The sequence below is a fragment of the Moschus berezovskii genome, chromosome 11, assembly GCF_049115385.1.
Source record: "Moschus berezovskii isolate FMDL1 chromosome 11, NW_MosBer_1.0, whole genome shotgun sequence".
NCBI lineage: Eukaryota > Metazoa > Chordata > Mammalia > Artiodactyla > Moschidae > Moschus > Moschus berezovskii.
Genome location: NC_142470.1, coordinates 92,324,744 through 92,468,922, shown reverse-complemented (window position 1 = coordinate 92,468,922; position 144,179 = coordinate 92,324,744). Strand labels below are relative to the sequence as shown.

Genomic DNA, 144,179 nt, shown 5'->3' with positions numbered 1-144,179 from the left:
GAAGATGACAGTTACAAGTCTGAGAGATCAAAGTAAAAGTCCTGATAAGACTTGCAGGCGGTAATTTAAAAGATAAAACATGAAAGTTTGCAGCTGCAAGCTCAAGTTCCTCAGTGAAACTTTAAAAAACATTTTATTAGGAATGGTTAGGAAAATTGTTCTATACTTAATATCATACCTACTTCATAGTTTATCTTTCTTAAAATGAATACATGTATAATACAAAAAATCCTAATTAGTTTTTTTCCATCATGCTCCACTTAGAGGTCTCAAATTTCCTTCCTTTTATCCCAGAGTGCCAAATAAGTATCTGTGAAATAGGCTTTTTTGCCATCATGTGAAGAACATTAGGAAGCATGATTTCAGGGTATATTCTTGTGGATGGAAGTGATCATTTTATTTAATGGTCATCCTTCACCCCACCGATTTGCTGTGACAGCTCTGACACAGATCAAGTTCCCACTACGTGTGACTCGATTTCTGACCTCTCCATTCAATTCTATCACTTTCAGTTTATCTCTGTCTGTGCCATAGTGTTTTCATTACTATAGCTTTTTCTTAAAGCCTTCATTTTTGGTAAAGTCAATTCTTCTACCTTTTATTTTTAGGAGTACGTTTGCCTTGGCTTTTTTTTTTTTTTTAATTAATAGACTTTATGAGGAGTTTTATGTTTATTGAAAAATTCGAGAGAAGGACATAGGGTTCTTGTCCAGTCAACTAGTTAAGACCTCCAGTACAATATTGAATTGTAGAATGGTGGGGGCAGGCATCCTGATTTGAAGGAAAATCCGTTTTACTGTCATCCTATTTAATATGATGTGTGCTCAACTGTTTTTATGTATGTCTTTTATCTGGTTAATGTTCCTTCCTATTCCTAATTTGCTAGGGGCTTAATATGAATATACATGTTGAATTTTATTAAATTATTTTGCCACTGAAGAAAATATCCCTCTTGGTTGTGTTACCAACAGAAACCTAATGCAGCTTAGGAATAAACCTCTAAGTCTAAAACATGTCTGAAGTGGCCTCTGGGTGGGTGGAATATTCAGTAGGTCATCCAAGAAACCCAAGTCCCATAGGATTCTAAAAATGTTCATTGATGTTAAGCAGGTAACTAAGTTAGCCAATTACTGGAAATTATAACTTGACTACTCAAACTGTATACAACTCCAAGTATGTACCTTGGTGCAAAATTAAAAACATGATTATATTGTATTTCCAGAGGGGCTTGTCTAGGAAGTCTTCAGTTCAGAGGCATAGAACAGCCAACTGTAGTGTCCTAGCACCTAGGAGGCACAGAGTTACTTTATTTCCTCTGGCAGCATGTATCCTCCCTACAACATCTCCCAATGTACCCGTATTAAAAATGAAAGAGCCAACAATATAGAGAAGAAGGAAGGAAGGGCAGAGTAAAAAACAGAAAGAGAATAGCAGCAACGAGATCTCCTAGGGAAAGAACACAGAGATACTAGCATCAGAGCAAAGTGGATACTGTCCATCTAAGAGCCAGTGGAGGCATTGCTGTAATGTTAGTGCAAGTGTTTGCACTAGAATCCACTAATTCTTCTTCTGTTGTTTATAGCATACAGTCAGCCCTTCATATCCACAGGTCCTGTATCCTAACATTCAAAAGTTTAATCCTCTGGGATATGGGACCCACAGATATGGATGGCCAATGGTCCTGTGTCATTTTATATAAAGCATCTGAGCATCTGCCAGAGTCCTAGAACCAGTCCACTACGGATACAGAGGGACAACTGTACCAATATTCAGTGAAATATTTTCTTTAACTGTATGTATGAGTGTAAAGTGGGCATTCCTTCACATTTATATTCTTGTTTTATGTTTAGCACCAAATTTGTACTGACTCCTTTGGCTACTGTAAAGGAAGTTATTCTCTTTTTTTTTTTTGAAGTTATTCTTAAGTACTCTGTTTTGCTAGTTGATTTGTATTAGTTTGTGTAAAAATTTATTCAAATTTCTTTCATGTTGTTATTAACATTTGGTTTTCAGTATTTGTTGGAAGACTGTATTGATAATCTTTTATACAGTATTCCATTTGGGATATGGGATTTCATTTACCAGTAAATTTGTTGTTTTATAGCCTGCTGCTGCCGCTGCTAAGTCGCTTCAATCGTGTCCGACTCTGTGCGACCCAATAGACAGCAGCCCACCAGGCTTCCCAGTCCCTGGGATTCTCCAGGCAAGAACACTGAAGTGGGTTGCCGTTTCCTTCTCCAGTGCGTGAAGGTGAAAAGTGAAAGTGAAGTCGCTCAGTCGTGTCCGACTCTTAGTGACCCCATGGTCTGCAGCCTTCCAGGCTCCTCTGCCCCATGGGATTTTCCAGGCAAGACTACTGGAGTGGGGTGCCATTACTCAGTACCAAATATCACTGATATATTTCTTTTTAATTGTGTGAATGTATATTTTTTCAGTATTAGTAGAATATTCATGAATAATCAAAATGAGTAATTTTCATCTATTTCTATATATAGAATACTGTGGCTACAGAACCCCTTTAAAAATCTTTTTGAAACAAGTGAGATAAAAACAGTTTCAATTTTTTCTCCCACATTCCCCTCCAACAAATTTTCTTATAAAATTGTCATATGTCATCTGTCAGTAAATACAATGCATACTGACCTTTTATTGTATGCCAACTTCTTGCTCAGTTCTTTACACCATTATGAATTATATAAGTAGAGCTTGCACAGCATTCTCTGGAGGTGGTTTGGGATTTTTTTTTTTGGTCTGTTTGTTTTTTGTTTTTCATGTTTTAATTTTGGTCTGGGCCGGTTCTTGGAAGCCAGCTGCCAAAGCCTGTGGATATAAGCAAAGCCCGCTGTCTCCTCAGCCCTTACCCACTGGCACCTCTACAATGGACTACAAACCTGCAGGAGAAAGGAAACAGTCCTGGGTGGTGCTTGTTTTCAGAGTCAAGGAATGACATCACTGCCAGCGATTATGACTTTGGACAAGCCAGTGTGTGGGCTTGGATTTACAGCACAGAAAGGTCAAACTTTGGTTAACAGGCCACCTCATTAGCACACAGAGAGCACTATATGTAAGGCTTAAAAGTAGAAACATTAACACTTTTATGAGCTTCGTGTAAACTGGATGGTGTTCATCAAGGCCAAAAAGTTTGCTTTATGTAAAACTTACATGATATGTGTAGGCCAATTTTTTTCTTTTATTCTAAATCTTGTGATAGCATTTTTCTTTTTTTTCCCTCCAGTAGGCAAAGGCTCTTGCTGGGTTAAAATCAATGAGTTGGGCTTTGGCCAATTCCCTGTTTTTTCCCATGGGCTCAAAATAGTCAGTCAGGATCTTGCCTGGTGGTCTAGTGGTTAAGAATCTGCCTTGCATGGAGGGGATGTGGGTTTGATCCCTGGTCAGGGAAATAAGATCCCACATGCTGTGGAACAACTAAGCCTGAGCATGCCAACTACGAAGCCTGCATGCCACAGCTAGAGAGCCTGTGCATCACAACAAAAGATCCCACGTGCTGCAACTGAGACTCAACGCAGCCAAATAAGTAAATCTTTTAAAAACTAGTCAGTGTAGCAGGTCACAATTAAAAGAGCACAGATACAAAGATGACTTGGAAATGTCCAGCAGGGACTGAAAAGTGAATCAGTGACGGTCAGTCTCTGTAAAGGTGTGTAAATGGAGTGAGCTAGGGAGAACAGGGCAGCAGATTGGGGTGTTACCGAGGCAAGGTCTCTAACGGGCCAGATTCTCTCCACATTGAGCACACTCTCAGAGTCAACTGGTTGCTATGGAAGCTGATGAATTCTTCAGGACCACAAGAAGACAAACTGAACTTATTACTTTAAAATCAGGAAAACATAATACAAATTTCATGGCAGGTTAGCACTGCAGTTTAGTCACTAAGCTTGAATGAATGGTGGAAAATTGAAGTGGAAAACGGATGAACGATGGGCTTTGAACAACCTTTGTCTGAGCGTATCGCCACTGGATGGCAGATGCCCCGCCCCACCGCCACCCTTTTTCTTTCTTTCCCTTCTACTCATTAGCTGGTCCTTCTTGTCCACTTAAAAATGCCTTGCTTTTAGAGTTAACTTTTACCACAACACCTTAATGTGATATGCTTGTGACTTACTAGGCTAAAGTTCAAAAATTTAAAAATAGGAAAAGGAAAGACAATTATGTGTATTATGATCAAAACAGGATAAAGAAATCTGGATGCCAACAAAAGTCAGGCAATTTCTCCATCATTTAAAGTCAATATCCAGTCTCATTTAAAATATCAAATTATCTCAAAAGTGATGAGATATTGTTTACATGAGGTGTCATAGGGACTTCAAACTTCTAAATGCTATGGAGAAAAACGGCCTCAAAAAAGAGCACAGGAGTTATCTTTTTACTGGTTACCTTCAGAATTGAACGAAAGGTTATACAGTCCCTAGAGCAGACTTTCAAAATCAGACTCATGGGCACTCAAAAGTCTCCATATCCAGAACTGCATTCATTGTCTTAACTTATTGAGCTATCTATTGGCTCATTCATTTACTCAAATATTTGTTGAATACCCACCAACTGGGGCTGAGGGCTGGAAATATAATAGTACCCAAGGGATTCTGAATCTCCTGGAATGGTATTAGGTCTGGTCATTTTACTTTGGTATTTTTAAATTTTGATATAAATTCAAGCTTTCAGAAAAATTGCAAAAAGTCTATAATTAAGCTCCATAGTTTTTACCCAGGTTTTCCAAATATTTCCATTTTGTCCTATTTTCTTCTTTTTCTCTGATCCTCCACCTCTCCATGCACAATTTTTTAAAATCATTTGAGATTAAGTTGTATATATCATATGCCTTTATTCCTGTTTTTGCCAGTGTATTTCCTAAGAACAAAAACATTCTCTTATAGAAACACAATATATTATGATCAAACTCTTGAGAGTCCCTTGGACAGCAAGGAGATCAAACCAGTCAATCCTAAAGGAAATCAACCCTGAATATTCATTGGAAGGAGTGATGCTAAAGCTCTAAAACTTTGGACACCTGATGCGAAGAGCCAACTTAGTGGAAAAGACCCTGATGCTGGGAAAGATTAAGGACAAGAGGAGAAGGGGGTGACAGAGGGTGAGGTGGTTGGATGGCATCACTGACTCAGTGAACATGAATTTGAGCAAACTGTGGGAAATAGTGAAGGACCAGGAAGCCTGGCTTGCTGCAGTCCATGGGGTCGCAAAGAATTGGGCACGATTTAGGTACTGAAGAACAACAATTAAAAAACAATTAAAACAGTTTAAAAAAATCAGGAAATCTAACACTGATACAATCCCATTATCTAATCAAGCGTCCATATTCAAATTCTATGAGCTGTCCCAATGATGTTTTTGTAGTTGGGTGGGTTTCTTAGGAAGCAAACTCTGGGTTGGATATTAGTGTGGAGAAATTTTTATAGGGAGCACTCTCAGGATTGGGCTTCCCTTATGGCTCAGCTGGTAAAGAATCTGCCTGCAACGTGGGAGACCTGGGTTCAATCCCTGAATTGGGAAGATCCCCTGGAGAAAGGAATGGCTACCCACTCCAATAGTCTGACCTGGAGAATTCCATGGACTGTATAGTCAATGGGGTCGCAAAGAGTCACACACGACTGAATGAATTTCACTCTCAGGATCAACATCATGGAAAGGAAGAGAAGGAAACAGAATTGGGGAAGACAGGGGAAGAACTTGCACTGTGATATAATCTCAGCAAAGGCTAGGCCAACCCTTTAGGGACCCTGAAGCTGTGATGCCCTTTAATGTTGTCCTGGGATAAGGTGAGGGATTTGGGTCTTTATATTATACATTGATCAGTTATCAGATTTGAGCTGCCCCAAGGAAAGAAACATGGGAAATTTGTGCAAGGCAGAACTCTGCAGCTTATGATAATTTCTGATGACTGTCAACCAATGGGGCCATCAGTAGCTGGAGGAATGTACTTCAGTCTTCTAGTGGACAGAGTGGCAGATCAGATCTTTCACTGCTGCTGCTGCTGCTGCTGCTAAGTCGCTTCAGTCGTGTCTGACTCTGTGTGACCCCATAGACGGAAGCCCATCAGGCTCCCCCATCCCTGGGATTCTCCAGGCAAGAACACTGGAGTGGGTTGCCATTTCCTTCTCCAATGCATGAAAGTGAAAAGTGAAGTCGCTCAGTCGTGTCCGACCCTTAGCGACCCCACGGACTGCAGCCTACCAGGCTCCTCCATCCATGGGATTTTCCAGGCAAGAGTACTGGAGTGGCTTGCCATTGCCTTCTCCGAGATCTTTCACTATGGCTCACCATTTGCACTACTCAGATCCACTTCATATAAATTCTGAGAAGAGTTCTTCCAAGATTCTGTTGGATCTCTTTTCCTCTGGGAAATAGACAGTTAGGGATAAATTATAGCCCTGGCTATAAGCAGCTAGAGCCCAAGCACTTGGGACCACAACTAATATTCATCATATACTACCCATTCTAGATTGACTCATTCTCAGCCACTGCCTTTGCTGAGTAGATGGTTTCCCTGTTGGCATGACTCAGATCTTCATTTCTGAGGCCTCTATGCTCCTGATCTCCACACCTTTCTGATGCATGACTGCTGTGCTTATCCATTTATCATCAAGATGAGCAAAGGAGTGTCAAGAGGCACCCCTTGTGGATCAACGGTACCATCACCTTCTTCTCTGTCACATTATGTAGAGCAGCCCTCCTCCTTCTGATGATCAGGGTCCTCACTTTGAGATGGCTGGCAACCTCAGAATCCCTCATGGGCATCTATTTTCTTGGACCACCCCTGCCACTACTGCAGGTTAAGTTTCCCAGGAAGCAGACCCATCACACAGGAATTGAACTGGGCAATGTTCTTGGGAAACATGCCTGTAGAAGGGAAGAGAAGGAAGTGTTATCAGGCAGGAGAAGAAAATGGATTTTCAATCTCAATAGACTCTCCATCTCCTTACAATCTTGAAAAGTTCTACTGTTTAAAGGTTTTCAATCAAACTAATCACATCAGTGGCGTCAAGTAGTATCATGGGCACTTCTAGCCTCAATTTCTTCACTACCTTAGCTCCCCAAGGGATGAACACCACAGAGATGAACATCCTTGTCAAGGTTTCCTAAAATCCTTATTTTATTCCTCTGCAGGAATACCTTTCATTCTTCTGAATTCAGTGGCTACACTTCAATTGGTTTCCCATAAAATCTTTTATTTATGAAATCATTTATCACTAGGTTAGTGATTGGATTTTTCAGTACTATATTTTAAGTGCCTCACCAAAAAAAGAAGTTCTTTGGGAATGTAACTATTGAAACAGAATCTAACAAGCACCATAAATGGAGACACGTTACAAACATTTGTACTATCACCCATGCATGGCCAATCTGTTCTAATATTTGTTTCTTCATATGTTCAGCAATGTTTCTATGTGACTTCCCTAAAAATGTGCTGACAAAGAAATGCTTTTGAGTTTGTTGGTCTTTTTGTTTTATAATTATATCAAATATTTTTTACTGTGGCAAGAAGAACTAGAGACCCCGATGGTTCGTGACTTTTGTTTCTTAATTGTAAATTGAAAGACTTCTAAGCAACTATTAGTAAGTTTCATGAGATTTGTCAAGAACTAGGTTTGTTCCATATAATTTTAAGTATCTCTGAAAAACTGCTGAAGTTTGTCTTCCTGTTCTGAATGCTTATCTTTTAAATGTCTGGCTAATCACTGGAATTCATAGTATTACTAGTTAATATCTCAGGACATAATATGCTAACCAAATACCATTAATGGAGGAGTCCATTAATATGCTGCTGCTGCTGCTAAGTCACTTCAGTCGTGTCCGACTCTGTGCGACCCCATAGATGGAAGCCCACCAGGCTCCCCCGTCCCTGGGATTCTCCAGGCAAGAACACTGGAGTGGGCTGCCATTTCCTTCTCCAATGTGTGAAAGTGGAAAGTGAAAAGTGAAAGTGAAGTCGCTCAGTCGTGTCCGACCCTTAGCGACCCCACGGACTGCAGCCATTAATATAAGTAGGTGTAAATCCATAATTCAAATGGTTTTCTTGAAAGCTTTAGATTTGGAGGGATTCCTTCTTACATGTGCTCAGTCACTCAGCCATGTCCAACTCTTTGCTACCCTTTGGACTGTACCCCACCAGGCTCCTCTGTCCGTGGGATTTTTCCAGGCAAGAATACTGGAGTGGGTTGCTATACCCTCCTCAAGGAGAACTTCTGACCCAGGAATTGAACTTGAGTCTCCGGCACTGATTCTTTACCCCTGAGCCATAGGACTGTTCTAATTCCAATGTAACTTTTTTTTTTCTTACCATCATACAGCTGATTTGTATTCAAAGTAGAAAGGTTTGCTCTGCCATTTTCTTTAAGTTCATTTTGCTGTTATCTTTCTATTACCTGTTTCTTTTTTGAAGAAATCTTTTAAAGCCATTTTTCCAATGTGAGTGTTAACTTAGTTAAAAGGAGATATTAGCTGAAACTCCCCTCACTGGGCAGACATTATTGGAATGTCTGGAAACCTGCTGCTGCTGCTGCTGCTAAGTCACTTCAATCGTGTCCGACTCTGTGTGACCCCATAGGCGGAAGCCCACCAGGCTCCCCCGTCCCTGGGATTCTCCAGGCAAGAACATTGGAGTGGGTTGCCATTTCCTTCTCCAATGTGTGAAAGTGAAAGTGAAGTCGCTCAGTCGTGTCTGACCCTTAGTGACCCCACGGACTGCAGCCCACCAGGCTCCTCCATCCATGGGATTTTCTAAGCAAGAGTACTGGAATGGCTTGCCATTGCCTTCTCCGGGAAACCTGCTAGAAGCAATCAATTGACTGAGCCAGGACTATCATCCCTTTGGCACTTTTTCCTCCCTAGGATATCTTAGAACCACTGAGTCCTGGGAATTAAAATTATAGTCATTAGCATACCCTGACTAACATAACATCAACAGCAAGTTTGAAAACTATGGGCTCCTGTTAAGCCATGTCTCCCCATTCTGAACATGTGCAACTGGGTTTTTTAACATCAATGTAGAATTTTACCTTTGTGCCTACTCATTGCACTTTCTGTCATTTGTCCTTTTATTTTAGCCTGTCAAGATCTTTTGAGATTCTGATTCTATCATCCAGTATGGTTGCCATCTCTTGTAAGTTTATATACTTTCTGCATCTTTATTCAAGGTTTTCATATGTGTATTAAGAAGGATATTTCTTTAAGACAAAAATAAAACAATACCAAAAAAAGCAACTTCCTTATGCTCCAGTTGTTCAGCCCCTGGGGCTGACAATGGCAGGATGGTGTAGTCTGTATTCTCTACACAGGGTTTCCTGTCGGGGGACTTCTGCATTTCAAAATCAGGCAACCGGAGTCAAACAACCCTTCGATTTTTGTTCTCAAACTCCTGCAGTTCAGAGCTAGAGTTCTTCAGAATTCTCTCTCCATGTTCCTAATCCCCAGTTCCACCCTCTGTTTGCTCACAATTCCCTTCTAAGAGAGACATTTGAATATTATAAAAGTCTTTCCCAGATTGGCCTTTTATGGATTTTTTTTTCCAATTAGGCAACAAAGCTTCTTTAATTCACTGATATTCCACATAGATTCTCTAAGCAGTTTGAACCCAGTAAGACAGAGGAAAAGGGAAAATTCTAGGATGACACCAGATTTCTGGTTTCAGGGGCTGCTTTGAAGGAAGCTAGTGCTTTTCACCTACTTCCTATGAAAAAAAATGAATGGAAAAGAAATGGAATCCAGTCTTAACATGATGAGTTTTAGATGTCCAGGAATACCCATGTGGAGATGTTGAGACTCCATGAGATGGAACAGTCTGGACCCAAGATAGCCACCAGGATTAGCACTCTGCAATGTGCAGACAGTAATTCCGAAGACACATTGAGTATGTGCTCTTACAGCTTTGGTCTCCAGGCAGTTCTGGTCCTTGCAATTGACATGGTGGGCCAGAAAGAGACACAGGCAAAAACTGCCCTCTTTTTCAGGTGTGTCTGACTCTATGACCACAGACAACATACATCAGGAATCGTTTTGCAAGCTGCCTTTGGAATTCATCAACCCCAAGTGTAGACAAATGGGGATTGCTACCGGAAGAGTTAGTTTCCATACTCAGACTACAGAGCTCCAACAGCTGACTGTGAGCCACAATAGCTGGTTGTGGTCACTGCTCTCTGCTGCCACCTTCTGGTGGGCACATTGTTGTTCAGTCACTAAGTCCTGTCTAACTCTGCGACCCGAGGGATTGCAGCATGCCAGGATTCCCTGTCCTTCACTATCTCCTTGAGTTTGCTCAAATTCATGTCCATTGAGTCAGTGATGCCATCCAACTATCTCATCCTCTGTCACCCTCTTCTCCTCTTTCCCTCAGTCTTTCCCAGCATCAGGGTCTTTTCCAATGAGTCAGCTCTTTGCATCAGGTGGCCAAAGTATTGGAGCTTCAGCATCAATCCTTCCAATGAATATTCAGGTGGGCACTGAGCTGTTCATGTGTTGTGCAAGGGCATGTCATTATGTTCGGGTATTGGTCTGAGCAGCGCACATCTGCTACTGGGAAAATGAGACTGGCCAGCCAACACCCACACGGATCAGAACAATCAGTGCCTCCCTCCAGGTTTAAGCTATAGTAAAATCAGAGACACCTAATAGCATCAAATATTTCATATATGATTTGGGAGTAGCAATTGAGTTGGAAGGGGGAGCTAGGGAGTCTGTCATTTAACTGCTTTTGTATACCAAGAATTCTATTTTTACTTAGATGGTATGCTCATTTGGAATGACTTTGGGTGTGGAGGCTAATGAATGTCCTGGGAGCTTAATGGCCCTCTTAAGACACCCTTTGGTTCCCTGACTTGGACCACCACTCTGCTAGGAAGTCCAGGCCATAGCTTAGGGAGCCCAATAACATTTAGCCAAAGTCACAGAATTCTCAGGCTTCCATATACTTCCCAGACTTTCTTTTTTTCCTTCTCAACCTTAAGATCCTTACCACACCCAATTTTTATCAGGAGGCTTTCATCACTGAAAGGAGAAAAATGCGCCTCTGCACCAGGAGAGCATCTTTATGTTATATGGCATTTGACTCATGCCCTTGCCCAGTAGGAAGTTATAGTTAGAATCTGAGTATAGATAGGGAAATTGATATTTGTTTTAAAGGTCCTCCAGTTGGTAAGCAAAAGTAGAATTTGAGGCCAGGTGTGTCTGGCTTCAAAGTATAGGATCTTTCTGCTTTTTCCATGCTTCCTTTCCCGGAGCAGACCTCAGATGAGCTTCAGAGCAACTCCAGCATATACAGTAGAGGAGGTGTCTAGTCCTCCAGACTGATTAGTTTAATGCCTTGGAGGACACCTGCATATATGATCTTGACTTCCCTCAGGGCATCTCCCAACCCTCTTGGATGCATGCATGCTAAGTCGCTTCAGCCACGTCCAGCTCTTTGTGATCCCATGGACGGTAGCCCACAAGGCTCCTTTATCCATGGAATTTCCCAGGCAAGAATACTGGAGTGGGTTGCTGTTTCCTTCTCGAGGGGATCTTGCCACCTCAGGGATGGAACCAGCATTTCTTATACCTCCTGCATCAGCAGGTGTGTTTTTTACCACTAGCACCACCTGGAAACCTCCACACTGTTGGATAATCATGGTCTGTTCAATCCATTAACCATGGCCCTTTATAACTGCTAATGGTTCTGTATTTAGACTAGTGCCTTTGACATTTAATTCTACTGACACCTGTGCTGAGAAAGCAGAGACCCATGGTGCCCCAAGGCCTGCCTCAACCACTCCAATCCTAGTAAACTATCCCGGTGAGTTTTATCACAGATCTGCTCATCTCTCAAGTCTGCAGCAAATTTTGGAAGTGGCAAATATCCTTTATAATCCCTAGTCTTCCATCCTCTGACCTTCTTCTCAGCTACTTTCGTCATAGCCATTTGTTCACCAAAGATGTAGAAGGATTGATTATCTGGTATCTGCCAGTGACTTCCAGTTCGTATCTGGCTTCAGAGAGCACATGTCTCTAGCACCCAACACCCATAGCCAGAAGGCCAAACTGTATCAACTCAGTTCTGGAAAATGCCTCTGCTTCTTCATCCATCTGTCTTTGCTTTCCTCCTTCCTTTTGCTTTATGATCTCATTTAAAAAATCTCATTCCTGATTTTGGTGTTTGGATTCAACTCTACTTGCTGTCTTTTCCTCAAACCTGACACCGTCATGGGATCGTGTTTTAAAAATGGCAACTTCATTTTAGAAAGTAGCATGGTGGTTGACAGGGCTTGAAGGAAAGCAGAAAGGGGGAGTTGTTGTTTTAAGGGTGTAGGGTTTCAGTTTTACAAGATAAAAGTTTTCTGGAGATCTGTTTCACAACAATGTGAATATATTTAATACTTCTGAGCTTTATACTTAAAAATTGTGAAGTCTGTAAATTTTATATTAGGTGTTTTTTACTGCAATAAAAAATGCAAAAAAAAAAATTTTTTTTAGCACCCAGAAAAAGCAAATGGTCTCTCCATCCTTGCTTTCTCTGAGAAATACAAATTCAGTTTGCTACCAGTAGGCACACATTGGGCTTCCCTGGTGGCTCAGATGGTAAAGAACCTGCCTGCAATGCAGGAGACCAGGGTTCTATCCCTGGATCGGGAAGATCCCCTGGAGGAGGAAATGGCAACCCACTCCAATATGTTGCCTGGAGAATTCAACGTACAGAGGAACCTGGTAGGCTGCAGTCTGTAGGGTGGCAAAGAGTCAGACACAACTGAATGACTAACACTTTCACCTTCAGGCACAAATTAGAACTGGCTTTAAGAGAACTTTATGGTGGCTCAGAGGTTAAAGCGTCTGCCTGCAATGTGGGAGGCCTGGGTTTGATCCCTGGGTCGGGAAGATCTCCTGGAGAAAGAAATGGCAACCCACTCCAGTATTTCTTGCATGGAGAATCCCATGGACGGAAGAGCCTTGTGTGCTACAGTCCACGGGGTCTCAAAGAGTCAGACACGACTGAGCAACTTCACTTTCACTTTATGCTGTAGCATGTATTCCAATATGGAACCTTGATGTTGGTTGCAACTGTAATCAGAATTCACACAGTAATTACATAACCTGACCCTTTGGGTCACTCTCTCATTTTAGTTAAAACCTTGTTTTAGTTTACATTTTGACCCCTGGATCATGGGTTCTGAAACTTACAGACTTATTATATATGTATATTCCATGGCTTAGTCTCAGTTCAGTTCAGTCGCTCAGTCGTGTCCGACTCTTTGCGACCCCATGAATCACAGCACGCCAGTCCTCCCTGTTCATCACCAACTCCCGGAGTTCACTCAAACTCATGTCCATCAAGTTGGTGATGCCATCCAGCCATCTCATTCTTTGTCGTCCCCGTCTCCTCCCACCCCCAATCCCTTCCAGCATCAGAGTCTTTTCCAGTGAGTTAACTCGTCACATGAGGTGGCCAAAGTATTGGAGTTTCAGTTTTAGCATCAGTCCTTCCAATGAACACCCAGGACTGATCTCCTGTAGAATGGACTGGTTGGATCTCCTTGCAGTCCAAGGGACTCTCAAGAGTCTTCTCCAACACCACAGTTCAAAAGCATCAATTCTTCGGCGATCAGCTTTCTTCACAGTCCAACTCTCACATCCATACATGACCACGGGAAAAACCATAGCCTTGACTAGACGGACCTTGGTTGGCAAAGTAATGTCTCTGCTTTTTAATATGCTGTCTATGTTGGTCATAACTTTCCAAGGAGTAAGCATCTTTTAATTTCCTGGTTGCAATCAGCATCTGCAGTGATTTTGGAGCCCAAAAAATAAAGTCTGACACTGCTTCCACTGTTTTTCCATCTATTTCCCATTAAGTGATGGGAACAGATGCCATGATCTTTGTTTTCTGAATGTTGACCTACAGAATTAGAAATCCTCTGAGTCTGAGGCTCAGAAATCTGCATGTTAAATAAACTCTATGTTATGTTGAAATAGGCTGTCACTGTGTCACAGTTTGAGAAATTCTGCTTTAGAAGGTATGCTGCTTTTAAGGCAAAGACCAAATGTTTAATTTTACTTTTTCTTCTGTGGGCTCAAGCTCAGAGCTTTGTATTCAGTAGGGACTTACATGTGGTTGAAAAAATACAGTTTAAAAAAAAAAAAAAGAAGCATTTTGCTGGACTCATCCAAATAAAATACAATCTGGAGCACGTGGATTATTTCAGAATTAATTATGCATTAATATGTATTTGAGCAAGCCATATATAATAATAAGGAGCTATAGTGTGATGCTATCTCCAAAAATGTGGTTTTACTGTTTTGAAATCCAGACTCTCAGAGCCTCTGATCTCATAGAGCTCTAAAAAGTCATTTCCTGTTTTGAACTTTTTATCCCTCGTCAGCCTCTAGATGGAAATGAAGCATTCCTAGTTTCAATCTGACTTACAACTTTCAGTGTGTTCTCAGTGAAGTATTAGAGAACATTTATAATTTTCATTTCATTGTGTAGTCTGTCCACACAAGAATAACTGTGAAGATACTTTTTAATTCCATGTATTTTAGAATTTAATGTTTTGCTGAAGGAAAATTTCATTTCTCTAGTAAGCAAAGCAATTTGGAGTTGCCTCATTCAGATTAAATTCATAATTTTATTTTTAATAGCCATTTACATTTATGATATCACAAGTATGTACAATGGCAGTCTTTTCACTTAGAAATTAATAAGACAATTTCTTCTTCATGTTCTGGAGGATTTTTGCCCATTAGATGGGTGGTTAGATAAACGTCTGTAAAGGATCTCTCTAATCCCTAAAGTCTGTGAATTTATGTTGCCAAAGTAATTTTTTGATACATTCAGTATTACTTGGATGTAATGTGAAATGATGGAGAAGGCAATGGCACCCCACTCCAGTACTCTTGCCTGGAAAATCCCATGGATGGAGAAGCCTGGTAGGCTACAGTCCATGGGGTCGCTAAGAGTTGGACACGACTAAGCAACTTCACTTTCACTTTTCACTTTCATGTATTGGAGAAGGAAATGGCAACCCACCCCAGTATTCTTGCCTGGAGAATCCCAGGGACGGGGGAGCCTGGTGGGCTGCCGTCTATGGGGTCGCACAGAGTCGGACATGACTGATGCGACTTTGCAGCAGCAGCAGCAGCAATGTGAAATGTAGTTTGTTCCCCAGAGAGAACATACTTTTAGCCCCAAATTTGCCTGTACAAAGAGAATTGTCGGTAGTTTTATCTTCACGTGTTTTTAGAATGACATCATGCTTTAGAAATATAAACATCCAAATGGAAAATCAAAATCAGATCAGATAATAACACCCCAATGGATCTATCTTTTAACTTTTCTAATGGACTAATCTATTACGTATGCTCTTTCTCCCCCCTAAGTCAACAGTAGTAACACAATGGTCACAAAACACCTTGTATGGATGCAACCAGGACTTGTGGCATTCCAAAATGTCTTGAGAGGCTTGAAAGGGCAGGTCCAAAGTCACAGAAGCTTAGAACTGAAAGGACCTCAGAGATGGAGCATGGCTTCTGTGCTGGCTCAGATGGTAAAGAATATGCCTGCAATGCAGGAGACCCGGGTTTGATCCCTGGGTTGGGAAGCTCCCCCAGAGAAGGGAATGGCAACCCACTCCAGTATTCTTGCCTTTAGAATTCTGTGGACAGAGGATACAATTCATGGTGTCGCAAAAAGTCAGATACAACTGAGCGACTAACACAGCAAATAGCAGAGATGGAGCAGGAAATTAATTAGGTTACCTAATTGCTGAATAGCGTATAATGGTGGAGAGATAACTTGCTTCTCTCTTGAGGCAATGTATTTCTCACTGCTTTGAATGAGGAAAAATTAAGAAATTGTTTTTTCAGGACTTCCCTGCTGGTCTAGTGGTTAAGAATCTACTTTCCAATGCAGGGGAAGCAGGTTTGATCCCTGGCTGAAGAACTAAGATCCCACGTGTCCTGTGGCAGCCATGCCCATGAACTGCAACTACTGAGCCCACCACTAGGGCAGCCCATGCTCCACAATGAACAGCCTGGGCACTCAATGAAGCCAAAGCAAGAAAAAGAAATTGTTTTGTCCATTCTGCCTGTGAATGATACTGTGCTCAGTATCCTTTGGAAATCCACCTGGTATTATGTCTACTTACTTCTTTCTTGGTTGGGTATCCATTGTGGCAGACAGATTAGGGCAGCCCCATGATCCTCTGCCTCTTGGGATTCACACCCTTTTATCCCCTTCCCCTGAGTAAAGGCAGAACTAATAGAATGCAGCAAAGACGACACGATATACATGGTTATGTGTATGTGAGGACCTCACACATGACCGTAAACCATCTTGATAATAGACCTCCTATAGCTTGCCTGGTCAGATATGGTTTAGCCCAATCCACTGATTCAGAGTCTTACAAGGATCCAATCAAGTTATCAGCGGAAGCTTTGGTCTCATCTGGGGCTTGATTCTGGGGGAAGGAGCTATTTCCAGCTGCTCTGGTTGTTGGCAGCCTCTGGTCCTTTGCATGCTCTTGGACTGAAGGCCTCTGTTTGTAGCTGGTTGCTGGAGGGAGACTACCTTGCCATGTGGTGCTCTCTCGAAGCACTCACAATGTGGCAGCTTGCTTCTTCAAAGCCAGAGAGGGAGAGTCTTTGGGTCATACTGTATACAACCAGAAGACTCAGTTGTTTTAACTTGCTTCATCTAATTGGGGTGAATTTGCACCTGCAATTTATGTTAGGATTCTCAGACTTGTGACTGTGTTTACTTTGACAACATCAATATAAATGCAGTTTTTTCATTAATGCATAATCATACAGTTCAGGGATTATGGACTCTTTTATGAATTCAAACTAATCTATTGTGTAAGCAAGGAACCTGTATAAACTATTAAATCAGCCAGCAACCTACCACTTGACCTTCCTTAGACCAGAGTGTCTGCCAAAGCAATAAATTTTACCTTGGAAGGGTAAATCAATTCCACTGCCATGTTCTATCTCCTACTTCCTTCCCTTCTTCTTTCCAAACGTGGCACAAAAATGTGATATTTGGGCACCAGATCTCTTGGATCCCGTGATAACCTTCTTCTGTCTCCAGCAGTGCGCCGTGCACTGTGCCTACAATGATCCGTATTCTTTTCTGCATAATTCCCTCCGGGTGAATGGTTTTATTCATCCTGATTGCATCAGTGATTAGCTTCACAAACCACCTTATGGTTGAGTCCAAAGGTTTTCCCCCCAAAGAACACACTACTGACAGAAACAATACAATTAAAGTGTCTGTATTTTTAAATTAACAGAAAAAACTTTTACCACAACACCAATGAGAATTTCCTTTAGCTATTATGATATCAGATCTTAGCCTTGACGAAACTGTAAACTCTAGGCATTCATTACTGGAAAGGTTCAAGATCCTTTATTTTAAAATCATCTTTCTGTGGAAACTAGTGTTGTTTCATCTTAGGTGCATGGCGAACTGACAGAAGACCAATCAAGTCAAAAGTCAAATTCAGCAAGGGAAATCTGGTTCAGATTTCCCCAATGAATTTTTAACCAAAGCTGCGCTTCTGCTTGGAAATATTGTGAATGGTTTCATTTGTGCCAGGATTATTGTAATTTTGCAAGGTAAATTTAACATTGTTAGATTAAGTAAAAATAAACAGCTGATGAACACAATTTACAGAGGTTAGTGGAAAAGGTTCACATTTATCCCACTAAATCTTATAATTCCTTCAAAGAGTTGTTAACTTTCATATTTTATTTTCATAATGTGGAACTCTTTCCTGACTTTCCACCATCTTTTCAATGTTCCTGCTAAAATGTATAAACCCATCTTTTACTTATGTTCTTTGGACTAATCATTCCAGGAGCTCTGATGTATTTTTTATTAGTTTAATACAACAACTCAAGTCAGAGGAACACAGTTCCCCACAATTTGATAGCACCTAGAACACTCCAGAATTCTTGCCTGGAGAATCCCAGGGACAGAGGAGCCTGGTGGGCTGCTGTCTATGGGATAGCACAGAGTCGGACACGACTGAAATGACTTAGCAGCAGCAGAACATCTGCACTTTGTGAACAAAGAGAGGATACTTTAAAAAATACCTACAAGGCATCGAGACTCAGATCCATGCAGCTCATTGGGTTGGGTCATTTGAGAAATAATAGGCAGGCTTTTTTCACATCTTCCCTGAGGACTTTTGTTTGGGTTTCCTTTACATGGTATACATTGAAATTCTTTGTAGATGACTGCAATAAAAAAGTGTATTTTCCTCCACTTGCAAAACCAGAAGAAACTGGCACATTACTTTTCCTCACGAGGTCTTTGACTTTCTCCCCTTTTAAGAGAGTCTACTGCTAATTTTAGATTAAGAGTACAGAGCTTTTCTGTTTCCATAAATGTTTTAATGCTTCATTCCCATAGACAGGCTATTTGGGGAGCTCTGTGAAGCTGTTCTTCTTGAGAAGTAAAATATTTCCCCACAAAAAGAGAAGGGAGGTTTCCAGTGAACAATGAAAGCCCGGTGAATGTACTTGGAGCTCCTTAGAAGAGTTCATTCTCACATGGAGAATGGTTTGCTCCCAGAAACTTATTCCCCCCTTGCCAGTCATTTTCCTGCCAATGTCAACAACATGCACCTTTCAGCCACTTCAATACACTGCAGCTGTTATATCCTGACCACCATGGACTTCTCTCTTCCTTTCTGCTGCCTCAACAAGGTCATTCACTCCTTTCTCTCTCTCTGTCTTTTTTTAAAAGAAACCTTTTCTTTGCCATCTGTGCCTGGGATGCAGACACTCTTGCTTCTCCCTCATCAGTTCTGGCTGAGCTCATTGTTCAATCTATTGTTTCTCACGGATAGGGCTCTGCATTAGAAAACCATAATCAAATCACTAAACAAAAACAGGGAGTGGAACATTTTGTTTGCATTTAGAGGTTTTTCATTTACTTTTTTCATATTTTCTTTGTTTTGTTAATATCCATATTTTCAAACATCCATATTAGTAAAGTCTGCTTTGAATTTGTCCATTTTAACTATGGCTACCCACAAAGAGACAGAGATTTTCTCTCCCTTAAATATCATCAGTTTGCTCTTTCAACACTGCTTTTGCCCTGCTTCAAGTAGCTCCTTGAAATTAATTGGGAAATCGATTTGACTTTTTAATCTTTATGTGTAAAAACTCTTGTGGTATTCTTAATCAGAGTCACTAGTATGGTGTTTAAAGTTACCCTTATTTTTCCATAAAACAAAATCATTTGCCTGAAATCTTTGTATTCATGTCTTATTTTAATTGAGATATAATTGATATTTAACATCATATTAGTTTCAGGTATACTACATACTGGTTTGATATTTGTGTATATTGGGAAATAATTGCCACAATCAGTCTAGTTAACAATCTGCCAACATTCATAGTTACAGAAAAATTTCCTTCCTGTGATTTGCTCTCTTAGCAACTTTCAAATATGCAATATGGTATTAACTATGGTTTTCCTTGGTAGCTCAGTTGCTAAAGAATCTGCCTGCAATGCAGGAGACCCCAGTTTGATTCCTGGGATGGGAAGTTCCCCTGGAGAAGGAATAGGCTACCCACTCCAGTATTCTTGGGCTTCCCTGGTGGCTCAGAAGACCTGGATTCTATCCTTGGGGTTAGGAAGATCCCCTGGTGGAGGGCATGGCAACCCACTCCAGTATTCTCGCCTGAGAATCTCCATGAACAGAGGAGCCTGGCAGGCTACAGTCCATGAGGTCACAAGAGTCAGACATGACTGAGGGAATAAGCCCAGCACATTATTAACTCTAGTCACCAAGCTGTAATCTCAAATTCTTTTTAGAGGGTGAGATATTAATAAAATAATTCTGTAGACTGATGCTTCTTATCCTTTAGTGAGCATGAGAATTATCGGGAGTTAAAACACAGATTGCTGGGCACAGCCACGGAGACTTTGATCACAAAGTGCCACTGCTTCTCAAAGTGTTACCAGTGGAAACCAATATAAAAAGAAACTTGTTGAGGTGTTAAGTGTATAATCATTGACAGATGGTAGATAATAGAATCCTACGAATCCTATGTTACTACTTCTATTTAAATAATAGCAGTTCTAAAAACTATCCCTTAATAAGTTTTTAAAGCATGGCATACACAGTATAAACGCTAAAAAAAAAAGCACAAAGTATGTATATCAGAAATTAAACTGTTCCTTCTTTCCAGATCTCCACACCCACTTTGAAGAATCAAGCATGTTTAATATCTTGTTAGAGTATGTGCACTTAACGTTTTGAAAGAAGCTGGGAGCTGCCCTCTATCAAATAGTTTATGCCAGTTTATACTTCCATCTACTATTATATGGATGCTTATTTCTCCATACTTTAATGGTATCGAACAATATCCAAAATTTTGATCTGCCAATCTGACATGTAAAAAAGGACATCTAATCTTTATTTTACTTTGTGTTGCATTAAATTATAGCAGAAGTTAAACAACTTTGAGTTCAAGACTGTGGGCAATCTATTAATTTTGTGCAAAAGCTGACTGGTTTTTAAATTCGACTTCATACTTTCATCCAAGCAAAAGTATCTGCTTTTCTTGTTCACCTTTGGTTGAATCTTGCTTCAAAAAGTGCTGCTTCACCTCCTTTTGAACAAAAAGAAACAACTATGGTAACCCTCCTTGTCTGCCCTTTTCCTCCTTTCCCCCGGGAAATTTGATTTTTTTTTTTCAGACAATCTTTTGAAAAACGAAGGCTTAGATGTAGATTTTTTTAATGGTTTGTATAGAAAATAATACATCTCCAAACTCAAGTTCTGCTTATGGAAAATGACAGCCGACAGCTAAACGGAGGTTATAGGAAATCAAAGAAAACACCAAAGCTGAATTTTCCTTAAATTGTTTATTGGTGCTCACTTGAAAGAAACACACACACACACACACATCCCTAAGACTGCTTTTTGAAATCAAATATATTTGAAATCAAATGTATTTCCTGCCTTCTTTCCTCTGGACTCTTACCACCAGCCTATTTATAGCCCAGGAAAGGAAAAAGCACCGCTGGAGGCAGGAAAACTAAGTTCAGAAAGAATGGGAGGAAGTGTGCCTGCCATTTAGCCAAACAACCTTTAATTCATTGAGCTCAAAGCTTAGCGGCTTCGCTGTTGTCGTGAGGCGTAAACAGCTTGCAAATTAGAATTTTTTTCTCTCCGCACGTTTGAACTGGATTTGGGCAATGGAGATGAAGGCAGCATTTTAGAAGAGAGAACGGGAATTTCTAGGTGTTTAGACACGTGAAAGAGGAGCTGGTAAGGGGTTGGTGAAGCAGAGAGGAGAGGATGCGCTTGAACTGATCCCACGCCTGCCGAATTAAGGTGAGTGCTCTTTTCAAGACAGTCTGCTGTTGCGTCTACATGCATTTCATGTGCTATGAAGATTAGCCCCGGATGGTGTGTATAATTTGAGGGCAGAGTCTCTTGAAGAGCTCATGAGCTTTGCTTTTATCGCTGAAGAAATGGGGAAATTTCTTTCAGCCTTAGTTATGACATCTTCAGTTTTTAGCAATAATATTTTTAAGTAGTTGTTTCTTTAAAATAGTTTTGTCTCCACTAAGTTTTCTTTGGTTTCTTTGTCACCAGAGGATTAAATAGTATAAATAATTTCATTGAAAGTCATTTTTGAAACATCATTTCTTGATATTTGTCTGTTTTTCTATCCTTTTCAAAGTACTGATTAATATTCCACATACCAATTTTTTAATCAATATTGGTTTAGAATACATTGAATAGAGAGGCCCTCAAGCAAAAGTGGTCTATTTTAGAAAAGTTATTTTAACTAAAATTTAAATTTTGTATAACATTCAGGGAAGATTGAATTTTTTAATGCAAAACTTTCCCTAAACATGCATTTTCAGACTAAGGAAAACCCTCTAGAAGCATTAAAAAAAAAAAGAAACCCAGTACTTAACAGCTCCAGTGATAGAAACTTCACAATAATTACTTATATTTAAATTATTATTTCAAAATATTCATTCAGCATATATTTTCTGAGTGACCTGAAAAATTGTTCCTGGGTTTGGAAGTGGAAAGGTCAAAAGGGAATGGATTATATCCAAGAGCAGCTGATGCCGCCCACAAAAACTTGGAAAGCTCCTAGGGACATTCCAATTCTTTTAACATTTTTTTGCCATCATACAAGTACGTTTGTTTAGATGATCCACCGTATTTGCATCCCCCACTGATTATATTCACATTTGTGTCCTGGAAAAACTTTATTAATGTTTCTATGATGTCAAACAAAGGAATAAGGTTCTGGTGGTTTATTGAAAAGGAAAAGCAGAAGGAAATGTGTTGCTGTTATTTTGGTTTATCCTCGTTTGAGATTGGTATGTTTAGAATCTGTCCTAAGAAGATAGCAAAACTGGAAGCCAGAAAAGCTGAGCCAGACAGATTGAGACTAATGCAGGAGGCCAAGGCTGAGTTCTGTCTCGATATGGATTTTATTGCCTGTTCTCCTTCCTGGAAGAATTTAAGGGTTATTTTCTTCTGATTAGAAAATTATAATTCATCCCATGGAAATAGCAAAGTATAATATCCTTGAGTAGAAACAGCAGTATTTCTTAGTTAACGCTAGGTGGTAAAAAATAGAGGGAAATAAAATTAATCTGGATGAATATGATGAGTCTGAAGAAACAGAACAAACTCTTAGCCCTTGTTTCTAGGACACTCTAATTCTGCAAAGTCCTGAATTCAGTGCTGAATCCATTTTATTATTTCCGCAAAATAAAATCTAAGGTAACCTAATTAATTGCCATTCCATGTGGGTCTAGTGATAGAAACAGTGCTTACAGTGATTCTGGTTTCTCCGTGTATGTTGAACTTTCTCCTCTTGCAACTTCAAAACCACATTCTCATTTGACATATTCGTATGTTTACATTATGAGAATACAATTGTTATAAACACTGTTGAAGGCTTAAATAATAAACAAAGCTATGAGCTATGTATTTTATTCTAAGAATATGTATCTTTTCCAATTTTAAAAGTTCTGTTTTGGATGCCCATAGATGCTTATAAATGGATCCATGAAGTGCCAGTTATTTGAAATAGATTTCTTGAGACTTGCTTAATGGTCTCAGTTTTCTTGGTGTATTCTCAGGTTCCTGAGATTACAGTACTTTATTGTTGTTGTTGTTTACTCACTAAGTCATGCCCCACTGCGACCACATGGACTGTAGCCTACAAAACTCTGTTCCTGGGATTTCCCGGACAAGAATACTGCAGTGGGTTGCCATTTCCTTCTTTAGGGGATCTTCCCTACCCAGGGATTGAACTAGCATCTCCTGCATTGCAGGCAAATTATTTACTGTTGAGCCACCAGGGAAGCCCAGAGTATATTACTAGAGTTAGCTAGTTTTGAAAACAAAAAGCCAACTTTTTTAGCTGCTCTATTAATTAAACAGCCATTTATTTCTTGGCTTCCTGCTAACTCCTACAACCACTATGTGTTTACAGGTTACATAGTATAGCCACCACTTGACACTCATTGAAATATAAATGAGATCAGATTGCTGAGGAGATAGACTGGAATTTTAAGAAATGTAGATTTCGCAAAATCTACAATTTGTAATCCACAACTTGTAGGATGTATTGAAGGAGGATGTGGGGGAGAAGCGTCCAGGCAGCCATACCCATGTGGCCTGATGCTGTCGGAGCAGGGGGAGCTGCAAATTGATTTTCATGGGTCTATGAGCACCTTAAATCCAGATTAGTGACCTCTGGAGGTTCTTTATCTCCTATACTCTTAGCCCTTCACATCCTATATTACAGATCAGCAGTAGCACCACCAAAACATATTTATTAAGTTCTTCTACTTATAATCTCTACCTTTGATAAACTCAACGTTAACTTGGAGAATTGGAATTATACAGAACACAAGGCATCCTATATATGGAACCAAATGAATGATGTGGATAATGATTACAGGTAAGGAAGTTCTGATCCTGACAGGCTTCTTGGAGGGAAGAGGTTGAGCTGAGCCTTGAAGGGCAGATCTGATGGGTATGACTAGAGATAAAAGCCTCCAAGATAAGAATGGAACTGTGTGCATGGGAAGACACAGGAAAGTACTTGGATTGCCAAATGAAATATAGGCTTCCCACTGAAATGTGAATTTCAGATAAACAACATATACTTTTCCTAGTAAGAGTATGTGCATGAGGTCTGTTGCATGAGATATACAAAATATATTTGTTGTAGAGCTGGTTCACATTTAATTGGGAGTCCTGTGTTTTTTATTTCCTAAATCTGGTCACCCTACCAGGGAACTCTGTGTCAACCAGCCTGATCGGAGCAGAAGCAGTGCACATATGGAAAAAGTGAAAAGTGTCTGGAGGAGAGTGAGGTCAGACTGTGGTGGGACAATAATGCTAGTCTAAGGAATTCAGAATCTAATTTGAAGACACTGAGGAGACACTGAGGGTTTCGAAATGGGGAAATGACATCAGTAAGATTGGTCATTCAAGGCAGGACCTGCTGGGGCAAAGAGAGCAGCTTACTGAGGTAGGGTGCTGGTAACACAGGAGAGAAAGAAGCCAGTCAGATGAAGACACGCTAGAGAACAAATCCACGTGTCTTGTAAACTAATTGGGTATGGATCTGGGCGGAGAGGAAGTGTTAGAAAGGATATTATGTTTAATTTAGAGTCCATTCAGAGAAATAGTCAGAGATAGCAGCATGTCAGGGAATTGGTGGGGGAGGCAAGGATTTTGGTCTCAGACATATTAAATTTGAGGCAATGATGGGATAATCAGGTAGAAATAGTAAGTGGACACTGGAAATGGGAAATAGCTTAGGAGAAAGGTAAAGGCTTGCAATAATGACAAGGCCAACACTGATGGAGATTTTCTTTATGCCAAGCTTTTTTTTTTTAATATCCATTCTCGGCTCTCTATGAGCAGATCCCACTGCTAGCCACACCGTACAAATGAGAACACTGAGGCTCAGAGAGGCTCAGGGACTTGTCCATGACTGCCTGGTTAGAGACAGAAAATGAAATCCAGGTGTCCATATGCTCAAAGCCATGTTCCCGCTCATTCCCATGGAGAATGTTGAGTATCTTCTGTGGATTCACTTCTTCCATCTACAAAGATCTAAAGGCACAATTTTTCATGCTGTAACCCAAATCTTCTTTTTAAAACATTTATTTATTTTAATTGGAGGACAGTCACTTCACAACACTGTGGTGGCCCCCGCCCACATCAACACAGACCAACTAGAGGCCTGGTCTTTGCATCTCACTGTGGTAGCCCTCAGAATTCTGCACCTTTTGGTTAATCTCTCTGAGGAAAAGGGAAGAGTTTATACACAGAAAATTTCCCATTTATTTGTTTGCATATTTAATACCCAAATTGTTTTTCCCTTCAGTGCCTTGTTTTTAGATTTTTCCTCAATTATTTGGTGAAATAAAAATTACCATGAAGAGAAAACAGGACCAACAAGGGTGTTAAACTCCTCTCCCTGTTTCTGGCTGCCCTCTAGTGGCAGAACCAGGAAACAACGCTTAGCTCAGGTCTGGGAACCTTAGCTCCTTAGGAAACCAAGTCAGAGTCAACAGAAACATTTGTGGGCTCCTAAACAGTTTGGAGGCTAGTTGTACTAAGAGATTCTGGAAATGGACTTCATAGAGTTACTTACACCCTTCCAGCTTGCTGGCTTGAAGGGTATCCCGTTCTGGGGTAATCATTAAAGGTATTCCACTTGTTTATCCTGTTAGGAAGGGAAAAGCTGAAAGTCTCTCAGCCGTGTCTGACTCTTTGAGACCCCATTGACTGTAGCCTGCGAGGCTCCTCTGTCCATGGCATTCTCCAGGCCAGAATACTGGAGTCGGTCTCCATCCCCTTTTCCAGAGGATCTTCCCAACCCAGGGATCCAACCAGGGTCTCCTGCATTGCAGGAAGATTCTTTACCATCTGAGCCACCATCAAGTTTCGTTATGAAAATTTTAGTACACAATTGTGCCTTGATTGTTAAGAAAATTTCCTAGACCTTTTATTCTAAATATTTATTTAAAAATACACCATATATTTTCTATTAAAATATCGTCTATCTTTTAGGAATGTATCCTAAGGAAATAGTCATATATTGAGACAAAAATGTATGTAAAAGAAAGTTTGTCTATTTGAAACAGAAAAGTTTTGGAAAATATACAAAGTTAGGGAATTGACAAATAATAGTTCACAATATGGACTTACAAATAGCTATTAAGTTAGATTAAAATATTTAATGGCAATGGTAACTGTTTGTAGTAAATGTATAAATGAAAAAGAAAAGATAAAAATGTTATATTCGTGGCATGATCCCATTTTCTTACAAATAATAAATGTGTATATGAAAAAGAATTAAGAACTAAAAATTCATATACTAAAATGTTAGCAATAAGAATCTCTGGTCAGTGGGGGTAATGGTGATTTTTATTTTCTGCTTTATCTCTGGGATAAGCATGTACTACTTTTATAATCAGGTATGAAAACCAATATGTTTTGAAATAGTGGAGAACTAAGTCCTGATGCTCTAATTTCTTGCTTTCATGACTGACAATCAGGTTTGTGCTAATTCAGCCCCATTTAGGCTCCTCTGCCCAGTAAGGAGCTGTATCCTGTTTGTGACAGCATAATTCATTGTAATGGAAAAGATTATGATGCACTAGTCTGGTCTATGACTTCACTGTATTCATTGGCAACAGGAAACAAAGACAGACACTTGTTTTTTTTCATAATTGTTTTAGCAATAATTGACAATTGGAGGAAATGAATGGCAGAAAACAATTATGGTCAGACAAGACGGTCAGCAGATCAGACTGGGAAATGCAATGGAGCCGTCTTAGTTCTATTCGTGCAACAATTTCAGAACATTACAAAGATATTATTGCTTTGTTTTCAACCTACTTCTGAAATCACTATTGTTTTTAGTAGCAGTTACACAAGTCTTTGCTGGCAGCAATGACCCCCAATGTGTTTTTAATTCAGTAAACTGGAAATCCCACGTCAGGGATTTGGGACTGAATTTTTTATCTATGTCAATATTCAGAATCAGTGTGAACTTCTCAATGTGCACCATATGTCCAGTTACAGTACTCCTATAATAATAACTAGCCCCCTGTTGCCCATACACAGGCTCTTAAAAGCTTTATTTTCCAGTAAATTTAAAAAAATCAAATTCATGTTTCTATTTTCTGTGAAAAGATCGCTTGTCTTTGTTTTAGCAGCAATGGTGAGGGAAACAACAAAAAGTCAAAACAAGTGAATTCATGATTCACAGTCTTGTTTCCATGCTGTGAAATGAGTACGATTAATAGCAAGTGAGATGAAAATGGTTGTGTTATTAACTGGGAAAGAGCTTAAGTAAGGCAGGTATTACATACACTGCAGTGACATTTATCTCAACCAGTGGCTTGTGTAGCTAGACATGACTTAACTGTCCTGTTGGGTATTATTAAATGTTTGGGTGAAAAAACTAAACATGAAGGAGCTGCCTTAACCTTTACTCCTGGTCATATTCTCCTCCGATTAGTCTGGTCTGGAGTAAAATTCTGCAGCAGCTCTGACTTCCAGTCTGAAAGACCAATTATTGGTCATGTGACTTAATGAGGAAGCCTCTAGACCAAGCACTGTCCACTAGAAATATAAAGTGAGCCACAAGTGTGGGCCACATGTGTCAGTTTATATTTTCTAGTGGCCACATTAAGAATTTAGAGTCAGGTAAAAATTAATTTTAAGAATCTCGTTTGTTGAACCCATTATATCCAAAACATTATCACTTTGACTTGTAATCAATATAAAAGATTAGTAACAAGACATCTTGCCTTCTTTTTGGTACCAAGTCTTTGAAATCCAGGGTGTATTTTATGCTTGCTGTGACTCTCAGTTCAGATGGGCCTTATTCCACGTGCTCAGTGGCTTCAGGTGCCTTTGTGGCTACTGTATGTAGTGGGCAGTGCGGGTCTCGACAGCGGAGCTACCATGACTTCATAAGTGGCATGGGAATTTTGGACTGTGAGATTCCGCTATCTGTTCGGGACTCATGGTCTTCTCCATTCTGGTGCACTCATTAGGCCAATCTTACATGTATCAACTAAAACCGAATAACTAAAAAGCAAGCAAAGGATTGACAGTTTCTGGATTTTGTCCTCGTAGAACAACCCAACTGTTTGTTGCATCAGCTGGAATGCTGCCTAACTATGGATTCCTCAATTGAGAATAAGGGTAAGAGGTTTTAAAAAACTCTCAGACTTTGAAATCTGGATTATGTGATTATAAAAAACTTTATTTTATCATGATGTTTCCAAGTGAATTTAGGCATGTGAACAGATGCCATTACACAGCTTAAAATAAACTTCTAGAAAGTGTTGTAGATATTCTCTTAATAATGTGTACAACAGTACAAAGGAATCTAGCAGTTCTCATAGGCACACATACACAGACTTCTACCATTGTGACCATTTCTGATGTCTTTTCTGCATTCTGCATTGTCTTATTAGAAGGGGAGGAAGTATGCTTAAATAATCTTGTATAGCTACTGTGCCCTGGGGACTCTCATGCCAGTCAGCTGGAGTGATAAAGATAGCTCTGTGTGCTAAGTATGGAGATGCAAAAATAGAACTGATGGAAGTGGATAAAACTAAAAGACACTGTAGTTTCTTAAGGCCCCGCCAACGGCAGAGACCTGGAAACAAGGGCTTCTGAAGTCCTGGCAAGGAGTCACAGTCAACTGAAACAATCATATTCTAGGTTCATTGCTTATTCCATGAAGGTTTGGTTATGGAGCTAGATTTAAAACAATCAGAAAATTCTAAAATCACGATAAAAGTTGAAGACATTTAAAACATCCATTGCATGATATATAAATCAGAAGTGTTTCAAATGTGTGTTTTTTAAGAATGTTCTTGGTTCCCGGAATTGACTTTCCAGTTTTCCCAGAGAAACAAAGTTATAAAGAGTGATTGGTATGTGCACCTAAAATATCATATGCTTACAGTGAAATCATTACAATATATTTAGAATGTACTGCATTAAATTATTGTGCTTAACTATAATTGATTATAAATGTGCATTATTACTCCAATGCATTTACAATGAAATATAATTATTAACATTTTGTTTATACATTAGTACATTATACTATACAGTACTATGTTGATAATTATATTAATACATTAATAATTAACCCAAACAGGGCTTTCCAGGTAGCACTAGTGGTAAAGAACCTGCCTGTCAATGCAGGAGACATAAGAGATGTAGGTTTGATACCTGGGTTGGGAAGACCCCCTGGAGAAGGACATGGCAACCCACTCCAGTGTTGTTGCCTGGAGAATCCCAAGGACACAGGAGCCTGGCGGGCTACAGTCAGTAGGGTTGCAAAGAGTCAGGCATGACTAAAGCAACTTGGCATGCAAACAGAAAAACAGTGTATTGAATCAATTTACAATCTCCATCTACACAAAGCAAAAGCACTGATGGAGAATCTAGGAAGTGCCAGGTGCTCTATCAGGTACCAGGACAAGCATAAAAGATAAGTTATATTTATTTTGTTTGTCATTGTCAGTAGGACAGCAGCTTCACTAAAGAATGAGGAAATAGATGGAATTCTTTCCTACGGAGACAGCCTTGTTATCTGCGTTAGTTCTAGGTGGAGAAGACCTTTTCATTTCTGTGTCTAATTTTAACTTCTTAACTTTGTATTTGCCTTTTTTTTTTTTTCCGTCCTTAGGACCAAGTACCTCTCTTTAGGGTGTAACCACAAGTAGGAGCTTTTTTGGGTCCCATATAGGGCGTGATTTTCCTAAGTCACATTTGGCAGAGCCGTAGAAGAGACGAAGGTGAGAACGGTTGCGGTGAAAACATGGAGCCACAGGAGAAAGCGGGTTGGCCAAACTGGCTTGGTTCTCCTTGCGGGGTGGCGGCTGGGCGAGGCAGGGCACAGGGGAGCCAGGATTTGGATCATTCTGTGAATTTTCCTCCGCAGCTTCCAGAAGGGGAAAAGGAGGGGTGGAGGCCTGTGCAACTGACCTTTTTTTGCTTGTACCTTTTTTTGCATACTTTCCAAGTCAGGGTTTTGTATCTTGGTGAGCGCCATAAACTGTTGGATTCTGTAGCGCTGCCATTGCTTTTGCTCATCACTAGCAAATGAGCTGGAGAAGGAAATGACAACCCACTCCAGTGTTCTTGCCTGGAGAATCCCAGGGGAGGGGGAGCCTGGTGGGCTTCGGTCTATGGGGTCACACAGAGTCGGACACGACTGAAGTGACTTAGCAGCAGCAGCAGCAAATGAGAAGCAGGTGCAAGGTCAGGGATTAACTGGCCTTTAGGTGAAGTCAAGAAGTCTGGGACGAGTGGGGCCACTGATTGAGCTCACCAACCAGCAAGAGAATTCAGGGAAGTACCGGTGAGTTGAGATTACCCCGTTCCTCCCTTCCCGTCACCACTGCTTCTGTGTTTGCTCCTTTCCCCCTTATTCAAGGACTCACTCCTGGGGACTTCCTGGCAGTCCAGCGGTTAAGACTTCGCCTTCCAACCCGGGGTGCGGGTTTGATCCCTGGTCAGGGAGCTAAGACCTCACATGCCTAGGGGCCAAGAAACCGAAACATAAGCAACAGAGCAATATTATAACTAATTCAATAAAGACTTTAAAAATGGTCCACATCAAAAAAAAGTCTTTAAAAAATGGGGTGAGGGGACTCAGTTGAGCTGATTTCCTTTCCTCAGAGTCTCTTATCCACAGGGGATTGGTTGCAAGACCCCTCTGAGGTACCTCAAGTCCTTTATGTAAAATGGCATAGAGTTTGTATTTAACCTAAACATCCTATACTTTAAATCAACACCTCTAGACCTTGTAATTCCTAATACAGTGGAAGCGCTGTGGAAGTAGTTGTTGGTTTGTGGCAAATTCAAGTTTTGCTTTTTGGAACCTTCTGAAAAAGTTTTTTTGAACCCACAGATACAGCGTAACTGACTGACTATAATCTGTCTTGGGGGTTGTTGTGACTTTATTGAATTAACATTTGTTAAGTAGAACGCCAGGAGTAGGATGGTAAGCAAAACACAAGACCATAAGAGAAACTGAAATAGGTTTATCCTGAAGATGCACATGGCAGGCCTGAAGGGAGAGGCCAAGGAAGTGGGCAGGCTCACGACCTGGGGCACAAAGTTTTATTAAGGTGCAGTCCGTGGGTGGAATGCTTTGAGGTTCCTTAGCTAAGCCCAATCTAAACCCCAAAGGTAGGATTTTGGTAAGTTCCACAGGGTTTCTTAACTTAGTGACATGGGGGAAGGCTCTTGGAGGTTGAGGAGACTGTTGATCACAGGGGTTATTGGGGAAGTCATATGGGCTTCCTTGATAGCTCAGTTGGTAAAGAATCTGCCTGCAATACAGGAGACCCTGGTTCGATTCCTGAGTCGGGAAGATCCGCTGGAGAAGGGATAGGCAATCCACTCCAGTATTCTTGGGCTTCCCTTGTGGCTTAGCTGGTAAAGAATCCACCTGCAATGCAGGAGACCTGGGTTTGATCCTTGGGTTGCGAAGATCCCCTGGAGAAGGGAAAGGCTACCCACTCCAGTATTCTTGCCTGGAGAATTCCGTGGACTGTAATAGTCCATGGGGTTGCAGAGTCAGACACGACTGAGCGACTTTCACACTTACTGGGAAGTTACATTTCCCTATGGCTCTTTTGGCTGTTTTCTAGGGCACACCCTTGCGTGGGAGCTAGTGTGAATTTAAGGCACCCTGCAGGACTCTTTAGCCAAACAGAATGGATGTCAAGGCAGCAATACCATGGAATAGCTTAGGTGAACACTTGGAAGAGGACAACACGCTGCCTGGGATCTTAGCCAAGTTACAATGAATAGAATTACATTCAAAATAAGCTATATTTGTTATAAGAAAAAAGTGTACCTCACAGAAGCACAAGAAATGAAGCTGAGGCTGCCGGGGGCCTCCACCCAGAAACCAGCTGACCAGGGGCCTGGAACCCGACAGGAGAGCTTGATGGTCCCGGACCTCCAGTCCTCCGGGGACGTTCTGCTTCTTTCTCCCTCGGTCTCTCTCTCTGACTCCCTCTCTCTGTCTCTTTCCAGCTTTCCCTGTCTCACCATGCACAGGGAGAAAGAGGATGCCCATCTGTGTGAATGCCCTTTGAATGTTCAAGCTCTGGTAGTTCTAAATTCCAGACTCTCTTGTAAAAAAGTCTGATTATCCGACTGGCCTATACTTGCCTCAGGTGTCAATACCTTGTCTAGTCATTTATGGCCTTGGGAGTGGAGGTTACTAGACTAATCCTGCGGATGGGGGCAGTTTTCAGCAAAAAGGGTCTTGAGCTGGGATACCCCAAAGCTGTTACACACCTGGCATTGAGGTATAACAGGGCTCTTGGTTTTTTCTGACCTCTCTCTCTCAGGCCCTAACCGGTGTGTCTGCTAATTTTCCATGAAATTGCCATGTATTTCCCCCCTCTGTAGACTCTCCTGTGCTGACCTGGCCAGTTAGGATTATGCCACCCCTCTCCTTTCTCTCAGTCCAAAGCCTCTGTTTCCAGATGCTGCACTGAATCACTCTCTTTGATAAAACTATCACCAGTCTTCTGTGACCTCGCCCACTTTCAAAATACTGTAACACATGGTCTGTTGTCTAATATATTTAATCACATGATGTTTGGTGGTGTTTCTTTCACTTATTCAGCTATTATTTGACTTTATAGTTAACTTTCCAGGAATTTCTTCTCTCTTCAACCTAATTATGAAATCCTTGAGATATAAGCCATGTTCAAAAACTCCCTCTGGAGTAGGTCAGTGTTCATAGAAGCATTATTCACAATAGCCTAAGAGTGGGAACAACTCAAGAGTCCACCAATAGATGAATGGATAAACATATGATGGTATAAATATTTGATGGAATATTCTTCAGCCATAGAAAGGAATCAAGTTCTGGTATATACTACAACATGGATGTATGTTGAAAAAAAAAATATGCTAAGTGAAATAATCCAGACACAAAAGGAGAAATATCATATAATTTCACTTAGGTTAAATATCTTGAAGGCAGATCATACAGACAGAAAGAGGTTGTTGGAGAATGGGGACAGGAATGAGTGGAGAATTATTCCTTAATGGTTATAGAGCTTCTAATCAGGGTGGTAAAATATTTGTCGAAATAATGGTGGTTGTTGCACAACATTGTGAGTGTGACAAATCCTACTGAACTGTAAACTTAAAAGTGGTTAGGGTCAGAGTAGCAATTTTTTGTTCCATATATCTTACCACTATTTAAAAATAATAACAATGCAATATATTGAAATCAATGAGTTGTATGGTATGTGAATTATATCTCAATAAAGCTATTTTTTAATAATACTCTCTGGGAACCAGATACTATGTATAACAAGTGAGTGTTTAAGTAATACTTGTATCATTTGTTGTGAGTTAACAGAACATTATCATTTGTAATGAGATTCATTAAGACACAAATTTACACGTGATAGAGAGCAGGTGTATTTCCTCAGTTATATATACACCAGATATAACACGATTGCTCTGTACTTGGTGCTAAGGTAGGTGCTGAGACACATGTCAAGTGCTGTCCAGGTATGATTTGAGATCCTAAATTCTGTCAATCATTTTTACCTTTTGTGGAGTATTTGCTATAAGGGATTATACACCAATATATGAATTTTATGTTTGGTGAAAGAAAGAATAAAAATTTTAACAAAGTATATAGTAATAGAATTTCCACTCATACATATATATTTTTCTGCCAATATATATATTTTACTATCTTTAGGGATTCATTCTTTAGGGCTGAGACATTGTTTTCCAAGTATCTGCTTTTAAGACACAATATATTAGAGAAAAAGTTGATTTGTGAACTAGGTTCCTGCTTCTCCATTCTCTGGTCATTTGATAAAACTTGTGTGGTTTCAGTCTCAAAAAGAAAGAAAAGACATATTAGACTATTGTATTATTGATAAGATGGAACATTGTGCAGCTATGGGAAAAATCATGTTTTAGAGGAATATTTGATGACATTAGAATCTTTAAGAATATTGAATGATGTTGGAAATATTTATGATACTTAAAGAGACAGACTAAAGAGCTATTAGTTCAGTTCAATTGCTTAGTTGTGTCTGACTCTTTACAACCCCAGGGACTGCAGCATGCCAGGCTTCCCTGTCCATCACCAACTCCTGGAACTTACTCAAACTCGTGTCCATTGAGTCAGTGATGCCATCCAAACATCTCATCCTCTGTCGTCCCCTTCTCCTCCCACCTTCAATCTTTCCCAGCTTCAGGGTCTTTTCAGATGAGTCAGTTATTTGCATCAGGTGGCCAGAGTATTGGAGTTTCAGCTTCAACATCAGTCCTTCCAATGAATATCCAGGACTGATTTCCTTTCGGATGGACTGGTTGGATCTCCTTGCAGTCCAAGGGACTCTCAAGAGTCTTCTCCAACATCACAGTTCAAGAGCATCAATTCTTCGGCACTCAGCTTTCTTTATGGTCCAACTCTCACACCCATACATGACTACTGGAAAACCATAGCTTTGACTAGATGGACATTTGTTGGCAAATAATGTCTCTGCTTTTTAATATTGCTGTCTATGTTGGTCATAACTTTTCTTCCAAGGAGCAAGCATCTTTTAATTTCATGGCTGCAGTCACCATCTGCAGTGATTTTGAAGCCTGCCAAAATAAAGTCTCACTGTTTCCATTGTTTCCCCATCTATTTCCCATGAAATGATGGGACCTGCTGCCATGATCTTAGTTTTCTGAGTGTTGAGTTTTAAGCCAAATTTTTCACTCTCCTCTTTCACCAAAAGGCACTTTAGTTCTTCTTCACTTTCTGCCATAAGGGTGGTGTCATCTGCATATCTGAGATTATTGATATTTTTCCCGGCAATCTTGATTCCAGTTTGTGCTTCATCCAGTCCAGCATTTCTCATGATGTACTCTGCATATAAGTTAAATAAGCAGGGTGATGATATGCAGCCTTGATGTACTCCTTTCCCAATTTGGAACAAGTCTGTTGTTCCATGTCCAGTTCTAATTGTTGCTTCCTGACCTGCATACAGATTTCTCAGGAGGCAGGTCAGGTGGTCTGATATTCCCAGCTCTTGAAGAACTTTCCACAGTTTGTTGTGATCCACACAGTCAAAGGCTTTGGTATAGTCAATAAAGCAGAAGTAGATATTTTTCTGGAACTCTCTTGCTTTTTCCATGATCCAGCGGATGTTGGCAGTTTGATCTCTGGTTCCTCTATGTTTTCTAAATTCAGCTTGAACATCTGGAAGTTCATGGTTCATGTACTGTTAAAGCTTGGCTTGAAGAATTTTGAGCATTACTTTTCCTGTTATAAATTTTATAGAACACAGGGAAGATATTTATTAGTTGCCTGTCCCTACGTAACAAGTCACTCCCTAACCAAGTGCCTAACGGGTTGGTTGCAATCAGGCGTCAGGTAAGGCTCCAGTCATCCAAAGACTTGATGGGAACTTGAGACCTGCTTTTGAGGCAGATCATGCCCATGGCTGAAAAGTTGGTATTTACTGTTGGCTGGGACCCCCGGGTCCTCTCCTGTGGGATTTCTCTGTGGACTGCTTGTATATCTTCATGACCTGGCATCTGACTTCTGAGTGAGAAATCCTTGACTAAGATGAAAGCTGAGATGCTTTTTATGACCTTGCCTTGGGGATTACACACCAGTCCATTCTAAAGGAGATCAATCCTGGGTGTTCATTGGAAGGACTGATGCTAAAGCTGAAACTCCAATACTTTGGCCACCTCATGCGATGAGTTGACTCACTGGAAAAGAGTTTGATAGTAGGAGAAATTGAGGGTGGGAAGAGATGGGGACGACAGAGAATGAAATGGCTGGATGGCATCACCGACTCGATGGACATGAGTTTGAGTGAACTCCGGGAGTTGGTGATGGACAGGGATGCCTGGTGTGCTGTGATTCATGGGGTCGCAAAGAGTCGGACATGACTGAGTGACTGAACTGAACTGAACTGAACTGATGGCTCTTGTATTCTAGTAGTTATGCAGGGCCAGCCCTGACACAGTGTCAGCAAGGACTACAGAGGGCATGTGAGGTTCACTGGGTCCTTTGCAGTCACCACCATCGGCAGGTGACTGCAAATAAACACTGAAATGGAAGTTTTAAGAATGGTTAGAATTGATCTTATTTTTGGGGGGAGCTTTACTTTAAAAAAAATTTATGGTGAACATACACATCCAAATCAATGCAAGTTATTTTTTCAAAACCATAACTATTCCAGTGAAGACAAGCTCATCCCTGATACCTTAGTATAAAGTTGGCTTATCTATGCCTTTCTTTCTCTAATATAATCCTGTAACTAAGGAAAGGAAAATCTATGTGGAAAGAGGAGTAGTTTTGAAATATGGGGCACACAACTGGGAAGATGTGGCCAAAGTAGAGAGCCTGGGGTAAGCATAGCAGTAAAGGGGCCCCAGAGCCAGAGAGACATCAAAGAGGGTGAAGAATATTATAGAGAGTGACAGGTGCATTGAAAAAACCTTGAGCTTTCAGGTAAAGGTGGGTTTAACATACACTTTTACTTACCTCTGCTTCCTTCTGAGAGCCTATTTGGCAAGATCAAAGGATTAGGGTTCTTAAAGTCACAAATACACTATGACAATATTTTGGAAGCTGGAAAGTAGATGGTGACTAATTCAATAGTGGAAACCAGAAAATCAACCCAATTTGCCCTGGTGATGGTGGTAGTGGTATTAGTTGCTAAGTCATGTCCAACTCTTGCAACCCCGTGGACTGTAACCCGCCAGGCTCCTCTGTCCATGGGATTTCCCAGGCAACAATATTGGAGTGGGTTGCCATTTCCTTCTCCAAGGACTTTGTACTGGAGAACTCTTCAAAGACTTGAGAATTAGTGGCACCAAGTACTGTTAGAACTGTAGGTGAAGGTGAGACTGAAGGGAGGGAGACTGGTTGAAAATCTTCCTAGAAAACAGTTTGATTCCCAGGTCCTCTCCCCTGCTTTACACAGTACCATGATCCTGGAGGTTTGCTCTCTCAAGAGGATAAAACATAGGTGTTTAGATTGCAGGACCCTGGTCTTTGGATGAGGTCCAGCTGCAGGTAGACACATTCTGACTCCCAGAACACAGTAGGCAAAGCAGAAAATATGATTGCTAATAGGTTCTGGGTTTTATATCTTAAGACTTGGCCAAAGAAAAGGAATGTTCTGGCTCCATGTCTGAAAAATATGGGGAAGGGACCCATTAGGTTAGGGAATCATCTGCCTGATGTCATGTAAGGAAAGGACCACAGCTTAAAATTATTAACTAGTGAGAAATGAGTACACTTTACATTTCCACATTTTCAAAGTAATTTTTCTCTAAACTTATTTCCTTTGCTTTCCTATATTTATTTTTTTTTGCTTTCCAGAAAAATCTGCGAGACAAATATTGCTATTCCCATTTTCTTGATAATTAAGGGGGACTCATCATGGTAAATGTGGTGGATTCACTCACTGTACCTTAACTAGATGAAGGCAGAGCTGGTATGAGAAATCCCGTCTTTTGATCCTTAGTCTTGAGCAATTTATTTTTTAGCATCGCAGCGATCAGACCAACATCACAAACTCCTAGATGACTGAACAGGGAAGGGACATTTGGAGATGCTCTGTACAGGCAATAAACTGCAAGACTGTCCGCAGTCTCCTATTGTCTGACCCACAATTCCCCTGCACATCAACCCCAATACATGTAAAATCAACAGAGGCTGGGAGAGTACAGCCAAATGCACACAGCTTGAAGGAGCCACATGGCCTGCTTTTGGAACAAGACTAAAGAGTTAACTTCTGGGGAGAATTTTCCATCTGTTTTCCAGATAAGACTGATTAAAACCCAGTTTCAAAGATTCCATGAAAGGATGCATGAGCTGTCCCTTCTGGCCTGGTTAAGTTTTGTCCACACTCCTCTGCAGAGTTCCAGCTCCTCCACACGAGGAAGGCCACTTCTTTACCTTCAGACCTCCTAAGGAGAAAAGGAGTGGAGGTCCCAGATGTGAGCTCCATCCTGCACTGAGCACCTTGCTTTAAGTAGGAATGGTAGCACTTTTGCTGCAGACCAGCTGGGTAACAACCTCACATGCATTTCATTTACCATTTTGGTGAGGTAAGAGCAGGGAAGTGTATTTCTCTTTGCCAGTTCTTGTCTGCTTTCCACTTCAGTCATGCTTTTTCTTCCTGATCTAGTTTTTTCAGTTCCCTTTGTTATTTTTAGTATAAAGAACTTTCATTCAATGACTTTTAAGGCTTCAGAAAAACAGTTAAAAGAAGTTGAGTTGGGGAGCGTTGTCTGATCCTGTTATCTGTGTGTGTAAACTCAGTCCTGAATATTCATTGGAAGGACTGATGCTGAAGCTGAAACTCTAATACTTTGGCCACCTGATGCGAAGAACTGACTCATTGGAAAAGACCCTGATGCTGGGAAAGACTGAAGGCAGGAGGAGAAGGGAACGACAGAAGATGAGATGGTTGGATCACATCACCGACTCAATGGACATGAGTTTGAGCAAGCTGGTGTTGGTGATGGACAGGGAGGCCTGGAGTGCTGCAGTCCAGGGGGTTGCAAAGAGTTGGACACAAATGACTGAGTGACTGAACTGAAATGAACGGAAACACACACACACACACACTGTTACACACACATATCCGACACCTGGGGAACTGAATGGATTAAAAATGGATCCATCTTTTGTTTGTTATTTAATGATAGTCTTTGCATCTTGATGGTGAATTCAGACAATTAATACTGTGGTTCTTTAGGTATTTTTTATTTTTGATTTACTGTTTTTTTCCTTTCCTGCTTTCTTTTGGATTTTTCAATTTTTCTATGTTCCAGTTTCTCCCCTCTAGTGTTTTGAGTGTTGCGTTGTCTACTTCTTTTCTTTTAGTAATTATACTTAAAATTTTCAGTTCAGTTCAGTTCAGTTGCTCAGTCGTGTCTACTCTTTGTGACCCCATGAATCACAGCATGCCAGGCCTCCCTGTTCATCACCAACTCCCGGAGTTCACTCAAACTCATGTCCTTCGAGTCGGTGATGCCATCCAGCCATCTCATTCTCTGTCATCCCCGTCTCCTCCTGCCCCCAATCCCTCCCAGCATCAGAGTCTTTTCTGGTGAGTCAACTTATCGCATGAGGTGGCCAAAGTATTGGAGTTTCAGCTTCAGCATCAGTCCTTTCAATGAACACCCAGTACTGATCTCCTTTAGAATGGACTGGTTGGATCTCCTTGCAGTACAAGGGACTCTCAAGAGTCTTCTCTAGCACCACAGTTCAAAGGCATCAATTCTTTGGCGCTCAGCTTTCTTCACAGTCCAACTCTCACATCCATACATGACCACTGGAAAAACCACAGCCTTGACTTGACGGAGCTTTGTTGGCAAAGTAATGTCTCTGCTTTTTAATGTGCTATCTAGATTGGTCATAACTTTCATATTTGATTGAGCAAAGCCTAATGTTAATATCTTCATTAACATCATAACATCTTCTAAATAACATAAGGAAATCTTCTGAATATCATAAAAATCTTAGAAGCCTGTAATTATGTTCTCATGCTCCCATCTCTCATGTTATTACAGTTGAAAATTTTAGCCCAACATAAAAAACCAACTTTGTTGAGGTATAATCAATATATAATAAATGGCACATAATAAAAATATACAATTTGATGTCTTGACAGGTATATATCCATGATATATATCACCACAATAAAGACAGTAGTCATCCACTTGAAAATAAAACACTGACCGAGTTCACACACGAACATATCTGGTTGCATGTAAACTTGTTTTACTTAAAGAGTTCTGTCACTTCTGAACAGAAGGAACTAAGATAATCACTATTCATCCAAGCCCACTAGGCATTCTGCTAAATTCTTTACATTAATTATTTCTCAATTTTTTCTTTCTTTTTCATTAAATTTTTTTAAAAATTATGAAATATAGCACATTTACAGAAGACTTGAAATATATGGAACAAAGTTACATATAGTTCCACTATATCATTTCTTTATTGTCATTACTATTTATTATAAAAAAAATACAGGTTTAGTATAAGTGAATGTACTCAGTATCAAATGAATAGTATAAAAGAAGAAAGACTTGGAATCCTTTTTTTTATTCAGACTAGTTACATGTTTATTGTTTGTTGTCACTGCAGATATTTTCTATGCATTTGAAAACATAAATACATTATGGAGATTTTTTGACTTAAAACAATAATCATTTATGCGTGTTGTTTTTATGCAGCTTGCTTTTTGTCATTTATTACATCAAAGCCATCTTCCCATCCATCCTTCTCATGGCTGCATGATTTATTCAGCATTGAATTAATGTATTGTGATTATTTTGATCAATCATCATCGACTTAATGGACATGAGTTTGAGCACGCTCCAGGAGATGGTGAAGGACAGGAAAGTCTGGTGTGCTACTGTCCATGGGGTCACAAAGGGTCAGACACGACTGAGCGACTAAACAGCAACAACCTCTTATTTTTGGTTGTTTCCCTTTTATTGTTGTTATTACAAGTGTTGTATTGAACTTGTCTTATGTCTAGAGACAACAGTTAACTTCCCTGTAGCTCAAATGGTAAAGAATCTGCCTGCGAGGCAAGAGACCAGGGTTCGACCCCTGGGTTGGGAAGTTCCTCTGGAAGAGGGAATGGCAATCCACTCCAGTATTCTTGCCTGGAGAATTCTATGGACAGAGAAGCCTGGCAGGCTATAGTCCATGGGGTTGCAAAGAGTCGGACATGACTGAGTGACTAACCCAGTATGTCTATCCTTGTGCATTTATTGAATATTTTTATAGGATAAAACTCTGACGTGCAGTGCATTATTTCCAACCCACATAGCCACCCTTTGAGTTGGGTATTATCATTTCCCTTTTACAATTGAGGAATCTTACACAGGTCTTCCTCTGCTTACAATGGGGTCATGTCCCAGTTAGCACAATATAAGCTGAGAATATCACAAGTGGAAAATGGATTTAATACACTGCATTTACTGAACATCATAGTTTAGCCAAGCCTAACTTAAATGTGCTGAGACCACTTGCATTAACCTATAGTGAGGCAAAATCATTTAACACGAAGCCTATTTTATACCCAAGTGTTGAGTGTTTCATGTAGTTGATTGAATAGTGTACAGAAAGGGAAAAATGAATGGTTGTAGAAGTTCAGAATGGTGTTAAGTGTATGGGTTGTTTCCTCTTGTGATCTCTCAGCTGACTGGGAGTTGCAGCTTGCCACAGCAGCTCAGCATCACTAGAGAGTTTCAGAGTGCATACTGCTAGCCTGATGTTGTTCAGTCTGTAAGTCGTATCTGACTCTTTGCGACCCCATGAACTGCAGCACACCAGGCTTCCCTGCCCCAGAGTTGGCTCAAACATGTCCATCGAGTCAATGATGCCATCCAACTATCTCATCCTTTGTCACCCCCTTCTCCTGGCTTCAATCTTTCCCAGCATCAGAGTCTTTTCCAAGGAGTCGGCTCTTTGCATCAAGTGGCCAAAGGATTGGAGTTTCAGCTTCAGCATCAGTCCTTCCAATGAATATCACAGGACTGATTTCCTTTAGGATGGACTGGTTGGATCTCCTTGCAGTCCAAGGGACTCTCAAGAGTCTTCTCCAATACCACAGTTCAAAAGCATCAGTTATTCAGCACTCAGCTTTCTTTATGGTCCAACTCTCACATCCATACATGACTACTGGAAAAACCATAACTTTGACTATGTGGACCTTTGTCAGCAAAGTAATGTCTCTGCTTTTTAATATGCTATCTAGGTTGGTCATAGCTTTTCTTCCAAGGAGCAAGCGTCTTTTAATTTCATGGCTGCAGTCACCATCCACAGTAATTTTGGAGCTCAAGAAAATGAAATCTGACACTGTTTCCACTTTTTCCCCATCTACTTGCCAAGAAGTGATGGAACTGGATGCCATGATCTTAGTTTTTTTGATTGTTGAGTTTTAAGCCAGCTTTTTCACTCTCCTTTATCACCTTCATCAAGAGGCTATTTAGTTCCTCTTCACTTTCTGCCATAAGGTCAAAACTCAGAATTCAAAGTATGATTTCTACTGAATGTATATTGCTTTCACAACACCATAAAGTCAAAAATTTGCAAGTCAAGCCATCATAAATCAAGGGGTGCCTGTACTTAAAAAAATAAGTGACTTATTCAGCTAGTAAGTGACTGATTAGGGACTGAGAATCCTGATTTTCCAGTTCTCCAACATGCCAAAATCCTCACTGTACTGCCTCTCCTCCTAGTTTGGAAAATGGCTAAAAAAGAAAAAAAAGTTATTAAAGTTGGAATTGTCAGGAGGAAAACGGGATTTTCAGCTAATAGTAGTCCTGTGGAATTAGATTGCAGGGGACATATTTCAGGCAACTTAGAGTTTCACTTGGCCCCTCTGCTGAGGACACTAATGTCAGAGTTGAGGGGCTATTTTTATCAGGTTACTTTTAAGCACTCCTGGAGGGGTTGTGAAATAACCTGTCTTTCACAGGCAGCTAGGAATTGCTTGCCTACTTTTTTGTTCTGAAGGAAAGGACACAGACCATCTAGGCCAGTAAGTTGGGTCCAGAATTGGACTCGTGTTTATTTTACTTAATAAATGTGTTCTTGAATAATATGAGTTGAATTTTGGTTGGTCAAATGCCATTTTTAATGAACCAGGGCACACATATTTCTTGTAATCCTGCAATGAGTGGCTTTCTAAAACAAAGAATGCTTTGGTAATGTGAACAATTTTCCTTTAATTCATGTTGAATAGAACTTTTTTTTTTCTTTCCTTTGGGCAAGGAACTCTATGCTCAGTTGCTGGTGTCTTAAATTGTGTTGGCTGGTATAGACATATTAGTTAATGGTCATGTGGAATATAAATGCTGTTAAAATACAGACTAACATAGTCCAAACTTTCACTCCAAAATCCCAAACCAAATGACATGGTGAAACTATATAATTTAGAAGAGGTAGTTTGTGATAAACATCTAATGCCAGAAAGGGTGTAGTTGTAGACCTGGGATGCTCCTACTGTTATATTTGGATTGTGGTTCCCATCCCTCCCTCACTGAGATGGCATGTGGAAGAGCTGGTCCTTCAGTTACTAAGGCCACAGTCCAGAAAATAAGATAGAAAAAAGTGAGGGTGCTCCTGACCCTTTTCCACCCAGCACTAATTTCTAGTCCAACATTAACATTTTTGTTCTTCCTAACATATCAGTTCATTTTTGCTCATACATTAAAAAAAAAAAATCAATCAGCAAGAGATTCTGCAACTGGAATGGGCTTTAGAGTTCATGGAATTTTTGGTGTATGCAGATAATAAGGGTTGAAGTGAAAGTCATTCAGTCGTATCTGACTCTGTGACCCCTTGGACTGTAGCCTGCCAGGCTCCTCTGTCTGTGGAATTGTCGAGGCAAGAACACTGGAGTGGGTAGCCGTTCCCTTCTCTAGGGGATCTTCCCAACCCAGGGATTGAACCCAGGTCTCCCACATTGTAGATAGATTCTTTACCAACTGAGCCACCAGGGAAGCCCAAGAATACAGCAATGGGTAACCTTTTCCTTCTCCAAGGGATCCTTCCAACCCAGGGGTCAAACTGAGGTCTTCTGCATTGCACTCCAATACTTTGACCACCTGATGCAAAGAACTGACTCATTGGAAAAGACCCTGTTGCTGGGAAAGATTGAAGGCAGGAGGAGAAGGGGACGATAGAGGATGAGATGGTTGGATGGCATCACTGAATCAATGGACATGAGTTTGAATGAGCTCTGAGAATTGGTGCTGGACAGGGAAGTGTGGTGTGCTGCAGTCCATGGGGTCTCAAAGAGTTGAACAAGACTGAATGACTGAACTGAACTGAACTGCATTGCAGGCGGATTCTTGACCAGCTAAGCTATCCAGGGAAGTGAGAGAAATATATTCTAACTCTTAACTTTGGCCAATTTTAGTGATTTGGCTTAATATGCTTTGGTTTTTTTTAAAAATGTTATTATTCTACATGAAAATCAAGCAAAATATTCAACACAAATGATTTAGTTAATATACCTGACAGGGCAGGATTTTGTAAATGAATAATCTTGATCCTCTAAGTTTACATTTATCAGTCTTTTAAAGGCCTTGACCCTTGCATTGCTTTCAGTTTAATCTTGGGAAAATAAATGAGAGTTCAGAGTAAAATGAATAACTTTGAAATCCCAATAATTCCAGTTTTGGAGATCTATACTTTGGAAATAAAAGCACCAGAAACTAAGACGTATGTGCTAGAATGTTTAGTGCGGCACTGTTTATAGAGACAAAACACTAGCAGCATCTTTAGTGTTCAGCAATAAGGTGAATAAACTATATAACCACAGTATGAAGGGTACAGTATATGTAACCATGATACACTGTGATGGGGGAAAATCAAATTACGGATTATTGTTTAATGGAAAAATAGAGCCCTATGTATGTATGTATGTATGCATGAGATGCATTTCTTATAGCTGTGTGTCATCTCAGTGAGAGAGAGTTCTACAATAACATATTTTATTTATTTTTTGTAGCATTTCCCTTACATATATCTCTGTATTTATCTATGATGAGCATTATTGCTTTTTAAGTTTAAATATTTTGTAAGTTAAAAAATTCACACAGGCATCTGTTTCTCCTACAATGTAAAAGGAAATAAGAGCATTCTTCCAAGTGATAAGGTAGTTTTCCTGACCATTATTATATATATTTTTAAAAAGGGTTTATAAGCATTGAAATACCTATTGAAGCCTCACCACTTAGGTTGCTATTTTCAGCTATTTTAACCTATACTCTCCTGCATTGATTGCTCACCACCATGTGTGTATTTCCACAAGCCAAGACGTTCTGGCTGACTTTCTCACTTCCTATGGTTCTATTAAGGAAACAGTACCCGCCTCTCAGCTCTGACCCTTCCCCTGTACTTGCCTCTCAGTTTGAGGGTTTCAGTTCAGTTCAGTTCAGTCGCTCAGTTGTGTCCGACTCTCTGTGACCCCATGAATCACAGCACGCCAGGCCTCCCTGTCTATCACAAACTCCCGGAGTTCATTCAACTCATGTCCACAGAGTCGGTGATGCCATCCAGCCATCTCATTCTCTGTCGTCCCCTTCTCCTCCCGCCCCCAACCTTTCCCAGCATCAGAGTCTTTTCCAGTGAGTCAACTCGTCGCATGAGGTGGCCAAAGTATTGCAGTTTCAGCTTTAGCATCAGTCCTTCCAATGAACACCCAGGTTTACCACAACATAAATGGATCTGTTGCCTTTCACAAATAAGAATGACAATCATCAAGAAAAGCCCTGAGAACAAACACTCCTTATTTAATTAAAATATGAAGGAAAACTGGAACCGTTCCTACCACTTTTTTATGTGCTTCTAAAAGGGCTTTCTTTCATGGGGTTCTCAAGGCAACAATACTGAAGTGGTTTGCCATTCCCTTCTCCAGTGGACCACATTCGGCTATGGTCCATGTGATCAGATCGACTAGTTTTCTGTGATTATGATTTCAGTGTGTCTGCCCTCTGATGCCCCCTTGCAATACCTACCGTCTTATTTGGGTTTCTCTTACCTTGGTCGTGGGATATCTCTTCACAGCTGCTCCAGCAAAGCGCAGCCGCTGCACCTTACCTTGGAGGAGGGGTATCTCCTCAGGGCCGCCCCTCCCGACCTTGAACGTGGAGTAGCTCCTCTCGGCCCTCCTGCGCCCGCGCAGCCACCGCCTATTGGACGTGGTGTAGCTCCTCTCGGCCGCTGGCCCTGGCTTCTGTGCGTGGTCAGTTGCGCCGGAGCCGGCGTCTCTCACGGCCGGAGCCGGCATCTCTCCTTGGAAGGAAAGTTATGACCAACCTAGATAGTATATTAAAAAGCAGAGACATTACTTTTCCAACCAAGGCCCGTCTAGTCAAGGCTATGGTTTTTCCAGTGGTCATGTATGGATGTGAGAGTTGGACTGTGAAGAAAGCTGATGGCCGAAGAATTGATGCTTTTGAACTGTGGTGCTGGAGAAGACTCTTGAGAGTCCCTTGGACTGCAAGGAGATCCAACCAGTCCATCCTCAAGGAGATCAATCCTGGGTGTTCATTGGAAGGACTGATGCTAAAGCTGAAACTCCAATACTTTGGCCACCTCATGCGACGAGCTGACTCACTGGAAGAGTCTGATGCTGGGAAGGATTGAGGGCAGGAGGAGAAGGGGACGACAGAGAATGAGATGGCTGGATGGCATCACTGACTCGATGGACATGAGTTTGAGTGAACTCTGGGAGTTGGTGATGGACAGGGAGGCCTGGCGTGCTGTGATTCATGGGGTCGCAAAGAGTTGGACACGACTGAGCGACTGAACTGAACTGAACTGAAAAGGGCTTTCTTAGTTGACCCCCTGTGATCTGCAAATAAGAAAATCCTATAGCAAGAATGTTAGATCCTCATTCCTCAGCAGGTTCCCACTCTTGTGGTTGCCTTTTTGTTTTTCCAGGAAGTCATAGAAAGGAATATCTTATCCAAAGACATTCTACACACAAAGGGTATAAATAAGCCTGAGATGGAGTCGAAAGTTTCAGCAAAGAGAGTGCAAGTAAACCATGGCAATATTTAATCAAGTGTATGATAAATGGAAATGAGGTTAGACGCTCAGGCCTCACAGATTTAGAACCTACAGGTGGTGATGGTTGGATTAAAGCTTGATCTAGTAGTTTGGCACTGAAGACTGGAAAACAGGACCTGCAGTCAGCCAGCTGGGTTTGGGTAATATGGTAAAGTAAATAGCAGAAGTGATTTTAAGTAGAACATTGACACTGGTTAGGAATATGCTTATTATGAGCAAATGGATTTGGGATCAAAATAGTATGGCTAATGTATAGTATAACCATGGTGTAAAAATAAATTCATTCATTCATTCAGAAAGTGTCCGCTGACTGTCATTTTCCAGCCCAGGCCAGTGAGCTGTGATGTGAACCCAGGACAGCTTAGCAGACTTACAGGAGTCCAGCAAGAGCAAAACAACAATGAGAGCATAGAGAGAAGTGGGTCCGAGGGTCCTATAGTTTGCGTATAAGAACAAGGATTTGGAGTTTCTAACTATGCTTTTCCTGTGATTCCTAGGAAGATCAAATTGTGCCCCACTTTGTGCTTTTGGCTATCAATGGTAAAGCTGGTAAAGAATCCGCCTACAATGCGGGACCTGGGTTTGATCCCTGGGTTGGGAAGATCCCCTGGAGAAGGGAAAGGCCTCCAGTATTCTGGCCTAGAGAATTCTTTGGACTATATAGTTCATGGGGTCGCAAAGAGTCGGACACAACTGAGCAACTTTCATTTTCATTTTATTTAACAAGAAAAAGAAATTTGAATATTTTCTTTGCCTCATTTACCCCTGAATCAGCTTTGTGTTTTATACTTTGATATAACAATGATGCTGACACAAATAGGAAGGAAACCATAAATCTGAAAGCTGCCCTTCTGTTATTTTCTACACACCAAATGATTCTCAGGGAAAATGCATAGAGACAGTCTTGGGGATTTTGTTTATCTATTTATATTTATTTATTTACTTATTTTTTACTCTAAGCAACTTTTTTCAAGAACTAAAAGAATTCTGGAAACTGCAGTGGCATTTTAGAAGATTTAAAGTTAATTTTATCATTAATCTGTGGTATATAGTGATGATATATACCACAAAGATTGATGAAATTTGCTGTCAAGTCAGGGTTTTGAAAGAAGACTCTTATTGGGGAAGTTATTGTATAAGCAGTTATGCTAAGTAAGGTGTTTTGTGCCGTGAATACTTAATTTTCCTTCCTGTTTGTTTTTTTTTTTTAAAACTGAATATAGCTTTAGCTAGCATTGTCTAAGAAGCTACACTAAGTCTGAGAAGCTTAGATGGAGGGGAAAAAGTTGCCATTAAGATAAATTTAAATGAATTAGATTGAGTAAATGCAACTCTACTAATATGTAATGTGTTTTTAAAAAGTAAATGAAATTTTATAAAAAAGAGGGGAAAAAGAGAAGAGATTGTCAGGAAAAAGATACTGAAAGTGGAAGGCTATTTTTAATCTGGATTGATTTGTACAGAAATTTGAGAGTTCCTCCTGGGATGGTGCCTAAAAGGGGCGCACAGAGGATGGGGTTTGAGGGCACCTTCTGCTGAGGCCTCCTCTGCTAGAGACTGTCCCTATTCAGTCTCCTCTTCATTTTTCTACAGCCTGTCTCCAGTTTATGAATGGCTGGGTTCCAAAGGCTCACTTGTAAATCAGTTACTGGGAACTCAAGATATTTTTAACCCCCAGAAGTATTATGCACAGAAGCAATGGCTTTTTAAAATATTTCTTTTACTTACTTGGCCGTGCCAGGTCTTAGCTGTGGTACTCTGGGTTTTCACTGCAACGTGTGGGATCTAGTTCCCTGACCAGGGGTTGAACCGGGCCCCCTGTGCTGGCAGCATGGAGTCTTAGCCACTGGGAAGTCCTCGAAACAATGTTATAAATGCCACTCGGTCTACCAGACTGCCTCAGGACCACTGAACCGCTATCACTGGCTGAAATAGCACACGTTTGTGATGGACAACAGCAGTAGACTACTGTTGTGATGCCAATGATTAGATCTTAAAGTGCCATGCAGTTTACTTGGCTATTATGCTTGAGGATAAGCAGGGAAAGCTAGAAAAGGACAAGCAAGTCTCTGAAAAGTTCTGACTGCCAAATCATCTTGTGGGGTAAATGTGCAGGGTTTGGAGTCAGACAGCTGCATTCAAAATGTCTCTTTCTTTGCTGCTTCCTAACTGTGGGCAGCCTAGTTAATCTTGTTAAAGGTCCTCTGGGGATAATAGGATCTCCATCGAGCATTGCTGTGAGAATTAAAGGAGCGTTTTAAGCAGATGATAATTTTTATAAACTATTAACAATATATTAATATAGTGCATTATAATGTTAATAGATGCTGATTGTTACGATAAATATTTGTTGTTATTTGTTACATATGGCTTTCTACATGTTCCACTTTTCTCCTGGAGGCGTTATAAACCTTGAAGGTAGAGATTTTTGTCACATACTTTGATGAATCCCTAAATGCAATGTACATTGAACACAAGACATTTTATTTTCTCATTTATTGACAATGGTTTACTTAGTTCAAGGGCTTTGGCGGTTAAAAACTCTACTCTGATTCTTTACAATTTCTTTCTGTAACTGGCATGTAGCTCGCGTGGTTCTTACAACTGATTGTGATTATGTATTTATTTTGGCTCACACATGGTGAAGAAAAGGGGAAAAAAAAGGGAAGAACAAGAAGGTAGGGAAGCTCCCCTATGATTCTAGACAAATGGTGGAAGAAAAAAAAGAGAGAAAGGGCCCCCAAAGTATATGTATCTGAGAAAGCAATGACCAGGTAGAATTTACTGAACTCAAGAAATACAAGAGTAACATTGCATATGAGGTTCCCTGAAAATAAGGTGGGGTGAGGCTGCAGCACAGCGTTGGTCCCTCAAGTTGCCCAGCAGGTGGTGTGTCACCAGCTTGGAGCAGCTTGTATGGAGCCTGGCACCAAGCAGATGGATGGATGGGCAGCTTCGGGAGGGGGCCGCTGGCAGGGCTGACGGGAGTAAGGGGTGGTGGTGGTGGTTCACGCTCTCTGATCATGTGTGCATGGGATGGTTACCATTTGGGAATTTCTGCTTGTGGGAATGCCTCTAATAGGCACAAAGGCCCATCAGGATGTGTCTGAGAAACAGAATCCACGGTACTCAAGCCAGGCCATGTTTCCGTTCTCTTCTTCATCCTTTGAACTTGGTAGTTCCACCACTTCCAGTGACCTGCTGTCAGTTATTGCATCCAGGAGCACCAGTTTAGAGAATCAAGACTTAGTTGGGAGGAAGTGGCTGGCTTTGTTAATGGATGGTGAGGCTTTCCTGCTCTGGGTCCTTTCTTCTTAATCATGTTTCTCATCAAAGGCTTTCTCTTCTTCATGTAGATGATTAAAATACTTCAGTATGTTTATAGGCCTAGTATACTTTTTCTTATATAAAAAAGACCTCATTTGAAAATGAAAAACTGCTGCATATTTATCATGGAAACACCAGAAAAGAGCTGATAAGCATAAAGAAGGGGGGGAAACTGGATGTGACATCAACTCCCAAAGATAACTGCTGTTAAAAATTTGGGGTCAAAAGTTTCAGTTTTCTACACGCTCACATATTTTCTTAGAAAAATGAAATCACACTGAATAAATTGTTTTGTAATTTGTGTTTTTCACTTAATCTATATCAAATAGTTTTCCACGTTAACATATTTCAACATTATTTTATAATGACTCCATCGTGCTACATCTTATGAATGTGTTGTAATTTATTCTACTACTTTTGGCACATAGATTGCTTCAAATTTTTCACTAGTAGAAACAATGTTGTGAAAAACACCCTTATATATGAATATCTATATTTTGGGGCTATATCTCTAAACACAAACTGAAGAATTATAAAATATACATATTTTAAAAAACTTTTGCTACATATCACAAAATTATCTTCGTCAAACGTAGCAATTTATATTCTTGCCAGTAGAGTATGAAGGTGCCATTTTCCAAACCTCCTGCCAACACTGGAAAGTATCAATAATCCATCTTTGTCAAGTTTTTAGAAAATAAATGGTATCCTATTATTGTTTAGCTTATATTCATTTTTAGGAAACAATATTTTTCAGATGTGTATTGGTCATTTATATTTCTTCCCTTGTGTACCATTTATAATATCCTTTGCTTGTTGTTAACTATAAATGCTATTCATATGTTAAGGCTCTTAACTCTTTAACTTACAGGTTTCATTTTTTAATCTCATTTTGTCATTTCTGATTTAATTTTGGTTATGGTGGGGTTATTTCTAGCATTTACAAATTTTACATTTTATTCATTTAAATAGAAAAATTTTTTTCTTTATGATTTCTGCTTTTTGATCATAGAATAATGTTCTTGATAAACGTATTTAACCATGATTTAAATGATTTTTAAGATTATAAAAACAAGCACATCATTTTCTCCAAATGTGTGGTTTTATTCTCATATTTCACTCTTTGGTCCACTAGGCATTTACTTTGTGTATGATGTGAGGTAATAATTACATCTTTATTTTTCCTAATAATTAACTATTCAAACAGTTAATTCAACCAGAATAATTTTTCCCCATTGGGTTTAAATACCATATTTAACAAATAAACATTTTATTATAGTACTTGTATTTATAGTTCTGGGCTTTCTGTTTTGTTCCATTGCTCTGCCTCCTTTGGCATCAGTATCAAACTGTTAAATTCTTGATTTTTTCTTTTTAGCCTATTTAATATCTAGGACACACCCCTTTGTTGTTTTCTAAAAATTTCTTTACCATTATGTATTTCATTCTTTCAAATAAACTTCAGGAGTTCTTTTTTAAGCTGTTTGAAAAATCTCTTTGAGATTTTAACCAAAAATTAATTATATTTATAAATTAAATAGGGACAATTTGACATCTTGACAATGCTGAATCTTCGGTTCCAAGAAAATCATATAACTTTATTTATTGAAATGTTTTCTCAATATAGTTTTATAAATTTTTAAATATAAGTTATTCACCATTTTGGTCATTTCTAGAAATTTTGTTTGTTACTATTAAATTTTTTTTCTCCATTATGTTTCCCAACAGTTTTTGGCTTTTATATGGAAAATTCTTTTATTTTGTGAATTTGTTTTTTAACTGTTCACCTCACTGACATTTCCAATTATTTAAACACTTTTTAAAAAACTGATTCTTTTGAGTAAATGATTATAACATGTACAGGTTAGATAATTTTGTCTCCTGCTCTTTCATAATTCTTTTTTTAGTTTCTTTTTCTTATCTGGTCCAGAATAGTATGCTAAAATAAATGATGGTAGTGATAATGAGCAGTCTTTTCTTGTTTGTTCCTGGTTTTAATGTTTATACTTCTAGTATTACACCTTGAGGTATGATGCCTATGTTTGGTTTCGGATACACAATCTTAATTGTGCTAAGAAAAATTATCCTATTCTATTAATTTAAAAAAATTGATATTTAGTTTTATCAAAAGACTTGTTAAGATTATCTATTGTGGTAAATCAAAAGTTTTTTTCTGTTGACTTATTTATGTTACTATGCTAATGAATTCCTTAATTTTGAGATTTTTTTTTTCATCTCAAGGGTTAACTATATTTATACAGGAATTTAGTCTGTGGTTTCCTTTATTATGTTCTATCAGTTTGTTTGTTTGTTTTTTAATCAAGGGTATTATGTTAGCTTTCTGTTATTTTTGTCCACTTGAACATTTTGTAAAGCCTGGGGATTATCTATGGCTTCAAGCCACAAGAGAACTTGATTGTATGAGTAATTTGGACCAAAAAGTTTTCTTGAACAATTTCTTAATACCTTTTTCATTTTCCCATGATTATTGATCTATTGTTTTTTAACTTCTTCTTAAGTCAATTTGTCTCTGATTAACCCTTTTGCTTTGTGCATACTGTTTGATATGTGGTGCTCTCATTACTGAAATTTCTAAGCATCCTATAATTGTTTTTTTCCTCTTTTCCAATCAATGATTTTTTTTTAAAGCAAATTATAAATCTTTCCAAGAGCTTGGCTGTTTTTTGGCTTTTGTAATTGTTTTATAGTTTTACTACAGTGTTGTCAAAGAATGTGGAGAAAATAATTTCTTTTGGGAGGGAATTGCTTAGGATGGTTTGATGAACCAATATAAAATCCATTTTTGAAAACTTGAAAAATTATCTTTTCTTAAAGGAATAGGCAGATGACCCTTCTCTTCAATCATTCATTTATTTATTCAGCATGGTTAGAGCCACATATCTCCTATGTATCAGACATTATACTAGGCATTGCAGGATATAAAATGAGTGAGTTATATGCTTTCTCTAAGGTAGTTGAAGTTTGGATGCAACATAGACACATGCAGACCTAGCTATAACAGAGTAAGAAATGAAACAGCAGAGGAAAATGCAGGAGAAAAATTCAAGCCCAGTCACAGGTTCTGGTAATAAAAAGGTACCAAAGCCACCGCCATGGCCCCTGAGAAGCTTTTAGTGTAAAAAAAAATAAATAGATTGAAGGCAGAGACGGGCTTTTGAAGGCACTGCAACTAATTAGGAAACCGGTAATCAGTGAAGACACATGCAAGATGTAAGAAAACAGGAAGAAAAGAGGGGATTTTCACATTTAAAGGGCAAGTAGAAGAAAAGTCCACACAGGAGACTGAAGGAGGTAGGAGTAAAATTTTATAGACGTCACAGGAGAAAATTTTAAGGAGCGTTTGGTGAGTTGGGTCAAGTACAGCTGAGAAGTTGAGTAAAATACAAGTGAAGCTAATAACTTTGGTCTTCTGGTGACTTGGGGGAAGATTTTATGAGTTATGCATGTTTTTACTAAAAGTGAAACATACACTATTTTAATGTTGGAGAAAGATAGCTGACACATGTACTTAACTATTTGTTGTTGTTACATTAAAACTGTAGATTTGTATATTTATGTAGTTTCTCTATCGACATTCCTGTTTATAGCTTTTTTCTCCTTGAGCTATATAACTTTTCTGTGCTTTGAACTGTCCTGATTTGGTCAGAATTTTGATACATATTAGTCACTTTTAACAATTAATTTTATTTGATTTATAAGTTTTTATAGTTTTTTAATAAATCTAGCCTGCTTTCCCTAAAAAAAAAAAAAACATTTCAGTGAAATTGATGGAAGAAGCCAGACTGTAAGCAGGTTGAGACTTAAAATGGGATGCAAGACCATACAAGTATTTCTCCAGAAGTTTAGTCATGAAGGGGATGAATGGGTTAGGGCAGGAGTTAAAGAAGCAAAGGATCAAAAAGGATTGTTTTTAGGACACAGAAAACCATGAGCATATTTAGATAATGAGGAGGGTGAGAAGGTAAAGTTGTTGGTGAAAGCATCCTAAACAGGTGGGAGTTGCCCAGTGAGACACAAATCCAGTAGGTAGATGGCCTCTGATAGGAGGAGGGCACCTCTCTTTGAGTTGAAGGAAATGATTGGTACCTGTAGACAGTATGGGCATGGAGGTGGGATCTCCCCATTTCTTTGTGAGGCTGAAAGGTGTCATTGTGGAACCTTCCATCACACTCCTGGACCCTACTGGGAAGGCGCATTCCGGATCGTGGTCTGCATCGACAGTTTGCTTCAAGGCTGTGGTTCAGGGTCCATCCCTTTTGTTCCTCTCTGCCAACAGAAGGAGAAAAGTATTTCCTTCTTTTATTTTTCTGGAGTATAGCTGCTTTACAATGTTGTTTGTGTTTACCTTTCCTGAGGCTGTTTTTTCTATTAGTTATTGAAGGGTTTCTTTCTTTCTTTGACCATGTGATATGCAATAGATCACCAGAACAATTAACAAGTCAGTTACAAGTAAAGTGACTGATGGATGCCATCAGGTCACAAAAGTTTCTATAATTGTAAAGTAAAAAATAAGTCAAAGTAATATTTCACATCTTCAATAGGCTTCCTTTTCTGTTTCTGGTTAATGATGGTCATATGAACACTTGAGGAAAAACTGCTTATGAAGCTAACATGTATTTCAGCACATTGTATTCTCATGTCTTATTTCTGTTACTAACTTTGAACCCTTAAAAAAAGATACATTTTGAAGCTTTAAAAAAATTTCATTTGTACTTTGGGCTCTCACATGTTGCTAACAAATGAATCCTCTGAAAGAATGGCAAGACTGATGGGTTTTTTTCATCCTTTTCTGATTTTCTGGAAAAACATTTTATCTTCTGTACAGAGGGAAATTTCTGGTTTGATTAACATTGTAAATAATTATGAGACAAAATCCAGATTTGAAAAATGGCCCACACAGGCTCTTCTGTTGAGTAAGATCTTATTTATTAAAAATCAAGTTTGATAGTTTAACAGTTTCATTATGGTTCAGAAATCCCCTGGGCATTTTAACCTTTTAAAAATCTTTTTTGAATGTTCAGTTTGGCAAAAGGGCTGAATCTCAGTCATATCTCCCCTCTACCCTGCTCGGGCACAGATTTGGGTAAGTGTCACTCTTACCACAGCTTGGGTCAGATGCCCAAGGTCAGATTCTGTCCAAAGTCAGATAGGTTAAAGGCTTTCTTTGCAGAGAGGGGCAAAGAAGAAGGAGGGGGGGTGTGGTGGTGGGAAAATCAGCCCAGGTGAGAAATATGAATTCAACAAAGCACTCAGGATGGTTTGCCACTTTTGTGAGCAACACAGGAAACAGCAGGCTGGTCCCATTTCCTGGCATACCAGAGGGGGCAGTGGCACATCTGCAAAGTGCTTTGTGAATTTCTGTGATTATTTCTGTTTCCACTCTCATTCCCTCGCTGATAATCTCAACAGTGCCACCAAATGTTGATGCAATCCAATAGATAACTATGCGGAAGTTTGGTCTCAAGTGCCTGAAATCATTTCCATTCACTCTTTAGATAAAGCTGCATTTGCTGTTCCTCATTAAGCCTTCACATATCTGCCCCTCAGCATCACGGGGCATAGCAGCCCTGTCCTTTGAAATTAAGCCTGAGCTTTCTTAGACTGCTAGTCTGCCCTCCTCAGAAGAGTCCACTCAGTTCATGGCTCTTCCAACAAACTGGAGCCTGGGATGCTGAGAAAATAAAACCAAGAGGGAGCAGCAGATGGATACAGACTAGGGACACCTGGAAAGAAGAGCAGCGGCCACCAGCTATACTGCTGGGGTCCCTTCCTCTTATGCTCAAGTGTCCCATTGAAAACCTGAGGAGAGGTAAGAGAGCAGACGGACTGTCAGCCTACCCCCCCGCCACCTCCTTCCCAACACAAACACATCAACTTCCCACTTGCAGTGACCTGCTCTCCAGGGTGAGTTATCAGCTGTTCGTGTTTTGTCACAAAAGAAAACAAATGATGGAATGTACTGCTCTACATGCTAATGCACTGGTTGAGCCAGTGCACGGGTTTTGAGACGGTCTGCGAATTAGGAGAATAATGATCTTCAGTTTCTGACCTCCTGGCACGTACCGGTATTTATCAGGAGGTGCATGTGACTGGTTAAGACACAGCCGCAGCTTGAAGGAAACAGCTGCTCGCCGAGTGCTCTGGCACTTGGCAGCTGAGCAGGCAGGGCTCTGATGTGAAGAATACGCGACCAACCATCCTAGTAAGTGACTGGAGAACTTTCTTCTGTGTGTGTGTGTGTCTGTGCGCACGCGTGCACACATGTGCTCATGTGTGTGTGCAGGTGCAAACATGTTTTACAAGCCACTGATAATTTTTAATTTTGGTTTCCCTCTCGCACTAAAGGAGATATTTTATTTCTACCTGTTGCTAATAGCCATTTGTGTTTTTACTAGTATTTTTTTTTTAAAGAAACTATTCTTTTCAGCAGCATTGTTTTCTAACTTTAAGGATTAGTGAGGCATATGGCTTGATTCCTATCTAGGAAATAGTGAGTTTATTTCCTGGTATTTGGAATTTTAATGGTACATGACGTTTAGTTTCAAAGCCAAGCTTCAGTTTCTGAAGTAGAGACTATTGAAGTGAGTTGATGACTAGATTTGATTTTCATCAGTTTTTACCACTGATGCTTGAGTCTTACCATTGAAAATATTGTTTGAAAAATAGTTTGTGAATCAATTGTGTGTGCTACTCGACTGTTCTTAGTCAATTTTGAAGACTGTCTCATGTAACTGTGTATAAAAATCTGCAATACAGAAAGCTAACAAGACTTAGATTAGAAATTATATTTAGATTTCAGACATGCTTTCTAGTTCATGGAAAGATAAATTTTATAATTCCTTTCATCTTCATTACTTTACAGCTTTTCTACCTCACTTCTATCACTTTACAGCTAAAATTTTTGTCGTCCCTGGTCTTCCTTATTTTAGATAAGGAAAAATTCCTGGTTTTTTGATGTAAACAGCTGTTCTTCCTTGTTTACAACCCAGATGATAAAAGTGTTTTCTGAAGCTAATTATCAACTCTAGGGGGCCTGGCATCCAACACTGAGAGAACTTGTTCTTTCTTTGGTTCATTTGGCAGTAATGGAGCTTGGTTTCGGGAGGGCAGCAAAGCAGGCACAGTCCTGAAACAAAGCTTCCATTTCGGGGACTTGTCCTTGCATTGTTGTCCCCAGACAGAATGTTTAAGAAAGGGAAAGGAGAAAGGGAGAAGGCAAAACCTCTGGAAGTGACCGGTCTCTGAATCAGACCCATGGGGGCAGGTAACCAAACAAGTTCCTTTTTCTGGATTGCCTGGACATTAAGGGGGTGGGGGTGGGGCTGCACAGAGTGGTGTTTTGATTTGAATTCTGACCAAATAGTCAGTTTTGCTTGTGAGAAACCCAGGGCACCCTGAAGTGTGCTTCTTTCCCTAAATGACTGGCAGATTGTCATAGAGGCTCAAGTTCTACCTCAACTACCCCCACCCTCCTCATACATGGAGAATGGATTGAAAATGACACACTGATTCTGCCCAACTTGCCCTCAGTGCGTTTGGCCTTGAGTTGCCACATCAGCCAAAGACCTGGGGTGGAGGCAGATTCAGATGCCTGGCTAGTCTGGCATTGGGAGACTTCCCCTTTTATTTCTTTCAAAATGTAGAAAGATTCACAAAACCTAGAGTGTCCAGTAAGGAAACAATGTTTCCAACTCCTTTGTTCCTCTATATGCCTGTTGGGTGAGGTCCTTGTGTCGGCAGGGGGCCACACGGCCTGGCGAGTTCTGTCTGACTGTGGGGCACTGGCTGTCCAAGGAGCCATTCTTTAGGGAGTTTGTTTCTGGTGTAGTTCCCTTTTTCCGAAGACTGACAGGGGAAAACAACACTCAGGTGAAGTCTGAGTTATAGAGCCACCCACCTTAAAAGTGGGGGGTGTCTAAATGGCAGTCTGATTATTCTCTGAATTGTGAGTGCTGAATTTTTGAAAACCTGCAGATTATTTTATAAACCAATGATATCTTGACTTTCAAAATAGTAATATCAGAATAATATAAGTAATTATTTTGCATGAAGACAGTATGTCCATAGAACCAAAGTTTTGTGTGTCTCTCTGTGTATTTATTTAGTTAGTTTTTAATCAGAGCATAATTCCTTTACAATGTTGTGATGGTTTCTGCTACAACAATGTGAATCAGTTATATGTATATATATTTCCCTTCCCACTTCCTCATCACACCTCTCTAGGTCATCACAGAGCACCAAGCTGAATTCTTTATACTAGACAGCAGCTTCCCACTAGCTAGCTATTCTATACATGGTAGTGAATATATGTCAATACTGCTCTCTCAGAACTAAAGTTTTTAATTCTAGGATAGGAATGATAGAATGTGCAATTTAATGCCTTCATTTCAAAGATGAGGAAATTGTAGCTCATTTATCTAGGTTCCAGAACTAGTCAGGGGCAGAGCTTGAAAAGATCTCAAGGCTTCTGCTATCACTACCATCCTAATATTAGCACTAATAATTATAGGGCTTCTCTGGTGGTACTAGTGGTAAAGGTCCCGCCTACCAATGGAGGAGATGTAAGAGATGTGGGTAGATTCCTAGGTTGGGAAGATCTCCTGGAGGAGGGCATGGCAACCCACTCCAGTATTCTTGCCTGGAGAATCCCATGCACAGAGGAGCCTGGTGGGCTACGGTACATGGGGTCACAAAGAGTCAAACCCAACTGAGCCACTGAGCACGCACAGCACAAAAATTATAACATAAATTTATTGTGCACTTGTTGTGCCAAATATTGTGGTGAGCAACTGTGTTTATGTTCATAGAATCCTCACAGGAAGTCTATGTGCTTTATATAATTATTCCAGCTTTATAGATAGAGAAACTGAAGTTCAGAGACTGTGGTCACTTGGAGATACATGACACAGGCAGAAGTGATACCAAGATCTAACTCCAGAACCTGCATATGTTAAACAAAAAAAAAAAGGGCAGCTCTTCTGCTAATTTCACACACTGAAGCTTAAAAGCTCATGAAATGCAAATAAGACTATTTCAGCACAACACGATTAGATACACAATGTGCGTTATGGCCTTTTCGAACTCTCCATGGCAGGAAGGGTGAGGCTTCCCTTTGTGACAATCCAAGCGCAGGCAGTGTAGCAGCACTGCCTTTCTCCATGAGAGTGGTTCGCTGATGGCCCTCGCGTTGGTCAGAACAGCCATCGAGAGCTTTATTATTACCCAGGAATGCACTGTTCCCGCTGCCCTTGCTGGCCTTTCCCTCAGTGTTTCCTGTCACTCCTCTCCTTTGGAGGACAGCCACTCCACCCATGCCCCACCGCAAACAGCCAGCTTAGTGGTGATAACACTAGTGTCAGTCCTGTTCATTGTGCAGCTCAACCTGGAAGGCCGGTTGTTCAGAGAGTTCAGGACTAGAAGGCTGTTCAGGACTAGAAGCAATGCAGTTCTTCCCTCTCTTTGCTCCATTTGGAGAGTGGGAGAGAGGAGAGAGGGGCTTGTCTCTGCTGATTGGAATGCTGCCTGGCACCACCATTTGCCTGAGTGCACACTCCTCCCCTCACCTGCCCCATTTCTAAAGACTGACCTTCTCACTTGTGGCCCATGAACCTGTGGCTTTCCTGGGTCATCAACCAGAGACAGAGCCCTGAGAAAAACCTACTTCTCAAACGCTTCTGAAAATTTAACTCTCCATATCCTTCCATGTGGTTCAGTGTCAAAATGAGGGCTGGTGATGAGAAAGAGCACTGAGTGTGGAGCAGAAGGGTCTTTTGGTTAAGCAGGAGGAGAGTGAAGTAAGCAGACCACTCAGGCGTGTCTTTGTGAAAGTCCTCAATGTTTTTTCAAGGTGGCTATAACAAGATTATATCTTTTGAAGACCAAGCTATTTGTAACAAGAAGAGGGAATTTTTCACCTACTTCTCACCTGCCTGATCCTTCTAAACCTAAGGCCAATTCAAGAGCAGTCAGCAATACAATCTGCTAACCCAGAGCCACTGGAAATCACCTCCAGTTCTTAGTAATCGGTGTGGTCTGGTGGCTGCCACGTGGGGACTCCTGAGATGAACTTAGAGGTGCAGCAGAATTTGCAAGTCACACTCCAGAGACCTGCTTTGAAGAAAAATAAAGTGATTATTTTCCTGGGATCTTTTATAATGAAACCAATTTGGTGATGCAGTGCTTGTTTCATTTCTTTCTCTTTCTGTCTCTCTTTTTTCTGCCAGCTTGTGTTCCAAAGAAACTCTTCCCAAAGAGTTAACTCCCTTGGGTGCCATTTCTGTTTGTATTGGTTGCTCATTTGCCCTCCCTGGAGTCGCTTAGCTGTTTGTGTGTCACATTCACATTGTTTTTATGGATTTGAAAGTCTGGGATTTTTGCTCCTTTAAACACAGTAGTGTATGTACCTCTGGAGTCTGGTGTTATGTGGATTCCCTGTATCTTCTTTGAGTGGCTCTGCTGTATTGAAAGGAAAACTCCTGCATTTTTATGGAAATCTTCCAGAATTAGACACTTTTCTTGCACTTTGCCACAATCCTATGAAGGGGGGATGGGGGGCAGGCTGATTACAGTGAGGAAGCCGAGAATGAGAGAAAGTGAGTGACTTGTCCTTGGTCACAGTGCCGGTAAGTGACCAAGCTCAACTAAGTCCCCAGTCCTCTGACTCTGGATAATATCCATTGTTCTAGGAATATAGTTTGTGTTGTATTCTCACGGGTGGAAGGTAAATGGATGACTGATTCACGATGTGCTATTTAACACATGTCAATGATGACGTTTCCAAAGCCTTTGGCTATTTGGCTTCGGCAACAGGGTCAGCTTAGTTCCAGACACAATAGTGTTTGTTTTGGTCGTATTTTTCAAAGGAACTTGGTGGTCATTTTCCTACACTGCAGACCCAACGTGGTTAAGGTAGAGTCGTGTCAACTATGGCATGATGTAATATTCAGCTTTTAGGAGGGCTCTTGTTTTTTGAGATTAAAAAGCATAGTCTGATGTCCGCTAGGCACTCCCGTTACCCAACAGAACATCAGCTTTCTTGGAAGTTCTACCTGATTATATAGTACCTTTATTCTCATGAGAAAAAGATGTACTCTGACCACCAGACACAATGTCCCTGTGATCATTTCCTTCTGCCCACAGCTGAGAGAGTCTTAGCTTGTTAGACTCATTGAGAATCCTCACTACTAGTTAATTTTCTGTGATAGCAATCCAGTTCATTGTATAATCAGTATGTTCTCAAGGTCCTAAAAATTACTGTGTATGGTGTGTGGTGACTTTACAGCACAGCTCTGCATTTTGATGACATGAGCTTAGAGGCAGAGAATGGGGAAAGCAAGTGAACAGCTTTTTGACAATAACAGCTATTATGTCATTTCTTTCCATAGCAGCTTTTAAAAATTATGGGTGTGAAAAATAGCCTTCCTCAAATTAAAACATCTTGAAAAACATTTAATTCATAAACTTATTCAAGGATATTTTTCCTTGGTAACTATGGTGTAGTACTCAGAATTTTCTGAACCTTTCAAAAGGAGAAAAGGGGAAATTTTGTTTTCAAGAAAAGAAAAAGATGAAAAAGTTGATTTAAAGGCTTACATTCTTGGGTTACAGTCTATGGAATCTGAAGTAATATATTGATATTAATAAACCTTATATATATTAATAAACCTTAATGCTCCTCTTGTAAGTGGTGAACTTAAAATATTCAACTCAATATATAAATGACGTATGTAGCTGCAGTTATTCCCAGCATATTTTATGTTTCTACGTGATCACATTGGTCATTTTATTTTCTGAAGACTTCTCTATGTGCCAACTGCTGCCCTGTCTGTGCTGCACTTAGAGTTGGTTTGGGTGAACCTGTCCCCACCTCACAAAATGTTCCAAGACCCTTGCGTTGATCATTAGCCCATTGGTTTTCTTTAGTACCGTAAGTATACTCAGAGTTACATCTTTGAATGTATTCCAGGTATAATCTTTATTTTTTTTTTAGTTGAAGGATAATTGCTTTACAGAATTTTGTATAATTTTGCAGATACAATCTTTGACCGAGAACTAGTAAGGGAAAAAATTAAGTTCACAGTTAGTTACAGAATTTCATTTTAATCACCACTTTACTGATGCTTAATTGCTGCCAAAGTCACAGACAAATAACTGCATTTGAATGTGTCTAAGTGATTTTAATTGGTTCTTTTTTACCCCTCTTGAGGTATTTGTGGTAGAGACTTTAGCGGTTGATGAGCAGGCTAAAGGGAAGGAGAAGAACTCAGGCAAAGGGTCCCTCAATCAGCCATGGGATCAGACTCCATATGTTTTTAAATAAAAAAGAAAAAGGGACTGTTTAGTTATACCTCCGATTTGTTTTGAGAAAGTAATATTTTTACTTTCATCCAGCAATTCAAAATGGGCTGAACCAAGTTTCTGTGGAGTCTCACTTAACTTCACTTTTGGAAGATTCCACTTAAAGGATTCCTTTTTAGGAACTGATGAACTGTAAAACTGTCCTGGTTTTTTAGAACTCTTTAGACCTAGGATCAAGGAGCTAGGAAAAATGAATGTTATTTTCCATTTACACTCTAAGAACTTGCCTGTGACTTGGAAGAATGAATGAATGTTCTCAAATCTCCAGTTAGTGTAGATTTCTGAAGCTCACAGACTACACAGCAGTTTAAAGCAGCTTTAAAACAGAAGAACTGAGTATAATTTCCTTATTTGGGTCTGGAAAACCCATACCATGAGTTCAATTTGACTAAACTTTGGATTCTGCTCCACTTACAGTTCTGCTTTTTAGAAGTAGAAAGAATTTCATTTATGCATGGAACCACTGCCATTCAAAATCCTGTGAGCTGACAAAATATTTTAGAGATCATTATTTTCTTATGGCAAGGATAGAGCTCACTCTGAATGGTGCTGCTCAAGATTTCTCTGTAGTCTCTTTCCAATCACGTTCACTCTGATTCTAAGATGAATCTGTCTCTTCCTATTTTCCTCTGTAGTAGGCATTTAAACTGAATCTGCTACTGCCGGAAGAAAGAACCTGGTGTTTATTTTCACAACACCCAGAGGTAGATAGAACTGCTTGACACTTACAGAAGAGAAAACTAAATTTCGGGGAGGCGGAGGACCTTGTGCAAGGTCACAAGGCGGTGAGTAGTAAAGCTGGAGGTCCCAGTCCTCCTAGTAGCGAAGTGCATGCCTTTTTCTAATCTATCATACTGTCCATATCACTGCTGCTGCTAAGTCACTTCAGTCGTGTCCGACTCTGTGTGACCCCATAGATGGAAGCCCACCAGGCTCCCCCGTCCCTGGGATTCTCCAGGCAAGAACACTGGAATGGGTTGTCATTTCCTTCTCCAATGTGTGAAAGTGAAAAGTGAAAGTGAAGTCGCTCAGTCGGGTCCAACCCTTAGCGACCCCATGGACTGCAGCCTACCAGGCTGCTCCATCCATGGGATTTTCTAGGCAAGAGTACTGGAGTGGCTTGCCATTGCCTTCTCCGATTATATGTTTATGTTAAAAACTGATGCTCACTATGGAAAAGGCATCCATTCTGGAGGGTCCAGATTCTGCAGTTTTGGTCGTGCCCAATGCATAACTATTTCCATGAGAAGCGTGCTGCAGGACAGAGAAACATCCTAGTAATCTGGATTCAAGCTTGCGTTCTGCAGGCTCAGCCTGTTTCAGTTGTTGAGATGTTCCCGCAGCTGCGGTGCTCTGTACCTTGGGCAGGGTGCCCCTGCAGAGCTAAGCCTCTGGTAACACTCAAAAGTCATTGTATAATCTCAGATGATGACAGGTATAACATAGATCCTGACCACAGGACCTAGCTAATTAACCAGCAGTGACAGTCTGCTTTACATGGTATTTGGTTTTTATAAGAAATGACATAATATTGGCACCAAGAGGGACATTCATATTCACTCTATAAATTGTTTCTTGGGGCCGTGATTACAAATAGAGAGAAGGGCCAAGCAGAACTTGAAGCAGGACCTGTGGAGCACATAATAACTCTATTGTAATTCTCTAAGCTTTAGAAGAAATACTACCTTCAAATTCTCTCTGGAGGCTGAAAGAACTTTGATGGACGTAAGCAACTGATGGAGTTATTGTGTAAGAATTGAGACATTATCTTTTTAGCAAGAAATGTATCATGCATAAAATCCTGCAACTATTTGGAATATTCTTGCACATCAAGCTTGTGGAAGAGAGGCTAAGACATTTGAAAGATTGTGTAGAGTTGTAGTCCTCACATTTGGAAATTTCACTCAACTAGAATTTATCAAAACATGACTAAGTACATTCTAGTTTATGGGAAAATCTTATGTGAAAGTCAGAATCCACATTTGGATAACAAAAGTAAAAGAAAAATCAAAGTATGTTTTCCTATGATTCATTTGGCAAGTATTTTTACACATATGCTTTGCACTGCATATTGCACAAACATAAATAATGGCATAGACTTTATCCTACAGGATATTACCACCTAGTAAAGCAGGCTGATATTTTTTTAAAAATTATTACACCAAACATCTTACAACACACAAATATTTGTTCTAGAAAAGAGGTTTTCACAGAGTTCAACAGAAATCTGGGAGAAGGAGATGACTATATCAGATTAAGTCAGGCAAGGTTCCTTTGGGTTTGTGACTTTTGAAGAGGATGTAAAAGGATAAGTAGTCATTGTTCAAAAAGGAAAAATAAAACCTATATTTTGAAAGACTCCTTTCAGGAGTTATATTTCCAATTTTTCAGTTATATTTCCAATTTCCAGTTATATTTCCAATATTTCCAGGAATAACATATAACTTGGTAGAGCTGAATCATAGGGTATATGTTGGAGGGGGTACTGGATTCAAGGCTCAGAGATAAGGTAGTTCCAGATGGTCAAGTGTATTGTTTGCCCTTCTGAAGCATTCAGATAGTTTTGAGGAGAATTTAAAAAGTATTTTTATTATAGAAAATTTCCAACATACACAAAATTAGGCAAAATTATATAGTGAACCTCCCTGTGTTCATTATTTGACTTTAACAATTTTCAATGGCCAATCTTGTTTTGATATATATCCCTACTTATGTTCACTCCTTCTTAGTTTTGAAGCAAATACCAGACATCTCATCATTCTACCTGTAAATATTTTAGTTTATATTTATAATAGATAAGTTCTCTTTTGAAATATCCACAGTATCATCAATACATCTAAACTAATTGACAAAATTGAAGCTTGTCAATAAAGGAGTAATACGAATATATTTTTATTTTAGAAAGAAAATTGGAGAGGCAATGAGGAAGACAGGTTAAAGAGAAAAAAAATGCCAAAGACCAATAAAAGGCTCCAGAGATAAGTGTGAATTAAACTAATGGTGAGGATGGAAGAATTTTCGGAATGTTTAAAAAGTAAAGTTGATAGTTCCTGAGAGCAATTGGATATGGGGGTAAAGGAGGCATGGGAATTAAGAAAAAAATTTTTTTTGGTCACATGGCATATGAGGTATTAGTTCCTAGACTAGGAGTCATATCTTAACCACCTGACTACCAGGAAAATCCCTGAGAAAATTTAAACTTGTGTTAAACTTGTGTGAACCTGGAGATTTTAAACTTAGTGCAGGAGACAGCGGAGACAATGGATTGATCCCTAGGTCAGGAAGATCCCCTGGAGGAGGATATGGCAATCCACTCCAGTACTCTTGCTGAGTAAAATCCCATGGCAGGCTACAGTCCATGGGGTTGCAAAGAGTTAGACCTGACTGAGCACACGCATACACGCAGTCGGCATATGAGAGATGTGAGAGTTGGTCCATAGAAAAGGCTGAGTGCCAAAGAACTGATAACTTCAAATTGTAGTGCTGGATATATTTCCTAAAGGAAATCAACCCTGAATATTCATTGGAAGGACTGTTGCTGAAGCTCCAATACTTTAGCCACCTGATGCAAAGAGCCAACTCATTGGAAAAGCCCCTGATGCTGGGATAGATTGAAAGCAAAAGGAGGGGGTGGCAGAGGCTGAGGAGGTTTGATTGCATCACCAACTCAATGGACGTGAGTCTGAGTAAACTCCAGGAGATAGTGGAGGACAGAGAAACCTGGCATGCTACAGTTCATGGGGTCACAAAATGTAGGACATGACTTACTGACTAAATAACAATGATCAGCATATGAATATGCCAATAACTGTTACAGTTTAGGCATTCCATGAAAAGCAGTTTAGACTGATTCTTCATTCACTGAAGACTATTGGAAACAAATACAAAAATGTTTTCCTATTACTCTAAAACAAAGCTTTGAGACTTGAAATGTTTTGAGTAATTTTGATTGCTTCACCTTAAGAGAGTCATTAACAAAAATTAGAAAACAAGAGAATAGCATCTAAAATGCTCCAGGGGAGAAAGGAGTCACTTAGACAGACTGATAACTGACACCTCTTCGGTTTATCTATGATTAATAGTTATCATAAAGGCTAATGTATGGGACTTATTCACCAAATCCCCAAACACTGAGTTTGAAAGATGTCAATTTAAAATAATGGAAGTACCCAAAAAACAAAAGTTTAGGACCAGACAACTTCACAGGTGAATTCTACCAAACATTCAGAGAGGAGTTAACATCTATCCCTCTCAAACCATTCCAAACAATTGCTGAGGAAAGGATACTTTCATACTCATTCTATGAGGCCAGCATCACTGTGATACAAAAACCAGACAAAGCTATCACAAAAAGAAAAAATTAGAGGCCAATGTAACTGATGATCACAGGTGCAAAAAATCCTTAACAAAAGATTCAACAAACAAGTGGGATTATCACAGGGATGCAAAGGTTTTTTAACATCTGCCAATCAATATGATATACCACGTTAACAAACTGAAGAATGAAAAGTGTATGATCATCTCAATAGATGCAGAAAATGCTTTTGGCAAAAGTCAACATTCATTTGTGATAGAAACTCTCTGGAAAGTGGGCATAGAAGAAACGCCCCTCAAGGAAGGCCATCTAAACAAACATATGTAACGCACCCACAGCTAACATCATACTCAACTTTGAAAAGCTAAAAGCATTTCCTCTAAGATCAGGAACAAGACAAGGAGGTCCACTCTAGTCAATTTTATTCAACATAGTGTTGGAAATCTTAGACATACATAGCATTCAGACAAAGAAAAAGAAATAAAAGGAATCCAAATTGGAAAGGAAGAAGTAAAACTGTCACTGTTTGTAGATGACATGATATCATATATAGAAAATTTAAAGATGGCACCAGAAAGCTACTAGAGCTCATCAATGAATTTGGTAAAGTTGCAGAATACAAAATTAATATACCAAAATCTGTTGCATTTCTATACAATAAGCACAAGCTATCAGAAAGTGAAATTAAAGAAACAATTGCATTTACCATCACATCAAAAAAATAAAATACCTAGGAATAAACCTACCTAAGTATGCAGATGACACCACCCTTATGGCAGAAAGTGAAGAGGAACTAAAAAGCCTCTTGATGAAAGTGAAAGAGGAGAGTGAAAAGTTTGGCTTGAAGCTCAACATTCAGAAAACGAAGATCATGGCATGATCTGGCATGAAGTGGTTCCATCACTTCATGGGAAATAGATGGGGAAACAGTGTCAGACTTTATTTTTTTGGGTTCCAAAATCATTGCAGATGCTGATTGCAGCCAGGAAATTAAAAGACGCTAACTCCTTGGAAGGAAAGTTATGACCAACCTAGATAGCATATTAAAAAGCAGAGACATTACTTTGCCAACCAAGGTCCATCTAGTCAAGGCTATGGTTTTTCCCATGGTCATGTATGGATGTGAAAGTTGGACAGTGAAGAAAGCTGATCGCCGAAGAATTGATGCTTTTGAACTGTGGTGCTGGAGAAGACTCTTGAGAGTCCCTTGGACTGCAAGGAGATCCAACCAGTCCATTCTAAAGGAGATCAATCCTGGGTGTTCATTGGAAGGACTGATGCTAAAGCTGAAACTCCAATACTTTGGCCACCTTATGCGACGAGTTGACTCACTGGAAAAGAGTCTGATGCTGGGAGGGATTGGGGGTGGGAGGAGATGGGGACGACAGAGAATGAGATGGCTGGATGGCATCACCGACTCTATGGACATGAGTTTGAGTGAACTCCGGGAGTTGGTGATGGACAGGGAGGCCTGGCGTGCTGTGATTCATGGGGTCGCAAAGAGTCGGACACCACTGAGCGACTGAACTGAACTGAACTGAAGGAGGTAAAAGCCCTGTGTTTGGAAAACTCTAAGACACTGATGAAGGAAATTGAAGATGACACAAACAGATGGAAAAATATACAGTGTTCCTGGATTAGAATCATTATTATTGTTAAAATGACCTTATTACCCATGGAATATATGGATTCAGTTCAACCCCTATCAAAATACCAATGGCATTTGTTACAGAACTAGAACAAATAGCATAAAAATTTGTATGGAAACACAAAAGACTATTAGTGGAAATGTAAATTGGTACAGCCACTGTGTAAAGCAGTATGGAAGTTTCTTAACAAATTAAAGATAGAACTACCATAGGATCCAGTATTTCTACTCCTGAGTATATATCCAAAGAAAAGCAAAAACACTAAATCAAAAAGATAAATGCATCTTAATGTTCATAGCAGCATTATATACAATCGCCAAGAAGATTTGGAAGCAACCTAAGTGTCCATCAACAGATGAAGGATAGAGAATATGTGGTATATGTGTGTGTGTGTGTGTGTGTGTGTGCGTGTACATATCTATACATACATGTATATGAATGGAATATTACTCAGCCTTAAGGAGGAAAAAATTTTGCAGCAACACAGATGGACTTGGAGGGCTTTATGCTAAGTGAAATAAGTCAGACAGATAAAGACAAATACTGCACGATATCACTTATATGTGGAATCTAAAAAATACAACAAACTAGTGAATATTAAAAAAAGGAGCAGACTCAGATATAGAAAACAAATTAGTCGTTACCAATGGGGAGAGGGGAGGGGGAGGGACAATACAGGGATACAGGATTAAGAGGTACAATCATATATAAAATAAGCTATAGGGATATATTGTACAACATGGGGAATATAGCCAATATTTTTAATAACTATCAATGAAGTATAACCTTTAAAACTATGAATTACTACACTGTACACTTATAACATATATATCAATATAATATTATCCCTTTTTTACTTCAATTAAAAAATTAGTTGACTGTAAAAAACACAAAATAAAGTGTAAAATAATGGAGAGAATTTTTCACATTTTATGATGACAATGTTCAAACAAAAAAAGTTGAAAGAATGGTATAGTGAAAATCTGTGTGAGTGTGTTAGTTGCTTAGTTGTGTCCGACTCTTTGCAACTCCATGAACTATAGTCTGCCAGGCTCCTATGTCCGTGGAATTCTCGAGGCAAGAATACTTGAGTGGGTTGCCATTCCCTTCTCCAGGGGATCTTCCCCTGCCAATTCAGTTTTACCATTAATAATTTCCTAAGTTTGCTTTTTCACACATCTACCCAATTATTCATTGCTCTATTCATCCATTGGTCCATCTTTCCTTTTCAGTATACTTGTAGACAGCAGTTCACTCCACTCCTCAACACTTTATGATACATATCACTAACTGGAGTTCAGTGTTTGTTTATGCAGAATTGTATTTTACACAAGAGATATCAAACTTATACACTTGTTTTGCCAGAAGGGAAGGCTGTGATTCCAGAAGCATTAACAAAATTCATGGCTGATTGTTCTTGGGTTATTTATAAAAATGAAAACTCTTTGAGAACCTGTTGATCCTCAAAAGTTGTTGCCATATGGAGCAGACACACCCTCCCACAAAACAGCCTTTGAGACACTGTCAAGTATTGACTTGGCAAGAACACCTGCCTCTTAGTAAATGTTAATTGGATTTGGATGAAAAAAAAAAAATGACCCCCAGAAGCATAAGCTATTTTCCAGTAAATGACAGAGCTGGTAGGAGAAAAAAAAAATCACTTCTAATAGCTTCACATTGAGCGTCACTCTCTGCCTGAAACAACTCTGCAGAGTAACAAGGCAACAGAGCAGATTATTTATAAGTAAAAACTGTAATACAAGCAATGCATTCTATGTAGAGTCATTCTGAGATTATTCAAGGGGAATCAGTATTGGGACGATGGGAAAGGAAGAAAACTGTTCTCATAAAATAGAATTCTTTATTCACGTATTGAAAAAAATGCCTTTGTTCATAAATGTTTATCCTCTGATATCCTCCAAAAAGAATTAAAACAGCTTATGATAAGCAGCAAAAATAAAATGAAATGGAAAACTATTAACATAGAAATAAAACAAAGGCCAAAATAATGCCAGTCTCCATCCTAAAGGAGATCAATCCTGGGTGTTCATTGGAAGGAATGATGCTAAAGCTGAAACTGCAGTACTTTGGCTACCTCATGCGACAAGTTGACTCACTGGAAAAGACTCTGATGCTGGGAAAGGTTGGGGCGGGAGGAGAAGGGGACGACAGAGAATGAGATGGCTGGATGGCATCACTGACTCTGTAGACATGAGTTTGAGTGAACTCCGGAAGTTGGTGATGGACAGGGAGGCCTGGCGTGCTATGATTCATGGGGTCGCAGAGAGTCGGACACGACTGAGCGACTGAACTGAACTGAACTGAATCCCTTAATGAAATACCACTGTATCAACACCAGGGCAAAAATGAGATACAAAATGACTAGCCCTTCAGAATAAGGTTCAGGAAAAGCCAAGCTGAGTGGTTCACAACACAAGCTGACAATTAGTGATGTATCAACTTGTCTACTTGTATGTTGTTGGTTTCTCTCCCTAAACAGTACACTCCACTGGTCAAAGATCTGGTCCATTTCATTCACCACTGGATACCCAGGCCCTGGCATAATGTCTGGAAGGTAGAGGTGTGTACTCAGTTGATATTTGTTGAGGCAATAAAGAACTCCGAATTTGGATATTGAACCTAAACAAACATTCTTTTTTTCCCAACAAGACAAGAATCAGGTCCTTTTGCAGTTAGAACTATACTTTTAATTAGATTAAAAGACATTTAAACATCAGTGGAGGGAGGAGGGGAGAAAAAAAACTGAAGATATTTAATAAATGTGTGTTGATTAATGGATAGATTAACATTTACTTAATTTATTTGTATTCTGATTTATTTAGTTATACTAGACTCTGATGCTGGGAGGGATTGGGGGCAGGAGGAGAAGGGGACGACAGAGAATGAGATGGCTGGATGGCATCACCGACTCGGTGGACATGAGTTTGGGTGAACTCCAGGAGTTGGTGATGGACAGGGAGGCCTGGCATGCTGTGATTCATGGGGTCTCAAAGAGTCGGACACGACTGAGCGACTGAACTGAACTGAATACAGAAATAGCACTACTAACCCTATTTTTGCAGAATTATTTTATAAGGCAAGGTTAGATTATTGCCCTTTAATCTCCTTTGAAGAAGAACATTAAACATGTACAAAGCCCCATTTAAGATGGTGCAGAGGTTACATGTACTATCAACTTCTTTAGCCTGAGAACTGCACTCCACTAATGTCTGAACTCTTGTGGTTTGTGAGCCAACAAAATGTCATCGATCTAAATTGTTATACGCCCCATTTGAAAGGACACCATTTGACAGTGTTTTTGTAAAGTGGCTAGAATTATATCACAGTGTATGCAAACTTAGAGTCCTCTTCTCTGCTGCCCTGCCCTGTGGGGAGTGTCCTATGAAGCAGGTGGACCCCCAGGACAGAGCCCACCCCCACTTCCCTGGCTGATGGTGTCTGACCAAGATACTGAAGGGTAACAGAAGTGAATGAAGTGGTGAAGGAAGCAACTTCACAGAGAGGAGTAGAGGTAGTATTTCTAAACCTTGATGGGGCATAGACGCCTCTGCAAAAAGGAAACCGTATGTTTTTAAATTGGATTCTAAGCCTAAGGTTGCTTGTGGACTCTTAGGAGAATGTGAAAATTTCTACTAATGTACCTCAAAGTTTTGTGACTCTAAAAAGCTAGTGGTGAGAAGCAGGGAATGATTTTGTGTTTTCTCTCCTTTTGCATTGGACAACTTAATTTGTTTTAAGATATAAAAAATGGCATCAGATGGTGGATCCTCAGGGAATATTGATTTTCCTGTGTCTTCTGAAATCCTCTGGGCAATCAGTCTCTGTGTGTTTCAGCAGTGGTTCTTAAATTTTTATTTATCAAAAGCCCCTTTAAAAGCTCATGGACACAAACACGAAATTCTACATATGATACCAGAAGTTTTTAATAGATCTGTGATTCTTGGTTAAGAACCAAGAATGGACCGAATGTGTGTTCACCCCAAATTCATATGTTAAAGCTCTAACTCTCATTGTAAGTATCTTTGGTGATAGAACCTAGAATAAGGTGATTAAGGTTGAATGAGGTAATACGTATGGGGGCCTAATCCAATAGGGCTCTGCCCTTATAAGAAAAAGGTCCCCTGTCAACCATGTGAGGACACAGCAAAAGGTTGCAAGTCAGGAAGGGAGTCTCACCAGGAATTGGACTGGCAGCATCTTGATCTTGGATTTCCTAGCTTCTAGAACCATGAGAAATTTCCTTTTTTTTTTTCTTTTTTTCCTTTGGTCATACCACACAGCTTGTAGGATCTTATTTCCCCAGTCAGAGATTGAACCGGTGCCCCTGGCAGTAGAAGCATGGAGTCTTAACCGTTGAACTACCAGGGAATTCCTAGAACTATGAGACCTTTCTGTTTAAGCCACCTAGTCTGTGATATCTGTTGTAGCAGTACAAGCAAACTAAGAGAAGTCTCTATGGTAGAAACTGGTTTTCCCCTCAAAATGTCTATAGTCACTAGTCCATGACGGAGTGGGCTGGGGGAGGGGGGCTCCCTAGTGAACTCACTTTCTGTGTGTGGAAGAACCTCCCTTTGGGGTGTGTGGAAGAAGCCTGGATGTACAGGGACAAGATCAGCTGGCAGCACTGTGCCTGGCTCTCTTTCTGCCCTGGGCTTCATGAGTCCACACTGTAGAACAAAGTCCGAAGGCCATGCAGAAGAATGACAAGCTCGTGCTGGGCGTGGGCCATTTCTGTAGGTTCTCCTTCATTTCACTGGGCATGTTGTCCATCTTAGCCCAGTGGCCTCCTTGAATTTCTTTCAGACATTTCATGAGGCAGGTATCCTCCTGGATACAACAATCCCATTTTGTAAAGTAGAGGAATCTTTTTCCCCAGAGTTAAGTTTGGGATCTCCTGAGCCAGGAACAAACTGATGGGATTGTGGGAAGCATTTGCTTCTTATAATTCCACTTGCCTTGTCATCGTACCTCTTGGAAAAAAATCTGCTGCTGTCTGCTGTGAGTGGAATTTGAGGACGAGGACAATGAGAGTGGCAACTTGTAGACTATTTGGTCCCAAACGTGGGAGAGCAGAGGCAGAGTCTCAAAGCCTGTAGTGGTGTTGAAGGAGCGAGTTTAGACTGGAGGAGTAGAGCATGTAGAGCCCTTTTCTGGAAGAACTTGAAAAGCCAGGGACTTCCGTGGTAGTCCCGTGGTTCAAAATCCACCTGCTAATGCAGGGGACATGGGTTCAACTACCTGGTCTGGGAAGATCCCACATGCTGCCGAGCAACTAAGCCTGTGTGCCACAACTGCTGAGCCTACGCTCTAGAGTTACTCGCTGCTACTACTGAAGCCAGTGAAATGAGAAGCCCCCGCATGGCAGTGAAGAATAATCCCCACTCTCTGCAACTAGAGAAAGCCTGCATACAGCAACGAAGACCCAGCACAGCTAAAATAAATAACGATTAAAAAGAAAAGCCAAAGTTTGAGTGACCAAAGGTAACCAAGAAAATACATGGGGTTCCATAAAACACCAATACAATATACTAACGCATATATATGGAATTTAGAAAGATGCAAATGATAACCCTGTATACGAGACAACAAAAGAGACACAGATGTATAGAACAGTCTTTGGGACTCTGTGGGAGAGGGTGAGGGTGGGATGGTTTGGGAGAATGGCATTGAAACATGTATATTATCATATGTGAAACGAATCGCCAGTTCAGGGTCGATGCATGTTACAGGATGCTCGGGGCTGGTATGTGGGGATGACCCAGAGGGAGGATAAGGAGAGGAGGGAGGTGGGAGAGGGGTTCGGGAGGGGGAACTCATGTACACCCGGGGCGGATTCATGTCAATGTACGGCAAAACTAACCAATATAATATTGTAAAATAATTTAGTTCAGTTCAGTTCAGTCGCTCAGTCGTGTCCAACTCTTTGCGACCCCATGAATCACAACATGCCAGGCCTCCCTATCCATCACCAACTCCCGGAGTTCACTCAAACTCATGTCCATAGAGTCGGTGATGCCATCCAGCCATCTCATTCTCTGTCGTCCCCGTCTCCTCCCGCCCCCAATCCCTCCCAGCATCAGAGTCTTTTCCAGTGAGTCAACTCGTCGCATGAGGTGTCCAAAGTATTGGAGTTTCGGCGTTAGCATCAGTCCTTCCAATGAACACCCAGGATTGATCTCCTTTAGAATGGACTGGTTGGATCTCCTTGCAGTCCAAGGGATTCTCAAGAGTCTTCTCCAACACCACAGTTCAAAAGCATCAATTCTTTGGCGATCAGCTTTCTTCACAGTCCAACTCTCACATCCATACATGACCACAGGAAAAACCATAGCCTTGACTAGACGGACCTTGGTTGGCAAAGTAATGTCTCTGCTTTTTAATATGCTGTCTAGGTTGGTCATAACTTTTCTTCCAAGGAGTAAGCGTCTTTTAATTTCATGCCTGCAATCAGCATCTGCAGTGATTTTGTAAAATAATTAGCCTCCAGTAAAAAAAAAAAAGAGTAAATGACTGGACCGTGTTCAGGATCAAGGCATTAGAGCCAGAGAGCCAGCTGTTTGTACCAAGATGAAGTTTGAGTTCCAAGACTCCACCTTCTCAATTTCACTTTCACTACACAGCTTTACACCTGATCTCAAAGGTACCCAGAACTGCTTCTGATGTCCAGTAGCCACCAACTGGGGATTTTAGCTTCCTACCAAAACCCCCACATCATTTTAAACCCCTGAATACAAAAACTATTTTCACAAAGGGAGATGATTACGTTGGAATAGTTTTTTGCAAAGTTCGAGTGTCAAATTACCGTGAAATCAGAATGGTGAGCAGAAATTCCACAACTACAGCAACATCCATGCTGATTCATTTCTTCATATCGACATGGCAAAGAGATGCTTCTGATCAGAAAACTCACACTTTCTTAAGCAGATGCATTAGTTTAAAACAGCCTCTGACACATGCACTTTTTATGTCCCAGAGAACCCGACTCACTCTGAGTCTGGATTCTATGGAAGTTCTACTATGATGGTGTATTTTCCTTTCTCTCATTATCTCACTGTTTAAACTTGGGCGAATTATGCTATCTTTTTGACCCTGGGCTTCTCCTTTATAAAATGAGGTTGTTAACCTGGTAAATAAGAGGTTCCCTTGAAAAGTGGAAAAAGATGCCTCTGTCTTTCCTGCACCACAGTCTATTTCTCTATTAGAACTAGAGAGTTTCTCTGAATAGACGAAAAAAAAAAAAACTCTCTCAGAAGACTTGAATGAGCAAGATGAGGAAATCAGGTGTTTAGAGGTCAATCCTTGCAGCTGCACTGACTAGCAAATAACCCTTGCCTGGTTGCTGGTTTCTCTGTTTAGAATCATAAACAACAACAAAGGAAGAATACCAGCTCAGTTTGTATCTTCACTAGTTATCCAAGTGATTCATTATCTAAGGACTGGAAGTGATCTTGGAAATTATCCACAGGAAATTATCTGAAAAGTCTACAGTGACCTGTCAGTTACTCAGATCTGACAGGGAGGAATAAGCTGTTACTGGTTGTAGTCAACAAATCCAAAGCAATGAAGAGAGGAAGTGGGAGTGAGTGAAACTAGAAACTTGCTATAGTGTATGGAATCTGAAAATGCATTTGCCTCTAAGCATGAGTAGATACAGAATTTTTGTCTAGATAGCCATGTATACATTCTATTTTCCTGTAATCGTTCCAGAATCTACAAAGTAAAGTGTTGAGAGGCATTGGCACCAAGTTCCCATGCTCTTTGGGAATCAATAGTGTACATCTATTTTGTTGATTATGAGAACTTTTTGGTAAAGGAAAAGCACAGAAGTCTGACAGGACTTCCCTGGCATTCCAGTGGTTAAGACCCTGTGTTTCCAATGCAGGGGTCAGAGAGCAAAGGTCCTGCATGCCTCATGGCATGGACAAAAATGAAAGAAATAAAAAACACAGAAATCTGAGGAAATTGAAAAAGTTGGAGGTAATCTAGATATTTTAAGCACATTGTAAGTGAAAATAAAGAAGATTTTATTAGCTTGACCAGCCTTGTTTGGGCAAGGATTGTCTTGCAATCTGAACTTACTTTTTGAATGGAAATAGGCCAGAAGGCATAGGAGCTGTCTTGTGATTCTTCCTTGTCCAGTCCACGAATAGGAACATTCTAAAGAGTCCTTCTTAGCATCTGTGATGTCAGCAAGCAGCCTGGTGAGGCTGAGATGGGGACTTGCAAAGGCAAATGTGCGCAGGGCCAAGAAGGGACCAGAATGAGTGAAGTGGATGAGGGATAAAAAGAGAATTATCTGTCTGGGACAAGTGGTATTTCACTTTTCTCTTAAATGTCTTAGTACAGTGGGGTGATAAATGGCCGTGACACTTGGCCTCAGTTTGGGGAGATGGTAGAGGGTAGTAGGAACTTTAGGGAACTTAGAGTTGATTACTCCCCAGCTCCAGCTACATGTTGCCTGGTGGGAATGCAGCCCTAAAACCAGCAGATCTGATTTTTCCATAAGAATTGAGAAAACTGGATTTTTTAAAGTGAAAGTCTGGACTTGTACATTTGTGCAACTAATTAAAAATATTTGCAACTTTGTGAGAGCCAGTCCTGTGTGAGGAAGCCTAACAAAACTGCCTCTCCCAGTTAGATCTCTGCAGGAGGTCACTGTCTTACAACCTGCTGATGCCGAGTGAGTCAGAACTTGTTAACACACACCATCCTCACTTTGGAGGAAAAAAGCCTAACACCGTGGTTTATTATTTACATGTCCTTAAGTAGGTTTTTTACAGATAATGAGAAAAATGCAAAAGAGAAGGGCATTTGAGGGACTTCTCTTCTGGTCCAGTGGCTAAGACTCTGCTCTCCCATTGCAGGGGGCCTGGGTTCGAGCCCTGGTCAGGGAATTAGATCCTACAGGCCACAATGAAGATGGAAGATCCCATGTGCTGAACTAAGATCTGGTGCAGCCAAATAAGTAAATGTGAAAAAAATGGGGGGCATTTGAGAACAATATTTGTAATGTGTATATGCCACTATACTTTCATATTTAATTGTCGTGGCATCAGAACCAGAGTTATTACAGAAAGGATGATTTTCTGTTAGGACCTGCAGGCACATCTGTATGAGATATTGCTGATGTCACACATGGCACTTGTTTAGTCCCTTTGATGCTAGTATGATTCTCAGTTAAAAAAAAAAAAAGCAACTAAACTTATTAGAAAGACTCAGGTTCTTTCACAAAATATGGAGATTTAGATACATCTAGATGACAAAAGGAATAATTTAGTCTTTATAAATCAGATATTTGGCACTCTGTAGACAAAACATTATTGAATTAAAAAATTCTTGTTCTTATCCAAAATCAAAATTAGGTATTTGGAAAGAAACTATAATACCTAAAAACAAAGACACTTTTTATAAAATCTGGGCTTCCTCCATGTTGTTTTAGATGCATGAAAGTAATACATTTGGGTCTTGAGCATTCTTTGAGTTTTCAGTGAGATACTGCTTCAGACATTCCAGTATTGTCCCCCAGTCAATGAAGGGTTTTTGCCTTCATTTCCCAAACCAAGTGTTACTGCATTATTACGAAGTGGTAAGTTAATGAGAGATTTAACCATTTTCTTCCGTATTTTTCTGTTTTAAAAATTCCATAAATAATTTATGTTGCATTTAGTAGGGAGAAAGTATCTTTTTGCCTAAGTTCTTGGTGAATATCTTCAGGTTTTATGTGATTAATAGTTAAAGAGTGTCTAAGATAAATAAATAAATACATGTCCAGTTTCCTGGACTAGTAATAAGAAGCAAGTGTTGAAAAAGTATGAGATATTGTGGTGAGATAAAGATTAATAAGTGCATAAAACTATGTGAACACGCGGACTTGTGAAATCCCCACAAATTACCACAGAAGCCAATGAGGTTCTCATTCTAATTTTAGCACCCCGCTTGGTTTCACTTACTGTTTCAGCTCTTCAACACCCTTCTTGTGACAAGTAGATCCATCAGCAAAACTTTTGGTGGAAATGTTTTTGTGTAATAGCCACTCTCAAGAATTGTTTTTGAGGACATTAGTAATCTAACATTTATTTCCATTCTGCAGAAGAATGAATGCAATGTGAAGACCTGGGTCCCATTCATGACTCTTTGGTACACACAAGATGTTGCTGGCATTTCTATGTGTGTCTACTAAACTCTTCTGGACTCTTTGGGGGCATGTATATGTCTTAGTAGGGATTCCCAGGTGGTGATAGTGGTGAAAAACCCACCAACCAATTCAGGAGATGTAGGAGTCATGGGTTTGATCCCTGGGTTGGGAAGATCCCCTGGAGGAGGGTATAGCAATCCACTCCAATATTTTTGTCTGGAGAATCCCCTTGGACAGAGGAGCCTGGCGGGCTACAGTCCATGATGTCACAAAGAGTCAGACATGACTGAGCACGCATGGATGGACATGAATCCTACACAGACATACATTAGATTATTTCACAGGGACCATCACAGAGGCTTTTAGTTCTGATCCTGAGAACATGGTATTCTCTCTCCCTCTCTCCATGTTTGTTGAATGAGTAAATAAATGCATAGGGACTTTAACTCCAGTTTTAAGACCTCACCAATCTGTTGGCATTCCTGCTCTTTCCACGCCTATCTGCTTTTTTCAGTGTCCTTTTCTCTGCAAACAGTGTTCTTTTCTCTGATCACTGAAACTTCACTTATGCTTTAAGGCACAGTTTAATTCTGTGAGTCAGAAGTTGTTTTTACTTCTCTCATGACTCTTTCACAATGCCCTGTATCATAATTTCTGTTCATGTGTATCCCCTCTTTAGATCCTATGGTCTCTGTACCTGATATATACTTGTACCTCTGCCATGGTATTAATCACACTGCCTGGCACAGAAGTAAGTATTTATGAAGTAGATGAGAAAGTGACTGGAAGAAGTATTTGGTGTATTTTTATTCTCTCTAACATAAATCTGTACTACTACAAATCTGGAAGCATGTCTTGAAATTTCATTATGAGCATGCTAATATAAAAGAAGTAAATTCATTCAATAGCCCAAAGAAAAAGCTTGAGACAAAAGTTTAGATTAGAGAAGAAAACTGGAGAAGAAACAAATTTGAAGTTTAGAGACCATGTTGGAAGACTATGATAGCAGAGAAAGATAAACATATATGTTATCAGACATACTTCTGTGTTGGGGGCTAGAAAGACAAGACAGGGCCTACTTCTTTAGAAATTACCGGGAAGACAGAACTACTGAGTAACATAATTCATACAAAGCCTAAAGGAAGTCAGTATGTTGGGTGCCTGGAAGAGTTGGGAGGGAGGAGGAGAATTCAAATAGGCATTTGAAAAGTGAGTTTGCGATTGCCGTGCAGACATACTTGGAGGAGGAGAGCCATTCTAAGAAAAAACAGTATGTGCAAAGCATGATGTTTTAGTTCAAGCTGCTGTTAAGCCATATCATAGACTGAGAGGCTTAAATAACAAACCACACTCATGAGTTAATTACCTCCCAACAACCACATCTCCAAATACCATCCATTGAGGATTAGGGTTGCAATATATGAATTTGCTGGGGGATTCAAACATTCAGTCCCTATCACATGGGCATTAGGAAGAAGTTCATTTTACGACAAAAGGTGAAGTGGAGGTGAGGAAGGAAGAGTGAGGAGTAGGTGGACAGAGTGAGGGCCACTCCTGAAGGGCTTTGTATGCCAGGCAAAGACTTTTTATTGAGCAAATAGGGAATGGTGGGAGAATTTTGAATAGGGGAGTTATGTCATCAATCTGATAACTCGGAAAGATTGATTTGGCACCAGTAGAAAGAAGAGAGAAGCAGGAGATAAGAGTTGATCTAGAAGCCTGATGAGTAAGCATTCCGTGGACCAAGGGAAAGGTAATGACAGCTGAACCCAGGAGTGGCAGTGGAGAGGAAAACAAGTGGAGGTATATGAGAAAGTGTCTGGAGGTACATGATCAGACTTGGATATGGAGGGGTGATGAAGAAGGCTCTAGGCAATCTAAGGTGAATCCCAAGTTTCCAGCATGGAATACTGGAAGAAATGTTGGGCTATAAATCAAGGAAGGAAATACAGGAAATATAGCAGTTTAGGAAAGTGACGAGGACATATTTTTAAGTGATTAAAAATTGATTGGTATAATTCACATACCATTAGAATCTACCTTTTTATGTTTTTATTGAAATGTAATTGTTTTATAATGTGTTAGTTTCTGGTGTATAAGGAAGTAAATCATCTATGTGTGTACATATACCCCCTCCCTCTTGAGACTCCCTCCTAGCCCCCCACCCTACCTCTCTAGGTCATCACAGAGCACTGAGCTGAGCTACCTGTGCTAGATAGCAGCTTCCTACTAGCTGAATCTATTTTCTAGAATCTGCCTTTTTAAAGTGCATTTTTAGTGTATTCACAAGGAATTTAGTATATTCCAGAACATTTTCATCATCCCCAAAATGAAACCCTGAAGTCTTCTCAGTCACTCCCTCCTCCTCCTTTCCCTCAGCCCCTGGCAACTGCTATTAATAGTTTACATTCTGTCTCTACCTGTATATTTGCCTATTCTGGATATTTCATACAAGTGGAATTTACAATATGTGGCCTTTAGTGTCTGGCTTCTTTTAGTTAGCATTTGATTTAGAAGGTTTATCCTTATAACATGTATCAGTACTTCATTTCTTGCTATGGCTTAATATTGTTCCATTGTATAGATACACCTCATTTTGTTTTTCTGTTCATCAGTTCATGGACATTTGGGTTGTTTTTACTTTGGGGCTATTGTGAATATTATTTCTATGAATATTTGTGTACAATTCTTTGTAGACATATGTTTTCAATTCTCTTGGGTATATACCTAAGAGTGAATTTTCTCGACCATATGGTAACTCTATGTTTAAGTTTTTGTGGAACTGCGAAACTGTTTTCCAAAGTGGCTGCTTCATTTTACATTTCCACTAGCAATGTATGATGGTAAGAAATGCAGACCCTGAAGTTAAGTAGAACTCTCCCAGAGTCACTCATTAATAAGGAGCAGAGCCTAGATGTTATCTCAAGTGTGCCTCTCTCCAGAGTCCACTCTGTCCTCTATAGCAGGAGTCCCCAACCTCTGGGATCTAATACCTGATGGCCCGAGGTGGAGTTAATGTAATAATAATAGAAATAAAGTGCACGATAAATGTAATGTGCTTGAATAATCCCCAGACCACCCCTCCCACCACCACATCTGTGGAAAAATTGTCTTCAATGAAACTGCTCCCTAGTGCGAAAAAGGTTGGGGACTGCGGCTATACAGTACACCACAGCCGGAGTCACTGACGCAGAGGTGGTGGTTGAATCTTGTGACTGTGGATGAGTTTACATGGAGAGTTTGAGGCAAAATGGAAAGTCATGGAGACTGCCAGCCCCCAGCAGTAGAAGATCCTGCACATCAGACTGGGAAGGTGTGACCAGAGGCATAGGAGGCAAATCAGGGAAGAGAAGATGGCAGGAAAATCATCCAAGGGGAGAATTTCAGGGTGAGTGTGGTCAAGAGGTAACACACGGTAGCTGAGCCTTGATGTCACTTGTGACAGAACACACTGACTTCTCTACCAGAGTGTTTTTGGAGAGGTGTGGGGTGGGGAGTAGAGGAGAATTGATTTTGACTGGCTGAAGAGGGGATGAAATCAAGCCAGAAAATTCTACTTGGCCGTGGAGGATGGGGAAAGAGGAGAGATGGCCAATGGAAAGCTTGTGTTCTTTGTTTGAGGCTGGGAAAGACATTTCATGTTTACTTAAACTGCTAATGATTTGGTTCCCATTCATCAGTTCCTCCCTTGTTTTATAACTGTGCCAACAAAATCCTTACTCCCATTTCTTTGCCTCTTCTAACTCTTTAACAGTGACTTTGTAAAGAGCTATCTTCCTCTCCCTCTCTTTCTTTCCCCTCTTTTGTCTAACTAAATATATCTGTCATTTTCTTGTTTCCAGAAGTTACACAATTTCTGAAGGTTGATGTGGCGTATGGAGCTTCCCTTGTAGCTCAGTTGGTAAAGAATCTGCCTGCAATGCAAAAGACCCAGGTTCGATTCCAATAGGGAACCAGTGCTGTCGACCTCTAAACTTCTTGAGAACTCCAAAAGTTCTTTATAGTATTTGTGACAAATCCCCACCAATCTCCTTGTCCTCCATGTGTAAATCGACTAGTAATCAATTTATAGTATTGTTCTAATGTGGAAATATATTCTAAATTCTGAATAACAACTTTTCAAATATAGCTTAGAACATTTCATAATTTTAGGACTTCCTTTTTTTCCTATTGTGTTTAATGCCCTTAAAATCTTTTCAAATGAAGGTAATTTTTGGTCTGATGGGGAAGGCAGAGTAATGTTATTTCTCTCGTGTTAGGGATGATGAAAGTGAACCTTAGAGAAATTAAGTGGGACCGAAGATAGGACTGAAATTTACTGTTCACTTGTGTTTTCTCTCTTGTTGGTATGTACTGCAATATCTTTTCAGGAGTAGGTGAAATTAGTTAATGTCTCAGATGGGAGGAAGAGATATCACCACCTCTTGAGATTTGTTTTTCTTTGACAGAAAGAAAGAAACATTTGCTGTCGGAGAAAAATCTGAAATAGAATCATTAAGTGGTGCCTTCTAATTATGGGCTTCAAGCTGTGTATATTTGATTGAGAATACAGAAATAACTTTTAAAAAAGCACTTTGGGGAGGTTACAATAGTTTACTTTTAATTGGTTCCAATAAAAAGTGTACCTCCAAATCCTTGATTCAGGAATAATTTCAAACTGAGACTTGGAGAGAGTGGGACAAATTAAGAGACGATCATAGAAACATATACATTCAGTTCAGTTCAGTCGCTCAGTCGTGTCTGACTACATAAAATAGATAGCAAGTGAGAATTCACTGTGTAAAACAAGGAGCTCAACCCAGTGACAACCTCGAGGGATGGGAGGGAGATGGGAGTGGGGTTCAGGAAGGAGGGGATATATGTATACCTGGGGCTGATTCATATTGATGTGTGGCAGAGGCCAACATGAAAGCAATTGTCCTCTAATAATTGTATTTTGTTCTATACTGCTTAATATTGTACAATTATAATCTTTGATAATTAAAAAAATAAAAACTAGAAGTAAAGTTTTCATAACACTAAAAAAAAGATGGAGAAAGCAATGGCAACCCATGGAGAAGGCAATGGCAACCCACTCCAGTACTCTTGCCTGGAAAATCCCATGGGTGGAGGAGCCTGGTAGGCTGACGTCTATGGGGTTGCACAGAGTTGGACACGACTGAAGCGACTTAGCAGCAGCAGCAGCCCTCCAAATATTTGAGAGAGAAGTCAAATAAGATAGGAGAATATCTTTTCCTGAAGTAGAATATTTCCTTTAAAAGTGACAATCGAGAAATAGTTATTTCTATACTTACTTGCCAAAGTTTAAAGAAAATTTTTATGTTTCTTATCTTAAACCCACTGCTTCCCCACCAAGGATTCAGAAAGGGCTCAGTATCGATCCAGGGTTCTAGTGCCCAGGTCATTTCATTTTTTGTCATTTCTAGGTTGCTGTGCTTGTCCATGGTAAGGGCATCGATGGCACTTGTGTCCTAGGATGTGGTGTGTGTTTGGTAAAGGGTGGTGCCATGTCCAGATTTCTGGTCACCTTTATTCTATGAGATTTATAAGCACCATCTGTAAGCTGAAATCCAGATTAAACCTATTCAGTATGAAATAGTGTTTTTAATAAAAAACTTCCTATAGTTGTTATTTCAATTCCCCATGTGTCTCAAATGTTGGGGAAAATGCTTTCTTGATTGTCACTTTGGGGGATTTCAGTAGGTATTAATTTAGTAGATTACTAAATCATTAATCTATTGTCTGTTCAAAAGATACCAGCAAAGGGTATACTTTGCTAGCAGAACTGATAAATTATTCTACACCAGGACTAACAAATTCTTTGGTAACATCAGGAATATCTTTTTTTCCCCCTTCTCATTTACTAGTAACTTTTCAAGTTGCATTCTGTTGTTGCAAGTTTCTGTAGTTTTCTTCTGTGACATCTTTCTATTGTCTGACTTTAAATAAAAATATTTCTAATAAAAAAATAATAAAAAAGGAATGCTATAAGCATATGAGTTTCTGAGAAGTGCAAAATGTTTTCACTTATATACGTACAGCTGATTCACTTTGCTGTACAGTAGAAACACAACATTGTAAAGCAACCATACTCCAATAAAAATTAATTAAAAAATAAATATAAACTAAATGGCAACCCACTCCAGTATTCTTGCCTGTAGAATGCCATGGACAGAGGAGCCTGGCAGGCTACAGTCCATGGGGTCCAAGAGTTGGACGCGACTTAGCAACTAAACCACCACCACCAAAGTTTTAGAAAAATATTTCACTTGTATGAGAACATTGTACAGTTCACTTGAAAAGGAGAAATTAATACTACATCTTCAAGTAGGTCTGTATCTCTGTAAACAAAATTAGCATCAAAATGGTGTAAGAAATCTAGTTTTTAAAGCTTATCAGAGTAAGTAATAAAATTAAATAATAATAATGATAATGATCAAGCGTTGTACAATCCCTATCTTTTTGTGGTACATTCATTACTTATATGTTTTTTAAATCTTCAAAATTCAACTCATACCTGCCCAGCCCCAATCATTTTAATCTTACCAGCTCTTATTCCAAATACTGTCTTCTGTGTGTTCTTATTCTTTTTTCACATGATGCTAAGTTTTGATATCAGATTGGTAATATCCATCTCCTGCCCAATTCTAAAATCATGCTCATAATTCTAGCCACTTTCCTATCTGACACCAGTGAATTTTGCTGGTATTTTCTGTTTTTGTCTTGTGACCCATAAACTCGGTATTCTCAGGTGTCTCCTCTTTGAGGAAGCCTTCCTAAATCTCTCTGGTTAAATTTGGTCCAATTCCTAGGGTCCTATAATGTCTTGGGCATATGTCTCTAATACTGGACTTAACACTGTTTTATAATAACCAGTTTATGATGAGTCTCCCTTACAGGGATGTGGGTCTTTATGAATAGCTCTTTATACCTTCAGCCCATAGCACAGTGCTGAACATTTAATAGGTAAGTAGTAATCACTGGCCTTTTTGCTCAATCAAATGCCTTTCTCTGAAAGCATGGCGACAATTTGAAGGCAGTATTTCATTGTGTTATCTTCTTGCTGCATTCCTTTGTAACAGCTTAGAACTCAGGTTTTGAAATCCTCTCCCACTCCCTTCAGAGACAGGCAGCGTCCACTCCCAGCTCCAAGTGATGATAGGTAAGAGAGAGACTGTCCTCCAGGCTGTGTCTTCTGTTCACATTCTCTTGCTTCTCAGTGGTGGTCTGTGTAATGTCTTCATTCCTTTGGAGCCTCTTTCATATAGATTCTGTTCCCTGAGATTGTCAGTTGAGTCCCAGTGGGAGGATGCCTGAGTTTTACTTAACGCATGCCAGTTACTAAGAATGTCCTCCTGCTCACGGTGGCTTCACAGGTATGAGGATGTTAGTGCTGGCGCCAAGTATTAAATGGAAGTTAATAACTAGCTCAGAGCTCACCCCGCAAGGCCTCCTTGCATTTTCTTTTGGTAACAAATAACAAAGTTTTGTTGTTGTTGTTGCTCAGCCGCTAAGTCATGTCCGCTCTTTCCCACCCCATGGGCTGCAGCATGCCATGCTCTTCTGTCCTCCACTGTCTCCTGGAATTTGCTCAAGTTCATGGCCACCGAGTCAGTGATGCCATCTAACCATCTCATCCTCTGTCACCCCTTTCTCCTTTTGCCTTCAATCTTTCCCAGCATCAGGGTGTTTTCCCAGAGTCAACTTTTTTTTTTTAAGCTGCATTTTATTTGTTGCTGGATTTCTGTGGTGGGGCCTGGCCTTCCAGAATTCACTGGGTAAAGTGCTCAGCACAGTGACTAGATTGTAGTACTCAAAAAGATGACTTCTTCTTCCTCCTTCTCCTCCATCATCATCATCATCCACTCACTGTAAGCTAAATAAACAATCAAAGGGTAAGGGAATATGACTTTATTTCAAGGTATTTGAAACCAGGTCTTTCCACAGACAGGATTGGTATGAGTATATTATTGGCATCTTCAGGAGAAGAAGGTGTTAATGTTTAAAGGAAAAACCCTATTTCCCAACATTTAAAGTGTTAAACATTGAGCTAAGCATCTCCTGTTTCTGGATCTTATTTGGGGGATATTTACAATTTGAATACTAGAGTTGCCATAACCCTTCTGTGTGGGTGAACATGTCCATCTAGAAACTATCTGACTGCAAATGCCTAATATGTGTATATGTTAATACTCTTCCATGTTCATCTGCAGCCAGATGCAAGGAAAATACCCTCTTGGTTTGGACTTCAGAGTTCACTGCATTTTTACAATTTTTATTTTTTTATTGAAGGATTATTGCTTCACAATATTGTGCTGACTTCTGACAGACATCAACATGAATTAGCCATAGGTAATGAGAAACCTGTATGCAGGTCAGGAAAAACAGTTAGAACTGGACATGGAACAACAGACTGGTTCCAAATAGGAAAAGGAGTACATCAAGGTTGTATATTGTCACCCTACTTATTTAACTTATATGCAGAGTATATCATGAGGAACGCTGGGCTGGGAGAAGCACAAGCTGGAATCAAGATTGCCGGGAGAAATATCAATAATCTCAGATATGAAGATGACACCACCCTTATGGCAGAAAGTGAAGAGGAACTAAAAAGCCTCTTGATGAAAGTGAAAGAGGAGAGTGAAAAGGTTGGCTTGAAGCTCAACATTCAGAAAACAAAGATCATGGCATCTGGTCCTATCACTTCATGGGAAATAGATGGGAAAACAGTGGGAACAGTGTCAGACTTTATTTTTTTGGGCTCCAAAATCACTGCAGATGCTGATTGCAGCCATGAAATTAAAAGACGCTTACTCCTTGGAAGGAAAGTTATGACCAACCTAGATAGCATATTAAAAAGCAGAGACATTACTTTGCCAACCAAGGTCCGTCTAGTCAAGGCTATGGTTTTTCCCGTAGTCATGTATGGATGTGAGAGTTGGACTGTGAAGAAAGCTGATCGCTGAAGAATTGATGCTTTTGAACTGTGGTGCTGGAGAAGACTCTTGAGAGTCCCTTGGACTGCAAGGAGATCCAACCAGTCCATTCTAAAGGAGATCAATCCTGGGTGTTCATTGGAAGGACTGATGCTGAAGCTGAAACTCCAATACTTTGGCCACCTCATGCGACGAGTTGACTCACTGGAAAAGAGTCTGATGCTAGGAGGGATTGGGGGCAGGAGGAGAAGGGGATGACAGAGAATGAGATGGCTGGATGGCATCACCGACTCTGTGGACATGAGTTTGAGTGAACTCTGGGAGTTGGTGATGGACAGGGAGGCCTGGCGTGCTGTGATTCATGGGATCGCAAAGAGTCAGACACGACTGAGCTACTGAACTGAACTGAACTGAACTGATACATATATCCCCTCCCTCATGAGCCTCCCTCCCTAGGTTGGAGGCTAGGCTGTCACAGAGCCCTGGTTTGAGTTCTCTCCCACTGCATTTATTGCTAGAACTTCTTCAAGACTTTAATTTCTCATTCACCTCATGTTAGGTGGCTGCAAATACGTTAGTTTGGTTGTCAGTATTAAATACTGTTAACCAAGAAAAATAAATAAAATACAGTTTAACCCTTTTACCAATACTTAATTGTTACCAAAAAAATGCTATGAGGTCTTGTGAGATGAGCTCTGAGATGGTTACTGACTTCTGTTCAGTGTTTGGTACCAGTGAGCCCCTAAATTGTCAAACTTGCTGTAATAATGACTGTTAGTCATTTTCAGACAATAGTGCCAGTGATAGAATGCTTAGAAGCTAAGCAAAGGGAACAGTAAACATTTGTTCTAGATAATGCCTAAAAATTGATCTAATAGGCAAGCATTAGCGACAGCTAACATTTGTCTGGATAGTGAAAAGAATATAAATTTTTGTAGTCAGATGGACTTAGCTCTGCAACTTAACTAATAATATGATATGGACAAATAATTTCACTTCTCTAGGCCTCAATTTCCTCCTCTATGAAATGGTTATAGTAATACCTAGCTTTCAGGGTGTTATAAGATTTAAACTTAATATAGGTAATTTCCCCAACATTATGTCTATCACATTATATGCTCCAACAAGTAGTATTTGCATAAGTTATTATTATTTTGCTTTCTAAAATCCAGGACAACATTGATTATTAATGCTCCATTAATTTAGTAAAAGCTCTTTGTAGGAAAAACATAAACAAGCAAAACAAATAAAAATTTAAAACCCAGGAAAATCTCATTGTGACATTAAATAAACCTATCTAAGTCAAAAATGAAAAAGATCGCTTTTACATCTGAGAGATTCAGTATTATCCATGACTATTGCTTCTGGTCAGTCTTACATAGAATTTGGGAATTTTGATCCACTATCTGTAAATGTGGGATACTTTCTTCTATGGGTCATCATTATGGCCCATTTGAAATGCTTTAACTTGGCTATTATTAGCACTAGGCTCATTTTCTTAGTTCATGCTATCATACTTTCTAGTTGCTTTGTGATAGAATCAACCCTGACAGTGCTGGCAATGAGACTTTAACAGAGCACTCAAGGAAAAGTAACTGATAGGAGGAAATAAAATAGAAAGATAAGTTCCAAGAACTCAGAGTTGACGTTGAAAGAAATGAAAAAGAAAATTAAAACAAGACCATAATCCAAGGTAAATATCCAAAGTATATAAGTTCTTTTACTCCTGCCCCTTAAATTTCTCTTTCCACTGATGCTTAGCACTTAAACATGTAACAGATATCCAGAAGCTAACTCAACATTCCCCTTAAGATGTCTCAGACATCTCTAACTCAACACATTCCAAGTGCATTCATTGTTTGCTGTCCTCTCCATGAACTTCCTACTCCTTCCCCCATTCCTTAGTTTCTCAGTCTCAGGGAAATGGCCCGTAACCCAACCAAATGTCTAGCTGGAAATCTGGAAATTATCCCTGATTCCTCCTTTCTACTCATTCTCCAGAGCCAACAGATCAGCACATCTTGTTGGATCTATCTTCAAGATATGCTCAGTGACCAATCACGTCTCTCCATTTTCACTGCCACACGTTGGTTTAGATAACCTCTATCTCTTGCATGGATAGTTATAACTGACTATGAACTGGTCATTAGTGTAGGTCTTTAGTAATTTCTCCTATTGCAGCTGGAAGAATCTTTTAAAAAATCCAAATTTGATCATACCATTCTCCTACTCACTTTTAAAACAATGGATTCTCATTGCCTTTCAGATAAAGCCCAAACTCCTTAATATAGCTAACAATACTGTTCATGAGTTATTCCTACTGACTCTTTTAGGCTCATCTCTTGCCCCATTCAATAAATCAGTCATTCTAAATATCTTTTAACTTTTCTTAATTGCTGTCATCCTACCCACACTTGGCCTGGCTAAAACTCCTCTGACTCCTAGACTGTCTTAATGCTCCAGCCCTTCACAGGATACTTTAATTTCTTATTTAATTCTTTGCTGGAGTGTAAGAGCAAGAATTTGAAAAGACCCTGATGCTGGGAAAGATTGAGGGCAGGAGGAGAAGTGGACAACAGAGGATGAGATGGTTGGATGGCATCACCGACTCAATGGACATGGGTTTGGGTGAACTCTGGGAGTTGGTGATGGACAGGGAGGCCTGGCGTGCTGTGGTTCATGTGGTCACAAAGAGTCAGACATGACTGAGCGACTGAACTGAAGAGCAAAAATTATGTTTGCCTTGTTCATAAATTTATCCTTCTCTTTGCTTGTCTCCAGCTTTTTCTACCAGCCACTCAAGTGTACCTTGCTTGGTATCTGGTGTCTGCTGCTACTGCTACTGCTGCTAAGTCGCTTCAGTCATGTCCGACTCCGTGCGACCCCATAGACGGCAGCCCACCAGGCTCCCCCGTCCCTGGGATTCTCCAGGCAAGAGTACTGGAGTGGCTATCTGGTGTCTAGTAGATACTAAATAAGTTTAGGGTTAGCCACAAAATTCTTTTGGGTTTTTCTATATGATCTTACAGAAAAACCTAAATGAACTTTTGAGCCAACCCAATATTTGTCATTATTTCCCTGGTGGCTCAGATGGTAAAGAATCTGCCTGCAATGCAAGAGCCCCAGGTTCAATTCCTGGGTCAGGAAGATCCCCTGGAGAATCCCCTATCCACTCCAGTATTCTTGCCTGGAGAATTCCATGGACAGAGAAACCTGGTGGGCTTACAGTCCATGGGGTCACAAAGAGTTGGACACAACTCAGCAACTAACACTTTTACACTTAACACTTACTTACAATATTTGTCAAATAAATTAACTACCTTTCAAAGTTTTGTCATTTCTCTTACTGAACTCAATAATCTTGATTCTACTGTGGAGTCTCAGTGAATATAATCCCAGTACTTTTAAAATTTCATGTTTCTGTACAGAAAGGAAGATTAAGCTTGAGTGTTGCCAGAATTACAAACGCTGTGACACCTTAGTTGTTAAAACTTAAAGTGTAAAAGTTTGTAATAACTACCGCTCATTTTAACAAAGGATTTAGGCTTTTGGAGCAATCCCCTTGTCTCCATATGAGTGTGGGAACATACTTATGGTTACTTATATATTAAGACAATATGTGCCATCAGGAGGGAAGAATCTTCAAGAGATTTCATTTGTCTTTTCTTGCAAAAGAGATAGTGCTATAGACAAGACTGTCTTTGGAAGTTCTAATATGGCCAATATAATTTCAACACCATTTCTTGAATACTTACTAGATGTAATATTTCACCTTATAAATTCTGCAATCCTAGAGCTACAGGCAACCAACCTTTGCTGTTATTCTGGCATGTTTCCTAGACACTGTCTGGGAGTTTAGTCTACAACGTCTATGACAGTCATTACTTTACTTTGGCTTCAGCACTTTCAGGAATGGGATTCCGTTGCTGATGAGGCCACCTGCCCCACTACTGGATGCCCTAGGGTCACAGTATTTTTTTCTCCTATTTCCTTCTCCTTTCTCTAAATTAACATCTCTCTTCCTATACTTCTAAACATTGATCTTCTATAATACTTCACCTTAAGTCCTCAACTTAAATGCTTTTAAATATGGGAAGGGAAGAGGAACTGTGTACAAAGGGAGACACCTTCCTGAGCACCCAGTTTTTTGCAAGATTGGCGGTGCATGTTACCTTTTATGTTACCTTCTAACTCAAATAGTCTAGTAATTGGTGTCAATGGCATTTCACTCAGAATGGTAATGATATTTTACTCAAAGTAGTAAAACTCTCCCCATTTGTCTATCTGATATTGAAATACAATTTTGGAAACCTAAATGTTCTGAGCCAAGAGTCTGGGATTCTTAAGATCTGTCCATGTATAGTTGCATGGAGTTTGTTCCTTTGCACAAGCTCTAACATTGATAGCATCATTCTTATTGTCCTAAGCCACCTCACAAGGATTTTTTGGGTCTTCACAAGTCACATTAATGAAAGTCTTTTGCTGTGTGAAGACATCACGGCCTTTGGAAATCACACCCAACAGAAGTCTATTGTTCTTTTGAAGTGAGACTTTCTCTCTTAGAAAGAATTCAAGCTCTGGGGAAATTTTGACTTATTGTGTCCTTTTCAAACTTGTGAAAAATGTTTATGCTGGGGAGCAATGATTTTCACTGAAGCCAAAGAGTACCTATCAACACGAAAGCAAGTCCAAAGCCATCAGAAGACTAAACAACATGGAATAAAATAACATTGACATTTTCACTGAGACTGTCAGGAGTGATTTAGAATCAGTTTCTTGATCACCAAAACAAATTGTTTTAGAGATTTACTAACATCCAGTGGTCATGTATGGATGTGAGAGTTGGACTGTGAAGAAAGCTGATGGCCGAAGAATTGATGCTTTTGAACTGTAGTGTTGGAGAAGATTCTTGAGAGTCCCTTGGACTGCAAGGAGATCCAACCAGTCCATCCTAAAGGAGATTAAACCTGGGTGTTCATTGGTAGGACTGATGCTGAAGTTGAAACTCCAATACTTTGGCCACCTCATGTGAAGAGTTGACTCATTGGAAAAGACCCTGATGCTGGGAGGGTTTGGGGACAGGAGGAGATGGGGACGACAGAGAATGAGATGGCTGGATGGCATCACCGACTCGATGGACATGAGTTTGAGTAAACTCCGGGAGTTGGTGATGGACAGGGAGGCCTGGCGTGCTGCGATTCATGGGGTCGCAAAGAGTCGGACATGACTGAACGACTGAACTGAACTGAACATTCAAAAGTCAGTGTTTGGAAATTCTTAATGAGTAATCTACCCATAGATGTATATTTGGACTAAAATAATATTTTATGTTGTGTACAAATTTTGGTTTTGTTACACTTGTAGGTTTTTTGGGCTGCATAGGGAGAAGGAAATGGCAACCCACTCCAGTGTTCTTGCCTGGAGAATCCCAGGGATGGGGGAGCCTGGTTGGCTGCCGTCTATGGGGTCGCACAGAGTCGGACATGACTGAAGCAACTTAGCAGCAGCAGCAGCAGCAGCAGCAGGGTCTTAGTTGCAGCACGCTGGATCTTCATTGCTGTGAGGGCTTCTTTCCAGTTCCCTCAGGGGCTTAGTTGCCTCATAGCATGAGGAATCTTAGTTCCTTGACCAGAGGTTGAACCCACGTCCCCTGCTTGGAAGGTGGATTCTTAACCATTGGACCACCAGGGAAGTCCTCCATACTTGTAGCTTTTAATTAGCTGTAATTTATTTTATTTTATTTTGAAAAAACAATTTCATCTTAAAAAAACATGGCACCAAATAACTGCTTCAAATGTATTGTCTTTTTAATTAATTTTGTGGGTGATGTTTAGACAAAAATCTCAAAACCACTTATAACTGAAGGGTTTTGGAAATGCTTTAACGCAATGGATTATTTGGGGATTTATTTCTGCTCTTTTATCAGGTTCTCCAAAGTACTTATTACTCGTGTTGGATAAACCAATTCAGCAGACTGTGTCCTCAGTGCATTTGCCAGTGATGAAAACTGCCCTTAATATTCTTTCAGGTCTGGATATCTATCTGTGTAAGACCAATAGGTAAGTATTTCTTTAAACTCTTGTAGATTATATAAGAAACTTGCCAATAATTGAGAGGAAAAACTAAAAGAAACATGCCATGGTATTAACAAGAGTTCTTTGGATGATGAAATTGTGGATAATGATTTTTCTTTCCTTTTTCATTACTGTCCTATTTTAAATGATGAATGTATATTGCCTTTGCAATAAAGAAACTTTACTTTTGAAAAAAAGTTGTAGACACAATAATATCCACACAAATGAAATGAGATCTCAGGTACATATGCAGGTGATAGAATTCTAAACAGGGATACAGATACATCTACTGATTGCAGAAACAGATTGTAGCTGGAGAGCCTCTTCCATCTGGCTCTCATGTACTGATTCTTTGCAGATCACAAATATAACTCCAAATATGGTGACAGGTCTTTGGTGCCAGATTACTTCTAACCCTCTGGGGAAAGTCAATACCTTCCCCAGACAGATTAGCTGAATAATTTTGGTTTTGTCTCAGAATTAGTTTAATTAATCTAGGTTGTTTGGTTCTAAGTAATACATTTACTCTTCATTAGCAAGCATTAACAAGATAAAAAAAAAAAAAAAGCCTGTTTATTGGCAGGAGGATAATGGGACGACAGAGGATGAGATGGTTGGATGGCATCACCGACTTAATGGACATGGATCTGTGTAGACTCCGGCAGTTGGTGATGGACAGGGATGCCTGGTGTGCTGCAGTTCATGGGGTCGCAGAAAGTCGGACACGACTGAGCGACTGAACTGAACTGATACAGGAAGGTTATCAAACTTGTCAGTTGTCCAGTGTTGACTTTTTGTGGGGTTGACAGAATTTGCATTAAGAAAATCGGAAAAATTCTTCCCCAAAATGTCCTGGAAGAGGTACCAAGTTCTTATTATCAATGGAGTATAGGCAGATACTATCATATCTAGAAAACTGCAGAAAATCTAGAAAACTTCTGTTCCAGTAATATTTACTAAAAGCTGCTTCTAAACTACTTACAGTTTAGTAGCTTTTAGTACTAAAACAAACTAAAAAACAACCTCTTAAAATTTTATGTTATCTACTCTTCCAAATATATACATATTAAAAGACCAGCTTTTTAGCATTTTTATTTTACTCTTTCTTTATCTATCCATTCACTCATTCATTAATTCAGCAAATTCTTTTTTTGAGAGACAAAATCTTAGGAATTGGAGAAAACACCGAAGAACTAACACAAAAATTCCTGTACTTATGCAGCTTGTGTATGTAGTGCTAGAAAGATTTAAATGCAGATGAACAAGTAAAATGTATAGCATCTCAAATGGGGATACATGTTATGAGGAAAAATAAATCCAGGAAGAGAGATAGGGCATGCCAATTGGGAGGCAGGCATGGAGGGAGAGTGGTGTGTTAAATTATGGTGTTCGGGAAGGGTCTTACTGATAAGGTTACTTTGTTAAGAGATGTAAGAGTTGGTTCTGCACTACTTTAAAAATTCCATTTCACAAACTCTTTGAGTATTAAAGTGGCTCAGCATTGATCCAGTGTTTCTGTTATTTTTGACACATGAAATAATTCTTCTTTTGATGCTGTAAGAGTGGTATCTTTAGCACAAGATTGTGTTTCCACTGGATTTATTTAGCTGGTGAATAGACTCATTCGGATGTCAATCTTCAGTGGCATTGTTGAACTAATGCAGCTGCACATGTGGACCCTAGGCTTTTTTTCCTTTTCTTTTCATTCATGCATTTGCCTTCTGAAGTTGACTATGGGCCCACTGAAGGCAGGGATGAGGTGATGATGTGTTCATCTTGGCAGCTTCAATGCCTTGCCTCAGTTCAGTTCAGTTCAGTTGCTCAGTCGTGTCCGACTCTTTGCGACCCCATGAATTACAGCACGCCAGGCCTCCCTGTCCATCACCAACTCCTGGAGTTCACTCAAACTCATGTCCATCGAGTCGGTGATGCCATCCAGCCATCTCATTCTCTGTCGTCCCCTTCTCCTCCTGCCCCCAATCCTTCCCAGCATCAGAGTCTTTTCCAGTGTCAACTCGTCGCATGAGGTGGCCAAAGTATTGGAGTTTCAGCTTTAGCATCAGTCCTTCCAATGAACATCCAGGATTGATCTCCTTCAGAATTGCCTAGTGCCTAGCAATTGTCAGGTGCTCCATGACTACCAAGGAATAAATAAACTTTGAGAGTAAAATAGACATTGACTTGAACAGTTTAAGAGGTGAAGTCCAAATGGCCACATTTACCTGCTAAATGGTTCAAAGTGGGTAACTGTCTTACATCATGATGAGTCTCCATTTCTCTAAGCCTTGTATGGAGCTGGCATCAAGGACTTACTCTGTAAAATAAAATGATGGTGTGTTTCCTACAGGGACACTTTTGGTACAAACATCTCTGAGAGGTTGTTTCTAATCCCACTTTCCCCATGCCATTGCTATAAAATGGACAGATCTTAGGCCCACGTTTTCCTTCTACCTCTGTGACAAATAACCTGGTTTATAGCGTCTTTTTGAGATGGTGTGGAGTGTTATTTTTCACACTAGATTAGGGGGCAAAATTATGACAGCTTATGATGTCCACACTTGGGAGAGCAATAAAAGGGAAAAAGGGAAACCAAAAACTATTTTATAGTCCAGTTCTGATTCAAGCCTTTAATAATCGTATGGTTTTAGATTAACTGCCAAATATCTGTGAACCCCATTACCTTGTGTCTATATTGGAAATTGTAATTACTAACCTTACAGTATTGCTGTGAAGGTCAAGTTGGATAATATATGCAAAACATCTGATATAGTACCTGGTGCATAATGTGGATGTTCACTAGATTATTGTTAATATTTTTAATGCTATTAATAATACTATTAGAAAAGTTATGCAAATAATATTTTTTTACCAGTTGTTCAACATTTACATGATCACTGAGGATCAGTTCAGTTCAGTTCAGTTCAGTCGCTCAGTCGTGTCTGACTCTTTGCGACCCCATGAATCACAGCACGCCAGGCCTCCCTGTCCATCACCAACTCCCGGAGTTCACTCAAACTCATGTCCATCGAGTCGGTGATGCCGTCCAGCCATCTCATTCTCTGTCATGCCCTTCTCCTCCATTTTGCACTTTAAAGTTTATCTCTCTATATATAATTGTAGGGGCTTCCTTTATAGTTCAGTTGGTAAAGAATCCACCTGCAATGCAGGAGACCCCAGTTTGATTTCTGGTTGGGAAGATCCCCTGGAGAAGGGATAGGCTACCCACTCCAATATTCTTGGGCTTCCCTTGTGGCTCAGCTGGTAAAGAATCCACCTGCAATGCGGAGACCTGGGTTTGATCCCTGGGTTGGAAAGATTTCCTGGAGAAGGGAAAGACTACCCACTCCAGTATTCTGGCCTAAAAAATTCCATGGACTTTATAGTGGGATGGGATCAATGCAAAGAGTCAGACACAACTGAGCCACTTTCATTTTCATATACTTGTAATAAAATTAATCCAAATAATCAGCAATATGTGAACCGTGAACTTCCAGATATTCAAGCTTTTAGAGAAGGCAGAGGAACCAAAGATCAAATTGCCAACATCCGCTGGATCATCGAAAAAGCAAGAGAGTTCCAGAAAAATGTCTATTTCTGCTTTATTGATTATGCCAAAGCCTTTGACTGTGTGGGTCACAATAAACTGTGGAAAATTCTGAAAGAGATGGGAATACCAGACCACCTGACCTGCCTCTTGAGAAACCTGTATGCAGGTCAGGAAGCAACAGTTAGAACTGGACATGGAACAACAGACTGGTTTCAAATAGGGAAAGGAGTATGTCAAGGCTGTATATTGTCACCCTGTTTATTTAACTTGTATGCAGAGTACATCATGAGAAACCCTGGGCTGGAGGAAGGACAAGCTGGAATCAAGGTTGCTGGGAGAAATATCAATAACCTCAGATATGCAGACGACACCACCCTTATGGCAGAAAGTGAAAAAGAACTAAAGAGCCTCTTGATGAAAGAGGAGAGTGAAAAAGTTGGTTTAAAGTTCAACATTCAGAAAACTAAGATCATGGCATCCAGTCCCATCACTTCATGGCAAATAGATGGGGAAACAGTGGCTGACTTTATTTTTTTGTGCTCCATGAAATTAAAAGATGCTTACACCTTAGAAGGAAAGTTATTACCAACCTAGACAGCATATTAAAAAGCAGAGACATTATTTTGCCAACAAAGGTACATCTTGTCAAGGCTATGGTTTTTCCAGTGTTCATGTATGGATGTGAGAGTTGTACTATAAGGAAAGCTGAGCACCGAAGAATTAATGCTTTTGAACTGTGGTGTTGGAGATGACTCTTGAGAGTCCCTTGGACTGCAAGGAGATCCAACGAGACTATCCTAAAGAAGATCAGTCCTGAATGTTCACTGGAAGGACTGATGTTGAAGCTGAAACTCCAATACTTTGGCCACCTGATGGGAAGAGCTGATTCATTTGAAAATACCCTAATGCTGGGAGGGATTGGGAGTGGGAGGAGAAGGGGACGACAGAGGATGAGATGGTTGGATGGCATCACCTACTCAATGGACATGGGTTTGGGTAGACTCTGGCAGTTGGTGATGGACAGGGAGGTCTGGCGTGCTGTGGTTCATGGGGTCGCAAAGAGTCAGACACGACTGAGCGACTGAACTGAACTGAATGTTTATGATAATATGCTCCTGAATGTCTTTATCACTTAAGAATATAAAGAAATTGTAAAATACTGTAAATTCTTTTCAACTAAAAAACAAGATGTTATTTGATAGGGAACATTCCCATGGTCTGGAGAAGGAAATGGCAACCCACTCCAGTAGTCTTGCCGGGAGAATTTCATGGCCAAGGGAGCCTGGCGGGCTATACAGTCCATGGGGTCAGACATGACTGAGTGACTAACACACACACACATTCCCATGGTCTCAGAGCATCATACATGCTAAGGAATAGTTTAGCAGGCATTTTGCCATCATGGTGATTCAGACAATCTCTTATCACTTTGATAATTTCTTGCAGAAATACAGAGTAAATGGAAGTCATTATCTTTTCAGGTAGGAAAGCCATGCTTTAACTCTAGTTAAAGATATTTTAACTAGTCTGGCAGAACTCTAGTCTGATATTTTTTCTTCTTGTTTTTTAGAGCCCTGAGACTTTAGGACAGAGAACACCACTAAGCACAAACATCACCCGCTTGCATAACTATGGAGATGATCTGCATGATGTTGAAAATGCCCCTAGTTTTTTGACGGCGGCGCATAACCATGGGGTCAAGTGGACTTGGAAAAGCAGCAACATTAGATGAGCTGCTGAGCACTTGCATTGAGATGTTTGGTACGAGCCTTTCTCCCTTTTGTACATCTTGCTACTCTTACCTCCCCCAGTTCAGTTGCAAGTGTTGCTATGGAACAGAATTCAATCTCCATACATTGGTATTTGGGACTTCTCCGTTCCGTTCCGTTCAGTCGCTCAGTCGTGTCCGACTCTTTGCGACCCTGTGGACTGTAGCCTACCAGGCTTCTCCATCCATGGGATTCTCCAGGCAAGAATACTGGAGTGGGTTACCATTTCCTTCTCCAGGGGATCTTCCCGACCCAGGGATCGAACCCAGGTCTCCCGCATTGGAGGCAGACGCTTTAACCTCTGAGCCACCAGGGACTTCTCAGGTGGCGCTAATTGTAAAGAACCCGCCTGCCAGTGCAGAGACATAAGAGTCACAGGTTCAGTCCCTGGGTTGGGAAGATCCCCTGGAGGAGGGCATGGCAACCCACTCCAATATTCTTGCCTGGAGAATCCCATGGATAGAGGAGCCTGGTGGGCTACAGTCCATGGGGTCACACAGAGTTGGACACGACAGAAGCGACTTAGCACATACTCATATACCTTGTTATTTAAGGCCTTTTTATTAACCCCAGTCTGTCTCCCCAGTATCACTGCCCCATTCATTTCCTTCCTTTTACTGTCCACAGCTAATACCCAGACGTGCTGTTCACTTAATGTTTCTGGAACATTCCCTGCATCTTTCTGCCTTTATGCCTTTATCATACTCCTTCATTGAAATTCTGCTTCAGGCCTCATTTAAGGTGTCATCTCAAATCTTCATAGTATCATTCCTATACTCCTCTGTCAGGAAAGCTGACCGCTTCCTCCACTCACCCATAGCCCTTTGTGATTTTTTCATGAACATGGTATGTGCTGCTGTGATCCTTTCTTGGTCCTTTGGCTTAGACACATGTGAACAGCACAGTCTCCTACATTCTATGTTTGTCTTTAAGACATATCTCCTCCAAGTTGTAGACTTTACAGCTATATGCTTTTCATGTTGTCTAACTACCTTAGCGTTTTGAATTATTCCTTGTACAAATAGGACCACAAAGAAGTTGTTTGTTGAATTGATTGTTTTAGGAAGAGTTAAACCAGACAGAGTAGGGTTGCCAGATATAATACAGGATGATCAGTTAAATCTGAATTGCAGATGAGACACATTTTTAGTATAAGTATGTCCTAAATAGGATATGGGACATACTTATACTAAAAAATCCTTTGTGGTTTGCCTTAATTCAAATTTAACTAAATGTCCTATATTTTTATATGTGAAACTTGGCCACCGTACACCAGAGAAAGGATGAGACCTACCCACTTAATTTGCAAGGAAATACCAGAAGTAGAAGGAAAATGATAATTGGGTCTACAAGAACTTTTTGACACTAATGTTTCTCTACTGATATTAGAAAAAGAGAAAATACGTGCTGTTGTCTCCTCACCTCTTAATCTTCTCTTATTTTTTAACAGATGACAATGGAGAGCTGAATAATAGTTATTTGCCAAGAATAGTTCTACTCATGCACCGATGGTATTTGTCTTCCACTGAATTGGCAGAAAAACTTCTCTGCATATATCTTTTTAACTACTGTGTAATTTTTACAATCATAAATCAAGTTCTGTACTTAGATGAAGTGTCTAACCAAAGCCAGTAAATTAAGATGAATAAACAGTCTTCAGTCAGTTATCCAGCTGTTTTGTGAGTATATATAGATGTCTAGACAAAACATTTGGATGATTGACCAAATAGTTGATTATCCATCTGAATGTTTTGGCTCTATTTGAAAATAACCACTTGATATGAAATAAAACAGGAGCTGTAGCCTGAATGTTTCTAACTTGTCTTAAACATTTCTGCTGTTAGTATAATTAAAGAATATTTAACACTGATTTAAGAGTTACTTTATTCCTTTTAGGAAGGCAGAATGGTAGACCTAGAGGATACAGTTTAGACATACAGAAATGCCAGCCAGAATAATATGATCTGGCTCAGGTATAAACACCACCTAAATTTTCACATCATCCCTTGCTGGTGAGACACAAGGAACATTCTAGCAGGTTTATTATAATCTGTTGATTGACATTAATTTTAGATTTTCTTCTGATATAAAGGCAAAGGAAAAAACCATAGTTAGAAACCCCATTCTATAATAAGGACTTTTAGCAATCCACCACTTTTGTGCATGGCACAATCCTAAAAGGTAGTTAAAAGCCAAATGACTGGAAAATGGCTACAAAATAGTCACACACTTATAAGGAGGTTCTAGTCCCTGAGATCAAACATTTACTATATAATTGCTAACATAGCTTCCTATAGTCTCTGCCTGCTGCAAGCCCAGGGGTCCTGCAGATGAGTGAGAAGTCTTGCAGGCAGGGAGAGCCTGAGAGGGAGTGGGGCCATTGAGTGTTATTAGGGCTAGCAGGGCTTCCGTCTGCTTCCTTCAAGTTTCCTCCACTTTCTACTTCTTCACTCCATCATCAGTCGTGCCCCCAACCTCAGGCGGGGAATGGATGTTAGAGACGAGAAGGGAACATTCACCCTGAACAGAGGTCTCTGGAAATGAGCAATATCTTAGTACCTTGTGGTCCAAGGGTTCCAAGGGTCCTGCTCTTTCTTGAAAGGTGGTATGTAGAGAAGGATGGAGGGAACTATTTCAGTCTGGCCCCATTCCCTCCTCCAAACACTGTCCCCAAAATGTGCCCACAGTATTCTCATCATTAGTATGTCCACTGCTACATGAAACACGAATAGAAAGGGGTATTTAGACACTGCTAAGCTTAATATCTGAAAGTACAGATTGTATGAAAGGTGAAACCACCTGTGAATTCACATTTCTCTAGATTTTCCTCCCTTTGGATTCCCTGCTCACTGCATATCCATGGTACCTGGCATATAGCATGAACTCAATAAATATTAGCTAAAAGGTATGAATAAATAGACTTGAGACTAAATAGCTGCAAGATGTGTATATTAATATACTCCAAAATGACATTTTCAAATACTAAAGAAATTAGAGTACTTACATATGCCATTAATCCTACATGTAAAATCTTTTTGGCTAAAATGGTGTTTCTGTGTACTATTCATTTTAAATTATCTATAGTTAGTAGTATATTTGTCATTACAGTTGACAGTTATCATTTGGTAAGTGCTCAGGAAGGTAAAATTCATTTTATAAGTGGCTTCTCTTCCAGACCGAAAAGATACATCTCAGAGCAATAATCCATGGTGCTAGTTATCTAGCACTGATGTCATCAGAACCCACTTTTCTCCCGACTCGAGCATCCACGTCACCCTAATAGTGTAGTCCTCTTCTTAGGAATTCATCTAAATTGATTAAACAGCCACAGATCTGTGCAAAGGAAACAATGTGCAAGGATTTTTTTCCTTAACTAGTGTACCTATCGAAATGCCAGTGGAGAAAGCTGTGATGAATTTCGATTAAAGATCTGCTACTTCATGAGGTACTTACAAATTTAATTGTCTTGTTTCTGGTTCTGGAATTATTGACAGTTTTCTTTTTCCCAAACTACAGACCTAAGTTGACAATAAAATGGACTCAAGTCCCCCTTTTATTGATTTTTATTAAAATTGGCTCTCCTCTGTTACTGGGGGCATAGAATTTATCATTCTTTTGGACTATAAAACAGTGGTCAATGTGATTAGGGGATGAAAGCAGCTCTGAGAAAGAGTGCATTCATTTTTTTCTACTTCCTCACTGTATACATTCCCACCTACTTGCCATGAGCTGGGAGAAGGGTTTCTTCTCAGCTGTGGTTCTAGAGAGAAAGAGACTCCTAAAGTAGGAGTGGTGGACTTGGGTCGTTGATTGAAGCAGGGAAGAGCAAGACTCAATGCGGTGGATGGGGGATAAGAGATTGCTAGTTTGAGGTATGGTCTTGAAGCTTTGTTAAATGTAATCTATAAAATGACACCATAGTTTCCATAGAGATCTAGCTTGAAATTTTCTGGTTGTCAAAAATACTTGATGTCTTTCAGGTACTGGATTGTGAAATTTCCTGCAGAGTTTAATTTGGACCTCGGTTTGATCCGTATGACTGAGGAATTCCGGGAAGTAGCTAGTCAACTGGGATATGAGAAACACACCAGCCTCATTGACATATCCAGCATGTAAGAATGGTGCAAGCTTCTTTCAAATATGATGAGTCTGCTTTTTGGGGGAGGGAGTAGTGATGATCCCACTTGACCTCCATCCATACCTGTTCAGAATCAAGCTTTCTTTGAGGAAAGCTTTGCTGCAAAGGGCACAGTCCCATTGGACGTAGTTTATCTCTTCAAGCTTCAATTTCTGTTTGTGAAGTAGAAATTGTACCTTTCTCATGGGGTTATAATGAGCATCCAAGAAGTACATGAGATAATATGTGAAAGTATTTGACACCTAATAGATGCTCAGTACTTAGTTACTGAATCTAGTCTCCTATGCCCTTGCCACTGTGTTCTGTGGATCAGCAGCTCTGGCATTACCTGGGGGTGGGGGCTCAATAGAAACATAGAATCTCATGCCCCACCCTAAAGCTGCAGAATTGGAAACTGCGTTTTAATAAGATTCCCAAGTGATTCATATGCTCATTCAAATTCGAGATGTTCTGTACCATGGGGCTTCTCATGTCAGCCTGAGGCTGTGCAAATGTGGACCATAGCTGTGCCGTGGACTGATTAGCTCGGTAATTAGGAACTTGGTGCTAATTAGGCTAGAATTTTATATTACTAGCTAACTTTACAGATAAAGCTATTTTAGGGTTGTAAGTATTATTATCCATATTGAAAATAGATATACTTTTGTGTCCTAGACATTCATACTCTGGTCTCCTTTCCTAAAATGCTTCTTCAAGAGTGATCCATGGTGAATGGTCCTGGAATTATTAGGGGTGTTGCTAAAAATATAGATTATTCAGCCCAACTCCTCTACTTACTAGCTATGTGAGCTTGGATAAATTTTAAACTTCTTTGTGCCTATATTTTCTCATCTATAAAATGTAAGTAATAATAGTATTACCTGATAGAGTTGTGAAGATTTAATGAGTTAATACCTGTGATTATAGTGGTGCCTGGGACATCAAGCGTTTGATAAACGTTGATATTAAAAAATAGGTTATTCAGATTATTCATTCCTAGTAAATCAGAATGTCTGGTAGTCCGGTCCAGGCCTCTGTTTTTATAACAAGCTTTTCAAATAATCCATATGTTGCTGACCATATGGATTTTGGTGGTTTCCATCCCAACTATATATTGACAAAATCCCTCATGATTCAGACCGTACCGCTCACAAGAAAGAGCAAGTAAAAGATTCTGGATGAATCCATGCAAACCAACTCTGTCTGGAGAAACAACTCGAAGTTTATGTTCTATTGGCAATGGGTCAGTGGGTTTCTCTTCAAAGACAAAGGACAGGGCATGTATTTTGCACAAGCCCTTGGAAGCAGGCCAAGAGTTAGAGAGTCAGTAGGTTAATAGCTTCCATTGAGTGAAATGGGCTTTCAGCACACTGACCAGACTTGCTCTTCTTTCCTAGTCCTTCCTATGACTGGATGAGAAGAGTCACACAGAGAAAAAAAGTATCCAAGAAGGGAAAAGCCTGTCTGCTGTTCGACCATCTGGAGCCCATTGAATTGGCCGAGCACCTCACTTTTCTGGAGCATAAATCTTTTAGAAGGATCTCAGTAAGAAACTGGACATTTATTCTTCCAAGGATAACAACCTCCATGCCAACTTTCCCAAGAGCTGCATTTTCATACTCTGAAGTGTTGGCAGCCTCTGTCACTGTGCTCCTCTGGAAAAGTGCCCTTAATTCACAGGAACAATCCCTTTTAACCGAAGATAAATATTATCCTGTCTTTCTTTTATGGCTCAGGAGCTATATTTCTGTTGCTATTTTCAATGTCTCCTTTCATAGGAGTAAAGCATGATTTTCTAAAAACTCGGTGGAGATTTAACCATTCAAGGTTTATTTAGCTCCACTGATGTCTCCCAAGTGAACGCATTTGGCTGGGCCCTTCATTTGGGGGGAAGAAATATTTATTTAGGTTGGGATTTGTATAAATGCCTAATTATGGGTATAGGTTGAAATTAGGAACTGTAAGCTTTCTGAAGAATCTTAACATTAGGCCGTTTCTTTCTTGGGGATGGAGATCCTGGATTAAATTTTTCTTTCTTACTTTGTCTTGAGAGAGTTCCTTCTCTACGACCCCTTTCTTCCTTTCGACTGTGGTCTCTTCCTAGCCACCTACTCACTGACTCACTTTCCATTTGTTATACCATTTCCACAATTGTTCACAAGTAGCCTTTGTCTTTGTCTCACCAAGCTTTGGGCATGTCACTCCTTTTCCAAGATGCCAAAGAATGAATTACATTATTGCTTGCAAAGAAGAACATGAGGTCAGAAGTATGGATTTCTGAAAGACTGATTCTTTTCACTAAGTAATCCTGCTGGGAGAGGACCTTTTGAGTCCCCACAGGCAGGCCATGAGAGGAAACTTCGTGCTCTGTTTATATGATAGGAGGCTCTTGTGTATAATATCTGATGACTCCCATGCTGTCTTCAAGAATATGTATCTGTTTTACAAAAGAGTGGCTTACTTCAATTACTATTTTTTTCTCTTCTTGAGAACAATTTTGCAAGCTTACTCTGACTTGAAATTATGATTGTTATGTTCATTTCCTCTTCTTTAATGCATGACATTGTATCTTGAACTTGCCCAACCATTGGAATCACCAGTAGTGATGAAAAATGGAGATTCATAGATTGTTCCTCTGGAACAGTGATCCTTTAGGTCTAACAAGTTTCCTGAAACCAGTGTTTTAGCAGATGCCCTATGTGGATCTTGCTGCTGCTGCTGCTTTAAGATCCAGCAAATTTTGGACTCACTGGAATGTGACTTTGAGTCTTGTCCCTTGCTCTCCCCACCAACACTATGGTGTGTAATAATTGTGTGTCTGTGTATGGGAGAGTGAAATGCAGTGAAATAGCATGTTAAAGGTACAGATATAGTCATTATTCATAGTATATTCATATGTGTAAGATGCCATTGTAAGTGTGAAATGAAAGAAATAGTGATGTTGTCGTGAAACGTTGTCTCACCTCTTCCATGCAACATTCTAATTTATGATTTTTCAAAGACTCCATTATAACTCAGAGTCTCTGAATCTTCCTTTACTAGTTCACTGATTACCAAAGCTATGTCATCCATGGCTGCCTGGAGAATAACCCAACCTTGGAGAGATCTATTGCTTTATTTAATGGAATCTCTAAGTGGGTCCAGTTGATGGTTCTTAGCAAACCAACTCCTCAGCAAAGAGCAGAAGTCATCACAAAGTTTATCAATGTTGCCAAGGTATGTATGTCTGTTAATTAGACTGGGATTCTTAAAGCATTCTAGATATTCATTCACTGGGTTGAGAAAAGTCATTGAAGATATTTGGAATTGAAAATGTGGAAGGCAATTAAACTACCCATAAATGTCTAATGAACAAATATACTTCTCTCATGCAAGAAGATTGCTTTTAATTGGCAACACTTAGAAATATATAATGTAGCTATTTTTTATGAGAGGATTGGTATATTTTTCAAGTGAGTTTCATTTGTATTTCATTTTGAATTGATATTTGTTTTTCCTACATCCTTGTTATTAAAATTGTATATGACTTTATCTGTACTGCCAAAAGGTGAGAATAATTCAAAAATTGTTGCAAAGTATTGAAGTTAACATTTTTTTTATTGCAGAAGCTTCTTCAGCTCAAAAATTTTAACACCCTGATGGCAGTGGTAGGAGGCCTTAGTCATAGTTCCATTTCCCGGCTCAAGGAGACCCATTCTCATCTTTCTTCAGAAGTTACAAAGGTACAGTGAACCAGATCATAATCCCAAGTAAAAAATTTGCTTGAAGATTGTTTAGAGGTAAGATGATCCTAACAAATGTCACTCAGAAGGGGAAAGTTTTCTTCTTAGACAATAGGAAGTCATGGCCATACCTCTTGGAAAAACAGAATAGAAGTGGCAAGTGTTCGATACAAATGCTTTTAACCCCCATTAGCATATTGTAGTTGTAAACATTCAGAAAATATGTATTTGGTGCTTACTATGTGATCAGTATTGTGAAATACATGAAGGTTACGAGGCAAATAAGACAGAAATCATTCCTGTTATCTGCTCCTCGGATGAAGTCATTGAACACTTGCTCTCTTCATACACTGGATTCAGCATGGTGGAAGCTACAAAAGAAGAGGGAAGGGACAGAAAGAAATCTTTTGTATAGAAATTCTTCAGATTTATAGCTGAGTTTCCAGGAACAAAAATAATTTAAAGCAATGATTGTTTCCCAAACTGAACTTTTTCCAGACCACAATTAAAATTTTTTACTTATTGAGCAAAAAAGAATATTTCATCCTTATGAAAAGATTTATCTGATAAAGTGTACTTTGCTCTATCAGTAAGGACACTTTCAGCTATAAGTTAAAAAAAAAATCTTGGATTGCCTAAATAATAAGGAAATGGATTGTGTCACATACCTGGAAAGTCCAGAGGCAAGGCCAAGTCCATGCATGGGCTGATCAGGACTCTGGCTCAATTGCTCTGAATTCCTCTGAGTATGAGGTTTTTGTTTTTGTTTTTCATCGGACTGATTTCCCTCCTGACTGGGTTGTCTGCAACAATGGAAACATTTTGCTCTTTTGTTTATGAAAGTTGGAGGTAGGGAAAAACCCTCTTTAGCCTTGCCCCCATGGAATGAAGACCTTCTTCTTTAGGCAGATTAGTTCAGTTCAGTTCAGTTGCTCAGTCGTGTCTGACTCTTTGTGACCCCATGAATCACAGCACGGCAGGCCTCCCTGTCCATCACCAACTCCCGGAGTTCACTCAAACTCATGTCCATCGAGTCGGTGATGCCATCCAGCCATCTCATTCTCTGTCGTCCCCGTCTCCTCCCGCCCCCAATCCCTCCTAGCATCAGACTCTTTTCCAGTGAGTCAACTCGTCGCATGAGGTGGCCAAACCATCTCAAATCACATGCCCACCCCTGGGCCAATAACAGTATCCAGAGGAATGCAACATGTTGATTGGCTTAACTCTTGCTGCTAAGTCGCTTCAGTCGTGTCCGACTCTGCGACTCCATAGAGGGCAGCCCACCAGGCTCCCCCATCCCTGGGATTCTCCAGGCAAGAACACTGGAGTGGGTTGCCATTTCCTTCTCCAATGCGTGCAAGTGAAAAGTGAAAGTAAGGTCACTCAGTTGTGTCCGACTGAGTGACCCAATGGACTGCAGCCTACCAGGCTCCTCCATCCATGGGATTTTCTAAGCAAGAGTACTGGAGTGGCTTGCCATTGCCTTCTCCGTGGCTCAGATCTTAAGTGTGCCATATCGGTTTTGTAAAACGCATATATTTACATTATGTGCAAATTATCACAAACTTACTGACTTTAAACAACATCCATTTATTACTTCACAGTTTCTGTAGGTCAGAAGTCCAGTATAGCATGACTGCGTTTCTAAACGAAGGGTATCAAAAGGCTGAAATCAAGGTGTCAGCTGTGTCAAATTCTCAGCTCAAGGTTCTGAGGGAAAGCATGCTTCCAAACTTATTCATACTGTTGGTTGAATTCAATTTGTTGGTGTTGAGGGGTTGAAACCCACTCTTATTCCTTAACTTAACTCTTATTCCTGAACCAATCATAAACCAGAGGGATGAAATTATGATGATGGTAGATCAGAACCTGTGCTTGGACTTGGGCATGGAAACAGTTTCATCTGAGACACATGGGAAAGAGTATACTAGTCAAAGTTAGGGTCTATTAGGAAGGTCTGGTTGCTGTTAGACAACCAACAATAACTTGTTCATATGAACAGGAGAATTTAAGCCACAGAAGCACTGCTGACTGACCTCAAACACTGTACTCATTTCAAGTATAATGGGGCTCATTATGTGTTTTATTTTCCTTTAGATTAGTACTGAATTTCCAGTAGAGAGCAAAACATATTTTAAATGTGAAGAATAAGAGCTCAATGGAAAAAAATTGAAAAAAAAGAGAATTCAATGGAGGCTCATAGAGGCTTGGAACCACCAGTGTATATTGAAAAATTATTTATTCAAACTCCTCTTTCTTACAGAAAAAGAAAGCTAATGTCCCTAAAAGTGAAGTGACTTGCTTAAGGTCACCTTCTTACTTAGTGGCAGAGTCCAAAACCACAGCTATATCACACATCAATATGACTGTTCCTGCCCCCGTCCTGTCCCCTTCAAGTTATATCTCGAATGCAACTTTCTTGGAACCAGGAAATTTTAATATACTGCATATCTTAATATAATATATTCTTATTTTTTGGATTGTAATATTTCCATGAATTATTAAATACTTATATAATGATGCCATTTAACATTTCAACATCCCTAATAGGTAGGCAGAGGTGTGGGCTATTGGGCAGAATGGAACAGGCTGTCCAATTCATAGTGAGGTTTTCTAACTTTCTTTTTCCTGGTTAATATCTCCCTGCATCAATGTTGGTGCAATCAATACTTCTCTTGGTAGCAGAGGAATTTCCTAGCCACACACTGTTGGGCCTAGGGGTGGGCAGAAGGGAAGGCTGTTTGAAAATCTACTTTTCCATCTGTTCCCAGAACTGGAATGAAATGACGGAGCTGGTCTCCTCCAACGGCAATTACTGTAATTACCGCAAGGCTTTTGCCGACTGTGACGGCTTCAAAATCCCAATCCTTGGCGTCCACTTGAAAGACTTGATAGCAGTCCATGTCATTTTCCCAGACTGGACAGAGGAGAACAAAGTGAACATTGTGAAAATGCACCAGCTCTCCGTTACCCTGAGTGAACTGGTCTCCCTGCAGAATGCCTCTCACCACTTGGAACCCAACCTGGATTTGATCAACTTGCTCACGGTGAGTTCAATGGGCTGGAGCTTGTGCTCCAATAGACGGGAGCTTAAACCTCACCTCCCAGGAGATGCAGGAAGACCCCTGACAGCAGTTCACAGTGAGGACAGGGGAGGGGCTGGATGCGGGGTCAGTGGTTGGGAAGAAATCTCAAAGGAGGAAGGGTGGGGAAGCCACACCTGTAACCTGCGTAAATTCAGACTGTTAAATATGATCTCCAAGCAAAGAAAATTCCGTTTGCTTTGAGGGTCCCAGTCTCTGCCCCACAGCTCTGGTTTCTGGCATTCTTAGAGAGGCCCTCCAGCACTGTCCTCAGTGCCTCACAATCCTGCGCAACGCTCTTCTAATTCATCAGCCCCTTCCCTGTGCCCTCAGCTCACTGGCCTCTCCAGATCCTCAGCGCATTGCTGTAGCTGAAGCCTGGAGTAAAGCAGGACCCTCCTCCGAGATGTCCCTGCCCCCACTCCCACCAGCCTCCCCACACCACCAGAGGCACTTCCCAGTCTGGCCCTAGAGGCCCTTCAGGACTTGTTTTCTGACTCTTAGTCTCTCCTCGTTTCTGATCACCCGATCTCACATCACACCTGCCTTTGAGGAGTATGGGACTTACACTTTCCACCATTAATTGCTGCCTTCTACTTTCTGGCCATTGCATTTTCTTGGAAAATCCTTTCCTTACGCCTCCATCACATCCCCCCTCCACCCCATGACTAGCTTAAATTTAAATGCCTCTCTCTTTATTTAAATGCTCTCAGGGAGCATTCTGTTTCCCTCCAAAGCAGTAATGCCTCTGTCACCTGGGTTGCCCTTGCACTTTGTACTTTCTTATCTATAGGAGGTACCACTTGACATTAGATTTTTTTTTTCTGTCTACTTGTCTTATGCATCACATGTCCCCAGCACCTTTCTTAGTACCTGGCATATGTAGGGGCTCAACAGATGAACTGAATGCTATGTTTAGGAATGATGTGGGTTGGAAGAAATTAACCCATTTCTCATCATTTTGGGCATTAGTGGCACACACAGTTAGCTGGTCTCTAGGTCCTAGCACTTTTAGATACACAGGTGTGTAGAGGAGAATATTTCCCATTGGCTGCTTCTTTGTCAGGGGGAAAAGAGGCATAAGCAAATTCTCTCAGGCCAGCTGAAACAAGTGGAGGAGTAACTTCCTTGTTTGGGTTTATGACACTGTAGCATTTGAAACTTGGCTGCAATACTGAATTAACTACTTCCTTCCAATGGCCATAGGAAATGAAAACAACAATCCCTCTGAAGCTCTGAGGGGCTAAATCCTCTAGGGCTGCTGCATTGGAATAACAGGGTCGTTCTTAGACCTTCTCACCCACTGTTCCTAGAACACATAATTGTCTACTGAAGAGTTGAATCCTAGGTGTAAGCAATAATGGCAGCTGCCTTCTTCGTATAAAGCAGAAGTGGCCAACACACAGAAACACAAATCTCTTGGGGTTCAGATTGTGTGACAAATAATAAACACACAGACATTCTCACTGGGTGTGGGGGGAACCTCACAATCATCCAGGCACCTGCATTTATTAATCATTTGCCATGTAAATCTGTTTCTATGAATAAGTGACCAGAGTTGCAGCCCCAATCAGACTGTGTAAACCCACACACACAGGTGATGTCTGCAGACCAGTCTCAGGGTGTAGCCGAGGTTAGAGGTGTCTGTATTCAGACTGTCTCCCTGAGGTGGAGGATAGCTTCACATAGCAGGTGCCTACAGCTGGGCAGTTTCTCATCTGGAAAAAAGATAATGGTAGAGTAGGGAAAATAATTTTTAATTGTAAATGCAGCAGGCAACATCATGACAGAAATCTTAAAGGATTTTGAATGAAATTTTGGGATGCTGAGGAAAAATCTGAATTCCAGATGTAAAAGCTAAGAAATAATTGGGTTTGCTGAGAAGGAAAGAAAAAAAAAAGCTCGATCTCTAGCTATCTCTCTCTCTCAGAAACTGAAGGAAAATTTAGAAGCCACCAGGCATCATATTTGGAGTAGGAAATGGCAACCCACTCCAGTATTCTTGCCTGGAGAATCCCAGGGATGGCGGAGCCTGGTGGGCTGCCGTCTATGGGGTCACACAGAGTCAGACACGACTAAAGTGACTTAGCAGCAGGCATCATATTTAGTCAGAACAGTGATAGTAGAGTGTAGTATCCTGGCCAGAATCCCTGATGGGAGATATAGCTGTTAGCCTTGCCTCTGCAGTTTTTTAGCTTTGTCTCCGTGCTAACTGACTTTGGATTTTTTTCCTAAAGAGTTTTATGCTCATTTGTGAGGTCTCACCCAGTTCTAAATTTCTGTGGTTCTAGATGTAAGGAATGGTGGAGCCTTGGGAACTAAGGAACCAAGTGTCAGCCCGATCCCGTGGTTCCAGCCCAGCACACATCAGGATAGCAGATTTCCAGAGATGAGCACAATCATCAAGTCAGTTCCTACTTAAATCCAAGAGCCTTACTCTCTCCCCACAACCAAGGAGAAAGTTCAGTGCATTCATTCCTCCTGGCCATAGGCAGATTAATCTCCTCAGATTCAGGGTGGAGGAAGCTCCCAGGAGGTGTTCTCTGGAGCCCAGTCAACATTTCATGAACCACATACATGTTGGGATGAGAACCATATGATTGACGGCAGCTGCCCAAATGCATGTGAGGTCACATGCACAGCATTGAAGGGGTGATTCTTTCTCCTCCAAGACCCTAGGTCAAGTTTCTGCCTGAAGTGACTGCTTTTAAATATGGCCCCTGGTGAGGAAACTGATAGCAATTGAGAGCTCCAAAAAAAGGAAAATAAGAACTTTTAAGTCCATCAACAATTACTGTGTATTTGCCCGCTCTATGTATAGCAATGCTTGAACTTTCGGTAGTAATCAATTCCAGTTTTCACAGCACTTTTCACATGCATTGCCTCAGTAGATTCTCACACACACCCTGTGATGTAGCCTGGGCAGGTCAGAGGGCATAACATCACCCCTGCTCCTTCCTGTTTTAGAAATGAAGAAGCTGAGAGTCCTAAAGGACAAAAAAGCTTGCAAATAACCAACTTATGAATCCCCAGTTTGGATGTTTCTCTGTCTCACACTCTGATGAACATTTACTCAGTAATGTGGGAATATTGCTGATATTTGTTTTATTTTGCATCTTTGAAAATTAAATAATCTCTCTTTTCATGGGTGTCAGTCAACTCTTTGTGACCCCATGGACTATACAGTCCATGGAATTCTCCAGGCCAGAATACTATAGTGGATAGCCTTTCCCTTCTCCAAGGGGTCTTCCCAACCCAGGGATCAAACCCAGGTCTCCCACATTGCAGACAGATTCTTTATCAGCTGAGCCACAACAGAAGCCCAAGAATACTGGAGTGTGTAGCCTATCCCTTCTCCAGGGGATCTTCATGACCCAGGAATCGAACCGGGGTCTTCTGCATTGCAGGTGGATTCTTTACCAACCGAGCATGGGGGAAGAGTGTAAAGAACAAGTTAATTACAAAACAAAATCTATGTGAGCAGGGACTCTGTTTGCCATTTTTTTTTATCATAACCTTAGCCTCCCAAACAGCACTGGGCACATGAAGGAAAGGCGACTATACCACCAAACTGCTGTGATTTGGGTTACTCCCTATTTGAGGGAAGATCTGCAGAAGACCCTTTCCATTGTGATCCTAATTCATGTAACCAGAAGCTTTCAGACTGAGGCGTCTTGTTTCACGGTACATGAAATAGTCTGATTTTTTTTCATAGTATTTTTAGATCTATCGGTTACGTTTACCATTCTGAGTATATGCAAATAACTGGAAAGCCCCTGTATTTTTACAATCGAAGAAGAAGAGGAGGAGAAGAGGAGGAGGAGGAGGAGGGAGAAGAAGAGGCAGAATTGTAAAAATTGTGAATGGAGATAATTTGATGATCAAGTGTGTGTTGTTTTACAATTCTCCAGTCAAGGCAATGTCAGTCCTAAGATACAGACTAAATCCACAGCCATCTCTGCTGATAGGCTTGGATGTAAAAGCAACAACCTGAAACAGTGACTCAAAACATTTTTCAGAAACAACCAAACTTAAAATGTTAGACACAAATAAAGACTTTTGAAATCCCATTGACAAGCTGCCTCCATTATTAAAAAGGTGTGTAGGAAGTAGAACAGGGCCATAACATCCAGAGGAGATCCAAGATAGCAAGAAAGATTGTGACTGGGAAAGCAGAGAGATGGCAGGACTGACCCAGATGGCAGCTCTGTATTCATGGTTGAACACTGTGGCATTTGGCTGCTGTATTGATTGGAAGCCAAACCCTGCAGTTCCTTTCTGTGTGACCCTCTAAAACAAACCACAGTGGACACACACTAGCTCTTTTAATCTTCCCAACAATCGTGGGAGGGAACTATTATTGATTCCCATTTTACAGATTGAGACAGACTCTAAAGGCTAAAACTAACCCAACATTTAAATCAACTATACTCCAGTAAAAAAAAAAAAAAAATTTTTTTTAAAAAGAAGGTTAATGATTCGCTTAGGTTCATACTGCCACTAATAAATGGAAAGCAAACCTTGGAAGAAGACCAAAACATTTCCATCATGGAGTCAGGTATCTGTTCATTTGACACAAGAAAATCCCCAAGGATGTTCTGTATCTTTTGAGAGAGCATCTCCCCTAGTTGGTGTGTGGCATACTTAGGTTTTTGGTTGGATGTTCTTGCACTGCCATCTTCCCTTCTCCAGCAGATGCCAGTGCCATCATTAGAGGAGGAGTCAGAAGGACAGGAACATGCTCAATAAAGCCTGGGTTAACTCCTGATATCGAGTAATTCAGAAGGAAGAAGTCACTCGGTTTTCTAGGTAGCATTCACGATGCAAGGTAGCAAACTAGGACAGGGATTATGGGGGTAGAAAAGACAGGTGTGTTCTTTGCTTTCATGAGGCTTGGAGATCAGCAGAGTCTTCTGTTGTGGAATTTACAAAATGGTCAGTGACTTTTCAGATGTGCTTTATTTTACCCACAAGGAATCATAATTTTTTTTTTTTATTATTAGATGCCAGTGCTTAAAATGGGAGTATTTCATATAACAGTTCAGATTTGTGACTTCTTTTGATAAATTGGGAGATGTGGCAGTCGTTGTCAGACTGATGACAATTTGCGTTAGCTGAGTAGTGGCTGTCTCCCATTCATCAGAGTTCACACCCACCCCCTTGCTTCCCTAACCCAGAGATCCGGTGTCAAATTCCACTTATCAGCACAAATTTTTCTTATCATTAGGCTAAGAGGAAAGATCCCCAAGTTAATCACATTGCAAAACTCTTTTGTCAAATACTCCGTTGTACCAATGTCTCTTATAACAATCTCCGTTTCACGAATCTTCTTTCACTCTGCTATATAGTAGGCTGGCTCCTAAAAGCATTTGTTGATGACATGGGGCTAGTTCCTCTCCAGCAAAAAGTCAGGGCCCCTGGAGGTAGAAGTGACCACTCTTCAGGGGAAGGTGAATACAGTGTGCATTCTTTGTGAGCAGGATTTTCCTGATCTGAAATGATACTAGGGTAATTTTGTAGTAAAGTCAATGGTCAATTTTATTATGCTTGGAAAAAACCCTTTAGATGACAAAGTCTAAGTAAAGCAATACATGATCTGATGTGTGAAATTCTTAACTTAAATGTTGTGTTTAGTAGGTAGAATAGTGACTAGAATGGTCCTCACCATATATTAGGTGGCTATAAATATTTGTTCAATGAACGATGCAAGAATGCTGTTTTATAATGCCAGCTTCTTCTTTTTTAAAAATGAGATAAAACAGAAAGATAAATTCTTCAAAGATGTCCTTTGCCTCGAGTTTTCTCTTGCTTCCTTCTTTCTCTTCCCTCTCATTCCATACCCGTACACATTAAGCCTTTATCTAATTTATCTAAGCCTTTTTTTAATTGAGTTTTTAAAGTTTGGATTTTTTTCCTAAGTAGAAAACTCTTTAACTTTTTTGGCTGCGTCGGGTCTTAGCTGTGGCTCTTGCAGGATCTTTCTTGTGGTGTGCGTCTTCCCAGCCCAGGTGGACTCTTTAGGCGTGGGCTTAGTTCCCCAACCAAAGATCGAACCTGCGTCCCCAACATTGGAATGTGGATTCTTAACCACTGGACTACCAGGGAAGTCCCTAAGCTTTTATTTTTAGATGAAATATATTAAAGGAAAATTTTCATGCTTAAATGGTCAGAGAAAGGATAGGGCACATGGTTCTCTTCCCTGATGATGCCATGGTATGATTCTTTTTTCTCTCTGTATTTTTCTAAGTCTTCCCAGGAACGTCCCCGTTTACAAGTTCCTCTGTGAATCCATTCTGATCTTTTCAGTCTTCAGTGGTCCCTCCACACAGTAATAAGAGTAGTTTTAGTAGCTGTAACAATAACAATGACAGCAACAACATCAGATTACATTTCCTGAGATTTCACTGTGTACCAAGCCCTGTGTGAAGTCCTTTACATGCAGTATTTCATTTGATCCTGATAAAAATCCAATTAGATAAGGGATTTTTGTGATCGTTCCCATTTTACAGAAGTAGAAACTGAATGTCAGAGAGAAACTAACTGGCTCAAGGTCACAGAGACAGGCTTAGAATTTGAGCTCAGGTCTCCAAAACCTCTCTGCCATGCTTATACACGATGCTCCAAGAAAAGTTCCTGCAGCACTTGGTGTGGGACAGCTTCCTCGCATTTAGCTTGTGTTGCCTTTTGTTGATATGAATATATCTTTTTGTGTACAGGTCCTGTTTATTCAAATAAAGTGTCAGGCCCTTGAGGGCAGAAATGACTTTATACCATTTTGTATCACCAGAACCTAGCACAATGCTCGGAAATAATAGAAACCTTTTAGTTGCTACTTTATTTCTACAGTTCTCTAATCAAACCTCTAAGACAGCACTGATTCCATTTCCAAGTCTTATTTTATGCACTTGTCCTATTCTATAATATCAAGGATTCCTGATCTCTGGCTCTTAGAAGCTTGGTTCTTCGGAGCTGCTCAACAATTATTGAGAAATTTGAGTCAGTGGTTCTTATATGCTGATGACCACACTAGGTTTAACTCTTTTCTTTTTCAAATTTCATTTTCCACCTCTGCAATGCTATCTTTTTAATGTTCTATATTCAGCTCACTACATTGACCCCAAGCATTTGGTTTGGAGAAATTTCAGCAATGTAAATAAGTAAATAAATAATTCAGCATTCTGATTTATCCCTTCTAATTTGTTGTAGCTTTCTCTGGACCTCTATCACACAGAAGATGATATTTACAAACTATCACTGGTTCTGGAGCCGAGAAATTCTAAATCGGTAGGTATTGCTTTCTCTCTGAGGATTAGTGACAAACACCATTATTTTTCATTTACAATAATTGCCCATTGCAATAGTGCTATGTGGTCTAAAGATGGAGGGATTAAAAAAGTCTGTATTCTCATTTTGCCAGTGGAACAGCTTAGCCCTGACAGATAATTATCTCTTCACTTGACAGGCTAACGAAAAGAACATCATTTCCAATTACTCTGTTTTATTCTTGATCTTCCATGTTCCCTCTGAGAACTATACAGATAGGGCTAAAAAAAAAGAAGTGGTAACAATAACTCGTCTTAAAGATCATTCTGACCCTTCCAGGCTTTTTTTTAAGTCTATTCAATGTAAAATTAGATTTAATGAATTTTAAATACCCTAATCATAGTTCACAAATTTCTCTACTAATGATTGACCCAACTCAGAATTTCAGTATCTTATTTGGATAGTGCCTCACTTAATTGGTAGTTGACTCTTAGTAAAGAAACATTATACAATTAGTTGAAGAAATTGCATTACTGAGTGTACACTGCTCATTACTTTTAGCAAGTAGACTATAGCTCAGATATGTTTTACACTAGGAAGAAAAATATCAGGATGAATATGAAATTTATAATAAGGATGAGGTTTGCATGATGAGGAAAAAATTTCTGCTTCTTATATGTATATCCTGAGATCAGTTTTCTTACAAATGTCTCATTCATTACCTCCATTCCAGTTGAGTTCTGTGGTGTGTTGCCAGCAACTCTAGGCTCTAAGTCTGCCCATCTATTAATACCCACTACAATTCTGAACCATTGAACTGAAAGAGGCAAAATGACTGTGAATGCTGTTCACAGCGAAGGCCAGGTGGGAGAGCATAAACTTGAGTCTGAGTCAGTTGACCTAGTAGCATTTGTTCTTAAAATAATGAGTGGTGTTTCCATCACTGTGTTCCCCTCCCTGCCAGTCCCAAGAGGCTCATCTTCTGGGGACGCTGAAGAACTCAGCCTTATGGGAACACACAGCAGAGACAAAGCGAGGGGTTAGGGCCAGACTCTTCAAAATTAGCATGATAAAGAGAGCTCAAAAGAAAGGTGGCCTTCCTAGGTGGTGCAGTGGTAAAGAATCTGCCTGCCAATGCAGAAGACGAAGGTTTGATCCCTAGGCGGGGAAGATCCCCTGGAATAAGAAATGACAACCCACTCCAGTGTTCTTGCCTGAGAAATCCCATGGACAGAGGAGACTGGCGGGCTACAGTCCATGGGGTCACAAAGAGTCAGACACAACTGAGCACAAATACAAGCAAGAAAGAAGAGTAATGTTACTGAAAAAAGGGAATTCATAAGCTTCTCTTTCATTCCATAGCTCTGGTGTGATGAAGCTGTCCTGTACATGCTCACACAGCATTGCTGCCTCCTGACACCTTCCTTTAGCTGTAACCAGGCATCTTAATTGCTGCCTGTTGGTTGTTGAATGCCTGGCAGGTCATAATATGTATGTTATCTCATTGACTCTGTTAAGCAAACAGAGTCTAGTGAGCATAGGAATCTTTGACAGACCACGCAGCCAGTAAGCGGGAGAATTTGGATTCCTCTCGGGACTGTCTGGCTTCATTACCTGTGCTTTTTCCTATGATGCTTCCCATCATTTCCCCATCTCTTGTTCAGAAACAGGGTAGGAATGACCATGTTGGCATACATGCCTGATTTGTGCCCTTTAGATTTACTTTATTTTCAGTATCAAGTTTTGCCAATTTTAGGAGATATTTCCATATAATATATATAAAAAAACAACTTTAAAAAGTATTTATTTATTTAATTGCACCAGGTCCTAGCTGCAGCAGATGGAATCTTTAGTTGCAGCACCTGTGATATAGTTCCCTGACCAGGAATCAAACCTGGGCCCCCACATTGAAAGCGTGGAGTCTTAGCCACGGGACCACCAGGGAAGTCCCAAAAAAGTGTTTTTATCTCTTATCAAAGCAGAAGTTTTTGAAAACCTTTCCAAGTGCTAAAATCCTGTTGTTTAGTCGCTCAGTTGTGTACAACTCTTTTGTGACCCCATGGGCTGTAGCCTGCCAGGCTCTTGTGTCCTTAGGATTCTCCAGGCAAGTATACTGGAGCGGGTTGCCATTTCCTTCTCCAGGGGAATCTTTCTGACCCAGGGATCAGATCCTGTCTCCTGCATTGGCAAGCGTATTCTTTACTACTGAGCCACCAGGGAAGCCCACTAAAGTGAAAACTCTATGAAAACACATTTCCCAATCCCTTTCTGTCTCTTCTCTAAGTGGAGGGCTTCCCTGGTGGCTCAGAGGTTAAAGCGTCTGCCTCCAATGCGGGAGACCCGGGTTCGATCCCTGGGTCAGGAAGATCCCCTGGAGAAGGAAATGCTAACCCACTCCAGTATTCTTGCCTGGAGAATCCCATGGACGGAGAAGCCTGGTAGGCTACAGTCCACGGGGTCGCAAAGAGTCAGACACGACTGAGCGACGGAACGGAACGGAACTCTGAGTGGAATGTCATCCTATTTGTATTTAGTGTTTGACACCTGTTGGGAACTAGAGAACAATTTCCAGTCAGGATTATTACTGAGAGCCTGTGGCTTTAGCGTGCTTACAGCTAGAGCTGGCCGACCTCACCTACTTAGTCTCAGAGCTTCTCGACCTTTTTCTGTTCCCAGTGGCATCCTTTGTGCCTCCCTATTTTTTGTGTTTTACTTCATGTCTCAGTTTTTTCACGCTACCTCTAGGTCAAAAGAAATACCTAACATTTCTACTTATAAAATAGTTAGGTCCAAGCAACTAAATATGTATAAATATTTATATTCTAATGACTTAGTACCCACTTGAAAAATACACACTGAAAAAGATATTATTTTTATTTCATTTTTAAATAGCCACAAATACTAATGTGTGTCAGGCATTGTGCAATTTCTTAAATCTTGGAATCATATTGATAGTGTCACCCTTATTGCTTGTTCCAGAATGATTTTTTTTGCTTCACAAAGATATGATATCATTGGTAGAAACATAGAATGATTTAATGGGCGAACTTTGTAGTTTGCGTGGAGTCTGACAAATATTGAGTATAGCTATATTTCCCTTGGAAGTTTGAAATATCTTCTGGTATCCCTCTGAGTTTATGATAGTGCTTTGAGGAGACGGGAGTTCTTTACCAAGTACCAAGGGAACCAAAGGTTTAGTCCTTTGTCTTATCAACAAGATGAAAGACTTGACCGAAGGAGCCAAGATGGGAGAGTGTGTGTGTGTGTGTGTGTGTGTGTGTGTGTGTGTGTGTGTGTCAGAGAGAGAGAGAAAGAGACTGTGTGAAAGGGTGACCATGTTCAGAGGGCAGATATGTTTTATTTGTAGCCCACGGGATATCGGAAACACCCACTTCACACCATCAGTAGCGGCGTAAATCCGTATAGTTACACTCAGCTCCCCTTGCAAAAATGTTTGTCCCAAACTCAGTATCCGATTAAAAAAAAAAAATCTGCTAATACATGTTTGTATGTAGGCACCAGAAAAAATATTTCATTGTGTGAGAGTCCAAGGGAGAGGACACAGTGTGCACAGCACTCTTGGCTGGTCTCCTGATAGGGCTGCGTTCTGTGCTATGTCATATAAATGTGTTATGCATTATCGCCACCAGCTTCTCACATTCTTAAATGAAAATATCTTGCAAGAAGGTAGTAACACCTGTGGAGAAAACAAGTTGCACTGAAGAGGGCTCAAGGGAGCTAGTGATTATTCAAACCATCGAGAAGTGATTAAGCATATTGAGAGAGATGCTGGCAAGATGACATAAACTTGGCTGTGCGCTGCTGCCTGCTTGCTGCACACACCTAATTTATCACTAGCACTGACTATTAAAGAATTAGATAACTGGTATTTCATAGGCTTTCTATTATTAAAAAAAAACTGTGGAGTGTTATAGAGATGTTTACCAGTGTTTTAGTATTATTTAGGGAACTTGGATAGGATTTTTGGATGAGCTGGATGAGCAATGTTTTTTCCCACCTATAATAATGCAATCTAGGCTCCTGCTAAACAAAATGCACTATCCAAATATGTATTTGGTTACAGATTAGATTCTACCAACAAAATATTCCATTAACAACATTTTCATTGATGTTTGTTTTAAAAACATTTAAAGTGCTACACGAATATAATTTTCTACTGATGTGAACATGTAGAACTTACATGTCTTTCTCAGTGTCCCTGGCCTAGATTGCTCAAAGTCCCAGAGAAAGTTGAAAGCTGTGTGTGTTTTCCATGTGTAAAATAGCTAGCTAGTGGGAAGCTGCTGTCTAGCACAGGAAATTTAGCTTGATCCTCTGTGATGGCCTAGAGGGGTGGGCTGAAGGTGAAAAGTGGGAGAGAGCCACAAGAAGGAGAGGCTATATGTACCCACAGAGCTGATTCACGTGGTTGTACAGCAGAAACTAACACAACACTGTAAAGCAATCAAACTCCAATTCAAAAAATAAATCAAAAGAATTTTTTAAATGTGTGTATGTTCTGAAGCAGCCTACCTCCCCTACGACACCCACCAAGCCTGTGGTGCCCCTGGAGTGGGCCTCAGGAGTGATGCCGAAGCCAGATCCTACAGTCATCAACAAGCACATAAGGAAATTAGTTGAGGTAAGTGAGCACTAAGAGGCCCCTTTCTCTTTCCAGAATGTTCTCTGGTACCAGCCTAGGTATCAGCTGGAGTCCATTAAGACAGCCCTCTGGCAGGTAGGAGAAAGCTCTGCCTGGCCATGGCTTCTGGGGAAAGAATCTCCCAGGAAGGCCCCCATTCTCCTTTCTTTCTGTGGGTTCTCACTTGTCCAAATACTCACAGCTACTTAGAACCCCTGTCTTCCCCAGGCTTTTGACACATTTGTCATTGCCCCTGCAACACAAAGGACTGTTTGAAGGTTAGAATCTACTCATTAAAAATCCACATGGGGGGACTTTCCTAGTGGTCCAGCAGTTAAGAATCTGCCTTCCAATGCAGGGGATGCGGGTTCGATCCCTGGTTGGGGCACTAATATCCCACAGGCCACAGGGCAGTTAAGCTCATGAGCTGCAACTTCTAAGCCCGTGTGCCACAACTTCTAAGCCTGTGTGCCACAATGAAGACCCAATGCAGTCAAAAAACAAACAAGAAACAACCCACATGGATCATAATAAAATGCTTGATAAATTGGTTACCTGAGGCTAGGAGGAAAATCCTGCAAGTTAAATAGTCTCTTCAGCTTTGTATGTTTAGAGGTCTGTGACACAGCAGCACAATACCGTTTAGGTCAGAAACATCACTTAATGAAGGGCAAATTGATGTCAGAGTTTTCCGTGTAAAAAAAGAGTAGATACACCAATGTGGGAAAGATGAAATATCTCAGGCGCTAGAAACTGTGATTATTGATTACACACCTACCTTCGAGGATCAGTATATCTTCAGGTGCAATAGAAACAAGTCTTTGGTATATAATGTACTCTTTGCTGGGAAATAATGTTTACAGAAAAAGAATGTTCTGCATCTTGGATCATCCACAAAACCATGAGGTGCTGATAGAAAAGTTTCATGGAGCATGTGTGGCAGAAAGGGAGGAAATGGTGAGGGAAGATGATGAGAAAGCCATAAGGTCAGTGGGGACCATATGATGATGTGGTAGTGACAGACCCCAGTGGAGCCAGGGAAAGTGGGCAGAGGATCCAGGGACATGGAACTGTGGCTCAGGAAAGTCTAGAATCAGGAAATAAAAAAGGTATTCTCTCTCCTACTCTTATGTCTGCTTTTCTCTGAATGTTCACTCCATTCTCTGCAGACAGGCCTTCTTTGCTCCACATGCGGAGTCTATTTTGCCCCTCAGTACTTTATCTCTTTTCTCTAATTCCAATTTCATGGGGGAAGGTTGACCCAGTTTTGATAGGTTGAGTACCACTAATTTAATCAAATAAATGACTGGGTTTTACTTGAATTTCCATAATGAGTTTTATTCCGCAAAAAATCTTATACTCTCAGTATAAATATGGGTATTAGATGATAAATTGTAAGCACTCCATAATAGTTAAATTTTAAGCAGTTTTGATTTGGATAAGTATTAAAAGTGAAACTTACAAAAAAGTTCAGTTATCTATGGATAAACTTATGATGAGTGCCAAGCAGTCATATTTTAATGAAGTAATTTGTTCATTTATTCATTGCCTACTTCCCAAAATACTCCTGAAGCAGCCTGCAACCCAAGGCAATACACATAAAATATAATAGAAATCAGAAGGGAAAGAGAGAGAGGTTCATTACAGCTAGACTCTGAGTCAAGTATTTGCATACATGTGTTTGCAGGGAGAACTCAATTTTTTTTAAATCCTAAAAGGGCAATAGAAAATTCTTTTTTATTTTTCTCTGATTATAAGGAAAGCCAGGGGAATTCCACTGGAAGTCCAGTGGTTAGGACTCAGCTCTCTCACTGGCCCCAGGTTCAGTGCCTGGTTGGGGAATTAAGATCTCACAAGCCATGAGGTGAGGCCAAAAAAAAAAAAAAGCCAGAAAACTTGTGAATATAAATGCATTACATAAAACATAGAAAGTAGAAAGTTTTACTTTCAGTCTTCTGCCTAGGGATAATCACTGATAACTTGTAGATGATCTTGTATGACTTTATTTTACTCCCTCCATACATATACACACATGCACGCATATATACATGTATATCTTTCAGCAAACTTAAGAATTCTGAATTCTTACATATATATATGTAGATCTGCTTTTTATTTATTTATTTGCTTAAACAACAGATATTTATTTCTCAGAATTCTGGAGGCTAGAAGTCCAGGATCAAAGTGTTGCCAGGTTTGGTTTCTCCTGAGAGCTCTCTCTTCGGTTTGCACATGGCCATCTTCTTGTTGAATCCTCACATGGCCTTTATATTATGCACACACACCCCTCGTGTCTCTTCCTTATCTTGTAAGGATACTATCATATTAGATTAAGGCTCCACTCTATTAGCCTTTCCCAGGTGGAAGAGTGGTAAAAAATTGCCTGCCAATGCAGGAGATGCAGGAGACCGGGGTTCCATTCCTGGGTTGAGAAGATCCCCTGGAGTAGGAAATGGCAACCCACTCCAATATTATTCTTGCTTGGAAAATTCCATGAACAGAGGGGCCTGGTGGGCCACAGTCCATGGAGTTGCAAAGAGCAGGACAATCACCTCTTTGAAGACCTTATTTCTAAATACAGTCACATGGATTAGGGCCACCTATAAGACCTCATTTAACATTAATTACTTCCTTAAAGATCCTATTTCCAAATACAGTTACATTCTGAGGTGCTGGAGGTTGAGACTTCAACAAATAAATTTAGGAAGGCGCTATCATCACATAATAGATGCCAACATTAAGATGTCAGAAATTTTACAGTTAATGACTAAAAATGCAGACATCAAAAAAAGCTTCAGTAAGCAGTTGAAACACACTTGAAACAAATGAAAAATGAAGCCTCAACAAAGAAATAAAAGTCTCAACAATGCAAGAGAAGTTGTAAAGAAGAACCAAGTGGAAACTTCGTAAGCAAAAAATATAATAAAAATATAATATTTATATAAAATAAATAAAAAACTCAGTGCATGGATTCAACAGAAAATGGAAGAGTCAGAGAAAAGAATCAATGAACTGGAAGAAAGAACAGTAAAAATCTCCCAATATGAGCAACAGAGAGAAAATAGAGTGGGAAAAAGCTCTAATTCTCAGGGACCTATGGGGCTACAACAAAAGATTTAACATTTGTTATTTTGGAGGTCTGGGAGAAGAGGAGAGAAAGAGTGAGACTGAAAAAGTACTCAAATAATAGTTGAAAAGCCCCCAGATTTGGCAAAAAGCCATAAATCTATAGATTTCAGAAGCTGAGTAAATTCCAAAAAGGGTAAGCACAAAGACATTTATACAAAAACATACCACATTTAGATTTCTGACTGCTAACTACAAACTAGTAAATGACTTACTGTGCTTTTCTGCACATTTTGTTTATAGGAGGTTGGCAGTGCAGTGATTGAAAAATGTATAAACTAAGATCAGGGGACCTGGTTTTGAACTTCAGATATTCTATACCAACAGGCTCATCCTGGAGCAAATTACTGCATCTCTTTGTATTAGATTTCTTATCTGAAAAATGGAGTAATAATATGCCCCCCCCGCCCCACTCCCATAGAAGTGTTGTCAGAATTAAATGAGAAAATTTATGTAAAATAATTGTCATACAGCAGGCACTCAATAAGTGTCCACATGTACACTAGATCTGCTTTTTAGACTGTACTGTCTCTACTAAGTTATAATACCATGTTGTTTTGGCTAATGTAGCTTTGATTACTGATAATGTACACTGTCTCTCATTACTCCTCATTTTTTAATTTGAAGTATAATTGACCTTCTAGGTGTTCTAGGTATTTGACATTTCTACACATTATAAAATGATCACCATAAGAGGTCTGGTTACCAACTGTCACAATACAATGATATTAAAATATTATTGACTGTATTCCCCAAGCTGTGCTTTCCATCCCATGTCATTAGTAACTGGAGTTACATTTGTAACTGTAAATTAAGAGTTTTCACCTCTTAATTTCTCTTGCCTATTCTTTCATCCTCCCACTCCCCTCACCTCTGGCAACCACCTGTTTGTCCTCTGTATCTATGAGTCTGTTTCTGTTTTATTTTGTTTGTTCATTTGTTTTTTGAATCCTACATATAAGTGAAATCATATGAACTCCCAGAGTTCACTCAAACTCAACGTCCATTGAGTTGGTGATGCCATCCAGCCATCTCATTCTCTGTCGTCCTCTTCGCCTCCTGCCCCCAATCCTTCCCAGCATCAGAGTCTTTTCCAGTGAGTCATCTTTTCAAAAACAAATATTTTTGTTTTCTTTAGAAAAAATACACAAAAAGGAATTGATGGATTGTATGATAGTTCTATTTTTAATTTTTTGAGGAACCTCCTTACTGTTTTCATAGTGGCTGCACAATTTTATAATCCCACCAAAAACAGTACATGAGGGTTCCCTTTTCTCCACATCCTCAACAACAGTTGTTGTTTGTTGTCTTTTTGATAATAGCCATTCTGACAGGTGTGGGGTGGTATCTCATTGTGGTTTTGATTTGCATTTCCCTGAGATGAGCGATGAGTGATATTGAGCATTTTTTCATATGTCTGTTGACCATCTGTAAATCTTCTTTAGAAAAATGTCTGTTCAGGTCCTCTGCCTTTAAAAAAGTTTTTTTTTTTTTTTTTGGTCAGTTCTTTGTATGTTTTGAATATTATCCCCTTTTAAGATGTATCATTTGCAAATACCTTCTCCTATTCAGTAGGTGGCCTTTTCCTTTTGTTGATAGTTTCCTTCCCTGTGCAAAAGCATTTTAGTTTGATATAGTCCCAGTTGTTTGTTTTTGCTTTTGGTTCCCTTGCCTGAGGTCATTACTCCTCATCTTTAACAATTTTAGGCTATTTTCAACATGTTACTTCTATCGGAACTTTAGAATTAATTTGTTCATTTAAAACAAATTCCCACTGGGATTTTTGTTGGAATTGCATTACATGTATACTTTGATTTTTGAGATAATTTAACATTTAAAGTTTCACTTTCTATTGTCACGGTGTTGGCATTTGTAAATTCACCAGCCTCACTCCTACTCAACCCAGAGGTCTCAGTTTAGACCTTGCTTTCTTCAGGAAATATTTTAAAATTTCCCTCCCCACCTCCCCTCATAGCATTCTGCCTTTATCTTTAGCATCACACTTATCTCATCATAAAGGCTTCTCAATTTTGTTATCTCCCACTAGATTTCAAGCTCATTGATAGAAGAAGTAATATGCTGATTATGCTTTCCCAACAACAAGTTCAGAGGCTGCCTCTTAAATATTCAATAAACATTCGTCTTTGCTTTGCAGTCTGTGTTCAGGAACTATGACCACGACCGTGATGGGTATATCTCCCAAGAAGACTTTGAAAGTATAGCTGCCAGTTTTCCCTTCTTGGATTCCTTTTGTGTGCTGGACAAAGATCAGTAAGTTTCATTTTGTTATATTATAATGCAGCTGTCCTGAGGCAGAAAGTTACTATCAAAGGAGAGCAGAGAAGTCTATCCCTAATTTACATCCTGAAAGCATCGATGCTAGTGATTTGATGAGATGTGTCTAACCTTTTGCTGATGTTTTCTTCGTGTCCATGGACATGACTGGTTGGATGGGATCACAAGGCAGATCACATCATTAGTGTTAAGTAGGAGCTCACTTGCAAATTAGCCCAGCTCTCCATTTCACACATTACTGCTACTACTTAGCAGATGAACTATCATCAACCCCCAAACCTCCATCAAAAAAAGAATAGAAGCTAATTATAGTTAGGTCTAGTATAGTAAAGTCTTCATCATTACTGGACCAGGGAGTAATCTTAGAAATCATCAAGTAAGATTTTTTTTTTAGATTACTTATGATGTTCAGCTGCAGGTGACAGGTACAGATAGCCAGAAAGTGTCCGTGCTTTGTTTTTTCCTTTGCTAGTTCAAATGCTGTCTTGAGAAACAAAGGAAAAATATGTTTCTCTTTAGCTTCAAATGATTTGTGAGAGATTAAGTAACTTTAGAGGCTAAAACCTGTATCATTAATTTTTTTAAAAAAATTGGCAAGAAACTCTGACATATTTTATCACTTCATTTTTAATTATGTGAGATTAGTTCCTAGTTTAAAAATCATCTGCAATGAAATACTGGATTTTATATTGGTTAAATATCCAAATTATATCATATTAAAATCCTCTAATATTTGTGTTGGTGTGAGAAATTTTTTTAAAGTTAAACCTGTAAATAATTCAGCACAAGGAAAGCCTTGGTAATTTATCATAAACATCTTAAAACCTTAATCTATCTTCTACTGTATAACTAGATCAGAGAAATACTTTAAAAATACTAATATGCTTTTAAAATAAATTATTAGAAACATAAGCTTCTCTTATTAAATCAAATTTAAATTATCTGCTCTGTTTCTGTCAGTAACATGTATGTAGAATATGAACTTAAAATCACTTTCCAGTCTTCATTTTCTTGCTCTGCCATTCTTTAGATGGAACTGAGTCTGTCCCAGAAAATACATATAGTTTTTCCTAAAAATACAATAATCTTCCGTAAAAATGAAGGTTTAAAGTATCCCTACATGAGTTCTTGTCAGACATGCTTAGATATGTTGATTTTGAGAGGAAAGTGGACCATCCAGGAGAAGATTCTGGCAGATTGCTGAAGACATGGCACCAAGATTCAAGAGAACAGTCAGGGCAGGAGACATAGATTGTCAGGTCTTCAGTACAGTGGTGTGAGCTGGAGTCCTAGGAGTGTGAGCACATTCTGATGGGAAAGTTTATTATTTTAATTCCAACAAATTCTTATCTTTTGGCCCCACAGCATATGGGATCTAGTTCTCAGACCAGGGATCAAATCCACACCCCCTGCAGAGGCAGCACAGAGTTTTAACCACTGGGCCATCAGGGAAATCCTTCTGATAGGAAAATTTAGAGAAACATGAGCATGGGGCCTGGGAACATGGCTTCAGGGACTCCTCTCCCCACATGCAGAAGCTGAAAGACATGGATCCTTCAGAAGAGCTAGAGAAGGAGGAGCAGAAGAGGCAGAAGGGAGCCATGGCTACATGGAATCACCAGGGAGCATGGAGAAGGGATGTCAAAAAGGGGGAATCCTATCCCCATGTCATGCGCTGCCAGGAGGTCAGCAAGTGCAAGGAATGAGAAAAGGCCACTGAGGATGTTACTGTGACAGCTTCAGTAGAATGGTGAATTAGAAACCTGATTATTTGGAGGAAGAGTAATTGAAGGAAATGGAAAAAATGTCTACTGAATACTCCTCCGAAAACTTCAGGAGTAAGAGGACAACTTCAGGAGTAAGAGAGAAAAGACAAGTGTTGGAATGGAGGCAGGAGTAAGGAAAGACCTTTTTAAGGAGGAGACGTCCTGAGTGTATTTATAAACAGAAGAATGAGAGGCTGACAAGATGGAGCAGAACTTAGAAGGAGTAGTGTCCTGGAGAGTGGGGCGGGGGGATGGAGGTGGGAGAATGACCCCAAGAAGAACAGATGAGAGGTAAAGGAATTCTGAATCAGCACAGAAGGGTGTGATCTTCAACACATGCTGATGTAGCGAGAAGGCAACATGAAGTTCACCTATGTCAATGAATTTGATGGGGTCTTTTGCTAAACAAGGAGTCAGGGTGTGCAGTGGTAGGTGGAACCAGAGATTCTATGTGAAGAAGATCTGGCAGAATCACTCTAGTGAATGGTCTGTGTGCCAGTAAGACATGAATGAAAAGGTTACCAATGGTAGTGATCTGGATGACATCAGGTGGAAAAATTTGAGAATGGTGGGTCCAGTTATCATGGTTTTCTGCCTTTCTTAGGCAACCTGATTCTTGCAAACCCTATTATGAGGCAAAGGCTAGAAAGGAGATGTACTTCTGGAAGCTACTATTTGTAACGAAGAAGACTTTCTGTGCTACAGTGTGCAAGTCACCACCCCCCCCCCACACACACACACGCTCTGTGCTTTGGCACTGAAAGCTGTCCTTTGAGGTCCTCTCCTTTCGGATGTGAACGTGTGAACAGGATAGCGAACATTCCCACCTGCTTTGGTCACAAAGGTTTGGAAGGCGAGTGATTTAAGTGTGGCAACTACTGAGCGGCATGCATTTAAAGAGCCCTCTGTTCTTGGTTCTCTTCACAGGGATGGCCTAATCAGTAAGGATGAAATGATGGCTTACTTCCTGAGAGCTAAGTCCCAACTACACTGTAAAATGGGACCAGGATTTGTCCATAATTTTCAGGAGATGACCTATCTCAAGCCAACCTTCTGTGAACACTGTGCAGGATTTGTAAGTCTGTTTTTCAGTGTTTTCACTTGTATGTAGTGATTTGTGCAGTTCTCTGAGAATGTGGGAAAATGGTCCACTAACAGAGTCTATGGTCTGTCTTAGATCATGTAAACTATGATGGCTCCCTGAAATGAAACATTCGATTAAAAGCAAGATCTGCAGGTTTAGCTACACTCTTTCTAGGAATGCAGGTCTGACAAAGACAGGGAAGGCTGGGGAGGCCTATTAACTCAAGAGAGCAGTTTGACTGTTTCTACCTGCCAGGGAAAGGTTCTGCCCAGTGAGCCCTGGCACTCATCACTAGGTGGGTACAACTAAGTGGGGGTATTTCTCATAGCCAGCTCCTCCCAGTTCTTGTTTTATATGGTGTCAATCACTGGAAATCTATCATGACGTGGCTCAATAATTCATAGCTCAGAAAGGAAAAAAATCTTCTCAAAGATAAGGTGGTTATAATAATAAATAACATTTACTTGGCATTTGACAGGAATGAACTATTTAGAGACATTAGAGTGATTGATCCTCATAAGTAGCCCAGGAGGTGGGCGTTTTACTCTCCCCATTTGTGTATGAAGGGAGGGAGGTCCAGGGTGGATAACCCAATTCTCCCCAGGTTTCACAGCCAATAATGACTAGATCTGGGACTCAAATGCAGGTATTCTGGTTGTACCTACACCACTGCAACAAAGGAAGGTTGTACACATCGTTTCCCACATTTGACGATTCTTTGGCAATTAAGATCAGGTTTGGCCTTGGTGTTAAACAAAGACCCTTGAGCTCTGAACATCTTCTAGTTGATATCCTAGTAATAAAAGATGGAAAATGTGGTACCTACACGAGGGTAGCCCAGCAGCCAGGTGAGTGGCATTTGTTCAGGTGCCAACTCAGTTTTGTCAGCTTCATTCAGCAGTCATGTCCCGCTGTGGACCCATACGAAATTCACAGTTGATATCATATAAGCTCCCACTAAATTATATTTTTCTCTTTCATTCTTTTAAAAAAAGTTTAATATTTATTTATTTTTTGTCTGTGTCATATCTTAGTTGAAGCAGGCAAGTACTTCATGCCGCATGTGGATTTCTCTCTAATTGTACTGCATGGGCTCAGTAGTTGCAGTGAGCAGGCTTAGTTGCCCTGAGACATGTGGGAGCTTAGTTCCTTGATCAGGGATTGAAACCTCATCCCCTGCATTGCAAGGCAGAGTCTTTACTACTGGACCACCAGGGGAGTCCCTCCCGTTCATTCTTGAATAACTGGCTTTGAGGAACCGAAGGGCAGGAGTTTCTATTCAAGCATCCCTCTGAGAATGGATAAATTAGAGGCAGTGGTTACATCAAAGATGGCCCCAAGTGATCATAGCAGCTGCTGTGGTCAAGGGGCAAGGCCAGCTCTCTCCACCCACCCCAGGGAAAGAGAGGTTCTCCTACCAGCTACGCCACTGGGATTGTGTCACCTGACCACTTGATCATCAAACAAATACGTCTCCTTTTTCATGTTTCTCTCTTCTGAGGGGGACTTTTGCCTGTGTCTAGACCTGAAAAATGCTCGAGAGGGAGGGGGCCATGTACAACTCTCTACTGCAGAGGGACGCCCAGGAAATTTCTTTGGCCAGGGCCTGGCTCAACCAAAAGTCAAGTTGAGGCTTCTGACCCTGGCATGGTGTGAGAGTTGGTTGGTCCTTATCAAATCTCAAGGTCTTATCTCCATTCCCCAGTGCTTCTGGAAGTCTCTCCCTCCCATGGAGGCACAGGTTCTGTAGAAGCAACAAGGTAGGATTCTTGGAGCTTCCACACTCCCCTCCTCAACTCATCACAGTACATTTCCTGCACTAGGTTTTAGATGCAGCTGTGATCAGGTAGAACGCTCTGGACTTGGAGTCCAGAACTCTGTATCTCAATTCTGCCCTTAACTCTATATCCTTGACCAAGTTATTGACCATTTCTGAGTCTCTATTTTCCTATTTGTAAGGGAGGGTTAAAACTTACCTGTCATGTCGTTTTGATGATTAAATGATATCAGACGTTGCATGCCACAGAGCTCAAAGTAAATCCTTCTCTCTTTGTTTTTCAGTGTGCCTTGATACTTTTTGAGTTTAATTGAGATGAACTCATTTATAGTTTTAAAAGCCCTTTTTACTTTCCAAAATATACTTAATTTCATTGCTACAATTTGAGTTGATCTTTACACAGGCATATTAAAAAAAAAAAAAATCTCATTGGTTTTCAAAGGGATTTATAAAATATCATGTTCTAGATGGGCACTGAAGGGAATTATGGGGGAGTAGAAAGGACTATTTTTTAGTGCCTGTACCACATACTTTTGAAATAAATTCCATTTTGAGGGTAAGGAAGGCAAACAGACACTGCTTGAAATACATTGATTTTAGAATTAGAATTCCAAAGCTGAAAGAGTTTTGCTAATTCCCTTACTTTGAACTCCAGAGAAGTTAAGTGACTTTCCTAAGGTCACATTGGATCATGAACAGCAGAATCATGACTCATATTCAGGTCTCCTGATGCTCAGTCCAGTGTTCCTTCCACCACAAACAATCACTCCTACACAAGCTTGAGATCTCACAGTCAAAGGGCTATGGGAAGTATCCTCTCCTATCCTGGGCTTGTATGCTGACCCAGAGCCTCTTTCTGCCTCGTGTTGTCTCCTGGTTCTTAAGTAAGCATTAGCAAGCAATGCTCTGACTTACCCTCCTCATGGGTCTCATGCTTGACTTTATCTTTTTCAGCAGTTTAGCAGGTTCTGCAGCTGTGCTAATAACATGCTATAGCCAGATAATCAGATGCTTCTTAAACCTTATCCTCTCTTGTCCTAGATCAGTGGCTTTTGCTCTGATCTCATGCAAAACACCCAGGATCCATGGCTTCCTGTTCCTCAAGCGACACATTCTTCACCTTCTTCTTTCCCTGCTGACTGGCTATGAGATCTTGTCACATGACTTCCCCTCTCTGTAGCTCAGTCTCCTCACCTATAAAAATAAGAAAGTTATCATTACCTATCTCATAAGGATCTGGAGGAGGGCACGGCAACCCACTCCAGTGTTCTTGCCTGGAGAATCCCCATGGACAGAGGAGCCTGGCAGGCTACAGTCCATGGGGTCGCAGAGTCAGACACGACGAGTGGCTAAGCACAGGGATACTGTGAGCATTAAATGAATTGCTACACATAGCTTACTCATTACTCACTTTCTTTGTGAAACTGCCTTTCACATAGCAAGAGTTCATTCAGTGCTATCACTGTTATTTTTATTGTTACAAAGACCAAGGGCTCTGTGAGGAAACATTTTCTCATACCCACAAAGTTTCCCAGATGTGGGACCTTGCAAATTATTTGAATTCCTGCATCAAGACTCTAGCCTTTTATAAAAGGGAAGAAAACTTACCATAAAGGTCCTTACAGCTCTGACAGACGTGATTGGCCTACCTACCTACTTCCTTTTCTGCAGTGACACCTCCCCATCCCTCTTCCAGTCATCCGAGACATCTGAGGCCTTGCTTCCAGTTAGTTGTCTTAATAATCCTTCCTGTCTCCAAGGCAAAATGTTACCTTGTCCCAAGAGACGTTTGTAATGTCTTCTGAAGGAACAAATTACTTTTAAGGCTCAAAGAAATCACTCTCCACTGGTGGGATTTCCTTGTGAGAAAGACAGTAAGGAGCAACCTTCCTACCACCTTGAAACAGCAGCTACTTGCTCTTCTCCTAGGGCCATGATGCCCACACTCAGGGCATTGTTCTCCTATAACATTGCGCACGACATCCCTGTCAGTGTCAATAGCCCCTACCAGCCCTGTTTCTATCAAAATGATTTTATTAGGTAGATATCAGTCACTCAGCCTAACCACGAAGAGGTTAGGAATGGAGCTTCTCCAACTTTAGGGCTAAGCCCATTTAATTCATTCATGCTCCCTCCTCCTGATGTCTCTGGTTCCCATATGCAAGTGCTGCAGGAGGCCTGAGAAAGAACATGGGAAGTGCCCTTCTTCACGGAGGTTACAGCATGGCAGAGGCTTGTGAGGACACTGTCACCACCGTGATAATCCTCAACTGCCTGGGCAGACACTCCCTTGTCACTTCCTGCATCCTACTTCTACCTGGGTTGGCACAGCCCTGGCACAGACCAAACACCGGGTACATAGAATAACGACATTTTGGACGTTTTGTGTTCCATCAAGGCAGAAATGCTTCTCAGAAAATAACCAAGCAAAATTCAAATGCTCTAGTAGGATGGTTTGCTTGGGTTGCTTAATTTCCTGTGCTGTGTGCTTTGCTGTGCCTAGTGTTTAGTCGTGTCCCACTCTTTGTAACCCCCTGGACTGTAGCCCACCAGGCTCCTCTGTCTATGGGGATTCTCCAGGCAACAATACTAGAGTAGGTTGTCATGCTCTCCCCTGGGGGATCTTCCCATCCCAAGGATCGAACCCAGGCCTCCCCATTGCAGGTGGATTCTTTACCATCTGAGCCACCAGGGAATCCCAAGAATACTGAAGTGGGTAGCCTATCCCTTTGACGGGGGAGCTTCCCCACCCAGGAAATGAACCGGGGTCTCCCAAATTACAGGTGGATTTTTTACCAGCTGAGTTACCTGGGAAGCCCTTAGGGGCGCCAAAGCTGTGTGAATTGGAAGGTTGGGAATAGTTGTGTGTGCACCGCCACGTGTAACACATATAGCTAGTGGGAACCTACTGTACAGCGCAGGGACCTCAGTTTGGTGCTTTGTGGTGACCTAGTTGGATGGCATGAGGAGTGGGGATAGGAGGAAGGCTCAAGAGGGAGGGGATGTATGTATATATATAGCTGATTCACTTTGCTGTACAGCAGAAACAAGCATAACTATAGTTGTAAAGTAACTATACCCTAATTTAAAAAAAAAGAAAAGGAAAGGAAAGCAGAGGGATCTAGGGCTTCCAAAGGCAGAGGGACAAAAATCTTTCTGTGAATTTTGCTGAGAGCGCATTACAACAGAGTCCAATAAATTCACCAGTATCAGCTTCCCATCCCAGCTCCCGTTTGGCTCCCAGTAAGAAAACGGAAGCCAAACTCCTGTTATTGCTCCAGCTGGAGTGGGCTGGGAGAGGGTCCTTCTATCTGACAGGAAGGGTGTCAGGAGCAGCTACATCCTGTTTGTGCTCCACCAGTCATCACGTTTCCCAGGACTTCCTTCTCTGTGGCCTTGTTTTCTTTCCAGATTTCTCTTCGGATTCCCTGACATTCCTTTGTCTTTTTGTTACAGCTCTGGGGCATAATCAAACAAGGATACAAATGCAAAGGTATGTAATCGTTATTTTGTTAAAATTTTTAAATGTGACATTTGGGGCAGAAGACATAATCGTCTGATGGAAACTTTAAAGCTTTCGGCATCTTGGGGAACCAGGGGCTTTGGGGCTACTGGCAACTGAAGAGTTAATGTGTCCAGGAAAGGACTCCCTGACGTTTCATTTCGGAGAGCCCAGGCTGGAATTTTATTCCAAGCAAACTACACTTATCATCCCACACACATCTAATCCCTGTCCCTAAAATGTCCTGCTCATCATTAGCACATTCAAGGTGGGAATTCTGAGGAGAGCAAGCCCAATGGAAATAAGAACTTTATTTATAAGTATATAAGAACTTTGTCCTTCAAGGGAAAAAAAAAGAACCCATGCTCATTTCTGTAATACTTATGCATCTCTTTCGGCTCTCACATAGCTAGTCCTGTCTCTACTAAATCATAGATGATGATGAGAGAAGAGGAGACACTTTTGCCCTTTTCAATGAATTTGCTCATATACTCCCCCCATTTAATTGAAATTTATAGCAATTGAATAAATATATATTTAATAAATGAAAATTGTAGATACTTTTGTTGCTACTTGTAGATAAAAGATTATTACATATTATTATGTAATATGTATTATGCAGACTGTTCATACTGGTTCTTTTAAGAATCTGATAATGCTCTTAAAAAATATAACAAAACCACAAAAGGAAATATTGTAATCACAGAATGCCTTCAGATTAATAATGTTCCCTGCGATGCCTTTTTTCTCTAGCTATCTTTCAGTATTTGGCTCTCATTTTACAAAGAGTAGGGAGCTTTCTTAAACCTCTGTGGGAGTCACCCTTTAGTGCTCAGGGAACGAAAAAATCCCTTTAGTTTTCTGAATCAGTTGTCTTAGTCTAACTTGAATTGTTCCTTTCAAGCAGCAAAGATACTGGTTTCTCCCCCTTATGCACTAGACAGACAGGCATATACACACACAATTTTATGAAGATGAAAACCAATTAAACCCTAAGATCTCTGTTCATATGGTATTTTCTCTTAAAGATACATAGAGTGAAAAGTCTAATTAAAGCAGACCAATCATTACAATTTGATCTTTCCATGATGTCATTACAAAACCATTTGAAACTAGACCACTTAGGACTGGAGTCCCCAGTCTCCAGGCTGCAGACCAGTACCTGCTGTCAGATCAGTGGCAGCATTAGATTAGAAATAAAGTGCATGATAAATGTAATGTGCTTGCATCATCCCCAAACCATCTTTCCTACCCCTGGTCTGTGGAAACATTGTCTTCCATGAAGAAATTGGTCCCTGGTGCCGATAAATTTGGGGACCACTGATTTAGAGGGAAACAGTTTTGAAAATAATGAGAAAGCTCCTTTTTGATGGTGAGAGAGAAATATACCTTTTAAAATGTCCGTATCTGTCCAGTGATTCTAAGAGGAATGTAGAACTCTCATCGCAGGAAATAATTGTGCTGTTATTTTCCAAAGTGGCCAAAATTTTCTACCCCAAGTAGCAATTAATATCTACTTTCTTAACTAAAGCATCTCATGGGACGATCACAGGGTCTGCTGCATGCCATTTCCAAGCCACAGTCAATGAAACATGTTTATTGAGCATAAGCTCACCTTGTCTTCTGCTTCTGTGCCGAGAAAGGAAGTGAAAGATGAAATCACTTGCTCTGAAAAAGGTTTGGGGACATGAAGAAGAATAGAAAATGCAGACAAATCCTGAGTGGAGGGATGCCTTGCTATTAATAATGAGAGGCAGCAGTAGGTCCTGGGAGAGAGTAGACGCTGAGGCTTCTCACCTTCCTTCTGGCTCAGGGAGTGCATTTATGGGGAACGGATCTTGGTCTGGAGAAAAACCCCAGTCCCATGTAATTTACAACTAGTTTGGGGACAAAGGCAACTCCTCCCCTCAGGCTGCCCCTGCTTGTTGCTCCCAGCACTTTAATGAACTATGTAGAAGAAGCAACAGAATAAAAGAGAGAACTTTAGGAACCCCACGAAGGGAAGAGAGTCCTGTTGGCCCCGTCACTGCCCCTAGACACACCGGTGGATCTGAGATTCAACACAGAGACAAGGGTGGGGAGGGGAGTCCGGACAGCCCAAAGACCACCCTGGAAACCTGGTCAGCACCCAACACACGAGGCTCATGCTAATCCCCTGTGATGCTTTGGGTTGTTTCAGATTGTGGAGCCAACTGTCATAAACAGTGCAAAGACCTCCTGGTTCTGGCCTGCAGGAGGTTTGCCCGGGCACCCTCCTTGGGCAGCAGTCATGGGTCACTGCCTGGAAGTCCCTCGTTGCCCCCAGGTAATGTCCTCTACTTTCTTTCCCACTGTGATTTCTCTCTGCTCACCTTCCAATCCTGCACCTTGGTTGGGTTTTGGATCTAAAACTGGTCAGAGTCATTATTATAAACACAAAGGTCTTCTTCAGAGTGAGCAGCAGTGGCTAAAAACGCTTGAACCCTGCAGGCTGTCTCTGCTTTCCGGTCTCAATGACCTGAGGCCAGTTTCACTCCACCTCTGATCTACTCCTTTAGGACCTTGCCCTTCAGACTCCTGTTGTCTGCAACCACTTTGACCATTTGCTATGAAGCAGTCGGATGTCAAATAATCACAATAATCACAGTAAGCTTTCCCCTTCCAGTGCAGGATGAGGTGTTTGAGTTCCCTGGTGTCACTGCTGGACACCGAGACCTGGACAGCAGAGCCATCACACTGGTCACAGGCTCCTCTGGCAAGATCTCCGTGCGGCTGCAGCGGGCCACCACCAGCCAGGCCACCCAGACCGAGCCTGTGTGGTCAGAGGCTGGCTGGGGGGACTCAGGGTCCCACACCTTCCCCAAAATGAAGTCCAAGTTCCACAACAAAGCAGCAAAGGACAAAGGGTTTGCCAAGTGGGAAAATGAGAAGCCCAGGGTGCAGGCTGGTGTGGATGTTGTTGACCGAGGCACCACGTTCGAACCTGACCAGGATGAAGCAGACATGGATGGGACCAAACAGGATGGTGAGGTCAGTGCTGGTCAAACTACGGATAAAATCAGAAGAGGGGAGCAGGAAGGGACCGAGATGAGTGTCACAGCAAATCCACAAGGCACCCTGGTAGTTTTGAAAGCAGAGTGGTTGGAAAACAAGATATATCACTTTTGTTTTTTTAAAGACATATCACTTTTAGTCTTGCTGTTGGCTAATTATGTGACTCTGGGCAAATGGTCTCTTCTCCTTGGACCTCAGTTTCATCATGTATAAAACTGAACCAAGGGACTTCCTGGTGGTCCATTGGTTAGGATTTCACCTTCCAATGCAGGGAATGTGGGTTTGATCCCTGGTCGGGGAGGTAAGACCCCACATGCCTCTTGGCCAAAAAACCAAACATAAAATGGAAACAATATTGTAACAAATTCAACATAGGCTTTGAAAATGGTCTGCATCAAAAAAAAAAAAAAATCTTAAAAAAAAACCAACCACCTGAACTGAATGGGTTCTAAAACTCAGTGAAGATTTTCCTGTCTGTGGACTGATATCATGTCTAGGGACCCTTGTGTGTATCTAATATATCAGTACACTATAACCATGAGCTTAGTTTTCTAACTAGAATCAGGGCGCAAACTCAGAGAAGGCAGTGGAAGCAAAAAGTTTGCAGACGGAGGAGAGTTGGAAACTCTTTCCCCTACTTAAAAAAAAAAAAAAAGGCTTTTGACAGCATCATGGAGGAGAAGGTGGTGAATATCAGAGGTGTGGGGGCTTCAGGATTCTATAAGAGTCTTTGCCTCCACACAAAAATGATGCTCAAATCATCCAAAGCAAATTGGGAAGCATATGGAATGTGTTACAACAAGCTGAAAATATAAATTGATTCAAGATGGACTTAGATAAATTTATTAGTCAACAGTCTATAGTGTATTAAGAAAAGGATTTGAGTAAATTGGTGTCATATTCCTAACCTTTAAAGCAATGTCATGGAAGGCAGCCATTGCCTCCCTACTGAATCATAAAGACTATTAGGTTAGGCAGAGATCCTACTAGATCAAGCCGATGTTCTTTATTCTTATGATTGGACCTCCACATTCCACTTGTCATCAGATCTCAGCACAGTCTCCATAGTTATCTATGATGAGAAAAATGTCAATGACCTTTAACCAAAATTCCTTCCTCATTGAAGACAGTAAGGATGCCGCACATGATCGTCAGTCATATGAAGTTTATTGTAAGTTCCTGCTGAGCCATTGTTTCCCTCTTATAACAATAACTTTTAAAACAGCTTTATTGAGATATAATTTGTGTACTGTAACATTTCCCCATCTAAAGTATATAATTCAGTGGGTTTTTGTATATTCACAGAGTTTCACAACCATCACTACAATCTAATTTAAGAACATTTACACCATGTGCTGGGTGGACTACATGATCTTTTAATTCTCTCTAAATCTTGAGAGCACAAAATACTGGTCATTTGTGATGTTCCCTCAAAATTATCTGATAAATTGCTTTCTGGGGATAGTTTTATTTTACCAAGAGAGATCCCGTGGTACAACAGGTTCTGATTCATATTGCAGGATGGCTGACTTCAGCTGAGGACACTGAAGGCAGCTGTGTTGGCATTTGGAAGGAGCAAGATAAGAAACTCTGAAGAACACTCCAGCGCTCAGGAAGTTATCTGAAAAGATATCTGGACATTTACTGGCTTGTGACACTGTGGGATCTATGACTGAACTGTGGGCCAGAGGATTTACCCTATGAACTATTTATTTCCTCCTCCCCTGCTCCTAGTGAGGTGCCACAGAGAGATGTGTTATGTAGTTGGTGATTTCCTCTCCTTTCTCTAGAGCCATTTATATACGGGTGAAATGGAAGCTTTTGGGCATGTACTTGATATTCATTCTCTAAACTCAGACTTTACTTTTCTGTGAGAATGTTACTTCAGTGTTTTGATAAACTTCTGAGGGGGGTGTTTAATGAGGAGTCGATTTAATGGTCTTTTTGTGTGCTTTGTGGACGGGACCAGGACTTAACATTTTCTTGAGAGGCAAGGAAGCTCTTCCAGGCTTGGAATGCAGTGGTTCTTCTAATAACGATCTGTTGCAAGGAGAAGCTGTTTACATTGTTCTTACCATACAATGTGCAACAAGCCACACTTTTATAATCATATGTCTTACCAAATCTGCATCACTAGGTAGCCATGATACATCCATGAAACATCTCCTAATATTTGTAATTGCCATGGGGAAAAATTCACTAAATACTTGTCCCATCTGACTAGGTTTAGCCATCTTTCCTAAGGCTGCTATTAATAAGTGTCAGTAGCAATTAAAAAAATCAATTCAAGTTTTCGGGGATAAAATTAAGGAGAAAACAAACCATCCCTCCAACCACATACTGAAATATTTTTAAAACTCAACCAGCAATTTTTAAAACCTCAAAACAGTTTTAACAATTTTTTTTTGTTAAAAAAGAAAAAAAAATTGGTTGTGAAAGAGAGCTGGCATGCTCTTCCTAAGAAATTGCCATCCATGGTTAAAAAAAAGAGAGACATAGAAAGCAAATCACCACAAACTGCCTCTGATTAACATTTCATTTAAACTTTTAAAGTATCAGTATTTTGAATATCTTCCTTTGACTCAGCATCACTAGACACGGGTCTGTTTCTTACATGATGAATTAGAAGAAAGCACTTGGTTCAAGATATTGAAAAATAGAGATGGGTTTGAGCGTAGGGGTGAGGAGAATGACCTGCTACCAAGTGACCAGTCAGAAACTGGATCCACAGAGGCACACTGGTCTTCATCTGGGAGCAATCCATGTTAAGACTCAGTTTCTTTGGGGGCAGTTGCTTTAATAAAGAAATGCCTTTCTTCTCACTTTCCATTAGGTAAATGAAGACAGTTCTGTTCAGCAAACACTTGTTGAATACGTGCTCTGGGCAGGTTCTGTGTTAGATGCACAAAGAGGAGCAACCCTTCATCTCTCTCCTTGGAGATGAGAGTCTGTTCGTGTTAAGGCAAGTTGACTCTCTAAAATACTGTTTCAAATTCGCTAGAACTGACTCAATCAGGCCAAACAGATCCAGAGATCAATTTGCAAAGGTAATGCAAATTAAATAAAGTTATTAGGTGAGGGGCTGTGATTAAGCTAGAAAATACAAGAACTCACCATTTGCAAGCACCTCAGAAAGCAAACAGCCATTCTTAGCATTGTTTCTATGTATATATACTCTCTATTCCTATTCATAAATGCAATGAAATACATGTTATCAAAATAATAACAGAAAATAGCAATTTAAGTACAAGAAAACTTTCTTGTGTGTATGTCTTGTGTTGTTGTTAAGGAATGTTAAGACTTATTTTTCATCTCAAAGCAGTTATTTCACTTGCCATTTAGTTTGGGTTATTTTTGAGATTTCAAATATACAGAAAGTTTTATATGATCAGCCTTCCTGTGACAAAGATACTAAATGAAACTGGAGTGAAAACAAAAAATAATAAAACAAGCATATTTGTGTGTATATATGTATATAAATTATTTTATATATGTGTGTTTATATATATACATGGCTCAGTTCAGTTCAGTTCAGTTCAGTCGCTCAGTTGTGTCCAACTCTCCGCGACTCCATGAATCACAGCACACCAGGCCTCCCTGTCCATCACCAACTCCCAGAGTTCACTCAAACTCATGTCCACAGAGTCGGTGATGCCATCCAGCCATCTCATTCTCGGTCGTCCCCTTCTCCTCCTGCCCCCAACCTTTCCTAGCATCAGAGTCTTTTCCAGTGAGTCAACTCGTCGCATGAGGTGGCCAAAGTATTGCAGTTTCAGCTGTAGCATCAGTCCTTCCAATGAACACCCAGGATTGATCTCCTTTAGAATGGACTGGTTGGATCTCCTTGCAGTCCAAGGGACTCTCAAGAGTCTTCTCCAGCACCACAGTTCAAAAGCATCAATTCTTTGGCGATCAGCTTTCTTCACAGTCCAACTCTGACATCCATACATGACCACGGGGAAAACCATAGCCTTGACTAGATGGACCTTTGTTGGCAAAGTAATGTCTCTGCTTTTCAATATACTATCAAGGTTGGTCATAACTTTCCTTCCAAGGAGCAAGCGTCTTTTAATTTCATGGCTGCAATCAGCATCTGCAGTGATTTTGGAGCCCCAAAAAATAAAGTCTGACACTGTTTCCACTGTTTTTTCATCTATTTCCCATGAAGTGATGGGACCAGATGCCATGATCTTTGTTTTCTGAATGTTGAGCTTCAAGCCAACCTTTTCACTCTCCTCTTTCACTTTCATCAAGAGGCTTTTGAGTTCCTCTTCACTTTCTGCCATAAGGGTGGTGTCATCTGCATATCTGAGGTTATTGATATTTCTCCCGGCAATCTTGATTCCAGCTTGTGCTTCTTCCAGCCCAGCGTTCCTCATGATGTACTATACATGGCTAGTGGTTAGGATTCAGCGCTATCACTGCTTCCATGGCCCAGGTTCAATCCCTGGTTGGGAACTGAGACCACTCAAGCCATGTGGCAAAAGCAAAAACAAAACCAGTGAGTATTATTAGATACCAATGGGCTTCCTTGATGGCTTAGCACGTAAAGAATCTACCTGCAATGCAGGAGACATAGGAGACACAGGTTTGATCCCTGGGTCAGGAAGATTCTCTGAAGGAGGAAATGGCAACTCACTCCAGTATTCTTGCTGAAAAATCCCATGGACAGAGGGGCCTGGAGGGCTACAGTCCAAAGGGACACAAAGAGCGGGACATACTTGAGCAAACACACACAAAGGAACTATTAGATACGGCAAATAAGTCTTCGCTGAAAGATGTGCAAACTGGATTGATGCTTTTCCAGATCTGTCTAAACAAGAGTGATCCTAATTGATATTTTGAACACTTTATGTGGAGTGACTGTTTCCGGAAGTAATAATGTCCCCAGATTCCCATGGTAACAGAGTCTCTCCAAAAATCAAAGAAGTTTATTCAGGACTCCTACAGAAGGAAGTGCCAAACTGTTATTGATGGCAGGAAGCTTAATCATCCTGAAAATAAATATCTGGATTTTTTTTTTAAATTCTAAAAAATATTTTATTAAAAATATTTAATTAACCTAAAGAAAGGCATTGCCTTTCTTTCTTTTTTTTTTTTTATTTTACAATATTATATTGGTTGGTTTTGCCATACATTGAAATGAATTCGCCCCGGGTTTACATAAGTTCCCCCTCCTGAACCCCCCTCCCACCTCCCTCCTCCCTTTATCCTCCCTCTGGGTCATCCCCGCATGCCAGCCCCGAGCATCCTATAACATGCATCGACCCTGAACTAGTGATTCATTTCACATATGACAACATACGTGTTTCAATGACATTCTCCCAAATCATCCCACCCTCACCCTCTCCCACAGAGTCCCAAAGACTGATCTATACATCTGTGTCTCTTTTGCTGTCTCGTATACAGGGTTATCATTTGCATCTTTCTAAATTCCATATATATGCGTTAGTAGGCTGTATTGGTGTTTTTCTTTCTGGCTTACTTCACTCTGTATAATAGGCTCCAGTTTCATCCACCTCATTAGAACTGATTCAAATGTATTCTTTTTAATGGCTGAATAATACTCCATTGTGTATATGTACCAAAGCTTTCTTATCCATTCGTCTGCAGATGGACATCTAGGTTGCTTCCATGTCTTGGCTATTATAAACAGTGCTGCAATGAACATTGGAGTACATGTGTCTCTTTCAATTCTGGTTTCCTCAGTGTGTATGCCCAGGAGTGCGATTGCTGGATCATATGGCAGTTCTATTTCCAGTTTTTTGAGGAATCTCCACACTGTTCTCCATAGTGGCTGTACTAGTTTGCATTCCCACCAACAGTGTAAGAGGGTTCCTTTCTCTCCACATCCTCTCCAGCATTTATTGCATGTAGACTTTTGGATAGCAGCCATTCTGACAGGTGTGAAATGGTATCTCATTGTGGTTTTGATTTGCAT

At 40.3% G+C, this 144,179-nt stretch overlaps 1 protein-coding gene across 3 annotated transcripts; it reads left to right on the top strand.

The window, feature by feature from the left end:
- The first annotated feature begins 55,970 nt into the window (after nucleotides 1-55,970).
- Nucleotides 55,971-141,704, top strand: RASGRP3 (RAS guanyl releasing protein 3). 3 transcript variants are annotated; one of them, XM_088841547.1, is made up of 18 exons: nucleotides 55,971-56,227; nucleotides 93,365-93,497; nucleotides 98,630-98,820; nucleotides 100,279-100,400; nucleotides 102,206-102,273; nucleotides 102,809-102,940; nucleotides 104,343-104,490; nucleotides 105,988-106,161; nucleotides 106,551-106,667; nucleotides 109,439-109,714; nucleotides 116,957-117,034; nucleotides 121,539-121,655; nucleotides 126,937-127,052; nucleotides 129,770-129,917; nucleotides 135,160-135,196; nucleotides 137,385-137,510; nucleotides 137,850-138,214; nucleotides 139,759-141,704. In XM_088841547.1, exons 3-18 carry the CDS (start codon nucleotides 98,751-98,753, stop codon nucleotides 139,765-139,767), a joined length of 2,103 nt encoding a protein of 700 aa, XP_088697673.1. In that variant the 5' UTR covers nucleotides 55,971-56,227; nucleotides 93,365-93,497; nucleotides 98,630-98,750; the 3' UTR covers nucleotides 139,768-141,704. The 3 variants fall into 3 exon arrangements, with proteins under 3 accessions (XP_088697673.1, XP_088697672.1, XP_055255600.2); XM_088841546.1 differs by lacking the exons at nucleotides 55,971-56,227; nucleotides 93,365-93,497; nucleotides 98,630-98,820; nucleotides 100,279-100,400 and having other exon boundaries at nucleotides 102,138-102,273; nucleotides 106,554-106,667; XM_055399625.2 differs by lacking the exons at nucleotides 55,971-56,227; nucleotides 93,365-93,497; nucleotides 98,630-98,820; nucleotides 100,279-100,400 and having other exon boundaries at nucleotides 102,138-102,273; nucleotides 121,542-121,655.
- The last annotated feature ends 2,475 nt before the right edge of the window (nucleotides 141,705-144,179 follow it).

What these genes read in the sequence shown, in the direction of transcription:
- RASGRP3 (XM_088841547.1), top strand. Translation starts at nt 98,751, where the DNA reads ATGGGGTCAAGTGGACTTGGAAAAGCAGCAACATTAGATGAGCTGCTG. An exon ending in TTTCTTCAGAAGTTACAAAG is followed by an intron (nt 106,668 to 109,438) that starts GTACAGTGAACC and finishes ATCTGTTCCCAG; the next exon opens with AACTGGAATGAAATGACGGA. An exon ending in ACAAGGATACAAATGCAAAG is followed by an intron (nt 135,197 to 137,384) that starts GTATGTAATCGT and finishes GGGTTGTTTCAG; the next exon opens with ATTGTGGAGCCAACTGTCAT.